Raw genomic sequence first — 107,571 nt, 5'->3', positions numbered from 1 at the left:
AGGGCCGCAGGCACCTCAAGAGTTGAGCGACGTTCCCAACTCTCTGGTTTTTTTCTCTTTCATCACTAAGATCGAGGTGTGATTAGATTGAGAATGTACAGGCACAGGTCTGTTATATGAACGCTGACTGGACATGCATTGAAAACAAATCCAAGCAAGTTAAATAGTGCAAAACTAGATTATGAGTAGATTTCACGCCTCTTTAACGGCGATACTGTAAGCAGCCTGAGAGGTATTTATTGATACCGTAGTGCTCCTTACTTGCAAAGTGCAGTGGATGTGAATGTTCTGTCCCAGCTAGGTGTAAATTTACAGGAAGAAAGAAATATTTAGGTTTTCAGCTGATTTCAAAATCACTTCTTCCAGAAGAACATTCTGTGAGAATACAGAGGTCTAGCTTAATTTTCTTAAGCGGAGATAACTTAAAGGGCCAGTATTTAAAATTCCTTTAAAGTAACTAATAGGCAGATTAAATGCTGCATTAACTTGTGCTTAACATTCAAAAATTTACAGTAGTTATTTGACTGACTGGAGTTGGGCTGTTGTCAACTGCTACAGAAATGTGCACAAATAATGAATAAAGGGAAAGGCCATGACTCGTAAGGAAGATGCATACTTACATATTGATTTGAAGGAAGATAGAGGTTGACAGATACTCTTGTTTGCAAAGATTGCTTTGAAGAAGGCAGAAAGAAAGCAGGAGGCACAGCAGTTCAGGTCAATGAAAAGCTCTTGGCGTATGGATGAGAATGAAAGGAAAAGCAATAGGTAATTGATAGAGCACAAAAATAAAATATATACAGAATGGGCTGTGGAAAGAGAGATGTATTTTAAATATACTGTGCTGCGAGGTAAAAATCAGCCAGGCAACATTGTATTTACTAAAGTGACTAATGATTAGTATCTCACCACATGTCACATGAACAGAGAGGAAGAATTTTTTATCTTAGATGTTATCAGTGCTGCTAATCCCCAAGAACTGAAATGATTAGCAAAACTGTCGCAGACATCTTTTCACTAAAAATCCTTTCTTGGGATTTTTTCCCTTCTGAGGAGCTGAGACCTCAGAAACAAATATAAACAATGGTTACCTGCTGCTGTGGAATGCAACAGGTGGATCCGTGATTGGTCTCCTGTAGATGTTTGAATTTAGTGACCAGTCACGGCAGAGCCGGATGTCGCACTCTGTCCGAGCCAGCTGCCTTTGTTATTCATTCTTTTCTGTTCCATTCTTAGCTAGCCTTCTGAGGAAACCTTTCCTTCTATTCTTTTTAGTATAGTTATAATGTAATATATATATCATAAAATTATAAATCAAGTCTTCTGAACATAGAGTCAACATTCTCGTCTCTCCCCTCATCCAAGAACCCTTGTGACCACTGTCACACAAGACTTTAACATAAAGACTCTGGTATTCTGAAATACACAGTTTCAAAGCAAAATTGTAGGTTTGTCTCCTCTGAATTGCCCCTTTTTCTGTTAATTCTACATAGAAATTATATCAATCCTCTTTACTCAGTATCCAAGTTTCTTGTAAACATGAGCAATAACTTCCTTCTTATACCCTTCTGAAGGGAGACAACTCTCGAATGCATAAATTTTCCATTAATTTTCTGGGGTGTTATAAAAATGGGTAAGACATGCCAAAAAATATCAATTGGCAATGGAAATGTCACATAACTCAGGCAAAGCCATGCTGGAATTGGATTCAAACCCTGCCTGTGCCCAGAATTCCTCTGGGATATTGGATTAATCTCTTACAATGTCCCCAAACTGCGTTATTTAGTCAAGCCACATGCCTAAACTTACACCTTAAGGCCCTCTAAGTCCCTCGGTTTGATGGTTACACAAGCAACTACAGATTAAGACGCAAGGATCTGCAGTTTCTATTCCATGCTAAGCTGGTCCAGCACCAGGTGGGTTAGGAATTAGTTAAATTCACCTTCAATATTTTTGTTCGCTATAGTTTTGGTTCTTAGTCCAATGGAAATACATGCACATTTGTTTGGTGGTTTGGTTTTTTTTTAAGTAAACAGCATAGAATTTTAGTGGCTCAAATTAATTTTTTTTCTTCAAATCAACAGTGAAGTAGTTTTTTATCTGGATGCAATTATCTGCATGCATGGGTTGTTGAATGTAACATATGAACAGTTAAGAGAACATGAGTTGCCATATGCATTGAATAAGTTATTGGAAAAAATAGTTGTTTGGGGAAAAAAGCATCTTATTATGAGAATAAAATTACTAACACAGCACGTACTTGCAAGTGGTACATCCATATTGTGAAGAAACCTTAAAACTATTCCAAAGGTTAACTCAAACAAAGCCCCTAGAAAGTTCTCATATTTTAAGTGCAGTGATTTTTTTTTTTTTTTTAGTAAATAAAACCCCAAAAGATACAGCAAGAAATTACCTGTTCTTCAGGTTCTTGTTAAATGTCATTAGCTGTAATCTAATTTACTTTTGACATTATGTAGGACACGTAAACTCGTGCCAGAGACAAACCACTGAGCCCTGAATTATTTAGAACACTGTAATTATTCTGCTCAATTTCGCTTCAACAGACAACATTTTGATGCCTGAGAGTATGCTATGACCCAATAGTGAAACATAAAGGCGTGTCATTTTCTACTGGTGGAATTCATGTGTGGAAGTATTTTTTAAATGTGGTTAGATAAAGCATTTCCCTGTACCAAAATCTCAGTGCTGCAAGAAAATACAGATTACAGAAATGCTTCTGTAGCATAAAAAACCTGTAGTTTTGATGTTACCATTTTGACACATTGTGCCTTCTAATATCCAGATAACACAATATGGTGTTGTACATACATTTTATTAACTCTGAGCCCAGCTAATACCCCATGGGAATTTGCTTGGGCTATTTTAGTGACATAAGTATCAATTTAGGGGGCAGGGGAGAAGCTATTTTAAATAAGATTTTTTTTTTAATGTATGAAGTTTTTGGGTCCTTTCGGGGGAAATAATAGCATAAATTCTGAAGTGTCAGCTATTTTCTAGTTTCTTACTAAATTTTAAAGTAGTGAATTTTTTTCATCTGAAATAGAAGATTTGAAATCTACAATAGAAAGAGATTAAATAGAAATTCCTTCAAGATAAGAAGTCTATGACTCAAAGACACATTCCTGGCTTTTCAGATTGTCAGAATGCTGTAATATGGGAGAGGAAGGAAATAGCATCATATTCTAAATATTGTCTTGCAGATTGTCCACGACTATTGAATGCTTCCCTTTTTATATTTCAAAATATATATTGTATTTTAAATATATATTCAGTTTTAGAACATAATCCAGAATATTAAATAAAAAAATAAAAATACCTTGAAAATGCAATTTTTAGATTTTCATATCTCACTCTTCAATTGCACCACCATTAAAGTAAAACAATAATATCCAAGTAATTGTGTCTATTAATTTCCACAGGTTAGCTGTGAAACAGATGTCTAGCAAAGTCTAAAATCTTAAATCTAAAATTAAACAAGTAATAAGCAAACCAGAATTTGATGTCTGAGAGGCCAATAAGCAAGTCATAATGCTGAAACAGCTACACAAAAATAGCTCTTGATTAATAATGTCCCATGGAAATCTGTGGAATGAATGGTGTAGTCATACTACAGTTATTACAGAGACCTGAGGAGGTAAAGTCTAAAGTTGTTGTCATGGCACAGACCAGACATTATGGATATTTTTCATTATAGGAAAGCATTTAGGGTTCTTCAAATCCATAGGAAATTAAAATTAATTTTTATAATATTTTGGAATGCTTGTTTATTCTGTAGTTGTGTGAGGACATTAATTTGAAATACTTACATAACATAAAGTGCCTTGTCTCAAGTCATTCACTACAGCATGTCAACACTACAGACTTGTGGCAAACTTTCAAAGATATAGAGAAATATCTTCTCTGGTAGATGAAATTTTGTTAACAGAAAGCTTTACTATTAATTTAATGGATAATTTTGAAACCACATTTTATTTTTAATTTTATTTAGCTTTGAATAGGTTCTACAGGTAAATTTGTAGTTTTGCCTGAATTCATGAAAATGTGTTTTTACTAGGAGTTATATAAACTAGCACCCCAGCAAAACTTAGCCATAAGCTTCCAAAGAAGAATACTGAAATATTCACATTTTCTTGCTCCTAGAATGACCTCCTGGACTGCTGATGGCATGAGTTCACAACAGGGAGTCTTTTGGTCCTGAAAAGACAGAGTTGGTGTTCAGTCCCACTGTCATCCAGAAGTGATGTCAATTGAGCAAGCTACAAGCTTACACATTTGATACGAAATAATTACATAGAAGGATTTCACATTGTAGTCTGGTAGTCTCAAACCAGTGGTTTTGATTTTAATCATTCCACAGCTCCTTCCCATCGAGTATGAGACATGGCACTGACCTGTCAAAGGGATGCATACTTTATGTGGCTCTAAACAACAGGTTATTGTTTACATAGAAAGATGAAATAAGAGCCACATGAAAAGTAGAATCTGAGTATAAATCCTTTATAAAGGATATTCTGGTGTCATCTCAGGTGTAAGGTAAACAAGATTTGAAAACATGGGGAAATACCAGACAGGATAGAGAAGGAAACAGACTTCTCAGTATGAAGTGCTATCATTTTCACATTCTTTAAATAGATACTTTTTTGACCATTAGTTTAACTTGACTCATGTTACGGGTGATTTGAAAATACCTTATCATTTTTTGAAAGTTCTACACCTTAATTTTTTTGTTATTCTTAAAATTTTTCTAGACTACCACTGCAGAGCATAGTATCCCAATTCCTTTTTCTTTTCGTGTCAAATCACAAAAGCATTCCTTTGTACAGTCATACCTGGCTTGGAATAGGATGACATAAGAGTCTAGAAGAAATCTTTCAGTGATTGTCAGGGAAACTTTCTGGCATGTTGGTCTGTGTCAAAACAGAATGGAGGAGATGAGGCATGGAAATCATGAGCAAAACTTCAAAAATATGTAACTGTCTCTAAGAAATCACATATGAGCTAGATGCCTACCATATCCATTTTTGCTTCTGGTTTGTGGGCATGTCTACGGAGACAAATTTTAATTTAAAAGAAATTTTCTTTTTAAAAAGCATCTTTCAGATCAGGGTGTTTTCAGAAAGTACCAGTTGGAAGTATTCAGTGTTTTCATTATCATGCTGAATTTCTAGGTGAAAGGGCGAAAGGGCTGCTGTACTCATCTTTCAAAGGATTAGAACACGGTGTCTGCTTTCTGTGCCTTCAGGCACACATAAGATAGTTTTCAACTTGCCTCTGCTTTCTGAGCTTTCATGTTTGCAACACAGTTAAACAGTATGCCAGAGAACATCTGCCCCTTATTTGTGCTTTCATTGTTTTGTGCTTTGATTGCATTTGAAATTTTATCTGATGACCGTGACCATAGTATTATCAATGTTAGCTGGTATAATAGTTCATTCCTGTGACCTCTTCTTACTAGAAGCACTTCCCTGTACTTGTACTACCATTTCTGCTATTGTCTCTATGTTCTAAGAACTTAGGTCTTCTATATGGAACAACATTTTCAGAAATACTTTTCCATCTGGTATAACTAGGCTATATGCTAAAATACTGACTTTTTAAAATTCAGTAGCAAAACATTCCCACTAATTTTCTTTCTTCTCACATGTTCATTTTCTGTGGTGTGGAAATGAAGAGGGAAAATAACTCTCTTGAAGGCCCAAGAAGCAACTTACAGCAGAAGAGGGAGAAAAGAATTTAAAGTACTTAAGAGTTACAGGTACTTGTACTTCTCTGCACGTCTCACCATTACTGAATGCTGAAACCACAGTCATTTTGTGGTGCAGGAGACTCATTCCTCAAGCATCTTCTTACGTAGATTCTGCTCAATGCGATTTTAAATCAAAGTGATCTTTTATTAATTTTGCTGGATTGAGTTGGTGCATTGTTGTGCTAATAACACAGCTAATAACTCTTTCTGGCACATATTAATTTTGCTTGTTGGAAGCTATGTTTGACATGCTTTTATGCTTCCCTTTTTTCCTTCACAAGGGAGTTTACTTTGAGAGATGATGGAGAGAAAACCCCCTTTTCCTATTCCTATGACTCCATTATGCATAATCAGAGTCACCAAGCAGCAACAGCAGAGCTACTCAACAGCCTGAGGAGCAAAACAGGTTCTGAGGATGCCCCTAACACAGAGAAAAGCACCCTCTCTGACCTGCGCCTGAATGCTGGGGTGCTTCCATATAGGAGCTGCCAGCAGTCCCAGACACGGTAATGGATCAGGTCCAGGGTAGGAGAGGAGGCCAGAGGTAGGACTAGAGACAAGAACACAACAATGTCCATCCACAGGGCAGGACAGCTCAGTTCAGGTAAGTGTGGCTGCCAACCCTGAACTTAGACCCTTTGGAGCCTTTGGGTGGAGGGGAGAGCACCCCAAGTGATTGTTGCTCAGGGCAATTAGGGCAAATTTATGTCACTACTTGTTACTTGATTCTTGCAGGTTCTAAGAGCCTCATTTCTTCAGCAGTTTTCTGAGAAGTGTTTCTGACAAAAAAATAAAACCTTTTATATTCATTCATGTAACTTGTCATTTGAACTGCAGATGAAATCTGTCATATTCAATCACCTTGACTGATAAACCTCATGAGGCTAATGGGGAACAAATGTAGGAAGAAAGTTAATGAGGAACAAATAAAGTGACTCAATCACATACTTTACTATCATTAACTTTACTTTTTATTCATGTGATACAGTCTCTACTACATGCAAAGAAAATATCTTTTGTATGTGTCATTTTATGGCATTTGTAAAATTTAAGCCATGAACATTTCAGACAAATTGGCCATTTTCTTAGTTTCCAACTGCCTGGAGTGTGTCTGTGTTATTAAGTGGTTATCTTAAAAATGAGGAGGTAAGTATGTAGGTATCTTCAAATACTAGACTGGTAATAAAAGAAAAAAGAACATGGTAACCACAAGGCAAGTATGGGCACTTTTAAAGTCAGCATTATCTGAGTAAATAGCTATGCTTTTATTTCTGGAAGGGACTTTCTTGCCAAAAACTTCATCTGGATGGAGTTGAGTAACTTCTTACATCTATATGAATGATCTTGTTGCAAAATTATTTCATGCCAAGAAAAAGAAATCATGTTTAAAAAGAAATTTTTAAGGATATGTCTGTGTTCAGGGGCCATTTTTTCATAAATGACTTGCTGAAATCTACATTAGTAAGCCTGTGTTGTACACCAGTCCCTTAACTGCCTAACAACAATTGGCCTATTGGCTATGTGCACCCTCATGGTCTTGTCTCAATGGTGTTTTAACAGACCACTTGCCTCATGAGTGCTAGTGGTCAGTGGGATACTAGTAAATGTCGAGATAATCCCATTTTGTCTTCTCTCCACTAGAATACTGTTTGCCTAGGTACCACTGTGCTAACAGCTTTGGAAATGGCTTTAACATAAGGTAGTGATCTCTACTTTCCACTGAAAGCAAAAGAAATTCTGCAAGATTTCTCAAGGTCCACTGATTGTGGAACGATGCTCAAAAATGACCAGCCAAAATGGTCTCACTGGAATAATTTGTTGTTGATATGTTTTCCTACATTTCCATTGCCTGCAAACCATGATAACTGAAAACAGCCCGGGGAAATCACCTTACAAGTTGCTTTTGCAATTGCAACATTGTGCCAAGGCAGGAAAGTTTTTGCCTGACTAGCTTGTGTGATAATCAAAGCAGACAATTGCCAGGCTGGAGCAAGAAAAAAACACAAACTGCAGAAGGGTTTCACTTTTGTGATGGCAGTGACTACAGCATTCTGCCTAGACAGCACAGGCTCAGGAGTGGCAATAAGTATTTTCTGTCATGCATTCTTTTCTGTAAGTAGCTCAGTGAAGACCTCTCACCTGATAAAAGAGCAAGAGCTGGAGATGGGTGGTTAACAATTTTTTTCCCTTTTTCTTTTTTCCTTTTTTCTTTTTCTTTTCTTTTTTTCTTTTTTCTTTTCACCTTTTCTTTTTTTTTTTTTTTTTTTCTTTTTTTTTTTTTCTTTTTCAGACATCTTCCAACAATGGGGGCAAGAAAGAACAAAGATAAACAAGGAGAAAGGTGCAGTAGGAAGGCCGGAGAGGCCAGTGATGTGCTACACATCCTGTCCCCTTTCCTGTGCCTGTCCCTCAGCATTACATTGCTTTCCAGGCATTGGGTATAGGCTCTTTGCATTGTGAGAACTCAAGGAAGGGCAGTGGTGGTGGGGAAAGAAGCAAGATGCTGTAGTTACACCATAAGGCTTGAGAATTATTCCAACTTTCATACTGACTATTTGCTTGCCTGAAATTAAAGTTCAGAAGTCTTTACTATACCTATATACTTCAGGAATAAAGTATTTCTTTGCATCAGTTTTTCTGAAAAGTTTTAGTGCCTTATTATTACTTTTGCCTTGCAATGTGATAAAGGCTGTGTCCGGAAGTTGCTAAAAATCGTTTTCTAAAGGTGTTTTGAGTATGCTCACAATTTGGTTACTCCATCTTTGTTTGTATTTATTTAATAACAGAATTATTTCATTTGTGTGCTTTGTAATACCATATTCATAAACTAGTGGTTAGTGAAGTATTTTGAAGAAGGTTTCCATAGTAATTTTTAGTAAAAATTCCAGAATCATCTTCTTGAGGCTCCAAAACCATAAAAATTATGTGTGAGGTATGTCTAAATATAATCTAGGTAAAGGATCAGCCATTTAATATGCTTCTCTTTTAAGGGTTCCACAATGAATTGTTCAGTTATTTTTAAACAATTTTTCTACAAGGAGCATATTTTTAAGGCATTGTCAGTTGAAATTGCTAAATACTGCTGAAGATGTAGAAGAGACATTTGACAGGTCTGGCAGAAGATAATACAAACTTATTGCTAAATAAAATTATTTTCCTTTCCTCCTCCCAACAGGAAGATTCCTAATGTTAATTTACTGTCTCTAACACTCAGAAGCAGAATAAGCCACTTATCATCATCCCTACCACATTTCTCATCCCTACCACAGAAAGGCTGCGTAAGTATCTCTGTCACCGAAAGCCTTTAGCCTCTTGGCCATGCTGTTGTTCCTCTTCTTTCTGAAAAATACCTCAGGCTTCAAGTCAAACTATAAAGTGGTTAGGGGGTTTTGTAATAGAAGTGGTACTTGTCTTAAGATTATCTAACTGTTCATTTTTATTGTATTCTTGTCAATACCGTATATTTAAAATTTTTGGCTCAATGTGGCGAGACTCTTGGTTTATAGATATTGATATTGGTGTTTTTTCTCATTATTATTGTCTTGTTTTCCTGATTTTCTTATTCAGGTAAGTAGATCCATGCTACAGTTTTGGCTTTCTTTTTCTTTGTGTCCAGAAGTACAAGCACTGAAGTTTTTTGATCAGGATTCCCTTTAGTGTAAGCAACATAAAATGCATATGTATTGCTCATATCCATGTGGCAATGCAGCTGTCCAACTAACAGGAAGCAAAAAGTATATAGCAAATAAGCTTCTATACAGAGCAAGAGTTTTATATAATCTGTTTTGTACAAGTAAATAATAGGAGTTTCTGCCAGTGTGGGAAGCTTTGTACTGCTAATCCTTGCAATTCTGTTTATAATTTAGTCAGGACTGTAGGATCTTATGTGCTTTAAAGGAAGAAGCAGCCTATCCTGGAGACTGTTTTAGAACATCATCTACATTTCTTCAGCACTTTTATTTCAAGAGCTACAACTGTCACCATATGCAGAAATGTGTGAGCTCTAAGACGCAGACAATATTGAAGAAAAATCAGCATCTGTTATGAAATGGACTCAAAACTTCATATGAAATTGTTATTCTTATAATGGTCAAGAAAAAAATGAAAAAAATTAGTTCTTTTGGAAGACTTTCTAAACTTGATGACAGTGTTGCTATCAGAAAGTGTTTTGTGGAAATTTTCTAATTCCTATATGAAGGACAAATTAATCTGGCAATATACCTGTGTAGTAAAAACATAACAGACGCCATATTGCTATCAGATTTTTGGTATTTAGAAGAATATGAATGACTTTATAAACACTTTGCTTTACTCATTACTCCACCTTCCAGGGTGATGTAATTTAACAATAACTGTATATATCATTATGTAGTAATTTACAATACAAAATGGCAATGTGGTTTAATTTAAATATATTTTTCAAGCCTTTTGAAAAAATTCTTAGTTGAATTATATTGAATTTTATAAAATTCAAATAAATACTCCAAGCAAAAATGAAACTCGAGGAAAACAACAAAAAAGTTGTTGAAACAAACAGTGAAGTAAGCATTATCCAGCATTAAACACACTCCAGTATTTAAAATATCCCCATATTTTTTAAATTTTTGAAGTGTTAAGTCTGCATACTAAGAAAGATGGATCAGTTTAAAATTCACATTAACCTTTCCCTTTGACCTGAGGAGTTTCAAAACTTTTATGTATCTATAGGGCTTGTAAGGATAGTATAAATATGTTTCTTGAATAGAGGCTTCAGTAAAGTAAAGAAATATCAAACACTTTAAAATTTTTTTCTTTATGTCTGTTTGGGATTAGAACATCTGCAATTAAGGGAAAATCCCTCATCTTAAAACCTTTAAATCTTTTACTTGTACTATTTCAGTATATTTAAGTGCCAACAGGTCAGAATACTTGGACTGAAATCTGTGCACTCCTATTCCTCTCTGCTGTGTGAAGGACATGAATGTATTCCCAGCAGCTTCCTTTGACTCACAAAGTTTAATCATGATGCAATGATGAACGTGGCAAAATGGGTCTTATTGGTACTCTTCAAAACAGCATATAATTTTTTTTAACAAGATGCAAAGGAAACTTTTTGGTTTTTTCTTCTCAATACAAATATATTTTGCTGCTTCTAAGATAGAGTTTTTCTTTAAAGCTTTTAAAACCACCTGTATTTGTGTTTATTTTAATTTAAAATAGCACATTCTATGAAATATGCCAACAGTAATGGAATTCTCATTTGATTTCTGTAACTGTTCTTTTAATTAAAACCTTACTTGCAGAAAGCTTTGGAAGAAGTCAAGCTTTTTCACCATGTGTAAAAATTTTATAGTTAATCTAGTCTAAGCAAAGAAAACAGAATAACAATTGTTTTTAGGCCTGAGAGAACAATGGCAATGCCAGATAATATTAGCAGTGCCACATAAAATCATTAGAATGTTTTGAAATCAGCAGGTAGAATGGGGATTAGAATGCCATACAACCCTCCAGTTGCCCTAGAACAAAACTAGCCCGAAACAGGCTTTTTTAACATTAGCCTGTTTGCTGGCAGCTTGTTTACCTGCTTGAGGCTTGGAGCTTCTGCAATGCCTAATATCTCCACAAGTTAAAAACATCTCAGGTTTCTGGGTGTGCAAGGTTTTCTGGTGCCTGGGCTGCTTAGCTGTCAATACTCCAGATATTTGTGGCTGGATATTAAGAAACTTCTACTTCAGTACCTTCTAGAGGAATAAGTGGGAGGGCTGGTTTTCCTTTTAATGCCTTCCCTCCCTTATGTAATATTCTTTCTTTGAGTTTATCTCCCAGAGAACACTTTGAATATTTAACTTGCTTTTCAACTCAAAAATGAACAGATTTATTCATAGGCAATGATGGTTCATGTGCACGTTAAATCACCTACAGGGAAAGTAGGATAATTAATTTGTGGTGCTGCACATCAGCCCAAATACTGAGGGTAGGAAATGTATTCAGCTGCTGAGCGGGACAGACCACAGAACCTGACCTGCACTGAGGTGTCACAGAGGTAGGTTAAAGTGACCAGTGGCAAGAACAAGCTCTAAACCTTAGAAGTTTAAATTTTAGAAGTTTCTTGAGAAAAATGGCAAAATGTGTCTTTGCCAAATAGTTTGCTTACATTCAAATCTATTTCTGTCCTTCTGGTGCATAAGCTTAACACAAGGCAGCATCAGGCTGATAGACTGAATCATTTGTGGTATGTATAGACATTTATGTAAATACTGCCTGTAGTTCATATATTCAGATATTAATAAAATTACTTCCAAACTTCTTTTCAGAGGTGATTTTTTTTGTGCTCCTGGCATGGTGAAAGCATGTAAATATGACCCTCCTTCTTCGGATCTCAAAAAAAAGACTCAGCATTATTAGCAGAATAAAGTCCTTGCATGTAAAAGGTGTCCAGGCTTTGAATAGAGCAATTAGTGCCCTCCCTATTTATTGTTAAAATTGATAACGTGCAAAGGATTTTTTTGCCTTTTATAGGATTCTTTTTTCCTATTGCTAGAAATATTGTGGTCTACATGTGAAATATTCAGTCCCTCAATTTCTTCAAGGTCTTCTCGTTTGATAGGTTACTGTTGTTTCACATCCATCTATGAGAAAGGGTACTAACTTATATATTTAAAAGCTTTTCAGTACTAAAAATTCTTATAATATTTGGCAGTAATTTCTATAATGGTGATTTGACTCCAGTTTAAACACTAAGTTTCAACTTTTATAATTCGTTTAAGGCTTTTGTACAGTCCATGACAGAATTCCTTTATGAAAATAAGTTTAAGTAATATGATTTTCAAAATTGAATGCATGTCTTGCTCCAAAACAAAAGCAAAGTCATCAAATTTGAAATAACAAATGAAGAGATGTTACTGATACTCTTTTGAGCTGGTGCAAGAAAGAAATAATGAAAAAAAACCAGACAAGATGCCGAAGTCAGATACCATTATGGAAAGTACTGAAGGAGAAAGAAAAAACATGAAAGAAAGATCAACACTGGGAGGTGACTGAAGGCTTTGAACTGTGAAACAAATGAAAGCGTAGGGAAAAACACCCAACTCTGCAATCTGTTTCTATTCTTACCACAATAACCTTACATATCTTGTGTTTTGCCAGGTCACCTAGATCTTATTAATGCATACAGAGGAGATTACTTTTAGTCCTGAGATAAAATTCCTCCTGTTTTTGAACAAAAATATAAAACAGGCCAAAAGAAGTCATGTGGAATGTCTTCACTTCAAAAGAAATTCAACAGGAAATAAATTATATACCTGATATTTATTTCACCAGCACATACAGCTTGTGAGAACAACATAGGCAACTGATCCCTGTGCTGTGTGAAACGTGGTTTCCTGTGAATTCTGACCATGGCTGGATGACTGCTTCCTTTGAAGCACAGTAAAATGTTCTCAAGAAACTCCATACTAACTGTACAGCAGCTAGAAGCTTAGGGCATATCTGAGATAAATTTTTTTGAAACAACTTTGAGCAACATTTATTTCACAGTCTCCTCAGCAGTCGATGAGTTCCTATTAGTGTATGAAAATGTTTCACAATGCCCAGCTCTCCTGACCTTGAAAGTATAGTTTGTTTCACTGTTTGGGCATTGGGAGCTCTTCACCTAGAGATATTTCTATGCTGAAGCAGGGTCTGTTGCTCACAAAAGTTCATTCTCCGCCTTTGCAGGCCCCAGGGGACAGTGAAGGGAGACCCACATGCAATTGAAGTCCTTTTTGGGGACTCTCACTTCACTGTTGTCTGTATATCTGATAAAGATGCAACTCAAAGCATTCAGGTTTGAATGCTTTATCATTAGTAGGAAGAGATTGGCACTTCCAGAGCCAGCTGCCATGCTTAATTATGTGGGTGGTATGCACTGTTGCTGCGAGAGGTAACTAAAATTACCTGTCAGCATTTTTGGTTGTACCTTCATGGAAAGATGCAAACATAGCTGAATTCCTCCCTGTACTCTACACTATTCTAGAAGCTCTCAGACTTGCAGAAAGAACCAGGTTTTGTACAAGGTCAAATCATCTTGGCCATTGTGCTTCAGATCCAGGGTAACCTCAGTGGGAGCTTGCTTTATGCAGCCTGCTGGAGAATAAACAGCCTTGGTTTGTATGTGCTGACTTTGGAAGTCATTATCACTCTACCCAGTGCAGCTTTCTAGTCACAAATTTGCTGATTAATTATTTTCCTCTTGTGTAGATAAAATTACTTTCTTATTGCATTTCGTTCCTTACATATTTTGCATCTTACTGCTTCCCTAGTTTATCAAGACATTTGTACTAGTAGCAAAAAAAGTTCTGGTGCCTTAAAAAACATAGTGGGTAGCTCCATCACTGATAGAGAGAAATCTATTAGCATATCTTTTGTTCCTTAAACCAGAAATTAGAATACAATTTTGAACTGAACTGTAAACAAAAGAGATGTTCTAAGGCATTTTGAAAACATTAAGGATAAACACTTCCAGGTGGAGAGAAGTGTGAGATAATTTGTTTTTCACATATGCAGATGAATAAACCACTGTCTTTTAATCGTGAAGCCAGAAGCAGAATTGTTGTCTTGTGCTCTTCTTCAACGTTTTCTGAAGATTAAATGTTGGTAAAGATTTGAATATGGAGGAAAAGGGTGAGAAAGAATGGCGGCAGTAATGGGCAGACAGAGTACTGTAATATATGTTCATAGTGAGAATAAAGCCAGATCAGTGACCAGACTTTTCTCTGGGCTTCCTCAGGTCTCTAATATTATCCTTTTTATTAGAAAATAATTGTGTCCTGGGCTGCATTAGGGGAAGTCTTGCCAGCAGGCCAAGGGAGGTTCTCCTTCCCCTTTCCTCTCAGCATTGTTAATGCCACACCTGTAATGCTGTGTGTAGTTGTGAGCACATGGGGAGTATTTTGGTTACTGAGTAGAATTCAGGCCAGCATGAAGATCTTTATGGATCTTTATTTCCTGCGAGGAAAAACTGAACAAGCTGGGGATGTTTAGTCGGGAGAAGAAAAAGCTCAAGGGGAATCACCTCACTGAGTACAAATACCTGAATGCAGTGTATACAGAAGGTGGAGCTGTGATATTATCAGCAGTGCCCAGCGACAGAACAAGAGGCAATGAGCACATACTGAATCACAGGAGGTTCCTCTGAACACTAAAATGTTAATATTAACATCAGGAAAATGTTTGAGTTTTTTATCTGATGGTGACCAAACACTTGTGCAAGTTGCTCAGACTGGCGCTGAATATTCCTCTTTGGAGAGGAGATTCAAAACACATCTGGGTAGCTGGCTCTAGGTATTTCTGCTGGACTTGAGGGATTGGACCAGAAGACATCCAGAGCCTTCCAACCTCAACCCTTCTGTGATTAGAAATCAGGCTACTGGTGTTTTATAGAAATCTGTGTGTGGAAGTACTAGAGAAGGCAGCCAGTATGAGTAATGTTCAGAAATGCTACCACCTTGTGGTGCTGGAATGGCTGAACACACTGACAGCGCTCTGACGCTCATCTCCTTACCTGCAGGGTCCCTGAGTACACGTGGTGTCCACACACTTTCTGAAACAAGATTTCAAAGTGCTTTTGAAGTAATTTCTTTCAGTAGATTGGGTTGTTTTAGTTTAACATTATCCTCTTATTCATATGGTTTAGATAGACCTGCAAGGAACAGGGAGTTCAACTCAATGATTCTGAAGATTAGTAAATTTATATGGAATATGTAACAAGTATAGCTCTTTTATAACCTCACTCCAAATTCAGAAACCTCATATCCCATGGGAGATGTCAATCTACCTCTGCAAAATGGGCTCCAAATGGGGCAAGAACTAGGTTAATACAATACCTATTTTATCCATCTGGACAAAAGATCATGCAAATTCAGGGAAATACACAGCAGAATATGCAGCAGACTGGCTTTTCCTCATGTAAATGTGGAGTTTTTAATATTTAAATACAGATATGTGCAACGAAGGAAAGCACATCCAGCAGGTGTGCTAAGGTTATATTCTCTGGTCGGCTTCTTCCTGCAAGATGTCATAGCACCTTTAACAGGGCGTACGTGTCCAATTCCAGGAAAAGCTGGAACCTACAGTCATTTCAGGCCACTTTTCATGAAAACTCTATTTCAGCAATATTGCAACTGATAAGCAAAGGAAGAAATTTTGTGCCAGAATTGATGAGTTTTTGCAAACAGTTTTATCAGTGTTAATTCTGGTGTAAGTTGTGGAAAAGAACGACTACCAAATGTATTTAACTGTATTTTGACATTGAATGTTTATTTTCCACAAAAAATCTGATACTGAGCATTACATAAAATATTGTAATTAAATATTACATCATATACTTAACAAACATTGAACTGTAGTCTATATGCAGTGCTTGTGCAGTATTTTGGTTATGTTTCCAACTCCATGATTTGTATTTTATTAATGCTTAGGACATTATTAATCCAATAATTTATGCACTTTAAAAGCAGAATCAGTCTTATGAGCTAAAGGAGCAAAATATTCAGCTAACTTAAGATACTGGTGGCCTAGACAAAAGTAATTCCTATCAGTGATAAATTAAAATAATGCTGTGCAAGCAATTGCTGCAAAGCAGTTTTTCAAGTGCCAGTTCATGAGCAAGTTGGTCTGCACTCAATAGTCAGTGTCCAGGAGCAGAAGTGAATATAAAATAATCTCATTTAAAATGTGGCTTACCTTAAGGGAAAAGTTCAAAACAGAATGTTCTCAGGCACTGTTACCACTTTTACAAAGTTTTCAACACAGCAAACACTGTATTTTATTCTCAAACTGAAACTAGCCATGGTTTAGCTTCACACTGCTACTCCCATTTCCCCAATTCCCAGATCATTTAGGTTTTGGCTCCTGAGCTCAGTCAGTCTGCTATTAAGTTTGCCAGTTCATACTGTCATTTGGCAACACTTGTGATACAAAGCACACTTGGACGACCCAGTCATTTCACACAGACACTGTGCAGCTGCCAGGTGGCAATAGCGTTCCACCACTACCAAGCAAGACTGTTTCCAATTGAACAGCTAGCATGAATTTGTCTTGGTAACTACCTAAAAACGTGCAATAATAATATTAAAAGTTTAGTGAAAAGCTGTAAGTTATTTTAAATGTATTATGAATACAGGCCCCCAAGATTTTCCATTTAAATGATTCCTTGATGGTACTTCTATAAAGTCAGGCTTTTCTATGCAGAAATAGAAGTCTGGGGGAAAACCAAACCAAACAAAATCAAACCAAACCAAACCAAACCAAACCAAACCAAACAAAAATACCCAAACCAAATACAAGAACTCCTCAACGTAACAAAATGTAAGTAAGCAAAAATTAAATAACTCCCTGCATACACTTAGGAACCTCTTCCTAATGTCCTTCTGCAAACAAGAAATTAAGTTAGGCAAAATCAAGTGAAAAATACTGTCTTGGAGCCACAGGGAAGGCCAAGTTCTTTGTGTCATTGTCGCTGGGCCTCTGCATTTCTTCTAGAGTCAAGTCAGAGGTTAAGAAGAATGACTTTCAGGGCATCTGTTTTTCACAAACCAAATTAACCACGGCTGGAAGTCATATTATAGAGAGCCTACATGACATCTGCTGGAAACCTTAAAGACCAATTTTATCTTATATGCACTTTTGCAGGGGAATTTCTTATGTTTGCTTGTGTCTTTTGATTAGGATGAATTTTTTCTCAAGACATCTTTCAACCAACCATCCCCCACCCCAAAAAGGAACTTTTTTTTTAAGTTTTAGGTTTTTTTATTTTGAAGTTTTATTTTGATTTTTTAAAATTGATTTTACCTCCTTTAAAAGGAATTTACACACGTGCAAATATTCATTGATTAGTACTAACAGGATGTATGGTAGCAAGCTCCCTTCAGCTATGTCCCGGCAGTGTCTTTGGGGCGCATCGATAAACCCTGGGAGACGGGAATGGCCCGGCGCTCAGTGCCGCAGGAAGGGGAATCGGTGCGGCCGGCGGCTCCCGTGGCGGCATCGCTCCTCCAAGGCCCGGGGACAGCGGCCCTGCGGCACAACGCTGAGGCACGGCACAGAAAACACTGCCCGCTTCCACCTGCCCTGCCGAGGGGCTTCGACCACACACAGACACACACACACACAGGCACACACTAATACACACACTCACACACAGACACACACTAATACACACACTCACACACACAGACACAGACACACATTAATACACACAGACACACACTAATACACACAGACACACAGACACACCGACAAGAGCCACACACACACTAACACATACACACACAGACACACACACACAAACATACAACACACACACACAAACACACACACACCCACTACACACACACACACCCACACAGACTGCTCCGCAGGAACGCCACCAAATCTGAACAAATGCTGCCCCAACGGAGGGGCTGGGGGGCTGGGACCCACCCTTAGGCCTGATACTGATCTACTCAGGAAATTTCCACACGCGCGCTGTGGCTCCTCCCTGGTTTGAAGGTCCCGGGTGGGGCCGGGCCTGCGGCAGCTCCGGTGGCACGGAGGGCGTCTCTCCCGCTCGGCTCCCTGCGCACCTCACACGCGCCCGGTCAGACCAGTGGCTCTCCCCGGCTCGGCCGCGGGTTTTCCACAGCACATTCCCAGACCTCTCGTCATTTGGAGCGTTTTGAATCGTGCTGCAGCAACACCAGGGCGGCTCGAGCTGTTGCACAAATTCCAGTGCTGGCGTTTAGTCTGGGGCCTCTTTGTGCGGGCACTGGCTCCTGCAGAGTCTCGGGATTATTTCCCCTTCATCCCTACGTCTTCCTTAGACTAGAGTCCTGCCGCATTCCCAGCTGGATTCCTACTTTCCAGGCCACAGCCTGCGGCTAGCAGCTTGCACACCGAGCTACCTGCACCGAGGGTGTTTGTCGAAACCCCCAGAAGGGAAGCTCTGCATTCATACAAGCACACACAGAGCAAAAAGGGCATTTGTTAAGCATCATAATGTAACCAGCTGTTTACTACAAACAAGAGTAAACAAAGACTTGTAAGGGAGCCACAGCCTGTGTAATTCCTGTCCATGTGGGCAGGCCAGGGCTACATTTCTGAAAATATGTGAGAAATAAATCACAACAAGCCCCATTTAAATGAAGCAAAGCAGTGTAAATATGAATTAGTCAAGTATAAAGGGCCAAAAAAGGCTGCCCTGAAGTCTCCACCTGTCCTCCTGTGAAGAGCTACCTTCTTCCACCATTACTCTTAAAACTATGTCAATTGCCTTTGCTTGAAGATATATGAAGGATTCTTTACTGAAAGCAGCTGAAATTAGTCAGGAGAAGAAAACAGCCCTGTGGTCTGCACAAACAAGTGTGGGCACAACCGGCTTCAGCGTGCTTGTGTGCATATGTTTCTTGGGTTTTTACTGCAAGGACTGACGTTGTTTGCTGTGTCTGCTTACACACTTTATCTACTACATGTATTTATAGATAAATATAAACTACATTTATTTATGTAATTCTTTATTATGTGATCAGTGGATGGTGTCTGTGATGAGCCAGTCATAAGATGACGTGTCATTTTACTCTTCCCACAGGATAGAATTTTTTTTATGTTGTTATTTTTTTTACTGTCTGTTTTGAAGAGATTTAGATTTCAGTAAAAAGTGAGTAGGGCAAGATACTCCAAAAGAAAGGTTTAGGATCATGACCACAAACCTAGGCTAAAGCCAAGAAATAACCATGTGAGGCTGCTGGACCAGTTTGTATGTTAACCAGAATCTACACTTTCAGATCCACTGCAACAGCTACAGTCCTTGTGCCATCACTGCCCGTCTTACTTGCCTACACAATGCAATGCAAAGTTGGATGTAAAACTCTAGAACCAAAAATAACAAAAATTTTAAAAGGAAAAAATCTTGGTGAATCCTTTTGTATGAAAAAAGTATGCATATATTTATATACATCCATTAAAAACACTTAACCTACAGAAGTCTTTGATTTATCTTTCGCATTAATTGAACATGCAGAGCTGTTGATTGACACCATTCTCTGTCTCCAAAATACACAGTCATACCCTGACTGAGGCTTTTGTTATCCCTCCATCAGGAGGGATGTCTGGCCAGCTGCACTGCCCAGGAGAGATGCCATTGGACTGCTAGGAAACAAGTAATTGGAAGTGAGAAATAAAGAGCAGCGATGCCATCAATTCTCAGAATATGTGCTGCCCTTGGGTCTTGGAAGGAGACAGGCTTGTTCAGATTTTTTTAAAGGCAGTGAAAAGTCTTGCCACAGATAACCACCACTGACAAGTACATCACTTTTGAAGATGCTTTGCAACTACTTTGAATGAGACGCATTTCTGGGTTTGAAAGTTTCTTGCCCACCTAAAGTCAAAATTCCATATTGTAGAATAGTCCCTCCCTGGTCCCTCAGCTGACCTCTCAGAGAACCAGGGGTCTGAATCCATCCTCAACAGGAGCCACATTGGCTAACCAGGCTATTTCTACAGTTACCAGGTACCTCTCCATCATCTGAACACAAACCCCACAAACACAGTGCCAGCAGTAAGCATCACACTCATTGACCCATACTTCTTCCACAACAAGTCCAGAGGAGTGCCACAAAACTGGTGAGGGGGATGAAATAGCTCTCTTATGAAGAAAGAATGAAAGAACTGAGGTTCTTCAGCATGGAGAAGAGAAGGCTCCAGGGAGACCTTAGAGCAGCTTTCCAGTACCTAAAGGGTACCTTTTCCTACAAGAAAGGTGGAGAGGAAATTTTTACATGGGCCTGTAGGGACAGAACACAGGGAATGGTTTCACACTGACAGAAGGCAAGGTTAGATTAGACATACGGGACTTTTACAACTCTTAAAGTTGTAAAAGAGTCCTAGGGTATCCTGAGTTGGAAGGGGACCACAGTGATCCAGTCCAGCTCCTGGCCCTGCACAAGACACCCCAAGAATCACACCCTGTGCCTTGAGAGCATTGCCCAAATGCTTCTTGAGTTCTGTCAGGCTGGTGCTGTGATCACTGCCCTGGGGAGCCTGTTCCAGTGCCCAGCCACCTCTGGGTGAAGAACCTTTTCCTGGTATGCAACCTAAACCTCCCCTGACTCAACTTCAGGCCATTCCCTTGGGTCCTGTTGTCCCTGGACATCACAGAGAAGAGATCAGTCCCTGCTCCCCCTCTTCTAATGAGGAAGTTGCATTCTGCTGAGTCCTCTTCTCTTGGCTGATGCAAGCAAGTAACCTCAGCTGCTCTGAAGCTCTTCCCCTCTAGACCCTTCTTCATCTTCATTGGTCTCCTTTGGGCACTCTTCAACAGCTTTGTATCTTTTTTCACATTGTGTAACCCCAAACTGCCCCCAGCGCTTGAGGTGAGGCTGCCCCAGTGCAGAGCAGAGCAGGACAATCCCCTCTCTTGCCTGGCTGCTGATGCTGTGCCTGATGCACCCCAGGCAGAGCTGGCCCTCCTGGCTGCCAGGGCACTGCTCACTCATATTCAACTTGCCTTCAACAAGGACTCTCCAGTCCCTTTCCACAGCACTGCTCTCCAGCACCTCATTTCCCAGTCTATAAACATACCCAGGGTTGCCCCATCCCAGGTGCAAAATCCAGCACTTTTCCTTGTTTAACTTCACACAGTTGGTGATTACCCAGACCTCTGATTTGTCAAGGTCTCCCTGCAGGACCTCTCTGCCTTCCAGGGAGTCAATGGCTCCTTTCATTTTAGTATCTCTTCAAAAGTCCAGGTCATTTATGAAGATGTTGAAAAGCACAGGGCTAAGGATGAAGCCCTGTGGAACCCCATCAGTGACAGGTCACAGCAGTCTGATGTCACCCCATTCACTGCAGCCCTTTTGCCCGACCCCTGAGCCAGCTGCTCACCCACCACATGATGTGTTTATCCAGCTGTGGGCTGGACATTTTCTCCAGAAGGGTCCTGAGAGAGACAGTATCAAAAGCTTTGCTGTAATCCAAAAAGATCACATCAACTGGCTTCCCTTCATCAACCAGGTGGTTCACGACAACCTTTTCATTACCCTGGGAATCCCAGGATCCATGTCTGTGTAGGATGGGCTGTCCCATCACTGTTCTTGCCTCTGGATTTCAGAACCATTTAGAGACATAATTTCAAACATTTATCTTTTATTTTTGAACTGTATTATTTGTTAGTTTAAAGTCTGACTGCAAGATGGTGGCAGGTGCCCTTTGGCACAATGGTCTGCCCTTTAGAATTTTGTGAGGTGACAGCCTCATTTGCCATTCACAATGCTTCTTGTTTACCTCAGTAGTAAAATCTAAATGCATCCAGTCATTTCAGGCCAGTCTCTGCACCAACGTTTTGCCTGTTTGTTTTTAAAACCAGGGTTTTTCCTCTCTACAGCCACACTAGACTGGCGAGATGGACACAAGGACATTTTGCATTTGCAGGGCCCAGTAAAGTGTCCCCTTGGTCCTGTCCAGCAGTAGGAGAACATTAAACTCAGGGGGAGTTCTCTTTGCAGTTCTGCTTTGTCAATGGTTGTTTCATCTGCATGTTTACAAGGATACAGGCCTGCATACCAAGAACACAAAATAACAAGGCATGGTGGTTCAACCACAGCCAGCAGCTGAGCACCACACAGCTGCTCACTCACTCCAACCTCCCACCACCCTGGTGGCAGAGCAAGGAAAATCAGAGGGAAAAAATCCAGTAAATCTCATGGGTTAAGATAAGATATTGATCATGTCCCTGGGGTCCCAAGCACACTGTACCCAACCCAGTGGTGGCATTGACTGGGCCAGCAGAACATCTCCTTTCTAAGCAGAAGGCTATGGTGTGATATTGGGATCAGGGGCATTTTGGAGGAGATGATTACAAGCACCCATATTTCTTCTTTGTGGGGAAATTTTCAGCAGTAAATTTGGGGACGAAAGCCTTGCACTGGTTAGCACATCCAGCATGGGTTGTCCTCTCACCACTTGTCCCCTATGGCTGGGTTTTCCATAATTTGCCTACAAAGCCAAGAACCTTGTGGCTGGCATTGATAAATTCCTTTTTTAAGTCATGGTTTCAAGAGAGTGCAATCCACCAATCTGAATCGAGCCCTGGAAAAAACATGCTTCTTAGAAGCCTGCTGTGCTGGAGGGAGGCGTGAAAGGGACAGGCAGGGTGGCCAGCAAAATTCACAAGGTCACGGTTTAACACAGACACCTGCTCAGAGCAGAAGCAAAACAAGCCAGTTGTTATGAATACATTTCTCTATCTTCCTACCATTTTAAAAATGGAAAAAAAGTAAATGCCAGGAGCTTTCAATAACTGTGCTTTTCATGGCAGCCTGGGGAAACACAACAATCCTGGAGTGGATGGGAAGGTTTGTGGTTTTCCCTACGCTTGTTTCTAAAATCTGAGAACGCTCTTCCCCTTCTCGCTCCCCAACCGCGAGAGCGACTTCCACAGAACTGGGTTCCTCTCCTCAGGCCAATAATTACACACTCCAGAGAGGTACTGGATGTTTATTCCAGAGCTGCGCAAGCCTGGTGATATTCCAGAGACGGAGCGCGCCCTGCCGGACTTTCCCCTGCATTATTTACACGCACAAGCTCGGAGTCAGTGACTTCCCAAGTACAGCCCCGCTAGCACGGTTTGTTCGGAAATTTCCATACGCTACATAGCCCAGATAACTTCTACGCATGCTCAAGAGGAGGGTCCTCACCTGGTCCGGGCTTTTTTGCTCTACACAAAGGCGTGAATTTAAGTATTGTAATGCACATAGTTAAGAAAAAAGGCTGATTTTAAGTATTATAATGCACATAGTTAAGCTATAGGACAGATAGACCTTGACCTATATCAATGTATACAACAAACACACATCAACATCCTGATTCACTACGTCCTCAAATCTCGTCACGTTTAGTTCCCGGATGTCCTGAACTAGGCGATGCTAGCCGCTCCCAGTTCCACTGATCAGGTCTCCTTTCTTGCTGATTAGCCTTGAAAGTGTCCCAAGCTCTTACACCAAAGCACATCCTGCCTTAAGGCAGTCCTGATCCGTTCCGCGCTGTGCATGGACAGGAGGCAGGTCCGCCCCGGCGCGGGGCTGCAGGCTGGCTCCAGCCCCCCCTCGCCCGCTCGGATGCCCGCTGGAAGCGCGCAGCCGGAGCGGGCCGGGATGCTGGCATGCTGCTCCTGCGCCGCTCTTGGAGCTGGGGGTGTCCCGCAGCGCGGAGCCTGTGCCCACGGCCCGGGTGCCACGTGGGATCGCAGCAGCAGCAGCAGCCACATGTGAGGCTCGACTGCCCTTCCGTGGGTTCTTTGAGGCCCCTTGTGTATACGTGTTTACTTTGCTTAATCACAGAGTTCACTAATCCAAGTTCTAAAAATAAAGTATGAAAACTTTAAAAAAAAAAATTTCCAGCACTGCAGTGTTGAAAGGAAACTGTAATTTCATAATGATGGCGTTTGACACAGCCACGGCCACAGAACAGCCACTGCACTGGAGTGCAGATCTATGGTGTTACAGCAGCTTTGAGCACAGTGCTGGTATTAAAATGCATCACCACGCTTGTGCCATCTTTGGGACACTACCCTACTGAGAATTTTGTTCTGTTTCTGTTGGGTAAGTTTCAAATGGACCTAGCTGATTAGAATTTGGCCTTTAATTTCACTTAACTATTATGAATTTAATTCTCTGCCTCATTAATGCAACTCCTGCTCCTTCCCTGTCTCTGACAGAGGGAATTCTTCAGTGCCCAGGATGTATCAGTATAGGTAGGATAAACCCCTATACACCACTCCAATAAAACAGTCAAGGGAGTTAATGAGAGCTGCTGGAAAGAAACTGAAGATCTATTATGTGGGGGGAAAAAGTATATTGCTCAGGAGTCATCTGCCTATGAAGATGAAGGCTCAGTTGTTCGAACCACATAATTTTGTCATTTTCTGAAGTTGCTCCTTTCATGCCAGAGTGTCTACTGGAATAACCTTTGACCATGTCAAAAAGCAGTGAATAAATACATTTTCTCAGCCACTGCCTTTGAAAGCTATGTGGCCCAGAGCCACACAGTCCAAAAGTCACTTCATATTTTAAAACCAGATTTTGAGAAGCCCTTCAGCCAGCCAGGACCAGAAACAAGACAGGCAGAGTGAGGAGATAAACTGAGAGGCAGCAGCAACAGAAAGAGCAGAAAAGGGGAGGTTTTTCACATGGCATAAAAGCAAACACACCTGTGAAAAGGCTCTGCTGCTGCCTGTATTTTTTTAGTAGGCAGTCAGGGGCAGGAGTTAAGTGGGAAGGAGGAAATATGAGCTCTCACCTCTAGGGAGAGATATGCTGGCATGCTCCACTGGAAAGACCAGTTATTGTGTGGAAGAGAAGTAGCATAATTAATGAGGTTTCCAGGGCTGTATGCACTTTACTGGGCTGTACAGCCAGTTGCAGTCCCCCAGCTGTTAAAGCGTAAGGAATAGTGTTCATCCAGCTTGCTGCCTGCGCCTCCCTTCATTATAAAAGGTTCCCAAATCAAATTTCAGGCAAAATCTATTGTCCCCATGCACACTGCTGGTGCCAGGGGCACTGCTACTGCCATGCCTCTGCCTTCAGGTAGCAAGTAAGTGCTGTTGGATGGCAAGGTGCAGAATGGAGGACAAAAGGCTCCCTACAGCTGCTTCTGAGAAGGAATTAGCTGCTGCCCTCTTAATGGACTCAACACTTTCTAATCCTGCTTTTGCACTGCAGACTGGCTTGCTCTCCTCACCTATGACAAGCATACACCCTGCATGCGCTGCTGTCTGCCACAAAGAGCTCGTAGTCACCAGAAGGTGTGGTTTTGTGAAACCCCTGCCTTGTGGCCTGGACTCTGGGCAGGAGGCTGCAAATGCCCAGCTGATGGCACTGTGTCTTCATCAGTCTGCCTGTCTAGGGGGAGAGGTGGGTTACCTGCCTGTGGTCAGTGACTAAAAGGATTGCTGTAGCACCAAACATAGTCCATGACGTGCTGTTTTACCCTCTAGTTAACAGTGAACAGGGGTGCTGGCATCTGAAGACTTGGCAGAGAAGGATGCTCTTGTGCATGCAGAGAGCCTGGGCACAGCTGAGCTCGAGGCTGTGGCATAGACAGTGTACGGAAAAATTCAAGTCACCAGAGGTTTATGTCCAGAAAGGACATAAACAGAAGAGTCTTGTAACTTTATTCATAGGACATTGTTGCAGAATAGTCCGTCTGTTGGGGATGAGCCATTTGTCGGGTGCAGGGAAAACTCGGGGCTCAATTTGAGTCAACAGCAAGTTCCATTTATTGAAGAGAGCATCAGACACTTATACAGGAAGTAATAAGCTTATGAATATTCTGTAAGCTAAGCAATCTATTGGTTAAACTATACCATCGACTCTTCCTCGTTCTTTTGGGCCTACATTTTCTATTTCCCACATCTCTCTGTCTACTTGTTATCATACCCAGCTAGGCACAAGGACACACTATCTTGCAGGTGCAGGACTTGGAATTAGCCATGGCCTTGTACTTTTCCAGTCTCTAGTCAGCTAAAATCCCAACAGGGTATTTCCCCATGGGGTCTCTCAAAATGTTGGAGGATGCAGGCTCCTTTTTTTCCTAATTTCCTGGCTGCATTACCCTCTTCCCATTGGCTGAGGTACATGCAAGGTACAGACTTCCAGATTTGCCTACTATATGTCTCCCTTAATGTGCAGGCAACCCCTTTTTGTACATTAAATGATATTCATATTATATTAAGTCTTCTTCTTCTCTGAGTTTAGGAATTTAGCATGACATTGGCTGAAGAGCAGTCCATGTCTATTAGTTAATTTTCTGAAACTGATAGTTACTCCTGTTACTTCCTTATCTAAAAATCCCTGGCCCTGTAATGTGTGTAAAGACACATTCATCTTACTCCTTTCTACAGTAATCCTGGCTCTCCTTTTGGGAGATGTGGGTGGTATGAAATCCTGAGGAGCAGTCCCACACTCTCCTCTCTAAGACACCCAGCTGCGACTACAGCAGAACACCATCAGCATATTCTTGGAAAGGAGATGCAGCCATTCCTGATCCACTTCTCCATGGCATTTGCCTGCTTTCTGGGGCAGAATGAACCATATTGCACCTAGCTGGCACTTTCCCATAGCCGTGGTGGCCACCCTGATCAGAGAAGAAGAAGAAGCACCACAGCGTGCTTCTCTAAAAAGTGTAGCTGTTACCAGAGACCTACCATGTAAATCAGACTGTCACAGTGCTTAAGAAAGCATCTATGCACTGTGTACACCTTCCTTCACAGGAACTGGTGACTGCAACTACTGTGATTTGGACATGCCTAGCTTGAAAAGCCTGCCTTTTGCTGGCCAGCTGGTCAAATGGGTGGCTTTCTGATCACTGAGAAGCATTTATAATTAATAGCATGTTTTACTGAACCCTCCTGTGGGCATGTCTTCTTTTGAAGTAGTTGCAGTTTTGCTCAGGCAAGTAGAATTTTACTAAAGTCGTTGGGGATGTTAGAAATAATTTGTAAAAGATTCAAGGAGCAGAGAGAAGGCAGAGTGATGAAGGAGGCAAATTTACAAGCATTTTTGCTGGTTTTGCTGTGACCTGTGTTCTCTCAGGGCTTCTGCCATATCCCCACAAATACCTTCTGACCTGGGTACCAGTGCATTTCCTGCACTTCCTGTCCCCACCATGCCCCAGTGTCCCTCAGTACCTGCCCCTGCAGGCACCTCTCTGGCCCTGAGCTCCACAGCCCTCACCTACCTGTGGATGCTGAGGGTCCATGCAGAAGAGGGCACCGTGAGATGGCTGCAGGGGCACACCCGCCATTAGAAGAGCCTGCATGTGTGCTGGTCTGTGTGCCCAGGGTCGCGAGGCTGTGCCAGCTGCCTCTTGGAAGACCAGCGAGTAACAACACATGGCACTATGCTCTGTTGATGTCACCAACTGAAGGAAATTTTAATTTAAAAATGCCATGTGCTGAAAGCAGTAGTCACTTTAGGGTGCTCTTGGTTTTCCCTTGAACAGTGCAATGAAATCCTGCAGAAACCAATGTCAGTCTCTCTGTGTTACTGGAGCCAGTGTGGAGTGCCGAACTCCTCATGTCTTCTCAAAGTAAGAACGTCAAGTAAATCACAGTATTTCAATTATAAGTGGATGCAAGATAAAACATATTCTAAAGCAAAGCTTTAGTTTTTTTAGATCTGAATCTATCTATCTATCCTACCTCTGTCTGCAATGTAGACAGATTGCATTTATGGGTTTGTTGCTTGTGCCAATGAGGGACCCTGCAACTAGCAATTCCATTTAAATGCTTCTTGAAGAATCAACTAAAACACATCATGCATAAGTCCTTTGGGTCCCTGTTCAACTCATTTTAGGGTGACATGGTCAAAAATACTTGATTGTGCATATCTCCTCTCCACTCTGCTTGAAGTGCAAATAAGTGGGGGTGCAGTTGCACAGTTGAAATTCCACCATAACATTTTGTACTGGAGTCAACCCCCAGCTTTACCAAGCACTACACATACACAGACAGAGGAACTGTAGGATGCAGATGCAAGCAGGTAGCAGCACATCTGTGTCTTGTTGCCAGCATTAGGGACAAAGCAAGGGGATCATAGTGTAAAATAGCAGCAGAACTACATTGCCATTGATTGATCCTGTGAAAGGCAAGACCGAGATTGGAAGCTGTTGTCCACTTGTCTACCTTCACTGAAGTTACTGGGGCAAGCCAGAGCTGCAGAATGCACACAGTTTCTATTTTCCATCCTTGAGGATGTTTAAACTGTGAGACACTCAAATTTGATGTCTAGCTTGAAAAAAACACAGAGAGGGGGAAAGATGGGTAACTTTGTCCCAGGCAGAAGCAAGAGTCAGAGCACAAGCCTGACTGTGGGACACCTCAAGGCCCAGGAGAGCTGGAAGAGAAGTATCATGTAGGCAAGGTGTGGATGGGGGAGAGATGTAGATTATGCAAGGAACTTGAGGCTGGGGGCAATGGCTTGGTTTTGGAAAATCACAGAGAACAGCAGAGAACTGAATGGAAGCATGACTGGGAAATGTTTGGGTGAGTGAAGAGAAGGGGTTTGAGGTAAACAGAAGGGAAGTGGCTGAACATGTGGACAGCAGAAGCACAGGGTGAGTTTTTTGTGTGGCATGAAGATCAACTGTCTTTTCAAAGAATAGAAAAAACTAGGACTGCAGTGATTGAGGTGAGGTAAAAAAGGTGGTTCAGGGATGTAATCCTCAAGGAAAAAAGAGATTTATAAAAGGGCTGAAAGCCACATTTCTGCACTTCTGTGAAGGCAATGTTGCATATATTTGTGTGACTATTTTAGGGAGCAGTGAGGGATGAAGATCTGACCCTTTAACTTCTCAGATCTTACAGTGAATTCTGGATGCACAGCAAAAGAAGGTTCACAGCAGGAAAAAAAAAAAACCCAAAAAAACCACAAAAAAACCCCCACAGCACTTTTTGGGCTTGATGAGCCTTAACTCTCCTTAAGCACAAGAAGCAGAGGAGCATAAAAGGGTGTTCTAATCCTGTTCTACTCTTACGGTAAGTGAAACTCAGAGGCAGCAGATCACCTTTGCCCCAGACACCTATTTTCTGCTACCTCCTGGAGAGCAATAACCTCTGGTGCTTCACCTTGGGTTGCAATCTGATAAGCCAGCAGGAGGAGGCAAGGATGAGCTGGGGGAGGTCAGGTACTGTCAATGCCAATGCTTTGTGCACCATCTCCTGACTCCGGGCTGGGCCAGTCAGGCGGTGAGCTTCTCATCTGTTCATGCTTCTGGCTGCACTCATAGGCTGGCTGTGTCCAGTACAGAAATCATGTGAGGCATGTACACCACGGGCTGTGGGGAGGACAAATGCTGACACAAGTCAGCCCTGACTTGGAAGAGGAGGGAGGAAGGGCACAAAGGGTTGACATCTGTCAGAAGGTTATCAAGCTGGCAATAGTTCTCTAAGGCAGGAGGCTGGTAAAGCTCACAGCAATGCTGGCTCATTGTGAGCCCACCGTCAGGACAGGCTCAGAGGGGCAGAGGGGCCACTGAGTGAACAGGTCACTGGAAACCACACCACCCAGCTGCAGCACCACATCTCATCTCAGAACAAGGCTTTCCAGAAGGCTGGCCCAAGAGGCACCTTTGAGACTGGAGACTTCACTTCAATGGGATTGTTTTTGTGGTGAAAAATTTCATGTTGTGGGCTCAAAGGAGATGAACTGCCCTTTGCTGGTTTGTTAAAAACCTAGACCAGATAGAAAAGAGAACAGTTTGTTCTTACAAGAAAAACTAGAGGAGAAAAATTGCTGCCTTTTGCTTTCAGAGAGCTGCACTCAGTCTCCAGTTGGGACCATGAGAGAGAGCACCATTGCTGGGAAGCTTCCAAACCCAGAGAGTGCTGTGCATCCCTCCATGCATGCTGTGGGAAGCAGTAGTACATTGTCAGAGCATTAAAGGGCATTAAATTACATTCCCTAATGAGCTATGAGCTGCTGGTGAGATCCAGCAGCCCAAGCTACCTTAATTTTCTAGGAGCTTACTCAGTCTAGCATAGCTCATTTGGTCTCCTGATCTTCATGGATAGGGGTAAGAACAGGCCCAGTGCCTCACAGGAATAAATGTGGCTCAACACACACTGAACTGAGCTGAGCTGAGCTGAGTTACATATGGAGGATATAGCAGAGCCAGTGTTCTGCTGAACAGCCAGGGTGTTTCTTCCTGCTGAGGTCTGTGAGGGAAGCTATGGGCAGCCTAAAACCTTCACAGCTGGCAGGTGTAACCATGCTGGCTCTGCTTGGGGGAAGGGGACATGAAAAACTTTCTCATCAGCACGGGCCTGAGCAGAGAAATTGCTCCTGCTGACAGCCTCCAGTGAGAATCTGGCTTTTTTGTAGTGTTGTACTGTTGCTTAATAAAAGGCACAATGAGTTGCAGTGAATATGTATTTCCTGTGATGCTATTTTGGTGTCAAAATTACTCTATCAGCAGCCTGTTTTAAACGGGGTATGATGGAGCGCTGATTTTATTAGCTAATTGTGCTTGCTAGTCTGTGGCTCTGTCTTTCACAACCACATTACAATGGTTGGCTGATGGGCTCTGCAGCCAGGATACTTTTAATTCCCCCTGGATTTCATTATTGTGACTGCAAAGGAAGGAACAGAATAGCAGATGAAGCTGTTGCTGTTTAGGCTTATAATGCTGCCTATGCCTTGTACTGAGCTGTGCCCTTAGGCTGAATGAGTTGGCAGGATTCATCTGGAAGAGTGAAAACAAAAATTTTGTATTTGTCTAGGTTTTGTGATACAAAAAAAATTAACCCTTTGACTCAGGAGTAGCTCCTCTTTCTCTTCCAAAGAGTAGACTCCTTCAGTATGAAGTGCTAATCATCTTTAATAGCTTTCACCTGCATGAGCACATCATAGGCATATCTGGACATATGTGGCATACTCAGTACCCCATGTTTGATGTGTTACTACTATCACACCAAGGTGCTCTGTGTCCTGGCCTGCAGCACTGCAGCATTTCTTACCAGACCTTCTTTACGTTTTAAATACCAGAACAAGCAGCAAGGACAGTTTCTCCCCCTTGCAAAAAAGTAAGACACTCAAGACATGGTCTCTCCAAAAGCTTCTCCTGCTGCAAATGCAATGATGCTCAGATGGCAAGGGCTCATTTGTCTTCATATGACTTTTCAAAACACCGCCATGTAAATGCTTCATTCTAGCCAAAGCAACTTTTTTTTTTTTAATTTCCAGCAGTTGTGATTGGTAAAGGCAAGCGCAAATACCCTGCAAAGAAACACTCCACTGTCCCCCACTACAGTAAACATGGCACAGATAATGCTCTTGGATCCCCTCTGAGCTTTCCAGAGGCCCACCTCTGAGATCTGGCACTTCATTTACTACTAATTGCTCTTTTCATATTTGCTTTTTCCATTGCCTTTTCTCTACTTATGGCTGTTCTAGCCTCATCCCTCCAGAAAGGTTAGCTGGAAAACATCTGCAGGGGCCACAGTGGAGGTGGGTAGAGCTACAAAGTGCAAATACAAAGCTGCTCCACAGCAGCCCGGACAACAAGCAAGGCTTTGCCATTGCTGGGACTTACCCCAATTGATGTCATGCCTCTGGCTTGGCAGGTCATCAGTTCATTTCCTCCTTCCTCCCACTTCCTTCACCGTGTCATGGCTGCAGCCCTTTTGGAGCCCAACCCCAGCTTGTGGCCATGTATATAAACGTTTAGCTTAATTCAAACAAGAGTTTCCCCTCATGCTCAAAACCTTAATTGCCTTGTTATGTGCTATTCTTAAAGTAAATTCAGATGGTGATTATGGAAAGGTAGGGGGCCCTGGCGCATGAACACAATGAAGTGAACAGAAATTCAGGCTTGTGTCTAGTTCTCCTACACTCTTCATTCAAGCTTTGATTCCTTATTATTTCTTTAAGAAGCTTAACAGCTTTTCAAGCTGTTCATCTTTTGGGAAATTCAGACCTGCAAGTGCTTATGCTGGCTTTTTTGGGGAGCAAATTACATTTTTATAAAGCTGTCAAGCTTCATCTTCATCATAAACAGCATGAACCTCACATGCTCTTCTGGCAGGCTGGTCTCCTGCTGCAATGAAATACAGACCGTTCTGAGGTTTTCTTGTCCTTGTGTTGTCCCATAATGCACAGATACAACACCAAAGCTTTCAAAAGCAAGCTATCATGCTCCTTGCCTGGAGCAGTAGGGCTTCTGTGCCCATAAGAAGGAAGAACTCTGCAGACCTCCTACCCAACCTTTCAGAACAGGCAGCAAACTCATGCTTTGAAATCCCTTTACTTCATTCAGCAATGTTCAACATTAGGTACTAAAGTTAGGTTTGTTGCTGTTACTAGGGGCAGTGCAATTTTAAGAGATTTGAAAGACACTCAGCACACCTTCCAACAAGTGGATTTTTCTTCTGGCAAAAAGGCACAGTGAAGTATCAAGACCCACTAAAAGACTGGAGGGGATTTTCTAATGGAGGATTAAGTTTTCAGATATTTTAACTATCAGAAGAGCAATGAGTCTGAGCAATGAGTCTGTTCATGTCTGTATCATTTCCCTTGCATAGGATACAAATTCCACCCAATTAATTGCCTCTTGCAGCTGCAGAGGCATTTTTAGATCCCAGTTTCACACACAGCCTTACCTGTTCCTATTTCATTCATCTGTCCTCCTGCTGTATCTGAGAACTGACTGATCTTTAATGTACTCAGCCTTTGAGGAAAGGGAGGCACAGAGACACAAAGTGAGATGTCCCAGGTGACAGAGGAGGAGGTCTTTGGTGGATAAGCAGTGTGTTGGCCACAGGCAGGTGTCCAAATATTTGAGCCAAACCTCTCCTATCTAAGCAAAGATGGGGGGACATGGAGAAGCGGCCAGACCACCGTGCCTCATCTGGCATTGCCAATGCCTAGCAAATATTTTTTGTCCGAGGTTTGTATTCAGGACTTAATATTTAAAACTAGAATACAAGAGCTAACAGAAAAGCAATTAAAAACAGAAGACATCACTATTTCTGGGATTGTGGCAGACTTTTTTTTTCCTAGGGCACAGGGTTCAGGTCTGCAATTTCTTCTTCAGAAGACTCCAGTGTGAAATACCTGCTCACTCATTGGTCTCCCACTTGATTACTGTCAGGTGAGGGAGTGAGATACAGAAATTCAATAGCTTCTCTCATAGGCTTTATTTCTAGCTTTGACTGCCCTGGTAAGGGTCTCACAAAATCTGCTCTGGTGTTGGATTTTCTTTCACTTTAGTTTTAGCATATTTAAGGTAAACAAGAATAAGCACTAGATGAAGATGATGGCAGTAGTTGTCAGAAAACCAGCCTTTTTAGGTTTTCTGTGTGTGGGAGTGCAAGCTCCATCCATTTCACACATTCATAATTTAATAGTAATCCGAAATTCTAAATAATCACTACCTGGGCACTAGCTAATCTTCATTAAACTAACATCTAAATACCAGTGATTAAAACTGGGTCAGTGGCCCAGAGTGGAGGGAAGGAGTGATTCCAGACCCAGCAGCACAGGATCTGAGCTCCCTGCCTTGGAGAATAAGTCCATTTGCTGGACACCAAATGCTGCATACAGAGGGTCACATCCTCTACACATGGCAGGAGAGCTCCTTCAGCAGCCAAGGACATGTGCTGTGTTGCTAGCAAGCAGACTAGTCCTTCATCTCCCAGACAGCAGGGCTTTTCAGGGAGTGGGGATCTGAGAAGGCAGCTGCCTGTGCTGTTCTGCAATTGCCAATGCCAGGGGCTGAGTCCCAAAGGTAAGTGGTCAGAGATACATGCCCACCACATGAAGAATGTCTTGCCATGTGAACTGCTGTGTGGTTGAAGGAAAAATCCTGCTTCTACAGCTCCAGTCCTCTGTCTCCAGATCCCTGCTAACAGCAGGAGAGCAGGGTTTTCTTCCACAATCCACCACAGTACCCTGAAATTTACCTTGCAAGTCCCATGTCCCATTCTGTTCTCGCTGCATATGCTTCTCTCACTAGCCTTCTGCAGCCCACCTTTAGGTGCCTGGTTTTTTTTCTCCTAGACGTCATGAAACTCTTGTTTCAGAGCACTGATCTCTGCAGACAGTGCTTCAATCCCTCACTGCTAAAGAGTGTAAATAAAGCTAAAGAGCTCCTGTTCTGCAGCTCTGACATAGGCAAAATACAGTGGAAACCAGACAGGGTTTATACAACCTTTATGTTTCATGCCTCCTGCCCCTAACACCTCTCCTGATGAAGGTTATCTCTGGAGCCTCTTTTTCTCCGTGCAGCTAAACCCATCTAGCCATGCAGCTTCACTGTTAATAAACCGTGAAATAGACACTCTGAGCCAAGGGCACATACCTTCAGTGGAACTGCAGAACACTGACATGCAACAGAACACTCTGGACACATGTGTGCAGACCTCTGCACACAGCATGGACCCTGCCTGTGTGCAGAGGTCCTGCTTGATGGGCTGTCTGGTCCTTTTCCTCCTGATGGACTGATGATGATGATGACTGATGAGCGCAACAGCATCAATCTCCATTTCAGAAGCAGCAGGAGTTTCCAGATAAAGTAAACTATCTCAGGCAAATACAGTGCTGAAGTGGTTTGCAGTAAAGAAAAATAGAAGCAGAAGACATGGTTCGGCTTCGCTACTAGTGCATTAGAGTATTAGTGTTAAAAAACCCTGTCAGCAAGAAGCAGAAATATGCTGTGCTATGGGACAGCGAGGAGAGGGGAAGAAATCTTTGTGACTGTATGTGCCTCTGTTATTGAGTCTACTCACCATCTATCTTTAGACATCCAAGCTGTTAGAACAGCTGTGCAGAGTGGGGATATGTACAGGTCCTTGAGGAACAAGGTAATGGTGCCACAAGAGGTGCTGTGCTGGGATATGCAGCTTGCATGCCTCAAAATGCATAGCAAGATCTCCTTCATGCCTCTCTACTGTTCACTGCCCAACAGTGGTCCTGGTAAGGCAAAGCATCTTATGAACCAGCATGCTCCAGATAGCCTTATGAGCCCTGACAGTCCTGCTTCCTGGGTATGAGCAAGGACTCTTCTGCATGTGTGACCACAACCTCCCCTTTCACAGTGAAGAACTTTTCAACTGCTTCTGTATGTGACAGACTTCAGCACACCCTGTAGCCTATCAGAGAGGCTGAGGAATGTGGTGATGGGTGTAACCATTAGCCTAAAGGGGCAGTTTCCAAGACTCTGGAGGGAAGCTGAGAAGCAGAGATGTGAGAGGATCAATGAGAAGAAAGATAGCAAAAATCTCCTGCCTTTCCTCTACCAAACGCCATTAACACGATCATCTCAGAAAGCATTACCATCAGAATGCTTTTCTTGGCAACAGGACAGTATATCCAGTATAACTACAGCTACTCAGCTAAAGAGCAGGCACAGAACAAAGTAAAACTTCAGCAAAAATTTGACTTGCTTCTCAGGAACATGAGATTGTATTGTATTGAGTAAGAGAGCATGGCTTACACACACCACATGGATGATACAGAAATTTCTTTCTTACTTAAAAGGAAAACTTTATTTTGATACATTAAAAAATCTATACATTTCTTAGACTAAAATACAGTTTTGCATCAGTATCCTGGCACAATGTCAGTTTACACAGAAAATCTAAGATTAGATCAGCACTGTTAATTTCTTTTCTCTTCCTGCATTCACAGCTTGCAGTATAAAATAGTTTAAGTTCTCAAGACAACAATGAACAGTGTCACATTTACTTTTCCCATTCTCAAAGGAGGTGGCATTCCACTGGAAAAAGGAGCACTTGTTAGTTGATCTTGATTCAATGTAAATCACTAAGCCAGTCCAGGGGTTTGATTGCCCTGTTAGAAGTATGAGTAAAGGAGGATGAAAAATTCGTTTCCAGATGAAGCTTTGATGGACTATGACAATGCAAGTACTGTCAAGCCTTTAAAATCTGTTCAGAAGATTTTCCTTTTTCCTTAGAGTAGTTTCTGTAATCAGCAACACAATTCATTATATAGAAATAATTATTTTCTATAGGGATAGCATTCCACTTTCATTTTGCTCTGAAGAGCTCCAAAGTAAAATTAAAGTGGGACACGGGAGATGTTGCTGTGAAATGTCTGAATTGGAATGTGAATTTTCTTAACTACTGTGAAGATCCTGTGGAATATTTTTTATCTGCTCTCCATGGCTCCACCTAACTTCTGGCAGCTTTTCTGTCCTACATTAGAAATAAAACCACCTTTCTGTTTTTTCTTCCCTCACTCCCCTGGGAGACATTATAAGATTGTTGGTGCTGCTGTTTTTTCAAATGAGAGATACTCTCCTGTTTCAGACTGAGCAGCAGGGAGGGATCCAACTAATACCAACATGGAGGACACATGGTATTTGAGTTAAAAAACATGTTTATAGCAGGAACTCCAGTCAGTGCACAACTTCTGCTGGGTTTCAAAACTAGTCAGTTTCCTAATTTCACCATAGCTTTTTGAAATAAACTGCCCCTAATTCCCACTAACCCAAAGAGGAGAGGTGGTACACTTAAGGAATGGTATCCACCTATGCTGCCAGCATAAAACAGGAATGCTGTAAGGTATCTGCTTATAAATCACATACTTAGAGAGGCCATAGCTGTCTTTAACATAACTGAAATTAGGCTAGTTCTGTTAAAGTCAGCTGGTACTTTTACTCTGAATTCTTGGAACTTTGGTTCTAAAGGGAGTTTCTGTAGAGAAGTACCAAATGCTTATTACACCAATTCTGGTCATCATATTCAAATATGATGACTTGAACTCAGTAAGACAGGGGAGTAGAATCTGATGGGCATTTGCTGGTTTTCTGCTAGTTTCATTTTAACAGATGTCTTTCCAATGAATGCCAGATAATTTAACCCTCAAATGGGTATTTTCAGATCAATTCATGCTACCAGTTCTCTTTAGAAATATTTTCATAATCCTGGTCTCTGAGGAGCTTTGGCTTGATTGTAGCAGATTGCAAGACTCATCACAGCTCCATCCCAGACCAGAAATTTTGCCTTTTATACATAACCCACATCACAGGAGATGAGTTTCATCTTTTCTCTCATCTCTTTAAATATAAAAGAAAAAAATACCTTGAAAACAGTATTTGCTACAGAACACAAGAAATACAGATTTACTAGTCTCCATAATCTTGTTACATGGCGGAAATAACAGCAGAGACGAAATAGTTGGAAGAGCATTTGAAAATGAAATATTTAAAGTAAACTTTCATCATCCCAACAAAGAAGCTGAGGGTAAGAAATGCTTCACATAAGCCTGTTGGGTTTTGTGTTGGGAAACACAAGGGTTGTTTTGTCGTCTTTTTGGTTTTTTCACAAAGATGAAATAGAATTTCTGTCTTGATAATGTGACACAAGCTGTTCAAGAAACAATGGGCTAGTGATAGTTAGATTTAGTAAATGGTATCTGCACAGGCCAAGCCATGATTTTAAAAACGGGAATGCTGTAAGGTATCTACTTATAAATCTTAAAACTGTTTCTTAAAATGACTGTGCCATATTCAATATAGCATGTAATATGCACTCTGAACTAAATGCTCACTAGATGGTGATGCGTATATGTCTGCTACATGCATTTTATTCTGACTCCATAACATACATTCATAGAATACATCATAACCACTCAAGAGCAAACCACTAAAGTGCATGCCCTGAGGGCACATTAAGTATATTGTTTCCAACACTGGCTGCTCAATTGCCAGAACACTGATACAGAAAGGGCTCATTTTTGCTTTTATATCCCCATTATGTGCTGAAAGAGTAAGAGCTAACATCCCCTGCTCCCTCCATGAAAGGGAGCACTGTGGAGCAGGCTAATTGCCTGCTGCAAAAAAAGCCCTTTCAGAAAAGAAGTAACCACCCTGAGAAGATGCTGTACAGAAATGCAGGGAGCAAGTCTTGGATTAATTACTAGGTAGGTGGGCTGTGTACTGGGTTAGACTGGATGGTCAGCAACCTGCAAGATGCTGTGTTTTAGATCTGCAACAGTGCTACTAACACAAAGCTTTACCTGCTACTGAGCAGTGCTTGCACAGGGTCAAGGCCTTCCTATTTTCCACTCTATGACCCCTGCAGTCGTTTGGGGTTAGGCAAAAGGATGAGAGGGCACACAGCCAGGACAGCCGACCTGAACAGACTGAAGAAATATTCCACACCATGTAATGTAACACTCAGCAATCAGACTGGGGTGAGTGTAGTTCACAAGCAGCTGCTGCTTGGAGACTGGCTGGGCATTGATCTGCTGGTAAATGATTGCCTTTGTTTTGTTTTGTTTTTTTTCCTTATTTGCTTATAACTGCACTTAGATCAGTATTTTTGTCCTTTCACTGCTCTCTCCCATCCTGAGCAAGCAATAGAGTAGCAGTGTATGTGACAGCCATGGTCAACCCACCACAACATTTAACAGCATTTTCCACTGTTAGGTCTCCCTTACAGAAAACACTTTCCAAATGCAAAAAGTCCTTCATTTACTATGCCAATGTAAGGCCACATTTAGAAGCCCATCCTGGTTCTGGCACTGGGAGCTCATGGAAAGCTGAAAGATGCAAATCTAAGCTGGCCATTCTATGTGTTAAGTCTAGCTCTGGAGCAGCAGTGAAACTCTAGAAGTGACTGGCTGCACTTCTAACCACAGTGATGGAGTAATACCAGACAAAAAAAGAAAAAAGTTCTACCTCAGAACTTTAGCTTAGCACATACTCTCCCTCTCATTCACTACCTTCCTGAATCACTGCCTCGAGAAGGTAAAAGGGAATGTGGTAAGATCAAGGGACAAAGGGGAGCTGACACTCTGCCACTTGCCACTCTTTTACTCAGAGAGCAATATAGAAATGAGACCCAAAAGAATAACAATAAAAAACATTCTCTAAGGCTGGAAGAAGCAGTAAAGATGACATGGTACTGTTCAACTTCCAAACAGAAAAAATAATGTGGGAAAAAAATTAACAATTTAAGGATTGGTATGTTTTTTCTATTTGAAACTTAATTGGTCAGAGGCCATGATGCAGAAGCCAAATGCTGGGAAGCAGTAATCTCAATAATTGTTTCTAAACCCAAATTGTCCAGCCTAAATCTCCAGTCTTTTAGCACTACTCAATTCAATGGACTTTCTGAGGAGATGATTTCTGTGTTTTAGCTGTCTCATCTTCTCTTCCTGCATTGTTATTCTCAGTGCAGCATCACTCTCTACTTAGTCTAGACTGCTTCCCACAAAGCAGACCATACACTGGCTTTAATAACCAACAGTCAAAAGAAGTATTTAATCCCTCACAGCTGGCAGACCCCAGCACCCCTACTGCCAAAATTTATGTATGGTATTTACATGCCAAAATGTCCTCCCACTCCACTATCCCCACTAGGAAAGGAAAGCAGTCTAAATTTGTCCTGAAAAGTTATCTTTTCAGAATTCTGACTTCTGCTTATCTCTGTGCACAAGACAGAGCTGGAAGAGTTTGTTGCAAATGTACTTCAACGGGCATTCAAAAGCTTTAAGGGGCCACTGGAAAGCATGTGTGTGGATGGAATGCCTTTTTGTCAAGACTGAAAAGCTCTGCATGCTGGATATACACTCAAGAATGGTGCACATGTTTTTATTAAGAACTTAGTAATGATATAGGTTTCTCACTTAAACATTACAACTACCCATAGAAAAGTGTTGCCTGTATCTTTTAAACACCATGTAAATAAACAAATTTATTTTTAAGACAGGATAAACTGCTATAAAAATGGTGCACAGTCAAGTCATACAAAAATACAAAATTTGTTACCAATTGCAGTCCTAGTTGCAATTACAGAGTACAGTTCCCACTCAGAACATCCAGTGAGTGGAGAACACAAACTTGTGGAACCAGTCATGGCAAAATTTTCTTATCAAAATGAGCAGAATACAAGGCTTCTTTGATTAAGCACTTCCAATAACCTCCAAACAAGATTAAAACTAGATTCGCTGGAAGCAACTGGGTACTTGGTAAGTCTTTTAGTCTTGAAAACCAGTTTCTACAATTCATGTAAGCTAGTTTTTAAATTTGTGTTGCTAAATCCCTCTGATCTGGTGCTGAGTACCACTGCTGTCTTAGACACTGGTACTGCAGGAGTGTCTCCTCTCCACCAAAGTAAGGCTGCTCCAATGCTTCTTCTGGGCAAGTCTGACCTCTAACTTGCACAGAGAGGCCTCATCTGTGCTCCAGTTTGGATCCCTAGGCCAAAGCTCTAATCCAGTCAGCACTTACACATATGTGTATGTTGCAATTTCCATACTTAGAGAGCCCTCCTGATGCTAGTAGTTACAGATATGGTTCACTTAAATGAGTAAGTGCTTCCAGGATTGGAGAAGTCTCTTTGCCTCCCCAACAGCTATCCTTTCTGAATGTGTCTTTATTTTTGTACCATTCAAATAGTTTGGGTTCTGTGATATGAAAAGTGTAAATTGTTTTAACTGGCTTACAGGGAAAAAAAGGAACAAATTTAAGTTCTCAAATGACTTCTGGAAGCAAAAGTGAAACATTTTACTATTGCCAAAAAGATAAGAGCACTAGTTAGCTAAATGACACTAAATAATTATTTAAACCTTCAGCAGCAATTTAGAAGTCTGGTATAGTCTGAAAGGAAGCACAGTTAACTGCTTACTTACTAAACCTTGATTACACAAGTTGTGCATGTCTTTACCTAGACATACCTCTCTACTCCATCATAAAGCTTCTGTAGAAAGGCTCTTACTCTTTCAAAAGATTTTCTGGAATGGAGTGATTGAACCATTGAGGCATCATTATTTGTAGACAGCTTGTATTTAGTGCAATAGTTTAAAAATTCTGCTCTGAAATATTAATTTTACAATAACAAAAATAGTTTTCTTAAAAAAATGTTAACAAAAGGAATATATAGCATAGACAGATCATAAATTCTTAGCAAATACAGTTATGCATTTACCAATTCACTATGCTGAATAATTGAATATTAGCATTCATATCTGGTGAACTTCCAGACTGAAGAGATATTTATGTATATTATGTATATAATAATAATAAAGCAGCATGTTCTCTTTAATAATTTCAGATAACTATCCTGGGAGCTACACTTCCAAAGCAATGTTTCTCTGCCCTTTCTGGCTTTAGCCACTCACTACAGTATGTACAAATATGGATCAAGCAACAGGCAAGGAATGATCCTTTCTACCTCCCAGAGCTCTCTCATTAGATGAAATGAAGCATACAGTACTTTTTTTATGTACAGCAGTACAATTCATTTCTCTTCCCATCCTCAGCATCTTTGTATGTAGTCATGAATTAATCATGAGTATGGCTAAGACCGAGCTTTAACAATCTGTTATTTCACTTGCCTGTATGGAGAATCCATACCCTTCAAAGGAACACTGCTGAAGTGTGAAGGAGGCTACTGAACTCAGGGGGAAGATAGAGGGCAATGGGTATGAGGGGTAAAAGTAGGGTAAGCAGGAAGTTAATTGCATATAAAAATTATCTGTCCCCATTTTGTAGGTTCTGTTTAATAGGAGATGCAAGGGCTCCCACACACCTAAATACCTGAGGAGTTGGTTATTGTGATATCTGATACTGGTAAACAGAACTGTGCCCTGCCAGGGCTGTAAAGTAAAATAGCTGCTTACAAACACATTTCAACTGAACAAATTTTTGCTGAAACAAACTCTTGAAAAAATAAATTCGAAATTTTTCTTGATGTAAGGTTTTCTGTACATGTCATTGTCCTGAATTTAATGAAAATTTTAAAGAAATTAAACAAGTAAAACTCTCAGCAGATTAGCAGTGTCATGGGAAATCTGTCTCTAAACCCAGTCATGATTTCAGATTATCTTTACAATGATACTTCTTCCAGATTTTAAAATATCAAGCAGATAAGAATCAACATTTCCATGACCACAACAAATAACTTAAGAAATGGAACAATGATAAAGCTGCTTGTAAAAGCCACCCGTATGAAAAGAGTACATGTTTCACAAAAATAATTGTTAAAAAAAGTTTTAAATCCCTGTTCCTTTTCTCTGATTTTGGCTGTTTATTTATTTTTATATATATATATATATATATATATATATATATATATATATATATATGTATGTATGTATATATGTATATATATACTGTTTTGGAATGTCAATGGGTTCCAATATGGCTGGCTAGTTTCAAGATGAGCTTGCTCCAGAGGCCTAGAAAACAAAGTCATACAGTACAGTCTTAGACAGATGCCAAAGGACAAGGAGAAATTGAGTCAAAGGGGTCACTGGAAGCCATAAAGAAAAAAGCGTGAAAAGGTGGGGTTTTTTGTTGTGCCCTGATACAAGAACAGAACTTCCTAAAGTGTTTTCTCATCTCTGCTACTAATATCTATTTTAAATACAGCTGCACTTAGGGCATTTCACTAGAAGAAATAATTGTCATCTCTAAGAAATATCTGCTTTTCAAGGAAACTGAAGCAAAGCAGTAAAGACTCTGTAAAAAAAGAGAAAAATGCAGTGTTGATCTATTTTTCAGACATGCAATTTTGGGACTATGGGCACTACTGTTACACAGTAGACTTATAATGATCCTATTCCAGCTATAACTGAGGCCCTCTACTTTGGGGAAAGGTCTCAGAAATTTAACTGCTGTGTCCCATTGTGATCAGGAAGCAAGATCCTAGTATTTCATAATCAAATCAACTGGAGCTGAATGCCCAAAAATGGAAAACCACAAGGCCCAAACAGTTCCAAACAAAGACAATCACATGAGCAGCAGAATTGGGAGTAATTCAGCAGGAGACTTCCACTCTGAGCCTCAAGTGCTCAGCATCTCCAAGCCATCCTAAGAGGACTTTCAGCCAGTACCAGGCTAAGAGTCCATAAAAAATTTCCTCTAAGAATAAAACCACCCTTGGTTTGCAATTCTACAAGGGGTGGGGCTGAATAAAGCTTTTTAACATCCAAGATTCAGGCAGTCAAGTACAAAACTGTAAGTAGCAGTCAGTGTCAGCTCTGACAACAGTGTAAGTGGAAAACCACTTAAGGTAAACCAATTCTTTGAAACAGAGTTTAACATAAAATTTTGAACTGAATTTTTTGTGCATATTACTAGAGCGTTTGCACACCCAATTCTCAATTATTTTCATGGCACATTTGCATTTACAGCAATTAGCTCGCTCTGAAAATCCCAACGTTAGTGTCTGCTTGACCAGCTAGAATTACTCCCAGAAGAAAACAGTAAATGAGCATAGAATTAGTTTTTTATATGTATAAACACAGCAGCATTTAGGCATAAGCAAATCTAGAAACTGGTATGCCATAATGAAATAGCAAAACACGCAAAGCTACACATCTATCCAGTCTATAGCAGGAACCCATTCCAGCTTAGTCAAAAAATGCTCATGCAACATGACTTCACATACATTGCTGGAAAAATAAATTCTTCTGTTAGCATACACTTATTTAGATCCCATTTGGTTAAAAAATGATCCCCATGGTACGGAAATGAATAAGACCCCAAAGACTCTCAGAAAGTGATAATGGAAAAATATTTTGTTTCACAAAGTCATAATGTACGATGACAAATCATACCTTGCCCAGCCTGGCTCTCTGTTATACGCCCTCTGTTCTCCACCTTCCAAACTTATACTCCTATCTGTTATCTGTACCATGTATAGTGTTCTTATTCCAGGCTACTCAGACATGCAATGCCTTCCTAACAGGCACACCATAAGTAAAACAGGCTGCAGAAGCATAAATGATGCATTGTTCACTGTCTGTGCATCTGACAGTGTGAGATGGAAAGAGCACACAAGAGACAAGCAACATAAGTAGTTGGCAATAAAACAAACAACTGGGAGAAATGTCATTTGAGCAGGTTGAAAGGAATCACTGTATCCAATTCCTTGGCACTGTGTAAGATAATTTGGTGAGGGCTTTGAATACCTGGTCTTACTTTGCAACAATTGATGCACGCAGTAAGTGTTCTTCATTTCAGGCTTTTGCAGTGAATATAAGATGAGCAAAAATTGTTCATCTCAGGGCTGAGAAGAGCCCATAGAATCTCAGAACCATCTTATTTTTAGACTGTTCAGCATCTGGGGCTGTCTGCATATACCACATGGCATGCACCAGTAATCCTAATGAAATGACATTGCATTTGTTTCATATGAGACAGTTCCTTTCATCTTACTTTTACAGGAGATGGTCTCAGCTGTGACAAAAACTCTGCCATCCAGGTGATAGGCAAGCTCACAAACAGAAAAAGCAGAACATCTTGAGTGATACAGAGAACAAAAACTTCTCCTGAAGAAGTGCAGTCAGTAAAGACAAAGAGGGAGAAGAAGTAAAAGTGAAACTCTTGGAGGATCGCCTCCTCATCTGCACCTACCATTGGTTTTAGCTCTCTGCCCTCAGCTCCACCTCCCCGGCCAGCTTCTTTCATAGATTTCTTACTGTTCTCCACAAACTCCTGGAAAACAGTAATGAAAACACAAGTGCTTTCACAGAGCAGACTCCAAACATTAAATCTCAAGACAGAAACTTCAAGATGTAACTACTCAAAATATCTAGCTAATTTGCATCTCCCACTTCTCTTGCTTAGACTGAACCACAAGGTATCAAAAAAGCCTTCCAAATAACCACAAAGGTCTGCCTCACTTAATTCTGGAAGCCAGACAGATGTCTGCCTTGTGTGCTCTTACAATTTTCATATTTACCCTGCAATGCTCTCCTTTATGGGGAAAGAAAGTAAAAGGCTGATTTAAAAAAAAAAAAAAAAGTCAAAACCAAACAAAAAAAATCCACAACAAATACCCCAAACAAATCAGAATCTCATTTATTCTGTGCCAAATGTTAGAACTACATTAAACAAAGGGAGTTAAAGATAATTACTGGCAAGATTTGGCTGATTTCCCTAACTGTCCTTAATTCAACCTCTTACATTTTTCACAAAATCACAATCTCCTTTTCATGCAGATTAGAAAATATGCTATAAAATGTTAAGCAATATTTTTCTCTTAAAGGCAAGAATTCTACAGAACATGTCAGTAAACTTTAGCTGCTGAGGTTTTGTGATATTGACTGTTGACTAAAGAAACCCTCAATGCTTTCACAATCTATCAATGCTTTCTTTTGAGAGAACTTGCTGCATTTTACTCTTACTCTGTTAAAAAGCAACTTATCAGCAGCTGATTTATTTATTTATTATATATTCTACATTCCATAGAGGTTTACAAAAAAATTAGCACTAAACTCTTGGCATGATTTTCCCACCAAAAAAAAAAATTGCTAAGAAGTCATGAGAATCTTCCTCTAGCCTACATAAGGGTACATTTTACAGAGACATATTCTACACCTGCCACTTAAAAACATTGACAAGAAATTTCCTATGCAACAAAAAAGGTGAGAGGTTTGACAAGCAGATTTTTTATATCTTGGTTTCTAGCTATAGTGAACAGAGAATAACATGGACAAAAATAGACAAAATTAATCGGACTTGCAAAAGGCCTTGACAAAGTAGGCTCCAGGATAGGACATAAAGCCTGGTATTTCTAGGTGTGACAGAGCCAATTCTGGTCGATGCCTATATCAAAACTCCACTGTGATCACTATCTATGCATGAGGTAAAATACTCTGATATTTTTCCTCTCTCATATCCAAAGACAAGTCCTTCTTGGGAAAGTAAAAAAAACCCAAGCTTTCTTCCTTTGTTTTGTTTCTTTCTATTCTGCACTGTGTAATTTACAAGACAGGATATCCAAGAGTATGAATCTGTGAGATCACTGCTCATCCAACAGCTAGCAAACAGAAGCCAATACCATGGGAAGGAAGCATCATTACTTACTTGATGCTTATCACATGACACTGTTTCTTGATCAAGCCATGAACAAGATGGCAAGGCAAAAAAAAAAACCAAAAAAACCCCATACTGAACTCAGCTACTGCATTCATTCCATTGTCAAAATACCTATTTTATGGAACCAGATCCTTACACTTTGAGAGTAAGGGAAAACTTACCATGAGAACTTTATCCATGTAGAATTCTCTGCCAGGGCTCCCATCATTGTATTTTGTATCGATTGCAAAACATAAGAAAAGGACATCAACAACCATTTCATAAATGGAAAGGAAGCAGTGAGCAACCAGGAATGCAAAGAGGCAGACAATGATGAGTGGCAGCACCCAGATGGTGTAATCTCGTTGGTAATTCAGCAACATAATGCCAGCCAAACCTGTGCTGCAGACAATCAGGACCTGAAGAAGAAAATGGTAGACAACTCTAATGGCAGAAGCCTTTTGAAATTTTTTGTTTGGTTTGTTTGTGTTAAGGCAGTATGCTTCTTGGTCTGCCAAGGTTAGAACTAGAGGTAACAGACAAGAGCTTTACCTCCTGGATTCCCCATGTCCCTGAGGATAAAAGACATTTAATTCATTTTTCAGCAGATTCAAGTCAATTGTTACACATTCTTCATCACAAAGAGTATTTTTCAGAGAAAATTACATTTATATTCTGCTGTCATCATTCTAGTGTTATACAATATTCCTGTAAAAAAGAACTTTGTCCTGTCAATTATATAAACCCCACAATCAAATGCCATGCATCAACTAACATGCAGTTGTTTTTTTATTTGGGATGGAGGCAGAAGTTAGGTATTAGGAGAATGGTATATTTTTCATTTTGCTAGTGGAAACAATTTCCAAGCTTGTTTAATATCTATTTCTTCTCCATTCAGGAGAAAGCAGATCAGAGCTCACATGAGGCACTTCATGTAACAGTCTCTACAGCACTACACTATGTATGAGCCTGTAACAGACATTCCACTGGGTATCAGTCTGGTTTTGACAAAACCAAAAAGACTAAATTGGTGGTGCCAAGTAATTTTTTCAATATTTCTGAGTGTATTACTATGAAAAGCAACTAAACAATAGTTGCTTTTCATAAATAGTTGCAATAATCATAAAATAGGTCAGCTTTTACAAAAACATCACATTGAACTGCTAGAGGAGATGCTGATAGTGTAGCATTATTTGAGCTGATACTGATTTTTATGTGCACTGTTCATTTGAACATGTCTGTCACCTGAACATTTTTCTAATAATCTGAGATGTCTTTTCAGAAGGTGTTTCCTAACTTTTCAGATTCCCCAGAAAAACTCTGTGATGTAATTTCAGGTTCTCCAAAGCACCTATATCTCCCCTATACATTTATTTCTTCTCACAGCTTACTCACTTAATTACAGGATACAAGGTCCAGCCTGCTGAACTTCTGATTTAACAGTAGAGGAATGCAATAAAGAATACAGATCAGTCCAACCAGTGTCCAGATAAATAATCTGGTATTAATTGTTTCAGTAAATTATGGCACTTCAAAGGATAGAAATAATTCACTGGATTAAAGTGTATCTCCATTAGCTGGAAATCCAAAAGGCTGACTGATCACAGAAATTATTCTGGTCTTCTTTTAATTCTCAGAGTAGAACTAACTTAGTAGCTTAAACTTGCAGTTCCTCATAGCAGGCTTCTGTACTCTTCCAGTCTGATTTTGTCAAAAAAGGTGATCACTAATGTGTCAAATTTTCAACATAAACCTAGAAACTCCATACTACACAGAATTTAAAAGAACAACTTCCTTTCCTTACAATTCTTTGTCTGAATTACAAAATCAAAACCTTAGACTTTTTAATCACTTTTCTCTTGACTCCCTAAAAAATGCAAAAAGTGTCATAAACTTCAGCTATTCCTCTCTAGTCACTTCTACTAAATTTAAGTAGATCATCTGTTTATGCTCCCTATAGTGGATGGTCCCTTCCTAACATGATGCAGCTAGATGTGAAGAAGTGCACACCATGAAACAGGACTTTTAAGGTATTTTGAATTAGGGTTCAAACCCTTGCTAAAGAGAGATTGCTCCTACATAGATCTGTAACAACTGTATGCAGCAGACATACCTTTCCTAGAAACAGCATAAAATCCCCAACTGTGTTTATGGCAGCCACTCGCAAAGCATTTTCCACTAGGATAACAAAGGCATCCTTTGCTGAGGTGCAGAAATTGGTGCTGTTGATAGCTGTGGCTGTATAAGCATTCTGAGAAAAGGAGATTGAAGATTTATTCATAGAATGATCAGGCATTTCAGATGGAGGGTGGGGAAGGTGAAGGGGAAGATACAGCTTTGAGTAAGACACATTCATCATATGATTTTAATGAACAAAAATTCCCTTGAGAGTTGTTGAATCAAGCAATATGAACCAGCTGACAGAAGATTATATGAGGTAAAGAATTACTATTCTTCTCCTCTCTTGCTCATAATTTATGCATTAACAAGTTTGTTCAAAAAAACTCATTAAACAGAATTTGCAATTCCTCTGCAGGAGGAGGTGAACAGTAGCATAGCTACAGAAATTAAATAGTTTCAAAAAAACCAATCTGGAAATATAAAAGAATCTGAGTGCCACACAAGTCAACCAAGATAATTTCTAAATACTTAACTAGACTGCATTCAAGGTTAGTGAGGACAGTTTTCAAGGATTACATTCGGGCGTTTAAAATGCTTTCTTACAATTTTATTCTCTACATTTCCATCAGTAAAAAAAAATTAACAACAGTGAAAGAGATATTATGTACAAGATATTTATGTATCTGATAATTATTTATGTGATATTTATGGCCCATAAACCCACTTTTACAATGGGTCTTTTACAAGGACCTGCCAGTGTGTTGCACTTTGCAACTCTTTTTGTCCTTTGTAGATGATGATGACAATTTTATGTTTTGTATAGTTTTTACACTGTGAGAATCTTAAATATTATGCATAGAAAAGCTTAATTCTCTTTTCATAGCAAAAATATTTTGAAACTCAGATGTAGTTTGACTGAGCAGACCTAAGAGGGAATTGCTCCATTAAACCACTAAATTGTTATAAAGTTGAGAAACCATGTTCACAAAGATGAATATGGGCTATTTTTTAGTTTTTATTTATATTCCAAAGATGTAATGATTTGCAGTGTAATTTCAGTAATGGAGACAAGACTGAAGTTCTGTCATTCAAGTTCAGTTCCAAAGTACAATACACTATGTGTCGACATCAGATTGCACTCTGGGAATATATATATATATATACTAATATTGGCCCTTACATAAAACGTAAATATGGAAAATCTTACCTGATTTAAATATGTCAGGCACTTCTCTAGACACCAAAGGCAGCAAATGCAGGCTTTAAGCATACAGCGAGCACAAGCATTTTCCTAGAGAAGCACAGAATGTGGGAAAACATAGATAAAGAGTTTTTTATGGAAACTAATATTCCCTTGTGCTTCAGTAACTGATATTCAGCCTGCTAACTTAAGCAATCTGTATCAGTCTCATGGAGGATGGCTTGGGGGACACCTTCCACTAGACCAAGTTGCTCAAAACCTCATCCAGCATGACCCAGAACACTTCCAGGGATGGGATATCCACAGCTTCTCTGGGTAACCTGTTCCAGTGCCTCACCACCACCCTCACAGTGAAGAATTTCTTGTTACCCCGATCTATTCTAAAACAAGACTTCCACCCTCCCACACTGACTAAATAAACAGGTAAACATATCAGGCCTTGAGTTTTTATAAGAAAATTGAATCTATTTCTCTTACCTTCCCTTTGAGTTGTGTATGAATATACATAAGAATCATTCGTGGTATTTTCACTAGTGTGATAATGAAAGACCCTTTTGCTACTGTTCCTAGGTGGTAACAAACAAGGCGATTAACAGATGCTAGAATAGGAGTAAATGGCAGATTTCTTTTCTCCCTGTTGAAAAGAGAAAAAAAAACCCTAAGTATTTAAGAAGTGCTACAAATTCTCAATAAAATAATGTACAAAAGGAATATATTATGCTCATACTAGCTTTCAGGATATATTGCTCACTCCACCCTGACAATCTGTGTAACTGTACAAATTGTCTCTAATGCAGGACGAGGATTAGGAATTGGTATGTCATACTGTTGGAGACTGCAATGTTATCATTTATGGCTTAAGCATTCTTATGAAGGACTTTTGCCTATTATAGCAAAACTTTATAACAAAAGCTGCATGGAAGACCACCACACCCTGAATGAGCCTCCTGACTGAGGCTCTGGACCGCGAATTGATGGAGATCAGAGAAAGTGACTCAATTCTGGGCTGGAAAAAAAATAAAAACACTCACAGGAGGATTAAGCCTCACACCTTTGGGGTGGAGACCACAGCCCCAGGACTATCAGCTGCCAGACTTGCACAGGCCCTCACACTAAAGGGTGGGGGTGGGAAGGACAGGTCTCGGGTGTGTGGTGAAAAAGCCACTGGTAAGAGGCAGTGAATGCCAATACTCTGTAGGGCAGACCTGCCCAGGTGCAGTCACCTCTTCACCTGGGAAAGCCACATCTACAGGACATCCACGTGAATGACAGCAGACGGATTGTCATGGCCCAGCAAAAGTTATCCCCACAAGGGGCCCCTAGATCTTGCACTGGAGCACAGCACCATGATGTACCAGATCCACAGTGTTGCAAGAGACAGTGTCAAACGTGCCCTCAAGGTACTCCTACCTGGCCCAAATAGATATGAATCCACTGGATTCTATACTTTCTGGGGTGTGGGGAACCCTTGGAAGGATGGTATGGTTCTACCTAATCCCTGTCCCTCTTCCTGTTCCCCCCCCTGCTCTTTTTCTACATATTCCTTTCTTTTCTCCTTCTTTCCCTTTGCCTCTTTTACTATAAAATAAAATATACAAACTTTTTTTTGGTTTAGTTGGCACTAACATCTAACCTCCTTTGGCTTTAATCAAGTTTTGGAGTATATTTTGAACCTTTCTGTGATCAATCCATTTTATTCACAAAGACTTAGTTTTCTTTGCTCTTCTGTTTAAATTGAATTGTAACACATAAGAGTAGTGTGGTGATGCATCCCCTTTGTCCCTTCCCATCTTGGGCTGCATTACAATCTCAGAAATGCTTGTTAGACCCTGTCTTGACAAACAGCACCTGGGCTCAGCTCCTCAAAATTATCAGAAACACAGTCTGCTCCCAGGAACTTGTCCTGTCTATCAGGCTCCTGTTTTTAAAGGAACAGCCTTGTAAACGTATTTTTTGTGCCCAAATATCAACCTAGGTAGAACAACCATTTCTGTTATTGAACTTTCAAAGAAAGTAACAGACCTGAATTGTGGACAGGATGGAAAATTACCATGACTAAAGCTAATTTTCTTGCAACCCTGTAAACTCCTGGACCACAGTGGCCGATGACCAGCACCTCCTTCTGAGTGGGACCTCTCTGAGCCACTGAACACTTAAATTTGTGATACTCAGACGACCAACATCAAATGTTGCTGACAGAGCCTGGGCTGACAACCCACTTCTCAAGCCTCAACCCTTCACCTTTTGAGAAGATGTAGAAGCATCTGACCTGAGCACTTCACTAAACTTGAGAGGAATTTTCACGAGTCTATACCTTGTACCTACACATGAGAGTGTGAATGTGCTACAGCAAATGTACTGTGAATGTTACAGGGGTAAGTAAATCAGGTCTAAGTAACTGAGTCACTGTTGTGCTCATAGTAAATACTATACACTCTTTCACTAAATTCATTAAATTACGCTATTGATTAAGTGATGCTAAGTTTAAGTGCTGTTTAACTCTTTAGGCCTACACTGTTGGTGAAGCCTGGGGCTAAGAGTGGCAAGACAGCCTACTCTTAGCCTTATGATTTGATGAGAGGGTCTCCCTCATTTCTTTTTATCCTTATGCTTTCTCATCCTTAGCTTTTATTATCCCCAGCTTCCACATAATTTTAGGTTTAGTCTTAGATTAACTGATTTTAGTCCTACTTTTCCTTTTTAAAGTGTGCTTTAATCATCTACTAAGTAGTAGAGTGATTCTTGTCAATGAACTCTGTGACACTTTAACTTCTATATTAACCAGTTTTTGCCAATACCTTGGCCAGTGATTTTTCAAGCAACTGGAAACACTCATTGTTTTCAGGTAGTCTTACTAGCAGTTGGCTGCATTACCACTATTAAGAACTGGCAATTCCCTTAAAGTTGCACCAGATGGTATGCAATTCAAAACCTTCCAAAACAGTAGGAAACTGTGCTAATACTTTTTTAGTAAGGCTACTGATAAACTTGCCTTCTCCTCTCTTGTTCTTTTGGAGATCTTTGTATGGACTTTGGAGTGGATATTACTAATTGATCAGGTAAACTCTTTGCTCAGATTTTTTAAATTTTTGATTTAGCTGTTATATCCTCAATGTACCAAGGGTTGAGCCTTAAAATAAGTTATTTTATGCACTGTAGTTATAATATTTTTAATTTATCAGATAAATATTCATGTTCACAGTTTCATGCCATTATTCTTTTCTACCAAGAAACTCATTTATACATCTCTCTCAAAGGATAGCACTAATTAAACATTTAAAGAACAGCTCTTCTTCTTTATTGGAAATAAAAGCATGATAATAAGCATATTAAGAAACATGTGATAACATTCAAAAATAAAGGATCTTCCCAGCTTGGAAAAGATGAGAATTTCACTCAGAAAAGCAAACAGAAGTAGATTCTTCATTCCACGAAACTAATATCTGCATAATCCTCAGATGTTAATGAGTAAAGTAGGTTTACCCTGTATTTTATTCCAATTAGCTTTTACGGGAAGACAAATTTTACTCCTTGTTAGGCACAATCACATAAATTGCTTGAGTCTCATGCCCAGACAAACTAAACACTTCCTCATTTTCAGGGCAAAGTCTGTAATGCGAAACACTTTGAGGCCTGTTATTGCCTGAGTTGAAAGGAATCCATCTGGGTAAAGTGAATGAGCAGCGAACACGTATAAAACATTTCTCCATGGACAACCTCATCTCATTTGATTTGGAAAGCTGTTCATGTGCAAAATAATGGGTAAGTGCAAATTAATGCCTTTTCTGTTTTTACAAGTCACATTTCAAATTACGGTTGTACCTTAAAATGCAAAAAGAAGATAACAGAGAGAAATGAGTATTTACTAATTTAAAATAAAATTGCTGTCATGGAATTATAGGGTACGGATGAAATAAAAATTATTCACCCTCAGGCCACAGGAAATACATAAACTTACAGATGAAGCATACACATTGCTAAGCAATCTATTTCAGTGCAGAGTTATTCTCCTTCCTCTGTATTTTCCTCATTCCATACTCAATCTAGTTTAATTATTCACAAGATTACAGCCCTGTAACATCTTGTAATAACCTCATAGATTTATTTGATTGGTATAGTGGAGAACTTAATCATTAATAAAATAACAAAACTTCTGACAGCACAATAAATTGATTCCTTGCTTTTGGTATTATTTTAAAGAGTAGGGCAGAAAAGGAGACAAATGTAGTTCAGGTAACGGCCTCAATGAAAAAGACAAAGCAATTAAACTTTTGCGATTTGAATCATGCACTTGAAAAATACCTGCATACATTATTCAAAAAACTGATACACAATTTAGTTCACAAGTACAGCAATAAAATATGGAGCTTTAAAATTTTACATTAATTTCTATGCGATCTTGTCAGGATCTATATATAAATTATTAATCTAATAAGATCTTAAGGAATCCTGTGAAGGAAAGATTAATGAAGATTAGTGAAGCACTGTAAATAATTTTAAGGGCACTGTTTTGCAATTAAAATAATAATCAATTGCTTTCACTATTTTTAACCTCTGCTATAGATCTTATCAGCATTAATTATTTAGCAAAACAGATGACCTTCCAGACTCATCCTACTTTGTAAATAACCACCCATACCATACCTGTAGAATGTGCACAGGTTACAAGGCAAATAATACTTCAAGTCTTATATGTCAAGAATACCATCTTGACAAATGCAAAGGCAAAGGCAAACAAACTTTTGCAAAGGCAAAACAGACTTTACATTATTTAAAAAGGGTCAAGGCAATTTAACTGTTCCCCTGCTTTCCCAATGGACACAAATATTCTCCCCAGAAACCTTGCTGCTCATTATTTCTGCTAAGTCAATGTGTAGGCTACCCATGATAGAGCTTCCTAGGTTAACGTTACCTTGTAAAATAGTATGTTACAACAGCCCCTGCTACTGTCATCTGCTGACAGGCTAGGATAAACTCGCTGATCCAGATGAGTCCCACTACGTGGTACCACCACATGTATTTCAAAGGACCTGCCATCCGAAATTCAACAAATCCTTCTTCATTTGGGACAGGACTACCTAGAAATGAATGAGGGTAAAAAGCAAAATGAGGCTTACATGAACTCATAATGAAGGAAGCATATGGTATTAGCAGCTCATAGCCAGTTACAGCAGAAACCTCTCTAGTTTCTACTCATACTTTTAAATTTACAATTACCACATTTACAATAAGTATAATGGTATCTGAAAAAATACACTAAAAAAATTCCACAACTAACCACCATCTCATAGCAAAAATTCATATAGTTAAACATAATGGAAGTCCACTTCAGTAATTTCAAATCTGAGTTTGCTGCCTTATCAGTATTTTTCATACAGTAGGAATCAGTATCAGCTCCTTACATCTAGATGTCAACATTAACAATCACTTTTGTTTTCCCTATGGTAAGTTCTTCTAGCTTTAAAGCTAGTAGCAGACATATGAAGCAGCCTTAGAAATTCTAAATATGTCATTTCATATATTCAAAAATGCATCAACTCTTTGTCTAATATGAATATCAATATAATGTAGAGACTGACAGCACGTCAGAGCTAAGATAAGCTCTATTTCAATGTGTTAATGCACAGTGAGATGTTTCACCTTATACAACATTTACATGAATAGCTGATGAGATTCAGAAAAACACTGCAAGGAAGTGTGTACAAAGTGCTTACCTTGAAAAGCATTGTTTTGACTTAGCACTGACAGCACCACATTCTTAGTTATGTTTTTATACTTACATATAAAATGAATGTTTTCTTGTCAATAGGTTAACTATTGAAATAATTCTGATTTTGGTGAACAAGGATTTGGCCTTATTTGCAGAAACAGTTTGTTTAACTGATAATAGTGATGATACTGAGTATATATAAGCTAAAAAGATAAGACAGTTTTTGCAAAATCAAGGCAGTTTGAAGGATTCTGTCAGTTAACTTTAATATCAGACTACATTCTCCTACAAACTAAGTGCCTGTGCAGTGGTCTGACTCAGAAAATGAAGCACAGGGCTGAGACTTTCAGTGGTGACCATTTTCTGCACATAGCACAGCATGCAATGAAAACTAAAAATTCCATCAGTAATGAGAACAGGAACATATGAATTCTATTGCCTCCAACCTTTGCTAGAACTCATGATATGAAAAATATTTATCTTGTATTACTGTGAAATAGCCTTGTGACTTGAAACACTGCTACTTTTGGGTCAGTAGCAAACAACATGTTTCAAAATTTTAAGATATTTAATAATGAATGACAGTCTCTGTTGCCTACAATGTACTGCAAATAACAGACTGTTTAAAAAGCATCTGCTGTGGTGTTTTTTTTTGCTGAAGTAACTAAGATTTGGACCTATGGGCTTGATTAATTCTAGAAGCTCTTGTCAGACCCTGAATACAAACAAAGATTTCACCTTCTACATACTGAAGAGCAGGCAGGAATTAGCAGTACATTGGCTGCTCTCAGAATACAATGCACAAGCAGCAGAAAAATATCCCTATTGATTCTGGAATAATACTGGACACTTAAGTTACAAACAATTGAAAACTAAAATCACAATATTTACATTGTGGGAGACAGTATTGTGTGCAATGGCCCTTCCCTTACTGTGTACTCATCTGTGTGAGTACAATACTTGGTGACTCCAAGTTTATGCTGTCTTTAACTTGTGTGTGAAAAATTAGAGGGAATTATTTGAAAAATTGCTACAGCAGTTTTATTATTAGTGTCTCATGGTTTGCAGCAAGCCAACTTGCACCAAATCAAAAAGCCATCATAACACACAAAGTACCATGCTGGGAATTAAGACTCAAGTGCACAATAACCAGAGGGCAGTGAAGCAGCAGACAGGAATAGAAGCACAACAAGTGGGCCTTTTTCTTTGAGACTCCCACAGGGTTTTTCGTCAACTCTGCTACAAATCATACAACAATGAAATGAAAATTATTTAAAGTAAGTCACTGCTTACCTGTAGTACCAAGAAAAAGCAGGACAGTGATCCAGTATGTCCAGAAGAGGATAAGCACAAAGAATGTCCAAAATGGCTGGAAGACTAACAGTGGCAGGTGAATGAAGACCTTGCCAGCCACGTGGAACAAGGCAATGGTGAGAGCTACTCTTTTGCGCATAATTAACATGATCAAGAACAAGACAACCTGGAGGGAGAAGTTTCCAAATCACATTTTAGAGTACTGAAACAGAATCAAGATACTCTTTCACACAGTTAGGATATTCAAATACACTAAATTAACACATTATCTATAAAATCACAACATCAAAATGTAAAACCTCTATCAGCTTCTTCTGGTAATAAATTATTTTCCAAATTATACTTTTGGTGAATTCCATTCTCATAAGTACGTATTTGGAATCATCATAGCTTTAAGCTGATGAGACAAGACCAGGTTCTATCCTCAATTACGTTTTAAAAGCACTGAAATCAGCCAGTTTTAACCTTTAATTACCTTTAAGAAAGGTAATTTAAAATATATATCTGACCATGGCGTGGTGGTCTTATAGGATGTACGTATATATGTGTATAATATAGGGAGTAAGAATCTAGGAGAGGGAACAGAGAGGAACTTTTGGATTAGGATGTGAAGCAACAAGAACAGAAGAGGAAGATTTCCTGTGAAGTTAGTCAAACATTGTCAGTTTCCAATAGTAAATTCAGTGACTCTGAAATTAACAGCAAGGCCCAAAGAAGACAAATTGGTTAAAATGGTGTTAGTATTTCAATTCATAATGATTTACGAACAACTTCTTTCAGAAGTAGGCTAAGGACTATTAATACACTGAAATGACTAAGTACCTCTGAACTGAGAAGCTAAGAAAAATCTCTTTGGATTGGCAGTCCAGTATCATACCTATTCTTAGAAGTCCCTGTGGATATTTTACAGTAGATGAAAGTAGCTGCAGGCTTAGAAAGTCTCTCCTGACTTAAAATCAGACTAACAGAGAACAGCTCCTAGAAAGTCTCCCCTGACTCATAATCAGGTGCTAGAGAACAATTCCTAAAAGTTAAAAAAATAGCACAATGAAAGAAAATCACTTCAACAGAAATTGTGGCAGAAATAAACTGTTCCAAAATGTGTGCAATACAATGCTTTCACCTGGACAAAAAATAGAGATTAACAGGAAGACAAGAGCAGAAAATAATACCATCATTAGCAAAGCATACCGTGAAGACTGTAGCTGCAATGGCATAGATCAAGAGAGCCTGAAGATTGTCTTTGGCTATTTGGGTCTCAAGAGCACCAGCGGACATTCGTTGTTTAGCATAGAGCCACCACAGGACTCCAGTACCACCTATGTTTTAGTGAGAAAAGAAGAAGGATAAAAAAATGAACCTTCTGTGTGATATATACCACCTAGTCCCAGAGAAATAAAACAGTTCTTTCCTTTTAAGTCTAGTCTGGTAGTGAATACTCAAAAGCACTGATGCTCAACCCAACAGGACATTGAGAGGAGGGAGAAGTACCTAGTTCTCCTCTGTTGCCTTCTTCTCAAGTGAATATATTCTTTTCACAGTCTCACCATACTATGACCACTTAAGAGACTTGCAGAACCTTGACTCTGTGTTTTAGGGTAAACTGCATTGAAAAACTACTTCATGGAAAGCCCTAATAGTGAACAGCACAGCTCCCACTACACAGATAATAAAAGAACAAAAGGAAGAATAAATAGTTCTGTGGTAGGCTGTATGTATGAATGTATAGGTGTGTGCAATAATGCAGGGAGTAAGAATTTAGGAGGGAAAATAAAGACAGACCTTTGGATTAGGATGTGAAATAACAACAAAGCAAGGAGTCTACTGTTCCTGGGAAGACTACAAACAACAAGCATCAGCCTGATGCTGGAAACAGCACCTTAATGATATGTAGCTAAACATGCCTCACACAATGTCTTGGACACCAGAAAAAACATTAGTAAAAGCACAGAAGGCAAATACAATGTGAGGTACTATCTTCTCACCCCTATTATGTTAATCCTAGCCTTACGGCCAGAAAAACATTCTCCTATTCTAGCTGCTTTTCCAAGGTAGAACTTTTCTTGAACACAGATCTCCAGCCCCTCAAGGAGATAACCTCTCCTCTCTGGTACATTTCTTTTCTCTTTTAATTGTCCTTCTCTGTTCTGCTGGTATTTCTGAATCAAATGCATAAGCTGAGTAGGGAGGTTGGACCAGATGAGCCTCTGTGGTCCCTCCCAACCTCACGCATTCTGTGATTGCCATGTTTTTGCTGAACATACTTTGTTCAGGTCTAAAATGAAGAATGCTCTTTTGACACCTCCTAAACAAACAGTCAAGACAGAATAAGCAGTATATGTCATAAAAGATGAGGTTTTATTCAATCCATTATTTTAATGGATGTAACTTTCTAGAACATAGTAACAGATGCCAGTAAGATAAGTTATTCAACTGTTCCACTCAACATGGCTGCTCAGCTTCTAAAGAGAATATAAATGAAAAAAAAATCCATATTTTTCCTTTTCCCTGGTCATAGATTGTGAGGCCATTAATTAGAAAACCAAAGTGATCCTGGAAAAATACAGATGGTCTGCTGATTTTTTCCATCCATTGCAGTCTTGAATTGCGAGAATTAAATCACTAGTGCTTCCTAATGTGATTATTCTATTTTTTTTCTTTCTGTGCAGTCATCTGCCCAGACATTTTGGCTTAGCTACTCAGTAATAAGTGTAGAAAACTTTTGTTTTATGAATTTAAAAGCTAATGTGACCAAATAAGACTATTTTCACACAAGCTACATAATTTTGGAGGAAACAACCTTTGGTCATTTCCAAGATAGCTTGCCTGGTGGCATTTCACATATGATCTAGGTCATACAGGTGTTCCTGAGTCATACAGAAATACAATAATTTAATTAGAATTGTTGGAGAAGCACCTTTACTTCCTCTCTTCAAGAACAGGTCTTAAAGAGCTACTCAAAGAACTGAAGGGCTGACGAACATGTCAGAGTTGTAAATATATTCAGCTGCATGAGCAAGAGTTGCCCTTTGATTTCTTCATGCACCAGCTGAGGCATGGGAGTACCACCAGACACACCCAGGTTTAGCTGCCTTGCTGACCTGTTTGGAAGGCAGGTAAAGAAGTAGGCAACATTTAGGGTTGTGATACAAGTGCTGTGAGGAATCTCCTGCACTGTCACCTGTGGGCTCTAGTGAGCTAGGCTTACATGATGACTGATGCCAAGCAGGGTGTGCAAATATCCAAGGAGCAATGTACTCTCTGAGAGAGATCTGCAATTACTAAGGTGGCATTTTGGATGTGCATCTGAAAAGGGACTCAAAAAGAAAAGGCTGAAGGGAAATGCATGATCCAAGTATGTAAGAATTGTAGCTGGGCTGAGGAAATGGAGCACAAGGATTAGAACTGGGCACTCCAAGTGGGAAACAAACAAGACTTACCAAGCGATCCCAGAATGACAAGAATTGTTAAAATCCAGACAAGTACTCTTGAAATGTACCTTATTATAACCATCAAAATCATGGACAACACTGCAAAAGAAGACAAATAAAATAAGCAGACTAATTACTTCAAGTAGATACAGCCTTCCTAATTTTCCCACTGTACTAAGGGAACTGCCTTCCAACAGAATTTTTACAGACAGGTTTCTTTTTTGAGGCTTACAAACTCACTGAATAGATAGTTAAGAAAATCAGGCACCTCTATAACTTCTGCTTTGATAATGTTGATTAAAACAAAGAGAGCATAAATACATTTACACGATACATCAAACACAAGACATAATGCATGCATACAGACAGAGATGTACTTAGACAATGACCAAACAGATAGCAAGGCATGACAGTACTTTGAGTCTGGTAACATGAGCACACCTCCTGAGGACCAGGGCAGAGTCTGTACTCAAATACACACATCAAACCAGTGCAGTTAATATGATACCTGTGTATTCTGAAATGTCATGCCAGTTACAAGTAAAAAACTATACAGCAGCTAAGGCTAAGTGAGTGGTGTGTATAAGTACATATTTGTATTTTAACATACACACGTTTGTGTTCAGCAGTCACATGCAAGCCACTGGAACCTGGCTTTTTCAACCACAGTCTAACCCACTGTTTTAAAACAAATAATTTCTGTTTAACTATGATATTACAAAAACTATTTTTAAAATTAACTATATGTAGATTCTGTACTAACTTCTGACTCTAACTGAACAGCAGAACTGTGAATCAGCCACTACCTTTCAGATTTCAAACAGTTTTCTACCATTATTACCAAATACTGAATCTGTCAAGATGTAAAAATAAACAGCTTTCAAGCTACAGTTGAAAAAAATACACAATGGTCTTTTGTGTGTATGTAGAGGGGGTTAATGATAGCTAGCATCCTCCTCTTTTTCTTTCCTTTTCCCTTCCTTCTCCCCTACCCTTTTCTTTAACCACAAAAGGAAACTGAAAACAAAAGATCCCTATATCTGATACAGCTTTGCAGTGTTTCTTTCTAAATAATACACTCTCATATGAATAGCTAATATCATGATACTCCCATTTTAGGACTTCAGATTTTATACTTTGTATGAGTAAAACAGACTCACTAGGAAAGCAATTTATGTCAGTGGGCAACATCCCACCTCAAACAAGATAACTTTGTTAAAGCAGCTCTTCAGTGCAGCACAAAGTGTCACTTGATAGGCTAGAGGCATCTCACAGCTATAGAAAAAATTCAGCACCTCTGTATTGCTGGGAATTTCCAGCTCTTCAGAAAAGGCTGAGATTTTCAAAGACCCAAAGCTTTTAATTTTGAAGGAAGGGGAAGAAGGAGGTAACATAAAGTGCAACAAATGGGCACCTGATTTTCTAGTTCTCGCTCTTCAAGTTCTCATATCTTTGTGCAAGGATGTTAAATGGAACAAATTAAGTGCCCTACATCCAATCAGAGTGTGCTACTTTGCATTTCTCAACCTGTCTTTTTTATTTGGAAAGGGTTTATTTGGACTTGAGTTGGTAGAAGATGACTACTACAAATGGAAAAGGGGAATACTATAAAAAATTAAGAAAAGATGGATGTTCTCTTAACTATATAGAAATTATTGTTGGCTAATTAACAGCCATGCATCCTCTATCTCATAGAAACAAGAGAAACAAAACCAGTATATTACTTATGAATAAGTTACCCAGCTCCCAAATAAATTTTTTAAAAAGCATTCTGAATAATTTTCTAAGGGATTGTTGCTATTATACAGGTTTTTTTGCTCATAATGTGGTTAGAGTGTGTTAGCAACCTCCTAATGGAGTACACTAAGAAATAGCTAGTAATGAGAAAAACAATTACCTAGTGATAACAAGCAAAGTCCCATTATAATCTCTTTGCTGGTCATAACTCCACTAATCAGCCTGTGTAAGACACTACTGTCACTGACAAAGGTGATCAGGGCCTCTGCAAACTTGGCATAGCAGGAAATGTTCACAGGAGCACAGCGATGGAAGAATGGAATAGGTGCACTGGTGACACAAGAAAAAAAAAATCAGAAAAAAAAATTACTCCTACTTAATATAAATGCCACATCAACACACAAATGAAAGGTGAATAGATGCAATCATTCTACCCTTATAACATCATAACCAGAAACCATGTGTTGAATGCACAAGTGCTGCTGAAATGAGGATGATCATAATGAAAAGTGATGCAGTTCTTACAGACAACCCTATGAGACTGGAATGTACACTCCAATAGGATATTATTACCCTCCCACCCTTAAATGACAAGGCACAGAAAGTATATGTTCCTATTTCCACTTAAATACCTTTCTTTCAAGTGTCAGGTGTGAACCAGCAGCTGAAACAATGCCTTTCACTCATTTTAAAATGGAATACTGGTCCATATTTGCAGCAAAAGAAATTGCAGAATAACAATACTCTTCTTGAGAGTATATATATTGCACTAAAGGACATCAGCATTCAAAACGAATGCATTTATTCCTAGTCTTTCCCCATACTAAGCTAGTTCTTGTACTGAATATTACAATCACAGTGTTTATATTCATTAACTTTCTTAGAACTATGCAAAACATGCCAGGATGCCTTTATTGTTTTGAAGTGTTTTGGAAAGGCCCTCACAAAAAACTATTGAGACTATGCACTAAACTTAGCAGAATGCTATGAAAAACCTGCTATCAAGAGAAAGACACAAAAGAGCAACAACTTTCCTTTAAAACTGGGTGATTTTGTTTTCTAAATGCCTCCCATTTAGTAGCCATCTGCCATGGTCATAAACTATGTCAGATTTCAAAGTGGCCTATTACATCATTTAATCAATTCCCAATTACATTTCAGACATGAATTACATGTTCCTTCCTGTAATTGGATCCAATTTAAAAAAAGTCTTTTCTCTTGTTTTCCTGCCCAGTCTTCCTTACTTGAAAAATTTTGGTGGACTATACCAGCAATGAATATAATCTTCTGCAGTTTCCCCATTTCAGCAATGACCTATAAATCAACCATTTTCTCTCCTCAAGAACTACTTTTAAAGACATGTCTTTCTAAAATTCTAGCCACAATTTTAAACACGTAGTGAATAAACCAGCTGCCTTAGGCACATATTTCCCATCCATTGTTTTTCTGGGGAAAAAGGATGACATGCTGAAAACAATTAAAGTGTAACTATTCTGGAAGGAAATTGGGAGAAATTATGATCACCTGCCATTTCTAGGTAATTAATTAGTTAATCCTAGGTTTTTGTTTAAACTCACTGATGATCGCAAATTTGATAGGATTACTGTGTTGAGTAGGTAAACACATTTGAAGATGCTCATATTGATGGTCTGCATTTGCGTAGGAATGAACACAGCATTTAAGTACAGCAAAGTAATTATGCATTAGTCACAGTTATTAAAAAACAAACCCATAATGATGTCTGCCCTACTTAAAAGGCAGCCCATGTATCCTCTTAGCTTCTTAAAACATAACCTATTTTGGAATATGGCTGCTTATTATATGGCATATTACTGAAAAAGACTGACATTTGAGAGGTTTATTTAATTGTTAACTGCTACAACTTTTCAGAAAACTTAGAGAATTTGTAAGTTGTTGCTACCAGCAAGAAAGCCCAAATTTTGAGGTGGGAGTAGGCAAAATAATGTTATTCCTGCATCCCAGTACAAAAATATTCGCTTTGAAAAGGGAACAAATGGGATTAAAGTATTCTTCCAAAATATATCCCAATGAAAGAAAACATGCTTTTTGCACCAGAGTTTATATTAGTCATCTAATATCTCTTAACCTAAAGCAATTTCGCTACCTATTTTAAGTTAACTATTTTCATGTGCAGTAATTAATTGTTAAGTTTGTTTTAATTAATAAAAAAAAATAGGTTAGTAGTTCCTACAAGCTTTCTTGAGTAAATGGGACTCCTGAGAATCCACTTTTGAGATCTGCTTCTGCTCCAGTGGTTCTGACTGAATGAGTAGGTGAGGTAAAGTGTCCCAATAAAAAACACAATAATAGATCTATTCTCTATGACCTGCACTATTTTATATGAGCTCTTGATTATATCTTGGTATATTACCTACTGACAGGGAAAAATTTCTAAGAATAGCAACATGATGCTTAATCATAAACAAGAACGAATAAAGTTGAAGCCAGTAGATGATGGTCTCAGCAGCTGTACTTTTAAAGCATCATTCAAATGAAGTTAAGAGATCCATCTGATTACTCAAGTACTAGATTGCAAAGAATTTTTTTCTCTTGCTACTACCCCTGTGTATGTACACGGGTAGTACAGCAACCTGTGTGAGTGAGGAGGATTCCAATTAGAATAACACTGCTAGCTGCTCTTTATAACCTCTACAGGGCAGTCCCTTGGCACTGTTTGGCACAGCTGATTTATAGATAAATGCTGCAGGGAACTGGACAGGTTTTCCTCCAGGGCCCTCTAAACATGCAGTCATGTCTACAGAGGCTGATCTAGGTGGGGTGTGGAAGAAATACATACTGCTGACTGCACTGCTAGACTGTACTACTCTGTCAAAGTTGGACATAATACCTTGAAGATGGATGGTAAGAGTCCATTGACAGCCTCAGCTGAAGGCTGTGAAGAAGCCTGGTCATCAAACAGAAAACATCAAGGGACAATCTTCACACCATATGCTACCTGCATCCCATGGAACTAATGAGGATCAGAGGGTTCATAAGCCTTGACAGATTGCACTGATTTCAGCTGGGGTAGAAGTGGCTGGTATGGAGCTTGTTTTGGATTTGTGTTGAACACAGGGTTAATAATAGAGAGATGTTTTTGTTATTGCTGAGTAGGGCTTGCACAGAGCCAAGGCCTTTTGTTCTTTTTTACTGACATGCTAGCAAGGACATTTTGAGTGTATGGGAGGCTGGGAGGAAACACAGCCAGGAAAGGTGACCCAAACTGACCAAAGCAATATTCCAAACATCCAAACATGGCATCATGTGCAGGATATAAACAGGGGGAAAGAAGAGGAAGGAGGGCATGTTTGAAGTGATGGTGTTTGTCTTCCCAAATAACTGTTGCATGTGATGGGGCCCTGCTCTCCTGGAATGGCTGAACACCTGCCTGCCCCTGGGAAGTGATTAATTAATTCCTTGTTTTGCTTTGCTTATGTGTGCAGCTTTCCTTCCCTTATTAAACCATCTTTATATCAACCAACAAGCTTTTTACCTTTTACCCTTCCAGTTCTCTCGCCACTCCTGCTCATGGGGAAACAAGCAATTGGCTGTGGGTGTCTGGGTTGCTGGATGGCATTAAACCATGACACAGATCAAATGTGACTGTTAGGTAAGTTCTTCCTGAATGCCTCAGTCTACAAGATGTTGGGTTTTCATTTGGTTGTCTCAACAGGATTACAATTCTCCTTCAAATTACACTTACTCAAATAATTTAACTATAAAAACCTGAAAACCAGTTGTTTACAGATACAATGTTGGCCTTTTTTGCCTTAGGGCATTAAGTTCAGACTTTTCAATCTCAAAAATGCTCAAATGAATCATATATTTTAGTGATACTACATCAAAAAGGGAAAATACTCCACCTACACAATAGTTTATTTAAAATAACATAAGGTCGTTTATATGAGGAATTTACATAACATCATTAGAGCTCTGATACATTATTCTATCCTTCTGTTTTCTTACTAAGCTGTATTTATTGAGACTGAATCATGTTAGAACACACTATAAGAAGTCAATATAATTCTGGCAAAAATTAGAACTAACAAGTCTTTTCAGTATGCAAGCTGGCACTGAAGTTTTCATTTGTTTTTGTATTATGGCAGTAACAGCTGGCTAGCTGGAATATAAATCTATATTGGAAAATTTTTTTAAAAAGCTAATATGCCAGCTCCCACTAATTGTCACTATAATATTAAAAAAAAGGTTCAGTGGAGAGGCTACCACATATACAAGAAAGACTTAAAATCAGAGTTTGTAGAACAAGTTTGTTAGAACAAATATTTACAAAAAACGTAACAGAAAACTATGCATAAGAAAAGACTCTGCAGTTATCACTCACTACTGAGTATATTTGAGAAGATAAATTTTGAGAAAACACAACATGGTTCTTCTTGAGTTAGTGCAACTACTGACAGAAGGCTGCGAACAACACTAACACATCACTTCTTTTCTCAGCAATGCTCATCTCTGCAGGTCCAGGCAGCACAGCTACAAGAGTTCATGAAGCCATGAACTTTCCAATCCTATTTCACAAACAGCAGTCTAATGTAACACTTAAAAAAATAAACCTCAAAATGATCTGTTAATAAAATACAGCCCTCTTTTTGGTATTGAACTATCCCTTTATTAGTTATTTGCAGACTGAAAGAGTAAAAAATGAAGCAATTTGCATCTATCTGACTGGCTGACGTAAGGTATAAGAAGTGAATGCTGCAGAGAACTGTGCATCCCTACATATTTTTTTCTCCCAAAGATTAAAAATGTTCCATGATTGTCTCAGATCTGCATTGCTGATAGGCAGCTGGCTATAGATAGGGTGAAAGGCAGTAAAACAGCTGATACTTAGAACAGTGTTTGTCATATGAGACAAGAGAATTTGGAGATAACAATTAAATAGTTTCAGTAACACATACACAGATAATTTGGGTTTTTCTTTGACTATTATTTTCACTACCTTTTAAAAACTGAATTTTAGAAATATATACAATAATACACTAAAACACCTATCTGGTAAGAGTGAACATGTGTTGGTATTTTCTAAAGTTCATGATCAAAACAAATCGCTGCTCCCTCCACCCCAAATCAGAAAACTTGATCATATTACCTCTCTGGAACAGGATATTTAGGACATAACTTGGCAGCCCTTGGGTCTGTTGTATATTCTGATGGCTGTAGTTCATAGCTACACAGAGTGGATCCTGTTGAAAAGTAAAAGAAAATATTGGTACAGAAAACAAATTTTAAAAACCACTAATATTCTTTGCAAACAGCATTAAAACTGATACAGGGTGCTAATTCTGCACCTCCTCATGTCATTACCACAAAGTTTTGCTACAGTTCCTCCTGTAATGTGGTAAATCAAGCCCAACACAGCTGTCAGTAAAATACAATGACGCTCTCCATCTAGCTTTGGGTTTTCCAAAGTCTGAGTATTTGAATGGAGAACACTAACTCACAATGTGGTGTAAAAGAGGACACAAAATACTGTGAAGCCCTCCTCCCCCTACTATTCCACCATGCTTTTCTTGATAATTTTTAATGCATGAATATTGCATAACATAACATTTATGATAGAAAGAAAATATTCCTGTGTTTGCAGGGGTTTTTTGTGCATGTGTATTCAAAATACAACTTGTCTATAGATTTCAGGGACAGAAACAAAAATAAACCAAACTGACAAAGTTAGGAAGTTGGCTGAGAAATAACAGCTCTGCATTACATATCCAAAACTTCTTAAAAGCTGAACTCTCTCCATAAACAAATTGGTATGGCACAGTAAAGATCAAGTTGCCTAGAACGAAATTCAAACATAAATTAAGTTTTCCTTTGTACCTGACACTTGCTTAATGGAAGTGCCTTACCTAGGAGAGATTTCTTTCAATTTATCTATAATGAAGACACTGAACATCTGACCCAATGCTTCTAGGAAATCAGAAACTTCCAAATCAGATTGGAGCCCTGGTATATCAGCAATTCAGAGGTAAGGAAGCCTCAAATGATATAAGCTGCCTATCAAAAGATTAATTTCCTTCCAAGCTGCTTTCCTAATAGATTGCTTACTTCCAAGTGCAAGGGCTTTTAATACATAGCTTTTAGTGTCCTTTTCCCCTATGCAATACACTAAGGACTTATCTTAATAAAGACTTATCTGAATCTTAATCATCAATATAAATATTCAATTCCTTCCATTATTAAAGTCTCCTCTTCAGGAATAGTTTGTATAATAGAGTCCTGAAAGCTGGATCTGGATAATACACATACACTATTACCCAAAATACACCAAGAATTTTGACAAACAGCTTTATCTTGGCCTGCATTACACTGAACAAAACTATTATATGTAGAAGTTATAGAATATTATTTGCAGAAGTTTTATCTATCATTGCTACATTTGTACCTCTATGAAGAGACCTGTTCTACTCACATACTGAAACAGCAGAGAGCCTATTTAGCAGCTTCAGCTGCTCTCTGTCTAAGGCAGTCACTATTTAAGTACGACTTCTACAAAGTAGTTTTTTGGAAGCCAGTCCAAACCACCAAATGCACTATTGGAGAGAGATAGATCTCCTACAAAGAGAAGACAGGAGGTGAAACATCTGAAATGCATTTTCAATTATACTTTCATTATGAATCCTTATGCCTCTGCTTGCTTATGTGGAAAACACGGCATGATATAAACATAAACAGATATCACAAAAAACATTCCTTAGATCTTAGTTGTAAATGAAGTATCTAAAATGCATCTAAATCTACAGGTTTTTCTTAAAAACAGAAAGAAAATTTACTTTTATTTTGCTCTGAATATAGGTCAAAATATAAGTTATAAATGTGGTTGACAGCCAGCTGAGCCAGCTGTGCCCAGGCAGCCAAGAAATCCAATGGCATCCTGGCCTGTATCAGCCATAGTGTGGCCAGCAGGGCCAGGGCAGTGACTGTCCCCTCTGTACTTGGAACTGGTGAGGGCACCCGTCCTATCCTGTGTCCAGGTCTGGATGCCTCCCTGCAAGAAAGACACTGAGGTGCTGGAGTGTATCCAGAGAAGGGCAATGGAGTAGGTGAAGGGTCTGGAGCACAAGTTCTATGAGGAGTGACTGAGGAAGCTGGGGGTGTTTAGCCTGGAGAAAAAAGAGGCTCAGGGGTGACCTTATAACTCTCTATAACTCTCTGAAAGGAGGCTGTAGCCAGGTGGGGATTGGCCTCTTTTCCCAAGTAATAAAACACAGGGCAAGAGGAAATGGCATCAAGTTGTGCCAGGGAAAGTTTAGACTGGGTATTAAGAGTAATTTTTTCACCAAAAGGTTTGTCAAGCATTGGAACAGGCTGCCCAGGGAAGCAGTTGAGCCCCCATCCATGGAGGTACTTAAAAGATGTGGAGAAATGGAGCTTAGGTAAATAGTTGAGTGGTGGACTTGATGACCTTAAGGGTGTTTTCCAGCCTTATGACTCTCTGGTTATGATTCTAAGGCGAGAATAAAGAGCTCTATAGGAAGAAGAAGGATATGTGTTATGCGGACAAGTGTATATAGATTCATGACACAGTGTTTGGAGCCAGCTTGGCCATTCTGCCAAATGACCAATGTGAACTACAGTTTTAAGTATCCTATGAAAAGGTTCCCAGATCTAAACAAGCTTAAGGGACAGGGCTGGTCTGTGGATGCCCATGCTCCCTTTGACTTCTAGCAGTTCAGGCATGAGAGAAAAAGGGCAGGATTTACTACAGGGAGGAAAGGCAACTCTTTGTACAAATGTGCATCTGAAGACCTGTTTGGATCACAAGCGTAAACAAAGCAAAATCAAATGCCAGACACCCTGATGTGCATACAGGTCACAAGCCATTCAAGTAGGACCTGTAGGGTAAGCCAATACACTCCTGGCTGTAGAGTAAAACGGAAACACCTTGGTAGGTCTCTCTGGAAGCCAACAGTATATTCCCTCCTGCCATGCCTGACAACTCAGGCTGCCACTACCATGTCTTGCCTGGGAACTGCTTTTGGGCTACTCTGGATCTTTTCCCTTTAGATGCCTAACTCACAGCACACTTCTTTAGTCACAGTCAAGCAGAAAAATATTTTCATGTAGCTTGTCAAACAAAAGATCTTAACTACCGTGCCTTTAAAGAAACTACCAGTCCCACAGCTGAAATAACGCCCATGAGATTATTTGTCCTTTTGTCCCAAATTATTAGAAACTCTAACTATTCCAGTAAATATTTATTTATTTATACTCTGAAAACCTTCTCTAATACTGTGTAAGAGAGCTTTAGAACTCAAATGTGTGCTTGAATTATGTCACTTTACACTTAAAACTGATTTCTTCACAAAAGAGCCTGTGTGCATCACTGAATAGAAATTTACATTTTCTAGGGTGAGAGAGAAGAATGAACAGCCTTGTCAAACCTTCCACTCTATATTAGTTACTCTGGGTTAGCAGAGACCAACATAGCCCATCTTTTTGTTGCTGTTCAAGTTGGTAAGGCCAGAAAAAGTTGAAGGAAACATTTGCGTCATCTTGCTGAGATAGTTAGTTTATCAAAGATACTACTTTCATTCCTAAATGAGTATCATTCAAGTATTTCAAAACCAGTATGAGCAGTATACAGAGAACAAACTAAAAGATCACTGATATAATACACCCTTTGCTTCCTACAGCAATGCACATATTTCTTCTGGAGAAACCCTTAGGCAAATGACATCAAACTGTCCTACAAGGATTAGATTTCAGATCCCAACATGTTGTAACATTAAGAAAAATACTTCTAAACTATGCAGAGCATCAGTATTTGGGCTACTGGTGAGCACAGAGTAGTGTGCCCGACCTGTGTGCACACTTTGGCCCCACAATCCTGTTATTTGGTGGTTTCACACACAAAGTGATATCATGGAGACATACAAACATTTCTGTTCCATGGTTTCTTTTCAATGAATAGAATTGCTCCAGCCACTAGAATATACTGGAGCCGTAACTGGAGCAAAGTACCTCAAAAGACAAACTTCCAACCTAGCTGTAGAATAGAAACTTCTTTTCGAAGCCTCCTTTCTGTTTTGCTGAGGTTTGGATTAGTAAGGAGCTAAACAGCCATTATCTCTAGCACTCAAAGAAAACAGCTATATTTACCCCAATCTTATATATAAAGATGCTGTAGAAAGCCAGGACTTTTACTTCAAAAGGGGTTTTGGATTCCATTCTGGGAGTTCAGCAGTGTCTGCCCATCTATCAACACTTATTAACAGCAACTAAAACAAGGACTTCAATATCTAGAAACATGGACTCATATTCAGAGTCAAGGACTTAAGCAGAAAAATACAAAACTATGCAGAGACAACAGGGATAGCTTCAGTACCAGGAGCAGCTCAGTCACCTTAGGAGTTTAGGAGTATGTTCTTTTAAATTACAAAGAACTCCAAGCAGCTCTACATATCCCTCTCACATACATGTGACAAAGCACAGTTCGAGAGACTACAAACCACTGTTTTGATAGAGTAATTTATATGAACTTCCATTCTGAGTCTGATATCGTGCATGTATTGTGCACTTACATGGCATGACACGTGACATGTTTAATGATTTCTTTGCCTGTGTCTTTCACACTGGTGATGAGCCCAGAAGGCCCCAGTGCCCAGAGCTGGAGGACCATGGCAGGGAGAATGATAAACGTCCAGTTGACCCCAAATTTGTGTGGGATCTGCTGCTCCAGCTGGATCCTCATGTATCTATCTGGCTTTATGATGGCATTCATCCAAGAATACTCAAAGAGCTGTTTGATGTCATTGCAAGGCCTCTCTCAATAATTTTTGAACAGTCTTGGGTATCTGGGGAGCTCCCAGCTGACTGGAAGCTGGCTAAGACTGTCTCAATGTTCAAAAAGGGCAAGAAGGATGACCCTGGAAACTACAGGCCTATCAGTCTCACTTCACTGCCTGGTAAAATGATGGAGAAGATTATTCTGGGAGTTCTGAAAAACACCTGAATGACACCACAACCATTGTCAGAGCCAGCACAGCTTCATGAGAGCAAAGTCCTGCATGTCCAACATGACTGCCTTCTAGGACAGGCTGGTTGATCATGGGAAGCCAGATGATGTGATCTTTATAGATTACAGTAAAGTTTTTGATACTGTCTCTCAGTCTCTCAGAGGACCTTTCTGCAGAAAATGTCCAGCCCACAGCTGGATAAACACATCATGTGGTGGGTGAGCAGCTGGCTCAGGGGTCAGGCACAAAGGGCTGCAGTGAACGGGGTGACATCAGACTGGTGTGACCTGTCACTAGTGGGGTTCCACAGGGCTTCATCCTTAGGTCTTATCTTCATCTCATCCTCTGCTCTTGAACATCTTAATAAACAACTTGGACACAAGACTTAAAGGCCCAAAGTAAGTTTGCTGGTGATACAAAACTGGGAGGAGACAGTCACTCCCTTAAAAGCAGAGGCCTTGTAGAGAGGAGTCAAAAAATGACAGGGCTGGGAAATTACCAACTGTATGAAGTTTAAGAAAGACAAATACTGGACTCTACACCTAGGAGAGGAAAAACCTGGATGTATGGACAGACTGAGGAATAAGACCCTGGAGAACAGTGCTGCAGACAGGGACCTGGAGGTCACTGTCAAGGGCAAGTTGGACATAAGTGAGCAGTGCCCTGGCAGCCAGGAGGGTCAGCTCTGTCCTGGGGTGCATCAGGCACAGCATCACAGCTGGGCAAGAGAGGGGATTGTCCTGCTCTGCTCTGCACTGGGGCAGCCTCATCTTAAAGGCTGGGGGCAGTTTTGGATGCCACAGTATAAAAAAGATACTAAGTGCTGGAAGAGTGGCCAAAGGAGGGCAACTGAGATGATGAAGAGACATGAGGAGAAGCTGTGTGAGAAGTGGCTGAGGTCACTTGATTGGTTCAGCCTGGAGGAGACTGAGAGGAGACTTTATCACAGTTTGTAACATCCTTGTGAAGGGAAAAGGAGGAGCAGGGACTGATCTCTTCTCTGCAGTGACCAGTGAAAAGACCTGAGGGAATGGCCTGAAATTGTGTCAGGGGAGGTTTAGGTCAGGTTCACCCAGAGGGTGGTTGGGAACTGGAACAGGCTCCCCAGGGAAGTGGTCACAGCACCAGGCTGACAGAGTTCAAGTAGTGTTCAGACAATAATGTCATGTACATAGGCATGATTCTTGGGGTATCCTGTCCAGGGCCAGAAGGTGGACTTCATGGTCCCTTGTGGATCTCCCCAACTCAGCACATTCTATAGTGATTGATAACTGACTTCTAAAAAGCCATATGATGAAGCAGAGCTTATAGTTCAAAAACTTAGTATTTTATTTCATTGCCTCCTTTACAAGTAACATCCTATTAGTTCATTAAGTTCTCTGACACAGGAATAAAACTCATAGACACAGAAATGTGCAGAAATGTTAGCAGCAATGAGACTGTTAAAATCACAACTCACCTCTGGACTTTCAGCCCAGCTCTGCTCTTGAGTTCTGGGCGTTTTATGACTAAGTTCACCAATTAAAACTTAGTTAACATTGTGAATACATGACTCACAGATGATTATGCTTGACCAACCAACCTATGCAATAAAGGCTAGAGTATGATATTGATACTGATAGAGGTGCAGTTCAGAAGGACAAAGCTCCCAGACTCTCACAAGGACAAAATTCTTAACACTTTTCTATATTTCTCACCCCAGAACTTGCCTGAAATCCATATGTCAAACTCTATCAACTCTAAATTGTTAATCTGAAACATACTAACCATTCAAAGCTTCATGCAATGAGACAACTTGGTATGCTACAAATAATTGGATATTACCGTAGCATATTATGGACTAGAAACGCAGCATAGAAAAGTGGCAGCTTAAAATACCGTCTCATGTATATAGCTGCTGCAAATTCCAGAGCCAAAAAACACAGAACTGGTAGGATGCCAAATACTACTTCCACAGAAGGTGGTATTTACTATTCTTTGCTGAGTTCTGTCAGTAAGAAAACAATGCTGCACGACCCCAGAAAAAGCATGCTTATGGCAAGTAATTATATGATACTCTCTTCATGGACTCCTGTCAAATGGAAAAGGGTTCAGATCACCATGAAACAAACCACATCATGTTGACCAGACTCTATTCTTTGACTGCTAGGCCTGACAATAGTAATTTTAGCCAATCTACAACTATAGGAAGTAATTCTACTCAGAACACAAGCACTAAGCACAGAAGTTTACGATTGTATAAATTTCCTATTTACCTATTTTAGAACAAAAATATTCCAAGAGCAGACACATAATGACTAAGAAAACACAAACTCCACTTCTTAGCCAGAGATTTTAATGGGGTCTAAAGTATCAGATGAAGTGGAAGCACCAGAGGATTGCACAAACATACCTAAACATTGCTGCTATGCCTTTTGCAAATTGAGCAGGAATAGAGATAGAAGACCAATAAGGACAGAACTGAACCTTGACAACTAAATCTGATTTCTGGGCCCTAGCAAAATAGTGATGCCTTGAGATAAGTAAAAAGGCAAGGACAGACCACTTTGCAGTCAGGACTCGTCAGATTAATATGACAGAACTGTTCTCAGAAAAGAAAAGCTTCATTCTCTCCTACCCACTGCTGCCTTCCAGAAGCACAGTAGGTGTTTTCAAGGAAGAAAAGTAAGGTTTATATGTATCTTTAGCTCTAGTTGTTGCAGAGAGACGTATCACCACTTCTTTAAAACGATGAGCATCAAAGGGCAGGAGAAATTACAGATGCTTTTATAAATAAATATGGGACTGAAGTGAAAGTAAGCATTCTCCAATGCCTGCAAGAATATTCCAAGAGAGATCCATCACAAAACCTCATTAGTTAGGTCTTCAAAAGTCTCTAGAATTGAAGACCACAAAGAGAGCTACTGTGATAGATCTTAAAACATGCTGTTACAAATAAGAGTATGGAAAAAAGAAAATCTTGCTTCAGAATTCATGTATCTATATATATATGTATTTTGAGTTGTAATTAAAAAAATAAGACAATACTCTTCACTTTCTCCTATTCTTAACAGTACAGAGTTGAAAAATACTAATTTACCTATTCCTCCATTCGTATTTCTTCCAGTGCTAAATAAAACCAGCTATTCTGGAATCAAATCAAGAATACATCTAGTCAAGTAGCAGATGTTTCTCCTACCATATCTTTAGCTCTGCACAACTTAAAACTTAAGGATACTCTTTAGTGCTAACTAAACACCCACAGAGAGTTTGTATTTCCTATTCTAAGAGAATTATTCTAAGAGTTCATCTTTTTTTGTTTTTGAAATATCCTCATGGCAATTAACCCTAACTTGTGTGCAAAAAATCTGTCTCTTTGATGCTTAGTGATTTCATTTTGATCTCTAGTTTCACATTACTCAGGTTATGAGATGAAGGAACAATAGTTTTTCAACCTTCTCAAAGATATTCCTGCTTTTAATGACTTTACTCTTCCTGATAGTTTTCTCTTCTACAGACAGAAGAAATCACTGGTCCTTTTATAATGATAATCCTTGTTTCCCTTGTCAGTATGTATGTGTGTGTATATATATATATATACATATATATGTTTATATATACATATTTATGTTTGTGTACAAATTTAAAAAATTATAAAAAATATTAAAAAATTATAAAAAGAAATTATATATAAAACACAGCCTTTATGATGCCAACATAGCAGGAGTTTACAAAAAATGCAGTCCCTCTTCACAATTCATAAACATTACACTTTCAGACAATGCTGCGCCTCCAACTTAATCCTCTTGTGATCCTCAGTAGTTTCACAATCTTTTCCCGAAGTATCAATAACCACTTTAAATTAAAACACCACTCGCATAACAATAGGTTCCCACCCCTTCATTCTGGGGACATTCCTTTTGATTTGACATTTTATTCCATGCAATTGACAGCAGCGGGTTTTTCCATACAATTCTAAATTTCAGTGGTACAACAGACATGACCACATTCCATAGTCACAACAAGATTTATAACCTCATTGTTTCTTCCCTTTTCCAAATGGTTTATTAATGTGATCAATAACAAAACACAGCATTATTGGAGGACTCCACATGCTGTCACTTTCTCTTGAGGAAACAATTTAATTCTAACTAGAGAATACATTTGCAGTACAACACAAACCTGATGGACAGTTCAGGTAACAAGACCGAGTACCAGTAGATGACTCTGAATCTCAAAACTTCTCAAAATGTACTTTTACTCTAGTCAATAAAAAAATGACACTCAAAATTAACATACCCAGGTTTCCAAAGACCTGTGGGTGCAGAATTGCTTTAAGCATAAGGTATCTGTAACTAACACAGTACATCGTACTTCAGGAAAATTACAAGAAAAGGATTAAGTTTTAAGCAGCATACTCTCACTGAAAACTAAGGCAAGGAGAAAAAGAGCAGACAAAAAATGTCAAAAGCTCACAGTGACCCACGTAACAGCTATTTCTAAACCAAGTGCCAACAGGAACACATGAATATGTCATTATCTTCAAACAAAAGAAAAATCCTTTTTGTTTCGCCTGTGGTTCCTTCTCATAGCTCAGAGATATCACCTGCTCAGATTTAGCAGACTGATTTCCTTTATTGATCTATTTCAGGTCAGTCTCTATAGCAAATTTAATGAAGCATTCCTCTGGCTCTGTGCAGACACAGGCCACTAGCTTGGTCTAGCTACAGAATTCTGACAACAGAAATGCCTGCCACAATGCTGCAAAATAAAAATTTCATTTTAGGTTCTTAAATATGCATTTGTTATTTAAACAACAAATAGGAATAGTAGTTCCAACACTGAGTAGGCACTATAGTTATCACTGAATTAAACACAATGGAAATTATAGCCACTTGTCTAGTGTTTCTCTTTAATAATGACACTTCATTACTCATTCGGCACAGTCATACATTAATTATATCTTCAAGGATATTTCAAAATGCTTTAGCAAGTCCTTGAAAACATCAATGCAGTATTTCATGGACATCAAGTTTTGAAGCATCAATTTGGTTTCTGGGAAAGACAGCTTTCAGTCACACTACTCAAAATACATAATTTTTTAAGGGCAAAAACCAACAAGAACATTGAACCACAAGTACTCTGTGCCTGAGCTGTTCTATTGGGTGAGAAAATCCTGGGGAGAGCAACAGCAGTCAGTTCACAACACATAACATTCTCAGTTGTGTCCAACCATTAGCTCTACAAAATCAAGTACTAGCATGGCTGTTTGAGAACAGCATTGCAAAATTTCTCAGGTAACACTGCATCTTCCTGTGCCACTTTCAGGAGTTGCTCCAGAATACTTCTGTATTTTACAGCTTGCATCTCTGTACAAGTCAAGATCTGAGTGGACAAGTGCCCAGCTTTCTTTTTCCCTTTTTCCTCCTCTTGTAAAAGGTCCCAGCTGGTTCCAGTTTTCTGGGTGTGAATTATTATGAAGACATTAAAGGTATGTGCTTTCTTGTGTTCTCAAAATCAGCTTGGCTTTGCAAGGGATGGGCTTCTTCTCTTTCTTGATGGGAAGGTACTGCAAATGCACGACCTGACTGTGAGAGGCCAAGTGAGGTAGGGGTGGGAGTGAAGTTATTGCCCTGAAATGGTGCTGTGTTATTCACAAAAATCAGCTCCTTTTCCCAAATTACAGCAGAAGAACAAGGGCATCATTACTGATTCAGAAAGCTAAAAGGCTTTATCATGAAATGGTCTTCTTGCCTCAAGCAAGCATTTTCCCTGCCCTAAATGCTTATTTATAATCTCACTTGCAGAACTGCACAACAAACGTATGAGCTCTGCCATACGTGTTCTGAATCTTTGGGATTGGTAGTTCTGTCCTTTTGTGTTGAGGCAATCAAGTGCATGCCTCGCTTTAGTAAAAATACTATAAATGCTAAGCTAGCTGCAAATTCATATGTGCTATTGATAAAATCACTAGCCAATACAAAGATGTTTTAATATGCTTTACTGTTACAGGGCTTACAAGTGTTTTTCAGGGTGAAGAGAGAGGCGAGAATGTTGACTTCATGTTCAGAAGGCTTGATTTATTATTTTATGCTGTATACTACATTATTACTATGCTAATAGGAATAGAGAGAAAAGTTCTCAGCAACTGGTTAAGCTAAGAATAGAAAAGGAATGAATAACAAAGGTCTGTGTCTCAGCAGAAAGCAAGAACAGCACTGCCGTGAGTGGTCAGTAAATCCAAACATCCACGGGAGACCAATCACGGATCCACCTGTTGCATTCCACAGCAGCAGGTAACCATTGTTTACATTTGTTGCTGAGGCCACAGCTTCTCAGAAAGGGGAAAAATCCTAAAGAAAGGATTTTTATGAAAAGATGTCTGTGACACTTTACATGTTACAGCTCTTCATAAAGATGTTTAGATTAAAAAACACATTTATTTGAACTTACCACACCACTGCTTGGTGGGCAACTGAGGCACAATAGGTGATTTCTTTGGGCTGAGGAAGGGTTCTTAAGCCGTAATTCCTTTATGAATTTCAAGATGCATGGACAAGTAAGGTGATTTCAGGGATGGCATTCGAGCCAGGTGAAAACGGCCAACTCTACAAAAGCACATGCCACAACCTACACAATCTGTCACCAGATAATTGCTATTTTCAGGATGGAGAAAGGGTTAAAGCTTTCAGAAAGGCTCAACAGAGCAAAATTAAGAGCTGACTGCATTCTTTACCTATACATTTAAAACATTACGAGGCAGTTTGGTTTTTTTTTTGGAATGTCAGAAGTTGTGAGCCTGAGAAAATTCAGCACCAATTATCACAAAACCAAACAGATTTGTCCTCCTCCTTCAGAACTTGACAGCGGAACTGTATTTTCTAACTATACATCATCACAAACACAGAAATTGAAATTAAGCTCTTTGCAGTCATGTTCAAGGTCCTCAGATTTCATTATTACTATTACTATTTTTACAGTGGAGTTAATGGTCACTTAAAATGGACTGCCAAACCCAATCCTAGCATTAATTAATTGAAATCCACTATCATAGCTACAAAATAGATCTCAGAAAAATTATTCTGCTTACTGAACAGTTTTGGTATTAATTCACTGTTCTTGCTCTGCTAAAAGGCTGAATCACACTTGAACTTTATTACTATATAAATGCAACTGTTAAAATAATCAACAATTAAGCTGTTCATTTGCTGCAAAACATCATTTTTTGTAATTTCCATAGATTGGTGAAAATTTAAGCAGAAATATAACATGAGGATAACAATATTTCTCTGAATGGTGCAATTTTAGTCATGCACAGACTTCCTCTATAAAAGGAAAGCTCATTTTGGTAAAATACCTGTCTTTGACAAGTCATATATATAATGAAAATTGGGAATTGAACTCATTAGTGATTTTGTTCTGCTCCAGCACCAGTTTTCATACTTTTGACCAAGCTCCTGGAAACTGAAAAAATTGCCTGTCATATTAATTTTTTTAAAATTATCTTTAGGTTTTAAAATCTAAAGCCTTAAGGAAAATAGAATTAGAACAAAGACTCATGAGGACAAGATGCAGCATATCATGATTTGGGAAGAGTGGTCTTTGTTGCACTTTAAAAGATAGTTATACTGAACATATGTCAGGCACAATTAATAAGAGATTTAACTTATAGAAACCATGTTGGTCATAAAGAAAGACATGTCTGAATTCCATTCCTTCAAGAGGTACTTAAACTCCACCACAAATGACCTTCACTACATAATAACAAAGAACTGGCCTGTATTAGTTAAAAAAACACAGCATGCTCGGAGAAGGAGTAAAGAATGCAAGTGTAGATATATTACTATTTTCACTTGTAATTGACAACGGTGCACTGATCACAGGAGGAAGCTGTTTGTGCAGCTCTGCAAAAGCTGTGATGCCTTACAGTAGTTCAGGTTCCTGATTCAGCTGTCAGAAGCCAGGCCTGCAGGTACAGCGCAGTGGGAGACCAAGGGCACTAACAGTAGCTCCAGGGCCATTTCAACTCACTCTGCTTTCAAACAAGAGTACTCACATACGTAGGGGGATACAGTATGGGTAAATGAAGATGGTATAGAATGTAATCTTATCTCCTAAAGAGCTGCAGCTGAGCCAATTATTAAGGAATAGGAGCAGGCCTGATTTTAACAGGCCACACCTGTAGCCAATCAGCAGTGTTATAAAAGAGTGGATTGGTTGGTTGAGGGGAGCTGGAGTCAGTTGCTGCTGTGAGGGCAAGGAAGGGTCAGTGCCTAGAGGAGATACCTACAAGAAACACCAAGGAGGTATGAAACTCTAGCAATATGGAACCTTTGCAATGTACTGATAATAGAACTCTTGCAACATAAAGACAACACACATAACCTGTGCTATTACAGAAATAAACATTTCCATTTCTTTTATGAAAAATAATCAGTTCCACTGCTTTGAACTAGGTCATCCAGACTGTCTCATTTTTAGTCAAGTACCTTGCACAGAACCATTACTGCATCATTTTAAAAGATAACTTTAGGACTGATCCCACACACTAGGAAAATGCTCCCACTTGAGTAGCTAAAAACTGCTAAAATTTCCTCAAATTAATTTTATATCTTTATTTTGTATTTCCAAAGGTTGATTATTTCTCATGCGTTTTATTCCACTGACTGCTAAATGGGAACTGAGCTAGTAATGTCAGTATTACTACAATGGAAAAAAAGTACAGCTCTTAAGGAAGATAAGGTATAATATTTCCTTTGTTAATGCAATTTGTTTCCTTTATACTTCCTTTTTAAAGAAAAGCATAAGAAAATGAAACAAAAAAACCCAAAAAAGAACAGCACAGTAGCATTGAATAAAAGCAGGAATATTTTCACACACACTGCCATACTCTGTGCCACAAGTGCCATTAAACAGCAGCACAGCTCTCACTAACCCCCTGTACATGAGAACATTTAAACAGCACTACTGTTAAGCAGCAATGTCAGAATATTTCCTTAGAAGCTGAAAACATATATAGTCAGACATTACCTCAAATGTTTGTTACATTTTGCACTCCTATTTTAAAAACAAGCTTTCCAAATTGCCCAAGACACTATCACACTAAAAGATACAGTAATGTTTTAGCTTAATGAAAAGAGCACATTATTTCCATTCATATTTCTTAATACATATTTCATTTTAAGCTCAGCTAATGCATGAGTCTTTTTTCAGATCCTGCAAAACATGAACAAAGACAAACCTATTTTTTTCATACCATTAGTTTCTGCAAACTTCTGTATATCAGCCAGAGTTTTCAATTCTTTCCTTGGGCAAGCTGATACACACAAGGCAATAGACTTAATCTTCTGATGTACTAGATCAATGTTGCATGGATCCAAGAAGAATACATACCTATGGAAGGAAAAAAGATAAATTACTTCTATTTTAATTAACAATTACACTGAACAAAATTTCAAACTATGGGATTCAGTCAAGACTGAGTGATTCAGTCCACCCAGAAATATAGGAAATTTGATATTATTGTAACTGTGTGGATCAAAAGAATTTATGTACTCAACATATGCACAACAAATGTATTGGTATTTATGTACCTCTGGATCACACAAAAAGGATGTTTAACTCTACCTGATTCAAGTCCATTCAAATGGTGCTACTCACAAAAACAGTAGTAGTCCTACCATGCCTCTTCACAGATATGAGTCCAAACATTCATAACCTTTTACTCCAACCTTAAACTTGACTTAGAGAATTCAAAATTTTTTCCAAAAAGACCCAACAAACTAAATAAAGTCACTCTTATTCTGCAAAAAGAAAAGGTCCATGGCTATATTAATGAATGCACATAATACCAGCAATTAAGAACAGCTTTTTAGTATAGATTGATTTTTCCATGTCATGACTAAATTAATTACTTTGGTATTTACTTAGAAATAAACTGTCTTCACATATTTTAAGTAGAATTATGTAATGCTTAAGTGCAGTATTTTAAAGATATTTTACTTGCTAACTTTTCACAATGAATGGCTGGCTATGTATATGTTTTATGACAAACATTAACCCTACAGAATTTCCAGTGATGATATAGTAGAGATGCTTTTCTCTTTGAAAGTTGAACAATTCTTAAATCCCTACAATTCTGGTGATGGACTATGCATCGAAATATTCTCTTCATATTACCTAACATCATATGAAAACACCTGAAATCTGCCACATAAAATGCCATTTCTATTTTTGTAGTCCTCATGATGGGAATTCATTCTGCAGCCAGTAAAAATCCCTTCGCTCCTAGAAAGCATTTAGGTCCTCCCTGAACACCTTCAGTCTATATGCTAATTGCTGTCTACTGTTCTATTACCCAGTGTCAGTGTACAAGAATGATTACTACGTAGTACAATCTTCCTTAGAAGTCCATCAAAACTCATGTTGTCTAAATCAACTGTAACATAGTAATAGATTACTTGCATTCTTAAAACATGAAAGTAATTTTTTGTTAATATCTTGACAAAAGTCAAGAAGTCTGAGAAACAAGTGTAAAAATGAAAATTCTATCATGCAAACACAGTAAAAGTAACTGCATGCAAGCAATAAGCCACAGTTTTCCCTTAACTTCAAGGAAAATACTCTTGAGTTGATACCAGGACATGAAATAGCTGTTTTAATTGAAGTTCCTCCAGTTGTTATCCCACACAATAAGGGTATGCAGCAGGAGAGTGTCTACTTCTTTGAGGGTATTTGGTCAAAGGAGCTACAAAGCAGAACCTACACAGTTAAACTTGATTGATATTGCAAGGGAGGCTAGGATGGGAACAAATCTGGTCAGTCTCCCTAAGTGGTAAGGACCTGTGGATTATGAAAATTTGATGATGATTTGGTGATTTTTCAGATAGTCTTATCTGGCTAAGGACTTTGCCAAATTGAGAAAAGGAAAAGGAGACAATCAGACAGAAAACTTATCCACTTAATGTTAGTAATAACAATAATCAGAAAGAAACCCTGACAATGACAGCAATTGATGGGCTATCAAGAAACTGCAGACAGGGACTTTGCGATTGATAGGGATGCAAACTCTTAAGTACAAAATGTAGGAAGGATCAGTGGGACCCTGCTAGCAGCAAAGGGAACATGCACAGGACAAGGCAGCAGACACAGGGGTGTAAAAGGGAACAGTTACATGCAAGTTGATGTTGGTCAGTATGTTATCTAACCTCAGCACCTGATCACTGCAGTCTATCTTGCCCTATTACTAAAGCTTTTAACTCTCTCTCTGCATAATTCCAGTCTCTATACAATGTGCATGGATGCTGCAAGTGCTGCAGAGATTAAGCGACAGCTACTGGGGGGACTGACATGGGTGTGAGGGATTTGGCACCAGCAGCAGGAATCAAACCATGTGTTTGGGTGCCACAGCAATGTGGTTTTAGCTACCGAAGTGAGTGGGGTCTCAGTGCCAGTCGCAGGGAGGGGTCTTGGCAATGAGCTGCTGGGGTGAGAACAATGTGTGCCTACAAAAAAAGCAGCTACAGAGGTCACAGACTCAGGATAGGTGGTCACTGCCCTTGTGGTGCTGGCTATTGATGGGGCTGTACCTTCTCCAGAACGATTTATTCAAATTATAGAAACATAGAAAATCCTGAGTTGGAAGGGACCCTGAAGGATCACTGAGTCTAGCTCCGAGTAGGGAGCTCTAGGTGAGAAGTGTTGGGTGGGCAGAGGGTCTGTGGTGTTATTTGGGGGAAACTGTGGGTCTGGGGTGCTTGTGGAATGAGTGCATGAATGTTAGGTACTTAGCACCAAACTGGATCAGCTGCTGAGAAGGGGGAACCCATAATATGGATAAGGCGCTCTGCTAGTACTTGGAGAATCTGCAACGTATCTGAGGCTGTGAACCTGGAAAGTGCCATGCGGGTGCCTAGTGACCTTCTGCACTAGTGACATTCTGCCACTGTCAGCCTTCCTTCTTTCATCACTAGGAGGAGGAGGGGACATGACTGGCTCTTGCTTATGAGCACCACTGTTGAAGGCAGCACCTTGTCACTGCCAGTTTGTGTAACCAGCTATGTCAATGTCCCATATGTTACTTTCCATCCACATCCCTCAGCCTCCGATCTCAGCAGAGACCCTGGGCTCTGGGAGCTGTAGAACTGGAGTCCAATTCCTAGACAAGAGGGTCCTCTGAATTTTCCCACGGAAACCAAATCAGGAATGTCACTATTAGCAAGATAGAACTCATCCCACTTCTACCATTATTTCAATTCAAGAGTCAAGCTATCATTTTAATCGCCAGAATATTTTGTAAAATAAATGCTACAATTCTAACTCAAACTTGGAAGTTTAGAAATACAATGCAATTACAGCATCCTATGCAGTTTTGACAGAAATGTGGGCACAGCCTTAAATTCAAACACTACATGTGGGCACATGAAATTCAAACACTACATTGTATGGTGCACAGAAAAGAGCCGCACAGAAAACTCCAGGCTATCAAATCTGTGGTCTTGGAAAACACAAGTAAGATAAGTAAGATTAGTTTTACTTCAGCACAGCTAAAACAAGAACCAAAATTTGAGGAACCGGCATTACAGAAGAAAAGTTAATTTTTTTTTTTTTTGTTTATAAAGCTTATATGTAGAAGATAAGTGATTTTACTGCAGAAAATTTCATACTGTGAAACCACAGGACAGGTTTTGTTTCCCTCTAGAAGAATGTCATTACATGCTTTGTGCTGCAATTTCAGTTATTTACAATCAGCAATAGACTAGTTTTCTAATAAGGAAATAACACATCAGCAATACAAAGGCAGACGTAAACAAAGTAATCATATTGTTAGAGATGCTTCAATACTGCAATGAAAATAAGTTTGCTATTTGAAAATCAATATAGTAGACTTACAACAAAGGTACATTTATGCATCTTTATGAAGTACCAGCCGTGTAGAGAAGGACTTGGAAGTAGCAGTGCATGAAAAATTGGACATGACCTGGCAATGTACACCTGCAACCCAGAAAGCCAGCTGTATCCAGGGCTTCATAAAAAGAAGCATGACTGGCAAGGCAAGTTTTACTGTGCCCGCAGGGGGGCCCCCAGCTCTGGATTGCCCAGAAGAAAGTACAGGAAAGACATGAACAGTACAGAGGAGACGCATGAAAATGATGAGAGGGCTGGAGCATATGAAGGTGTGCTAAGAGAGTTGGGGCTGTTCATCTGGGAAAAGATATGACTGTGGAGACAACTTTTGGCAGCTTTCCAGTACTTATAGGGGGCTTCTGTAAAAGACCAATTGACTTTTCACACAAGCAAATAGTGAAAGGACAAGGGGGAGTGGCTTTAAAGTAAAACAAGGTAGAATTAGAATGATAGAATAATTTTGAAGAAGACCCTTCACATCCTCTACTCTAACAGTAAATGCACTGCCAAGTCCACCACTAAATGACGCCCCTAAGCGCTAAATCTACACATCTTCTAAATACCTCAGGAATGGTGACTTAACCATGTACTCAGGCTTGATAACCTTTCTAGCAAAAAAAATTTGTCATAATGTCCAATCTAAACCTCTCCTTGCACAGTGTGAGACCATTTCCTCTCATCCTGTCACTTGTTACCTAGGAGGGGAGATTGATTCCTCCATCCCTTCAGGTAGCTGTAGAGCAATAAGGTAAAACTGAGAGCTAGTAAACTGAGCATTAGTAACACTTAGACAAAGCTAGCATCTTAAATATTACCTAAAAATTAACAACTAGAGTGTACAGCCTGGAGCATGTTATAGGAGCTGTAATGAACATACTGCAACATGGAGTACAGAACCAAGCAAAATCCCCCAGAAAAACAGTGTAAGAGGTTATGAAGATGACTACACTTAGTAACACAACAGCAAACCAATGAAAAGCAAGACCACTCCAGGCTCTAAGAGTGCTCATATTAATAATTCCCCAGGTATTTCTTTGTTTGGGCTCTCTTTTTTTCAAGGCACATAGACTGAGCTACCAGATATCATAATTGATCTGTGTCATCTAATGGAGATAAGAGTCGAGTGTCAAAAATTTCTCAGCAGTAGGGCATACACAGTTTCAGTCAATCAAATTCTCTGTGTACATGCTGCAAACCATCCTGAAAACCTGTGTTTTCCCATTACCTTGGAGAATTACCTAAAGTTCAGGCATTTCCTGGGATCAAATGCATGTGCTCAGGCAGAATGCCACCCTAGCTATTCTTCATAGCATCATATGCACATCTCCTAGTACTTGAGTAGACAGCACAAACTGAATTCTGTCTAAATAACAACACACTGGTGATCAAAAACGAGACTGAACTAGCATTTCAGAGACTTGCATTTGGCTGCTGTGATTATCATTTATTTGCAAATAAAAGGTCATTTTTTTTAACCCTTTATAGCTACCAGAACTTGTAAAACAAGGAGCTTACTTGAAGCAAATTGGTTTAATTAGAATTCACTGCCAGTTTTGGAATATTGTCTTATGTCTGACTGTACAAGACAGACTACTAAAGTGTGTTGTGGTTACTTTATAAAAATAAAAGGATGCCTGATCCACTCTTTGTTCACAAGACCAGGCTATAAAATCCTCCTTCCCAATACTTCATCTCACTGGTTTCAGCATATCTGATGTACACAGACCAAATCACATCCCTGTGAGAACTGTGCTCTTTACCCTTACCACCCAGATTTCCATATCCACACAGACCACATCAATTTCACTTCCATGACAGTGCCTATGGGTTGCTGTCACATATAAGGGAGAAAATGTTACTTTTACAGATGATTTAGCTTTTCAGCCCTTGGACTAGGAAATGGAAATGGAATTACCCTGCAAGCAAAATGAAATGAGAGTAACTTCACGTTTCCAGAGCCCCATTTGTGGAGCTTAAAGCCTTTTCTTTCTCTACACAAACTGAAATGTATAGGCAGGAAGAAGAGTTTATTTTTACCGTCTGTCTGCAAAGTGCTCCTATAAAAATAACATTAAATACTCCCATGAACTCCACCTCAGACACTGTAGGAACTCCATCTGCTAGAGACAGATGCAAAGCAGATAGCTTTTCTAATTTGCTTGGCAATTTTTCAGAATAAACCATGAGGTGTGAGAGAAGGAAGGATCACTCACTTATATAAGAACCAATCACTTCCAAAACTGGATACCTTGGACTATACCAGGCACTTCATGTGAACAGTTAAAGAGTAATCTGCCTTAGAGGGTTTTCTCTTAACCAGATAGAGAGCACTATAACTTATATGTGTGTATCTATTAATTTGTTTAGTTCATGCCTCAAGCCACAACATCCTTGTTAGAAAAGCATAATTCTTTTGAACCTCATTAAGATGTCTTGACAAACAACAGGCTCTGTCAATTAGCTGTGTTTAAAACAGTCTCTCTTTTAATCTACTGTCTTTTGAGCTTGCATTTACAAGAGGAATTTACTTAGTGGTAGATGTTTCCCCACATGATGGTCTGATCTATGTCACATGTAGAAGACCATCACAATATTAATTATTACATTTCAATAAGGTGTCTGAAATTCTCTACCTTCACATGAACTCAGATACCATTTCCTTCTAGGGGTAAACTTAAAATTATTCTTTTAAATTTGGATTTTTTCTCAGAACACTAGAATCACAATTTTATACTGTATACACATGAGTTTAGAAAAGGCTAAAATGTTTCTGTAAAAAACAGGAAATTTTTGCTGCATAAACTTTAAGCCTTTCAACCTTCTTGAAAGATCAGATTAGAGTAAGAAATTATTTTTCTGACAAAAGATATCAGTAAAAAGTTCTAGACATTTTATTTATCTCAAATCTTTCTGATAACCACCTATTATCTATCTACATTAAATCTTAAATGAGATACTTAGAAATCTTTAGAATAGTAACTCAAAATAAGATCATCTCAGGAAAGCATGCTTCCCAAACAACTTAGGAAAATTATCAAAATTCTGTTAGTCTGAAAGTATGTAGTAAAAGGCTATCATATTCAAAAATCACTAACTTTTTAGCTCCTTGAAGTAACTGGTGATGAAAAAAGCACTTTTTTCTTTGTAAGTGAATATCACTGTACTAAACTAAACAGTTTGCTTCCTTAAGTTTCCTAAGTTGTACAGAAGGACTCTGAGCTTATCTAACAACACAGACCTCAACAGACATTCACAGGTATTCAACCTGTCAGTGAAGAATTCTTGCCACTGCTCCAGTACTACTACTGTAGTGTGATGTCTTCCTGGACAACAGATAGGAAGTACCTGAACTTTGAGTATGAGTTTTAACAGGACAGTGCTTAATCAAAGCTGTGCACACCTCTCAAGTTTTGTGCATTTTCTCCACAAGTCACATATATACATTCTGCCTGCAGTTCAAATTTTAAAGTCTTATTCTAATGTCCCAGATTATCTCATCTCCCCTTACATGTCATGGCAGAAATCAAGCATACAACATCAAAAGTAAACATTGATATCAAAGCCTGCTCCCAAATCTGAGACTACTTGTCATACTTAAAACCCTAACAAACAAGACTTTTCATCAGCCTAGTACAATATCCTACATGAAATGGATACTGAGAAAAAGTAATTTCTCAATGGCTTAGCTGTATTAATATTGCATATCTGCCAACATAGTCTAATGTTGCTAGTTGTTAAAAAAGATTGCTGTCCTCTAAATGAGAAAGTGTCAAAGGACAAGTAGATATGAGTTAACATATCCCTTTTCCCACCTTATTTAAAATCACTTTCAAAGAAAGAAACAATTTTGCATTCTGTAAACCAGGCAAGGCAAAACCTATCACATACTTACTTCTTGTGTGTGAGATCCAGACCACTGTTGACTATTCCCTCCACCTTGACATTTTTCTGTCCACAAATATTTCCATAACTGTCATATCCTGAAAGCAGTCTTGCAGCTGCTCCTGTAGCTATTGAAAAGCCACAGATAAAACCCTGGAAGAATACAAAAACCCCACAGTTAGCAATACTCTGTTTGAAAGATGGGAAAAGTCAGTTTTATTCATTTATTTCTAAGCAGAGGTTGTCTAAAAATTCTTTCAGACTGGAAAGGGAAAGACAACGACTATCAGAGAGAACTTTTGTGCAATAATAAAACTGAATGCAAGTTAAAAGGGGATTCAGACATCTAATACAGGATATTGTACAAGCAGAGTTAAGACTCCTGTATGTTGTTTATTTGAAAGTCATACTGTCAGCAAGGGGCATGAAGCAGAAGGGAGAAGTCAGCAAGTGCACAAGGGCCAGCAGTGAAGAAGAGCTACAAGCAGAGATGGAGTTGTGACAGATTGCTAAGCATCTTGGACAATTCCACACAATACAGATTTTCTTGCTTTCAGATTTTTTTTCTTTCCTTTAAATTAAATACTTTCAAAGATGAGCCAGAATGATGAGGCTTATCTAACACAAGTTTCTTTTAGGGAAATCCTCTTAAAGCAAGTGAGCAGGTCAAGGCCACGATGGTTCCAGACACTGGTTTTAAATGCAGGAAAGAAACAGATGCAAAGCAAGATGGTTCAGACCACCCAAGCAGTGTGGAAAATATCCTATGTAGGCAAGTCTTGCTGTGAATTTTCAGAGATATTTCACAAGCAAAACCAAGATTAAGGCAATGATTGTGCAAACAAGAGACTAGCCCAAAAGCCTCATTAGCAAACCACTGATAGGGAGAAATGAACCATCAGCTGACTCCACTACCACCAAGGAACTGATTTTACATGTGAGACAGGCTAAGATTTGAGAAGTGGATAAACAGCTGAGATAAGAGCATAGGGCAACAGATGGCAGTGGCAGGATCAGATGAAATGATGACAACAGGTAATGACGTTGGCATGCAACAGTGAAAATGTGGGTGGTTCACCCTGCAAGTGAAGTCTCCTAGAATGGTAACTATGTGACCCAGTCGGATGATTGCTCTGTATACTACATTACTTAGAAAGGAAAATTTGGGACACTCGTGCACAGAAAACTAATGTATAGTTGGAGGAACAGTTCATGCTCAGTTCCCCAAATAATCAGGGAACATGAACAAAACCAGACAAAAAAAACAAATGCAAAAAGAGAGCTACATGTTTCAGGAAGCACTGTGCTTTTTGCAATTTTAAGATATTCACATTACAGTGACAACACAATTGATATGATTTTAAATAATCATTATAATTTTTACATTTGAAGCCCAACCACTGAAAAACACCCTGAGGAAAGTAGAAGAATTTTTTCAGTGGAATTATTCCTAACACCAGAGACGGAGGAAGAGCAGAGAAGAAAGCTGAGAGTACATTAAGTCCCAAACCCCCCTAAAGACACCTGTTTGCAACACAGTAGTACAAGACAGCAATGGATATTCTCTATTTAAGAAGAGTAGCAAACATAGGTCCATGAAACAAAACAAGATGGAAAGAAGTGTACTTCTACATTAATCTTTAGGTTTTGGAGGTTTAGTCTTTTAATAAAAAGTGTAGAGTTTCGTGAGGCTGGCTTGAAAAAGTAGATGGCTTCATCACAGAGTGCAGAACTGTTAAAACTTTGAAAGAAAGATCTCATCATTGGTTTTTAACAATAGCTGCTTCTACTAAGTATACAATAAAAATAAATTAACAAATAAACAAAATCTCAGCTCACTCTTTGACAGTCAGAATTTCTGTTTCTCACAAAAAAGTTCACTGTGATTCACAGAATTGCTTACCAGACCCCTAGCTATCATTTCTGGGACGTGCATAAGGAACATGAGTCAAGTGATAATTCATTTTGCTGAAAAATTACTTACCACTGAGACTGCAGTTTCAGGGGAAAAGAAGCTGGAGCAAGAATTGGCACCAACAATAAATTATGGATCCCTACCAATGGCCTTTGATATGTACATACTACCCATTTTTGTTCTACAGTTGATGATTCCCATGCAAACATATCCTGATCTTTGCCAGTGATTCAGTTACTGACAGGTTTTAAAATTCCTTTCTTATGAACACAAACTCTTTAGCTATATAACATTTACAAAATCCTCTGAGTTTTACTCACCATTCCTATGCAGAAGAGGATGAATAAGAGCAGCCATGGTACATCTGTGCAGCTGTGGTCTTCCAAAGGCTTCCACTCTCGCTTGGAACTCTTGTGTGAGAAAAGAGAGATGAAGTTAACAAAATTTCGTCCGCTCATAAAAGAAAAAGGCAGAAAATTATTCTATGGGTAATTTACCTACAACAGGAGCCATCTTTAAATGCCAAATAGTTGAAGAAGCTTGAAAGAAGAATTTGAAAGACTTGAAGAGTAAAGCTCATGTAAGATTCCAAAAGAAGTGCCTCCACAGGAGCTAGATCACCAAATAGTTATTTACCCAGAAAACAGTTAATTTATCCAGAAATTTACAAATATTTATCCACAAAACAGGTTATTTTCATCTATCTTTTTATTAACAGAAAGCAGAAATCAATGGCATGAAATGGAAAATATCTCCTATTGCAGTCGTCCACAGCTACCTTTCAGTAATCTGATTTCCAGGAAGGATTAAAGTTTTCAAATACTATTGGCAGGTTGAATAAGAACTATGCATGTAGAAAGGAGGCAATAAATTGCTGTTTAAGGAACAGTTTTCTACCTGCCATAAGGCAGCTGAGCTTAACACTTCAGTGAAGAAATCCTTCACCTGTATTGCTATGGTGCCAGAAAGGAAAGTTGTAAAATTAAAGGTTCGAATAGTCAATATGGAAGTAGTTGTAAGCAATTCAGATAGTTTGCTGCTCATGAGGTAAAAATTCTCAAGTATATATACATTGCTAAGATAATTAAGAGTCTTATAAACAGTCATTTAGGCAAAAAGGTTTCAGGAAAAGAATAAGCACTAGCTGGAATACAAAACTAACCAGCAAATCTTAATTTGTTATAACAAAAATACTGATTACAGCAACTTTTAAAAATACAGAGTTACACAGACAAGCTTTCTCAACAGGCTCCCAAACACTGAATATTCAGATATATTGACTGAGACCCAAGAACTGCAGACACTGTTTTAACCTTTGAGGCAGAAAAGGAGATTGATATGAGACTACATACACAACTGTCCTCTGCAGAGACAGAGCAAAGGGCATTAACTGTTGAAACTATGAATTTACTTTTTTCTCTGAAGACTCTGAAGCCTGGAGGCCTGTGAGCTGACTTCGGAGAATGCAACAGCAATTCCCTGGAGAGATGCACCTTAGGCTCTGGGCACTCTTCACAGCTCAGGGTGAGGAAAGAAGTTTCCCCATGGTGCCCTGCAGCACTATGTTAATTTGTCCCACTTCTGTCCTCCCCATTGGCCCATTGGCTTTCCCTATCCCTTTCACCCTTTTATGTTTATGTTCTAGCTAGTTCTCCCTTCCCTGACTTCCCTTTGGTTTATGCCTCTGCCTATCCACCCTGGCATTTCCTATTGGTCCCTTCCCTGGTGTACAACTCCTGAGCACTCAGATCCCTGATGCTCTCCTCTGCCCCCTCTTTCCCTGTGTTTATATCCTGGACCCTCTTTTGTTCCCTGTCTTTGGCCCCTGGATGCCTTCAGCATGGCCTGAAATAAAGCACATTGGAATGCCATGCCTGGACCCTCCCGTGTCCCCACTGTTGAGTTGCTCTGTGTGTGTGTCCGTGTGTCTGTCTGTGCTGGTGCTCCTGTGTCTCCTACTCGCTGGCACAAGACACTCTTGGGGAAGGTTTCATCCACCACCACCAAGGACCACAACATGGAATAATCTTCGAGATTTTGCCGACAAGGTAGCAAATGTCAGTACTGAATTAAAACAGAACGGCTGAATGAAATGTCAACAATTTTTACCTCCACTATGTATTCTGCATATTTTTAATTTAAAAAAAGAAAAGCAATAGCATGTAACTTACATGATATTAGCAAAGTGACTTTTTTGCTATTCATGACTTTGGCTTTTTTGAATTCACAAGCACAAAGCAGCCTTTTCATATACTACCATTAGAAACCCAAAAACTGGGTAAACAAATTAAATCCTGCATGCATCACACTTCAAAAAAATGGAGTTTTATAAGTAGTCCAACTTTACATTAGAGAATTCCAAGCTAATTTTGCAATCTTTTATTAAGGAAGTTACACTTACAGATGTGATGAATATAGTTTTACAGATGTGATAAATACTATTTTAATTCAAACTGCAAATTCACTGTTGGTCCTGATCAGTAAAACATCTTTAGATTTTACTTAATAACAAGACACTAGAGGTGCTAAAAGGTCACACTGTGCACTCTACAAACCACATTCAGCAAAACTAAATCTTCTTATCCTGGCAGTTCACACTAACTAACACAGTCTTGGAACTTAACATTTACAACAAGATTGTGACATTTATATGTTGCTATAATTAGCACAATCATACTTGCATAAAATATGCAAAGCTTCGTGCTTCCTGTTTGTAACTCACTCCAAGAACTCTAGATTCTTTAGAAATTTATTTACAAACAGCAGAGGTAAATTTCAGCTACAGCTGCTGTCTTAAGAGCAAATTGCCGTTGGCAAAAAAGGGAGCAGCAAAATGCACTGCAGAGTGTGCTTTGATTGTTTTGTTGGTTTGGGTTTTTTTTATCCTCTCTCTACCATCTGCATACAAAATCTTTTAACAGGATTTTTAAAAGCCTCTAGAATAGCTCTGCAAGGATTTCGGTTGTCTGACTAGTCACAGTTACCCTAAGTAATCCATTTTACTTACTAAGTAGACTGCAATTTAAATGTCAAAAAGAAACTTGAAATGTTGTAACATACAACATAGTCAGAAAGTTATACAGATAAATGAATTCTCTGCCTATGGTTCTTACTCTGCTGAAAAAAAACCAAAAACAACTTAAAGAAAGCATTAACAAAACAAAATTTAAAAAACCCCAAAAAACAAACAAAAAAAAATCACCCAAAAAAAGAGCCTACAAAAAAAAATTAAAAACCAGAAGGTATTCTAAACAAAAAGTATCCCAGGAGGAAACTCAACAGGTACTAGATACTCACTAGCTTAAAATTTAACTACCTAGCGTGGTAACAAGGTATGAAATTTTATATGTTTAAAACAACACCTCTCTTCTGTAGCCGGTGCAATCTTTCTTGTCCTCAGATCTCACTAAAATCCAAGCTAGCCACCATTATCTGTGTACTGTTTTCCTCCCAGTTGCTTCCTTGTATTCTCGATTCCCAATGAATCCTGTTCCATAGCTTCATAGTCCTTTATCCTTGTCTTTGATGTTAGTGTCTGTGTCTCTCTAGTGACTGCTCCCTGTCTACTCTACACCCTTAGGCATTTACTCAGACTGATTTTCATGCTTTGGCAACATAAATTGTTAATCTATGGTCAATATAAGGTCTAACAAATGTTGTTTGTTCTGCAATCTGTAAACTATGCTTTGTATCCATTGTATCCATTGACTGAAACGCCATAACATTTTAGTAGACATGCTTTGCCTGAAATCCTAAATCAGCACTTATACTCTTAGCTTTTCTTCCAGATTAGGAGCCTGCAATATTTGCTTATGCAAGAAAGCCAGAGAAAGAAAAATTGGAAATTCCTTGATTCATTTCAAGTTTTCCCTTAAAACAGAGCTTTCATAATTTACACTATGCTCTCTAAGGATATTCTCGTCATTAACAAAGCATGTAGGGTCACAAAAGCAGAGAATCTGGAGCGCTATCAGTCACAAGTGGAAGGATGGCAAATCAGTCTTTCTGTCCAACACAAACTTCCAGGTTGGGAACATTTCCTGCTCACAACAGCTTTTCTGCGCTGATTTTATGAATTACTTACTCAAGAACACAAATTATTGTGTTCAGCAGTTTACATCTGTCCATTTTGCACAAGACTTAGCAAACTCAAAACCAAATCAAAACCCTCAGGTGCCGCAATCTTACAATTGTGTTTTAGTACTACATACCTTTAAAATTGGATGTCTACAATTAAGACTTCTCTTGCAGAAGAGGAAGTGGGAAGAATGTCAGGACATTAACTACTGTTTTTTTCTAGCTGAATTCAGAGCTACACATTCTCAGGACTAAAAGTACTTGCATGCAAATACAAAATAAAAAGAGGCTATTTTCCAATCACTCCAAAACAAAACCAGAAATCCCTCTTCCAGATTTCTTTCTTGCTGCCACTTACAAAATACACCTTTCCAGCACCAAAGAGTAGGTCCCCTCTGCACACTGCAATATACTTCTGTACAGGAATTGCCAGAACCAGCACAGTCAAAACCACTTTCACTGTTAACTGTAATAGCAGTACTGGATGCAGTCATACAAGCACTCATATGCCATAACCAGAGTGAAACCCATATAAGAGCATAAAAAGATGAAAAAACACTGCCTTTTAACAGGAGACTACAGATGCAGGGAGCTACAGAGAATTTATTTTGAACACAACATGTCTCATGCAATGTAAAATTTGGGAGTGATGAGACTAAAGTGAGAGGCCTATTAGGGAACATCTGCAGCACTACATATAGAGATAATCAAGCTGTGGGTAAGTAGCAAAGATGTGAATAAGATAAAGATGGAATCTGCTATCAACTGATGATGCTGCAACATCATGATGGTACAGGAAGCAGAAAGAAAAAGTCTTGTGGTGGTCAGATGACACGTTTCAAGAAGAAGAAAATTCAGGTGCTAGTAAGGGAGGTGGGCTGAATTAAGGACAACCTAGTGAATAACTGGAATGAGTTACAACCACTGGATGAAAAGGAGTTGCAGGTCAGACCCCAGGCTCCACTTTAGCTAGTGAGTGTAAGTTAGCAGCTGGAGACTATAGGGGTATTCCAACTTGTATATGAACACAAAGGTTGTAAGAACAAAGTCACAACTTCATTTAATAGTTCCACTGATGGTGAGATAATTTGTTACAAAACCCTATCCCAGGAACCATATTAATCTAACTACATCTCCTTTAAATTCTCTGTTGTTTCATCACCTTGATGTAACATCCTGACTCAGAATACATACAACAGTAATTCAATACAGAAGAGTAAATAGACATAACTGCTCCTTGTTTATTTAAATTAGAGTTCAGAAATTATTGTGTAGCTAACTGTCTTCATAGAAGACAAACAGCCACAGTGTGCAAACAGCATTAATAAATGGCGTTTAGAGGCAGAAAAGGATTCTCATCAAGAGATTCTCAATGGGCACATTTTGTGGAAACTGCCAAAGTCCTGCAACATGCACCTTTCCTAGAAGGCAGACTGGTTCTGATGAGGTACCAGTGATTCAACTGATCATATAATTAGAATTTGGTTTGTTCTGGTAGCATTTTGAGTATAGAATATATACGTTTTTACACCTATGATGCAAGTTCAACTCTTCAAAACTGGACGGTCCGTTTGCAATACTGCTGCATACCACCAAATGACATTTAAGGGCATGGCTCCTTGGGAAATGGACAAGCCAGATTAAAAAGGTGATGACCAAGAAGTCATCCAGTTCAGAAGCTGTCCTGCAAGCCAGGTTTAACCCTGCACCTTCAAATGCTTTTGAAACATACCCACACAGAAGAAAAAGAGCTTTTGAAACATTTATCGGTGTTTCCTAACAGCCATTTAAGGAGATGGTATTTTATCCATTTTACATCTTTACAAGCTAAAGAACAGCACTAATCACATGTTGACCTTTACTGTGAAGCATTCCGCCTACAAATAAGATGAGCCATAATTTACTAGTTTACCAAACTGTTTCCAATGCAAGAGGTCTAACATATATGGCATTTTTCTGTCCAAGACATGGCAGACTTTTCCACACTTTTCCACACTTTTCCACTAGCAGCAGCTGCATATTATCCTAATGAAACTTCTTCCACTTCTGAACAGACCTCAATCCTAGAGCGTGAAGAGAAAGAAACCACAAGTCCTGACCCCAAGCACACACTGAAATCCACACAAAGTACACTTCCGAAAAAAATAAAAATTAAACTAGTATAAAACTTTCATGTGGTGAGTCTACTATTTAAGTGTACAGAACAAAGTCTTGAAGAATGAAGCCTATTTTCAGTTCATGACATTACCAACCATGTTATATTTTTACAGAAAACCCTTAGCTTACTCCATCAGGAAGTCTAAGAACACTTACACAGCTGACTCAGTTAAAATGTCCACCATTCCCTACAGACTTCCTGTAGCTGACCTATAAGGTGTTCAGACAAAGCACTAAACAGCACCTTACAGCACTCTGTCATGAGTTCAGACAATCTCTCAGGTTCACAATAAAACTTGTTTATTGTACAGCATATTATTGGTATACCTCCACTACTACTAGAACAGCAATACACACCAGCAAGTGCAAACTTTTACACTACTAAACTATACCAGCTCCCTAGAAGAATGAACTACATTGTATCAATTAGAGTACCTGCATAAACACACTAAAATAATTATTAGTAGACTTGGCCCAGATCTACCTCTGGGGAAGAGGACTACCATACCAACCTCACAGAGCTTGCTAATGGTTGCATTCTCATGGGAGGCAGAATCTTGAGTTGCCAGAGACTTCAACAACTGAAGCAATGTCCCCTGCTTAAAGGACAAAAGAGCTTGTCACTGTAACACTACTGCAGCATGTCCCAGTCATCTCTAGAAAGAAGCCAAAACACCCTGGGGTAATTCCAAAAGGGACTCCATAATAGGACATGCAACTCACAGTGAAGTCCAAAGTTCCATTTTTGTGGAATTTCTGCTTCAATCTCACTACAAACTGTTGCAGTGTGTGGTTTTGATTGTAATGCAGCTCTAGCGGTCAGTTTTAGAATCCTTCCTACTTAGTACTGTTATAGCATATTTTATTACTAATGGATTGTTCCTTTTCCCCATGTGTTGTTGGTTTTTGCCCTAGTTGTCCATCTCCCCAAAGACCTGCCCTTTTGTACCCTGATCCTCCTCCCATTGAATGTCAATCCCTCCCCAAACCTGCCGCTTTCTCTAGAAACTTCCCTATCAATTTTACATCATTCGAAACCCCATTGGTTTGTTTAAGTTCTCCTCCCCTGTAGTCCTCTACTGGTTTAAACATTGTGTTCCCCGCCTTATGTTCCACCCCAAGTTTCTCCTGGTTGGTTAAAGATTGTATCCTCCCCTGGGACCTCCCCCCACTTATAAGTTGATGAATACGTTTGAGTCGGTGTCTTTCTGTCCCAGACCCTGCAGGGTGTAATCTGGTGTGGAAAACATAGAGAAGCCCTCTCCCCGTTCCTTGTCCCTGCCCTCGGTGCAGTACTATCCCCAGCGCAGTCCACCTGTGCCCTAGAGCAGCTGTGCCCTACAGCAGCACCCCGGATTCGACAGCTTTCCGGGGGCGGCCCACTCTCGCTGTTGGTGCCAGGAGCTGGTCAGGCTGAAGAAATCCGGTGCTGCAGCAACAATCCAGTGTATTCTTCAATTTACTGCAAAGCAGACACTAGTCACACTTTGGACCTAGAGCCATATTTTATTTTACTGTGTTTTACATCTAGGCACCCCCATTCTTATTTTCCTAACAACTTCACAATCCACCATCTGTTCTCCAATGCCCTGTCCACTGAAAAGATGCACCTGCCCGTTTTAAGTATGAAACACAAAAATATACTAGGAGAAGTTTTCTGATGGTGTACTACTGCTTTATCCACCAAAAGGTAATGAATTTATCCTTTGCTTCTTATCAGATATTAAGAATACCATTAATTCAGTATGTCTTCTGTATCTTCTATTTTGCTAATAGCACCAATAGTATTTATACGTTTTTAACATAAGGTAAACAAAATTGAGAGCACATAAGGTATCACAGTATTACTAATGGTGTAATATAAGGATGTTTACCCTGAAAACTCATACATAGAACTTCAATCTTTAATGTAGCATATGTTGTGTTGTAGATCATCTTCCATTCATCTTTAGTCAATTCATACTAAACATGGCTTCAAAATTCCTTGATTACATACCTCCACCTCAATCAACAACTTAAATATTTATCTTGAAACATAACACAGCTGATTAAACAAAGCTGACATGATCAGCACACCTGCTGCAATTTTGAAGTTTAGAGATCAGGCCATCTGCAGACAAAAGCCTTGTTTTTAAGCCTCAAAAGTATTTAGCTGTGGTTTCTTCATTATACATTAAGTATACATTTCGAATAAGCAATAAATAAATAAGGATATTTTACAAATATCACAGTAATATTTTTCAGGGCCTTAAAATATCCATTTCAATGCAATTTTGGTACTTCCACAGTTCTTAATCATTAATAAAAAAATCAGTCATGCAAACAAAATCAAACCAGTAACAATAATAAACACCTAAAGCAACAAAACCAAAACAAACCACAAAAACATCCCAAAAAACCCTACAACCCCACCCTCCCAAAACCACAAAACCAAAACATTTCTTCACTTCTGAAGACATTTTGCACATACCAAGTTACTGCACTACATTTGAATTTTCTACCTGGTTATCAACCTGTTTCACAGAATTTCAATTTTTTTTTACTTCTACAGACTACAAATCATAAATTACAATCTACTTTCTAACTTATGACTAGTAAAACATGCAATTAAAAACATACTTTACTTTCAAATGTTAGCTGTATCGCAGGACATCGAGATGCATCCAAAAAATCCACCAGGAATCCCAGGGCAGAACTCTCCAGTTACTGGTCTCCGCATGAGATGTGGAGGACATTCCATGAAAAACACTGCCCCTGTTCTTTGCACTGTCTTCATGTAAATCACTGCTCATTAGGAGCTCATGGTCTGCATGACACTGCTGTGAGAACTAACAGTGTTGCCACTTACAGGGACATTCATAGCAGTTTTATACACATTCCCTCAAAATGCATCCAAAATATATTCAAATGTATTTGCCAAGTGAAATTCAAAGCTGCTTAAACACAAACTCCTGAATTACAGGTTCAAAATTCTGGCATAACAAGAAAGAAAAACACTCAGGATTACATAATAAGAGGGCAGCGCTTGAGGACACTTAAAGTATATTAGATTAACAGGAACTAATACTAAGAAAGCTCTATCTGATTTATGTAAGAAAAAGTGAGAGGAGAATGGAAAAGGAAATAATATGTCATGCCCTTAGCTTATTGCATAAGCATACTTCCTTATAACTAGGCAATAATTTTCCAGTTTTCCACTGCAAACTATGGGAAGTCTGACAAAGCATTTGCAGGACATAGTTACCATGACTTGAACAAAGTACTTAAATGGTTTTCCTGCTTTGTTTCTGTAGATCTGCATACAACATTCAGAGGTCTCTTCCTCAGTCAAATAATATATCTGGAGAACAGCAAGAGTGGTTTCAATTTAAAACAAAATCAAACCAAAAAGGCCAGTGATCATTTCTGCTGTAGACAGCTGCTTTAACTACATTAATTAAGAGCAGGCACAATATATATTATCAGATACAAGTCAACATGTTCTGCTAATCATGCTCTCCACCACAGTCTAGCAACACTACTGATAAAAACAGCAGCTGCTAGAAACCAGCATATAAAAATGCAGTATGGCACCAGCTTTCCAATATACCAGCAATCATCTTCTATTCTTATAATGCATTGTATACTGGGTGTTGAAATATTAAAGCAGAGAAAACTAAACTTTTGGATTGTAAAGCTGAACTTCAAAATGAAGTGGACGCTTCTCTCTTCTTAAATATACATACAGATGCTCTTGACATACAATTATACACTTCTATTGCACATTAGAAAATTGCTTACCTAGAAGATTTAAAAGAGCAGAACAAAAAAACCCAAAACAAACAAACAAGAAACCAAAAAACATAGGAAAAAAAAGAAGGGACCTAGCAAAAGCAGGCCAATGAATACAATGACATTTATTTACTGCATAAGTCTGGGAAATGTCAAAGTGGTAGAATGACCTAAAAGAACCTTATTAGTACCTTAACCATCAACACAAACTCTTTCTCTAAAAATTATAACCAAGCTCTCAGTACAGTTTCATAAAACAAAGGTAAAAATTAGTAATCAGTTTAGTCAACAGGTAGAAGTAGCCTGACAACACTGCATAACCATTTTTAGAAGATAAGCGTAGAATTTACACAATTTTCTAAAGGCTGCTTCAGAAGGGGAAAGATACAAAATATCAAAGACACAGTTTCTGTTAAACTGGTTTGTAAGTTCTACTTTTCACAGAAGAAATCACAGAGCTAAGTTCATAAGCACAAAAATTCTAGTCAGCCGAAATACGGAAAAGACATGCAGTTACTGCCAAAGCTTGCCTTCAGAGTAAGGACAGTGAGGGGAAGAGACATAGTGGGGGGCATCAGAGAGAATGCAAAATTAACGTCAGGACCAGCAAGCCATGGGAGGCTACTCCACCAAACTTACTGAAAAGACCCCAAAAACAATGAGCCAATACAGAATTAAGAGATTAGAGTGATGTCTGGACTTGAGGAACAGAGTACCGAGCCTGCAGAGATGCTGAAAACCTTTGTTGCCCTTCACCCTAAGCAAGAAGACTTCAGCTAAGGCCAAGACCCTGGCTGGAGCCACTCAAAAGTTGCGAAAGACGCAGTTATGCCCCCTGCTCTCATGAGGACGGGACCCCCAGCTCTGCCCCTAGTTGGCAAAGCTGTGCATTCCTCCTCCGAGTCACCCTGGGAGAGACAAAGTAAAGGAAACAACAATTGAAGGGTACTCCTCAGTAGGAAAAACTCAATGAATTTTATAGAGTACTCACAAGTATCTATGTAGGTGAAATATTTCTGTGTTAAGATCAAAAGGAATTACCTGCACAGGTTGTGCAGTTGCTTGTGACAGCATTTATAAAAGGACATCTCATGCTTCACAGGAAAGTAACAGAGCTTACAGATGAGAAATAAAGAAGAAATTCCATGAGATGCCTTATCATTAGCATGTTCTTGGATCCTGCTTGTACACTTCATCCCTCTTACCATATCTGCTTACCAGATACTAGAACAGAAAACTCATTTACTGTCAATATATTGAAAGAGAAATCAAGCTTTCTATCTCCTGGAAGAAGAAGTCGTAATTCATTCTGCTTCCCTTCATCAACACAATAATTTGTCTGGTCTTCTTCCATGACAATACCCATGGCCCAGAATGAAACAGGCATGTTTTGATGCCCCTCAAACTCATTTGACTGTGAGAACCTCTGACCACTAAAGATATGTAGCTGATGTACAATTAGTAATCTGTATTGGCCATAATAGTCGAAAGAAGTATTCCATCAGAACTGCTCAATTTTGCAAAAAATTAGGAACCCCAGATTTATTAAATGTTGTTTTGATAGCAAATGCTCAAGGGAAAGTTAAGGGATAATCTGTCTTCATCTCCTCTTATAACAGGAAGTTCTTACAGTCTTTCAAAAACCAAGGTCACCACTAAAACCACCAATGTGCTTTGTTTTTCCCAGTCATGCCTCCAGTTTCCAGCAATATTTCAAGCTTCTCTCACACATATAGTAGATAAAGTCACTAACGTAAAAAGCTCTAAGTTTATTTTAAACACACACCGTATTTTCTAATAGTAACACAAATACTAAGACTCCAATAAATTGCCTTGTTTCCTATAACATGTTGCCAAAGCAAACACCTTATAACTACTATCAGCTACTACCATGATAGAACAGCAGCAAGGGAGAAGAGATTTTGTCTTACAACTTTTCCATGAGATGGCAGTTTAAGGTCTGTCTCTCCCCACACCTCATTCCCTTTCACCATCTATGAATTTCTGTCCTCTCAGATAAAGAAAGGCAAACTTTAAAGAACTGTGCTATAAATTACATAAGTGGAGCAATTTGAGTTATACTGTAAAATAAGTTTTCTTGCTTAAAAAGAAACAAAAAAAAACCCTGTGTGGATTAGTTCAGATTTACAGCACAGCCTAACAGTTGTGGCAACAGAAGAGTGATGAACTCCAACAGTTGCTTCCTTAAAATCCAGTTTTAAAATGGATTGATGCTGTGACATAAAAGAAAATATCATTGCAAAAGGAGAAGAATGAAAAGCCAGGGAAGAGAATACCAGCACTCAACTCCATTTTTCTTCCTCAGTAAAACTAAAGATTTGAAAGAAATGCAATCATTTTAACAACTCAGAACTTCTGCACTATTTGCTTAAAAGATCCCTACATTTAGGCAGAGAAGATAATTTCCAAAACAGCACAAACATGCAGAAAAAAACCCCCACAAACTCAAACTAGAGTTACTTCCATCAAAAGTTAAGAAGAAACTAAATCTTTGTTGCACAGCAGATCCATAACAAAAGAGATGCATCCAGACAGAAGCACCCTTCTTGTGAAAACACCCACCTCGTGATGGCCATAAAGATATGGCCAAAAGAGGGCTGAAACAACACGAAGGTACTGACAAGTAACAGCAATACCAGACAGGAGACAGAAATCCCACCTCAGTATTCATCCCTTCCTTTACAGGTTTTAATCTTATATAGGATAGTACACTTTGGCTAAGCAATTCAAAGAAATCTTAGGAAGATCTGTTCATGATAACTGACAACAGGTAAACAAGAGTGCTTTAAGACAACTAAGACGTCGCCAACGCTGCACAAGCTTTCCTCTATAAGCTCAAGGTTCAAGGTGGTGGTAGTAAAGAGACAGCAAGCTCAAATAAATGACAGCTTAGTGATCCTAAATAAGTACAGGATTGCACGAGCCCCTAAAGAAAAAAAGATGACAACATCCTGGTAACACCAAGGAGAAACAACCGGTAACGCTGAAAAGGAACAAGAAGTAAACAAGAATTCTAGTTGGGAAGATAAAGAAATAGCGGAGATCATAGAAGATGCTACACCAGGGGAAGTGAAAGAACTTTGTGCAACAACGGAATACCAAAGTGAAAATAAGAAAGAAATTGACAAGAAGTACTCCAGTTCTAATTGCCTCAGCAGGCAAAACAGCAGTGGGGCAACAGAAGGATTAGCTCAACTGGAAGAAAGTCCGGTATGGTTGCATCAAGTTTAATTTAACATGACTCAACAGATACAGCTGATAAATTTGGTAAAATAAGAAGAAAAAGTGGAGAAAGGCTGGAGGGACAACCAGAGACAGAAGTAGTGGCAAATAAACGATAATCAGAGAGTAGAAGGCAGTGCTATATCGCTCACTTAGGAGCTGGATTCAATGATACTTGTGGGTTCCTTCCAACTCAGAAAATTCTGTGGCACTGCAGACATCCAGGGAGAATAAGACATCATGTGCTAGAGGATTACATATGCTATTGAAAGCAACAGAGACCAAGTAGGTTGAGGAAGATGTGGAATCCTTGCACCTTGGGCACAAGAAGCCTGTAGAGATATAAACTGAAGACAACTTCAGCATAATACAGAATCTGGATTGGAATTGATTTAATATGAAGGGGAAAGAGTGTGTGACAACAAACATACATTGCTGTGTTCAGGAATTTGGAAAAGAAGGGAGATAGACTGGAGTGCTGTTATGTTTAAGGATGGAGAATAGCAACTCAGAACAAAATTAGGAAGGGAAGAAGATGGCAGCAGGATGTAAAAACCTGAAATTTGAAATTAAAACAGAAAAACTGAATGAATGGGGCTTTGGGTAGTTAAAAAGGCAGAAAAAGCAGAAAACAAACATGAGACTACATCTCTGTAAGTAGCAATCAATAGTGCTGAATAAAGGTAAACATGTCAATTCTAATCGGTTTTTCTCTGGAAACCTTTAGATTCTGCTGGGGAAGAGGCATAGAAAAAGACCTAAGATAGAGAGCTGGCAAAGCAAAGGAACGGGGAAACATGTATAGGGGGGAAAATGGCTAATTGATTATGAAATAAAAGGTGGTAGTCTTGAGAAAGGGACTTGGAAATGTAGTAATCAGATAAGATGGTAAGCAGAATCAAAACAGAAGTGATAATTTCTGTCAGAAACAGAAACGAAGATTGGCAGATGAAAATCAAAAAGGCTAGAGTGCTGAAAAATAAACTTAATGAGAAATCTACTTGAAAAACAAAGTCATAAGGAATGAAGGCGTTCATGATAAGAGGAGAGATTATGTCAAAGACCAATATGAAACCACAAAGGGAGAAGCAAAAAGTAGGTGAGGAAATGTGAAGGAATGTCTGATGGACCCCTGCCCAGGAAAAATATAAGAGGAGGAAATGCAAAGACCATGGTAGATGAGGAGCACAGCTTTTTTTTCATGATAAAAGGGATGACAGGACAGACATTAGGACCTAATGTAGTGCTGTATGATATACAGCAAGGTTTCTGTAATCCATATACCAGACAAAACTGCTGATAAAATAGTCAGCAGCTAGTCTTTGATTTGGATTTCCTGAGGAGACACACCTTTGCTTACAGTTAGGAAATTAAATAAACTGCCATTCTTTATACTTCCCTCATATGTATATGGGGTACAATGATCAATTGTTGTACTGTATCTTGCCATACATAAGGAAGGCAAATGAAAAGTTTACTCTGAACATCATACAACCTAGCAGCAGAACACAGCAGAAATTTAATTAAAACCTAAAATCAGTCAGCTGAAAGCTATAAACAGGCTAGATATGCAGACCAATTCACCTCTAACATTACCCACAAATACGGCTGCATTTTCCTTTAAGAAAAGAACGGTGAACCGCAATTCAAATTCATACAGAAGAGCTAGAAAGGGCCTAGAAAGCACTCCAAAAAAAGCCACTTGCATAGAAATCACAGAAAATAAGGTTGGAAAAGACTTGAAAACATTACTTCAAAACATCAACTTCGCTCTCAGTGCTCCAAGTCTGTATCAGCTTTCCTTATGCCACTTCTGACGGATGTTTATCTAACATGCTTTGGTTTTTTTTTAGCAAACCTCAAGCAATACAGACTTCACAACATCCTCTGGCAGTCTACTGCAGTGACTGAACAATTTCAAAATCTGCCCCTAACATTTAGCATATATGTTAGTCTCTTAATTCAAACCATTTGTTCATGCACCATTAAGGCTGACTGCCTTCCTCTTTGCAGCATATTTGCTATACAGAAAGGATGTCTCCTATTGCAACTGGACAGCTCTCGGCAGTGTTCTGCATTGGAAGGGCAGAGCTCTTATATAAAAATAAAAGTATGCCTGAACGGATAAGCTACAAAAACTCATCTCTGTGATGAGTCATCTGGGACAGCAGAAACGGACTTTCTCACATAAGCAGTCTGCTGGAAGCACGATTCAGCCACTGCAAGTGATACAGCCAAAGGAAACTAACATTTACAAGCGAGCAAAGCACAGCCAAGGCATCAGTCGTGATCGTTTGTACTACAGCCTTCAGAAAAGAGCCACGCAAAAAACCAGCATAGCTTTGGCTGTGTTGTTCAAAGGCAAAGTTAAAATGGGAAGCAGAGCCGCAAACTGGAGCATTGGGTGGAGCTCCCGATTGTGCCTTGCCCGGCAGCACCACTCTGGGGGGGGGAAAAAAGGAGTCAGTACGGGCAAAATAGAGAGAAGGGGGAGGGGGAAGAAAGAAAAACCGACCTCGGAAACAAGAGATGTGCACGGGACCAATCAAACACAGGGAAATGGATGTAGGGAGGCACCTGAAGCATTGGCCATAGAGTGAGGAAGGAGGCTGGGATTAGGACTGCCTCCCTTTCCAGAGGCAGCGGACTTGAGGGCTGCCCTGGGCCTGATGACTTTTCTCCCACGGAATAGCTTCTCTCTGTCGGGTGAGGTAGTACGGACCTCAAAGAACATGCTGCAGGGAAGGACAGGGCATGCAGGGCTATCTAGGGAGAGGTACTGAGGTCGGGGGGAGCTGGGGTGGGGATCACAGCAAAGTGGTGCAAGGCACTACAAGGATGGCAGGTGAGAACTGGGAGGTCTGCAGCTGCAGCCATGGCAGGGAAGTGGAGCATGGAATGCCACAGATTGCAAGGCCAAAGAAAGGCTGGGGAAGAAGGGGCAAGGTGAAAATTACCCACAGGAGAAGGAGCACACAGAACAGTACGCAGAGGGTGGAAGTGCGTAGCATGGTAAGGAGCAAGGCTATGGTGGGGGGTGAACAGCCATGAGCGGGAAAAGCACAGCTGCAGAGGGAGCAAAAAGGTGCACAGTTCATGTGCACCAAGGCTTTGGGCGAGTGGATGTATGGGGGAGGTACCCAGCCACGAAACAGCAAGGCTACGAGAGGCGAAAGCAAGGTGGTCGCAGTCACGGGAGGGCAGAGGTGTTGGTGGAGGAGCGTGAAGTGGGGAGGGAAAGCAATGGGTTCCCAGCCACGACAGAGTGTGGTTACAGACTGGGACGCAGGAGAGTGCGCAGCCACGGGAGAACGGCGCTACAGGTGTAGCGAGGGGGATGCACTGCCACAGGAAAGCGGGGCTCCGTGGTGGGAGGCAGCTAAGGGGTGCTTGGCATGAGGCAAGCGGGGCTGAGAGGGGCACAAGGGGATGCACGGCCGCCAGAGAGCGCGGCTGCGGAGGGGACAAGCGGCTGCGCAGCCACAGGACAGCGACGTGGGCAGACCCGGAGCCAGGGGGAGGCACAGCCGCGGGGCGGGCAGCGCGGCCAGGGGCAGGTGTGCCAGTGCCCCGCAGCGGAGGGCGGTGGGGTCGAAGAAGGGAGGGGGACACGGGCCACTCACCTGCGCGGCAGAGCTGCAGCAGCCCATGGCGTCCGCTGGTCTCTGCCCCGTGGGTGCCTGCTAGGCATCCACTCTCCGCGACTCCCCCGCCCCGGGCAGCGGCGCGGCGCGGCGCGGGGGGGACGGAGGGCGGCACGGAGGAAGCGGCGGGGACCGCGGGGCCCGGTCAGACGAGCGCGGCTGCACCACAAACGCCGCCGCGGCGCCCCCTCATCCTCCTCCCCCCAGCAGACGCGCGGGGAAGGCGGGGCCTGGTGGGGGCGGGGCCTGGTGGGGGCGGGGCCAGAGCACTGCGGCGCGGGGGGTCCCTGCCCGGCCGGCGGCCCCGCCCCCGCCCCGCCGCCGCTTCCGGTGTGGTGATGGCGGCGGGGTGCTGCTGCTGAGGAGCTGACCGAGCTCAGGGCTCGTCTTTCGCTCACCAC

The 107,571-nt window shown here is 39.5% G+C and overlaps 1 protein-coding gene across 1 annotated transcript; it reads right to left on the bottom strand.

Moving 5' to 3' along the window:
- Positions 1 to 35,771: 35,771 nt before the first annotated feature.
- On the bottom strand, positions 35,772 to 107,369 carry SLC44A1 (solute carrier family 44 member 1). The gene is made up of 16 exons (XM_059491992.1): positions 107,150 to 107,369; positions 90,599 to 90,688; positions 88,374 to 88,516; positions 80,832 to 80,968; positions 66,730 to 66,823; positions 61,762 to 61,931; positions 59,874 to 59,963; positions 57,625 to 57,752; positions 56,413 to 56,599; positions 54,322 to 54,487; positions 49,887 to 50,043; positions 49,416 to 49,499; positions 48,201 to 48,338; positions 46,270 to 46,506; positions 44,642 to 44,722; positions 35,772 to 42,459 (listed from the first exon to the last, which is right to left on the bottom strand). Exons 1-16 carry the CDS (start codon positions 107,174 to 107,176, stop codon positions 42,436 to 42,438), a joined length of 1,953 nt encoding a protein of 650 aa, XP_059347975.1. The 5' UTR covers positions 107,177 to 107,369; the 3' UTR covers positions 35,772 to 42,435.
- Positions 107,370 to 107,571: the final 202 nt, after the last annotated feature.

Source organism: Ammospiza nelsoni, chromosome Z (genome assembly GCF_027579445.1).
Source record: "Ammospiza nelsoni isolate bAmmNel1 chromosome Z, bAmmNel1.pri, whole genome shotgun sequence".
Lineage (NCBI taxonomy): Eukaryota > Metazoa > Chordata > Aves > Passeriformes > Passerellidae > Ammospiza > Ammospiza nelsoni.
Note: the sequence above shows the minus strand (reverse complement) of the source record. Positions and strands in the feature narration are given on the sequence as shown.

What these genes read in the sequence shown, in the direction of transcription:
- SLC44A1 (XM_059491992.1), bottom strand. Translation starts at nt 107,176, where the DNA reads ATGGGCTGCTGCAGCTCTGCCGCGCAG. An exon ending in TTGCAGCTACAGTCTTCACG is followed by an intron (nt 56,600 to 57,624) that starts GTATGCTTTGCT and finishes TTCTCCCTCCAG; the next exon opens with GTTGTCTTGTTCTTGATCAT. An exon ending in GCTTTTTCTTGGTACTACAG is followed by an intron (nt 54,488 to 56,412) that starts GTAAGCAGTGAC and finishes ATTCATTTCTAG; the next exon opens with GTAGTCCTGTCCCAAATGAA.